Below are 144,179 nucleotides of genomic sequence, written 5' to 3'. Positions count from 1 at the left end.
GACGACACTAAGCTGGGGGGGAGTGTTGATCAACTAGAAGGCAGGAGGGCTCTGCAGAGGGACCTGGACAGACTGGAGAGTTGGGCTGATTCCAACGGGATGAGGTTTAACACGGCCAAGTGCCGGGTCCTGCACTTTGGCCACAACAACCCCATGCAGCGCTACAGGCTGGGGACAGAGTGGCTGGAGAGCAGCCAGGCAGAAAAGGACCTGGGAGTCTGGATCGACAAGAAGCTGAACATGAGCCAGCAGTGTGCCCAGGTGGCTAAGAAAGCCAATGGCATCCTGGCCTGTATCCGGAACAGCATTGCCAGCAGGTCCAAGGAAGTGATTCTGCCCCTGTACTCAGCCCTCGTGAGGCCACACCTTGAGTACTGTGTCCAGTTCTGGGCCCCCCAGTTCAGGAAGGATATCGAGGTTCTGGAGCAGGTCCAAAGAAGGGCAACCAGGCTGGTGAAGGGACTCGAGCATAGACCCTACGAGGAGAGGCTGAGAGAACTGGGGTTGTTCAGCCTAAAGAAGAGGCGGCTCAGGGGAGACCTTATCGCTCTCTACAACTACCTGAAAGGAGGGTGTAGCCAGGTGGGGGTTGGGCTCTTTTACCAAACAACTTTCAACAAGACAAGAGGGCATGGACTTAAGTTGTGCCAGGGGAAGTTTAGGTTAGATATTAGAAAGAATTTCTTTACGGAAAGAGTGATCCGTCATTGGAATGGGCTGCCCAGGGAAGTGGTGGATTCTCCGTCCCTGGAGATATTTAAAAAAAGACTGGATGTGGTACTCAGTGCCATGGTCTAGCAACCGCAACGGTGGTTCAAGGGTTGGACTCGATGATCTCTGAGGTCCCTTCCAACCCAGCCAATTCTATGATTCTATGATTCTATGATTCTATGAATACCAAACTTGTTTTACAATTGCTGTTTCTACTGAACAACACACATGACATCTTATTTATATGCATACAACAAACCCATTTGTGTTAGTTGGGCTTCTACCTTCTCAGAAGAGCAGCATTGTGTGGGACACTGCTGTACCCAATATCAGAAGAGTTTCTCATTAGGTAAGGGCTGGAGTACCATAGGAATTTCTCCCACTATGACACCCCCACCTATGCCCCCATCTTTCTTCTGTCAAAACTTGTGTAGCAGAAGTTAAATGCTAAACTCAAAGGCTACAGCATATGGTAGGATTCAGCTCCTTTCTTTGAATTCTTTATTATGATAGAGGTATTAAAATGTTTGTTTCTCATCTGAGTTTCAGAAGTGGTTCAGTCATCTTGCTTAAGCATCTCAGAACCTCAGATGTAAGTTATATAGCTTAGGCTACAAAAATCATCAATTTTTTTTTGTTTTTTAAGTAAAAAATGTGGAAAAATACAATGAAGCATTCTTTTAACACCTTTTCCTAATCAGTATTCTGATCTAGTTTAATCAGTCAGTTTTAAGGAATCCTTTACCTTGAATAAGGTACCAGCTTTAGTTTAAAATACAGGCACAGGTTCCTGTTCAAGGAATTGCTTATTTGCCCCATCTTAAAAGCAAAATCAATCCATGTTAGGAAATAAATTATTTCAAATAAGTACCTGACAATAATAATATTTAATTATTATTAATATAATATTTAATAATAATATTTACTTGAGGGAAGAGTCTGTCGGCTGGAGAGTTTTGGCTGAACACAAAATGAAAACTCTAAGATGGATACTGAATCAAGAGGATTTTATTAAAAAGTTGACTAGGAGAGTCAGTATTTCCATATTTGACTGTTTTAGAACTTGTGTTTCCAAATATTTTGAAGGAATGGTAGTACAAGCCTTAATTCATGGGTTCAGACTGCTAAGCTAATCAAAACCACTGTTTGCAGTAGCACTGTTGCAGTAGCCAAACCAGTAGTCTTCCAAAATGGGCCAATAGTCTCAAAGTGAGAAACTATATTGCCACAAAATGGGGCATCTGGGGCTCAAGTCCCAAACATATGACAGCTTATGGCAAGACTAAAGGAGAGGAACAAGCTAGGTAGCTGAAGTAAATCCTTCTGCCCTAAAACTGTGGTTCTGGAATCAACAATGGAAATGGAAAAAAATCTTTGTGTGATTAAAGTATATTTTTAGTGTTCTCTATAAAGATGTATACTAGTGGAGTGGCATCTGTGCAGCAGGAAAAGATGGATGGCTCCTGCAAAAAGGAAACTATGTGCTCCCAAACTGTCATTCTGCTTTGATTGCCTTAGAACTTCCTGTACCTTTGAGCTTGAGGTGCCTTCTAAAAATGGGGTGCAAGGTTAACAGTAAGATACTCTAGGATAGAGATTCCATAGATAAAGAACCTAAAAATAATGCTCTTAGCAATTTGTTTATTTTTTAAAAAAAAAACTGTGCATGTATTACATCCAGTCTGTGGCTGTTTTTTCTCAAGTTGTTCTTAGGTACTTGGGAAGGATCTCTTTGGGAAGCAGCCTCAAAGAATTTGGTACAAATGCACTGAGAAACTATTATGTCCCAAAAAGAGGAGCTCTGATTTAAGAATGCTATTTGAAAGTTCTTGTAAAGCTTAGTAAACTTTATATTTGTACAGCAGAAAGCAAAGACTAGGGTGAGCTGATAAAGGAGAACAGTTCTCAAAATAAGATTGTCTAAATAAATCTAGTGAGTTTTTGGAAACAGGGTTGGCCACACTGCCCATGTGATATGTTTCCATCTAGGCTATCTTCGCAGGTGAAGATGGAGGACTAACAGAGCTGTGATGCTGCTGTTTCCACCACCACGGTACAGGAATGGAAAGCAGTTGTTTATTGTGTGTTTGGTGAGGTGGAAGTAGCCCATCCATCTGTTTGCAGAAAAACAAAGAGTAAAAAGAATTACAAAAAAAATAAGGATGGCCACAAAGCAAAAAGGGCCTCTCTTAGTGAAAAATATTACATTAAATGCACACCATCAAGTTATCGGCATACACACGAATGTTGGGGAAGTGTTGTAAGAGGCTGTTATATCTATATTTGTTGCTTTATAAAGAATGCTGTCAAATTGTATCAGAAGTGGAGACAGTTTCAAAGGATGACCATGAAGTAGTAGTACAAGCCTATAAGCAAAGTGTCAGAAAGTCAAAAAGCAAGTTAGTTCCAACCAGCAAGGAACAGTGGGAGACAACAGGACAGGTTCTGCTAGAGGTCAGAGGAAGAAGGAGAAGCTGAAGGCATGGCGTGTAATTGGAAAATAACAAAGGGCAATCTGAAGGATTCAACACTAATCTCATCAGAGGACTCGGACACTTGTTGCTTGCTAACAGAAGGGCAAGTCAGAAGAGGGAAAGCAGTTGTTAAAAAAACCCACAAACCTATCAGTATACTACACTGTATCTGTCTATCTCGTACTCTAATAGAAATCTGTCTATTCTATCACTAGAAAGCATCTTCTCTTTGAAAGGACATGGAGAGAACTTCTAAATTATGAAATTATAATAGTTGGGGCTACTAGGGTGTGGGGTTTATGCACATTTAAGACTCAAAACAAACAACAAAGTATTTCAAGAGGACCACCTGCACACCATCTCTGGAAGTTGTGTTTGTCTTGGATCTTTAATTTTATTCATGCTCAATGTTACATTTGAGACTTCTCCACAGTTCCACACCTGTCTTTCATTTGTTTGGAAATGCACTATTTGATTTTCTTAGAGCCTCATAAAATCACGTGTGTACCACAGCATAAGCAGTTCATAGAACTGACAATGGCCCAAGCAGATGCCACTTGTGGGTATAGCATGAGTATGTTTTGCTTTCTCTTGAGAGGTGGGATACCAGCTACATAGGCTCATAGTCAGACCTGTTGTTGCATACTTCAAACAGCATTCATAAAACAAATTTAGTGAAATTACTTTGTGTATCAGTAATGACTGTCAGAAAGCTCTTACTGTCTATGCTTCTTTCCTTCAGCAAAACACTGAAGATTTTACTTTCTTTCTGAAGGAAAGAATACCCTTTGCATAAAGTTTTAGACTCCAAGAAGATGGCGCAATTCTACTCTTAAAATATTTTCTTTTCTGAAGTTGAAGTAGTAATTCTTCTATCTAAAGTCATAAGCAATCTTGGGTCTGTATGTTGCTGCCTATCAGATGAAGAATTATGTGAAGAATGCAGTTAGCAGCTGCTGGTCTCTGCAGTTTGCAGTCTAAGCCAGGTTCCCAGTATTGTTGGTCCCTGAGATTACTCTCTGTAAACAAGAAAATGCCATTTGACCAAGTTCTTTTCTCTAAAAACATAAATTACTCTTCCTGTAGCCCACTGCTGTTAATCATATAAATTAGATTTAAGTGGTTAAACACAGAGGAAGACTGTGTCTTGGAGGTTGGCATTTTTGCAGGGTTTGTCTTGTTTTGGTTTTTTCCTTCAGATGACATAGGTCAAACAGATTTTTTTTTTCATTACTATCTGTTTTTCTTAGGAGGAAACATTACAACTGTTTCAAGTTACTCACTTGTCTGATGTTGTTTGAAGATGGAAAATGTGTCCCTGTTCAAGTTGGTAGCACACCTTGCATGATATGGTTATGTTTGTATAGAGACAACATGGAGAGACCTTCTAAAGACTATTTGTCCTAGGATCTTAGAGAAATTGGCCAAAAAACCACAAATGCTTGATTGAGCAGGAGAATTCTGGTGATATGTGTACAAAATTCCAACTTCTGTCACATCTAAACAGCACCTTCCATCTGTTTTCAGCATATTAATTTGAGATATCTAAGCAGAGTTTGTTGTCACATTAGAAGGTCAGCGGATACTCTGCTTTATCTCAGTTAAATACTAGGAGTGACTTTTTTGCAGCAGTTCGTGTACCTTGGTCCTGCAAGGATATGGATTTTACTGGAGGCTTTGTAATAGGGTAATAAAAATGCTGGAACCCCATCTAATGCATGAACATTCAACACTACCAGAGCAGAGAGGATGGAAGGCAGTCCCATTAGTGGGAAAATTTTACCCTTTTTGAAAAATAAGTTGCATTACTACACAAATAACAGAAGAGAAAAATACAAAAATTAGTGGTTAAATGAAGGTTTATTTGGGGAAGGTGATTCTGTAAAGTTTAATGAAATCATGCTGTAACATAATACATATTACAATATTTAGTTGTGTTAGAAACCAAGTTATTGAGCAGTTGACATTTGAAAAAATCCCAGTGGGACCAGGACACACTTTAGATTAGATAAATCTGATTAAATTCAAACACATTTGACCTTGTCCTGTTACTTGTTTCCAGAAAAAAAAAAAGTGCTGAACAGACTGGGGCTGTTGAGTTTGATTAGTCAGTTTGGGATTGTGGATAAAAACCTGACTCCATGGAAAGCTGGGAAGACTGATTTCATTAATTTAATTTTCATCAGTTTCTACCTTTGGACTTAGAGATTAATTTTGCTTGGAGAGCTGGGATTTGCTTTCCCTGTGAACTTGAACTTCCCTGCAAAAGTTTGGAAGGAAATCCTCTTAGAAAGCCAACTCTATTAAGTATGATGGGCTCACCAGTAGTCTCCCTTCTCCACGAAGGAAGAGGAAAGCTGCTCTTAAGGGCCCAATTTAAAATAAAATAGATACCATGGACTTTTTAACCTTGTTGAGAGGTGTGAAAATACTGATTTTAGTCAGTGTGCATTTTAAATGCATAAATATTTCATTAGAAAAAAAGAGTGGTTTTTTGTAAACAATTCACTCTGACTGGTAGAAATATTTTTCTTTCAATGATTATGTACATATTCAGGAATTAAAGGACTTTGTAAAAGAAGAAAATCTAAAATCTTAGTGTTATTTTTAGAAAGCTTAATGCATCAGAATTTCTAGCATTATAAAAAGCTACTCCTATATAAAATTCAGGCTTCATTAGTATTTTTTACAATTATGCTTCTTTATTTGAGTATGACCATCAAATGGTTTATTAATGAACATGCTATACTTTATTGAATAAAATATTTATTGAACATGAAATACTTGATTGAATAAAAAGTGAAGCAGGGTTAAAGAGCTGTGGTTTTGTTCACAGTTAGATCTATCTTGGCCTTACTATGGTCAGAAATGAGCATACTGCTGTGTTTTGTTAGCCCCATGGCTTTATAGCAGGACTGAGAGTATTTACAAGGTTGCTAGTGATGATGCCACCAAAAGTACAGTGTATTAAAGTATATTTATCTTTTTCAGTGGTAGTAACTGAAATCAGTTTTAGGTGATTTTTGACCACAGAAGCTTACTATATTTTTTTGCCCCTAGCAAGTACTGTCTTATGTAGATCTATGCTAGTACTGTAAGTTACTTATTTCAGTGTTTCATGCTGCCTGTTATTAATTGTTCTACAGAACGAGTTTGAATGTAATATTTGATTTTTAAGAAATTCTTCCCTGTTTTGTGGATTTAGGAATCACCTGTATCTCTAAGTAGCATAAACACAGAACAACTATTGGCTTAATTCTGAATTAGAATGCAAAAATCAAAAATTACTTAAACTGATTTGTCATGAGGACAAATAAACCATTATACAGGAAAATAAAAACAAACAAACAAAAAAACAACCCCAAGGCCCATGAAATATTTGTCTGGGGGGTGAGGAGCGGGTTGTGCCAAGTAAGGTAGTTGGAAACTGTGTTTGTGCAGCAAACTTCAGGATAAGTAAAAATAGCCCTGGGAGTTAGGTTTTCGAATTTTGAAACTGCAAGAGCTCAGAAATACCATTCTGAATGTGCTCCATTGTATCACAGCATTTGAGAGGTCTCAAAGTGATGGCTGATCTTATTTCTACTGTGTGCCAAGCTCTGATGGCAGAGCTGCTGTTGCTTAAGTAAATGTGCAGATTCTGTATTAGATTGTAGAATTTCTGCAACACTTGCAGAGAGACTGTTATTAAAGGAATTCCAAAAAAAAAAAAAACAGGAAAATCCTAAAGATAAATTGTCCAGGTTCTACTTAGTGACTCAGGGTTGTCATTAATGTATTGCCTATGAACTATTAGGGATGAAGAGGGTCTAAGAGCTGGAATCAAGATAGCTGTCAGCATTTGTGAACTGGATTTGAGTGTGGTTTGTTGGTTTTTTTAAGTTGATTAGCTATGAATGCTGCTTGTAATTATCTTTTTGTTACGTGTAGGTATTTTAGGGTAATAAGAAGGGAAAGCAGTTGACTTTAAGTGTGTTAATATAAATTTGAATCTTGATATGGATTTCCATCAAGGACAGTTCTGTCCATACACCATAGCTCATGTGAAAAATTCAATGCATTCTATTTTTGTGTTTAGACATTGCAAATGGCTCCAGTTCAGGAGGATACCGCCCTCCTCCCAGAACAAAAGAAGTGATCATCAATGGACAGACAGTGAAACTGAAATACTGTTTTACTTGCAAGATTTTCCGCCCACCTCGTGCCTCACATTGCAGCCTTTGTGATAACTGCGTAGGTGAGTAAAAAAAGACAAGGCATATGTTCAGTTTAGTACTTTATATATTGCTATGAATACTTTTGGTATGAGAGAGAAAAGGATCAGCTAGTGACAAGATTACTCATGAGGTCACATAGTGTGTTCATGCTTTTTTCCTGCAAGCTGTCAAATGTTAAGAATTTTAGAGGAGGCAGAAGATTTGGACTAATGGGCAATTGTTGCTGATCTTGGAAGGAAAAATATGTTCTGGTGTGTACATCTTTCCTAACCTGTTCTGCAAGACAAAGAGCACACCCAGTTTGAGTAGTGCTGCATATGATGTGTGATGAACTTTCTGGGGTAGAGAACCAATCTTTATGGGAGTCTCAGAACTGTTTCCTTCACCAAACTAAATTGAGGGCAAGGAGCTGCTTCTCCAGTTGATTACAGATTAATTGTACGGCACTGTTCAAATGGTTAAGGCTTGCACTGTGACCAGAATATACATTGTAGTTGATTCTTACCTTTGAGCAGTTTTACCACTAGAACTTCTAAAATCAGAATCCCTAGGAAATTACTGGGCAAAGCATGCTCTTTTGAAAGTAAGTAGATGTTGTGAAGACCTAAGAATATTCTGTAATGATAGGGGTTTTTTCAATCTTAACATCTTGGGTTTTTTCATTATTGTTTTCTTTGGAGGGCAGACAAGGTGATTAAGATACTCTTGGATTTAAAAGCAAACCAAAAAACCCACCGATCAAATCTGAGTGGTTTTCTAGTTCAGTAGATGACATTTAGAGCCTAGTATAGTTGATTAGCATACTGCTAAGCCTGCATCATATGCATTCAAGAAAATAATGTAGAAAGATGTCTCCAGCTGAGAATTGTAATTACAGCATTCAGCAGTAGTATTTTTAGATACAAAGCAGTCATTGGAAGAATTAGACTTCCATGTTTAGATGATACTCGTTCAGGAATTACACTTACCATTACAGTGAAAATTTTTGCCTTTTGGTCCTATTCAATTGTTTAGTATCTGTAGAAGGTTCCTTCAGTTAGTTTTTCTGATGTGTTAGAATTTTGTAAGCATTATAAAAGTTATTGAACTTGACAAGTAGGAATGATTGTGAATTGCAGATGACACATTTTCAGAAAAATATTGCATCAAAATGTAACCTGGACATTGTGGTATTGTTCTGCAAACCCTATACTGTGAAAACGTAAGTGGTGACCAGTGCAGTAAATAAAAGTTTAAAGCTGTTATCTTTACTGAGAATGCATAAATAATGGCAACTCCTCACACACATCCTGCATCTTAATTTAAAATAATGTTTTGTTCTTTTTAATAAAGTGAGACGAAGGATTTGTCTACAGGTTATTCTATAATCATGTCCATTTCATACTATGTTTGGAAAACCTACTCTGTGAAACAAAATTAGTTATGGTGGAGAAAAAACTTAATATTTGTCTTCCAATTATGTCTGTGATGAAGGAAGCAACAGATGTAAATTATGCTGAATGTGTATCAGAAAAGACTGAGCAAATGACTCATAATTGTACCCAAGATTAGTCCTTTCTGCTCATTCTACTCATATAGGTATGATCATTGTAATGTCCCCTTACACATTTTTTTCAACTTGAAGCTATTTGTCTTAAAAATAATCCCATCCTTTTATTGAAATGAATTTGCTGTGATTTTTCTCCTCAGCATTTATAATGGAAGTTACGTTGAACTATGGCTTTTTCAGGGTATGGGGTGTAGTACTTTTGTTTCCTGATTTACTAGAGGTATCTACTAGAGGTATATTGAATGCAAAAAGTGAAATCTACAAGTACCTGCAACTAATTTTCTGTGAAAAATAGGGGTCAGGAAAATAAGATTGCTTATTTACTTGTGAAAAATGGACAGTCTGAGAGCGTACACTAAATCAGAATGTATTCACAATTCACCACCACTCTCAAGCTAGTATTGACACTTTTATTTAATTCCAGTTAGTGAATTAATCTTATAATAGCAATGGAGAATTCTTATGCCACTATCATTTGGTAGCTCCTTATTGATGTAACTACACCAGTGCAAAAATACTCCTACTTCCCACCTGTACAGATATTTAAACTTACGATTGCAACTCACTATCAATATGGTGGTGTGTTTCTTTTAACCACATAGTTACTGAAGATTTTGCTTCATATTATAAACTAACTACAGAGACAAATTCCTGTGTGGTACAGGAACTGAGTTTTTCTTCAAACCAGCACACGCTGCTCAGACAGAACAGCATGCTGCTTTTACCTGAAGGGATTTTTTGGTATTGGGTAAATGAATTCAGCATGAAGGAGGTTCTTTCACTCTGCTTTTTATTAATGCTTTTCATTTTGTAAGGAATGCTTAGCAGGATAGTAAGTATATAAGTACATACAAAGTACATTCAATGTTGTTTTTTCCCCCTTTTGAATTAATCCTAACTTTCTAGGTGCCTAGAAAGGAAATCTGTTGCCTTGTTTCTGATTTTCATTTCATCACTGATGCTTTGAAATGGCTATGTAGTATATGTAGACAAAAATATGAAGAAATAGCTTAAACAAAAAACCAGAAAAAACCTAATTCGAGTTCTGCCCACAGTAACACTTCAAACTCCTTTAGCTTTCAAATATTTTCATAGCAATATCCAGAAAAATCTGGATTTTCAGGCAGTTTTTTTGTTGCTGTTGCACTTATGTAATACCTTCAAAAACTGTTGAGTAAGTGTTCCCTGAGGCAAATATCTGGGATGTATTTCTAACTTTAACTGTCTTTGTGAATGGCAGATGGAAGTTAGCACCTCAAGGGTTTTCTGTGTATCATTGTGTTGCTTAAAAATTATAAATTAATTTAAAATAATATGCATATAGACCCAAGAGGTAAAAGACTTCAAAAACAGAATAGCCACAGCTGACAAACTCTGAGCTCAAGCTAGCTATTGCTGGATTTTGACAAGAGGTTATGATTGAACTGTGTGATGCTCATAAGAAGCCAATTATTTGGTTTCATTCTGAAACGAGCAAATGACTTTTTAATTTTTTTTTTTGTCAACTGTGTTATTTTCTTTTTTCTTTTTTAATAACTTTTTTTTCTTCTTTAATTTGATTAATAAAAGCTGGACAGGAAGCAGCTGTTTCTAAACATTTAAATTATAGTACTGAATGACTAACAAGAAAGAGTGAATAATGATTAGCAAGCTGGAAATCAACTTAGTCCAGTGATCTTAGTGTCAAAAGACTTCCTTGCATTCATATGCCACAATCTTCCTTGTTAGAAAAAGTAACTAATGTAGACTAAGGCAAATATACAGTATGGTGGAAGGAAGAGATCCACCATTTATATTACTTTAGGAGAATATGGTCTTTGTTTCAGAATCTGTATATCATAAATTTGTGTGTGACTCATGGCTCAAGGTAGCTTCTCTTCTCTGGTTTCACTGTGTTTCTTTCAACACATGGGTTTTTTTCTACAGAGGTTTCAAAGCTTAATTTCTTGAAGTTGGGTGGCCCAACTTAACTTTGAAATGTTTGGTTTGATTTTTTTTGGAGATTGGTGGTGACCATGAGAATGCTATACTCAAGACCAAGGTTTGGGTTTGTGCAGTAGCCCTGCCATGGCCAGAGCACATCCCTGGGGTACAACAGAAGAGTGTGAGCATGTGGGAATGCTTCCTCCTCAATATTCTTATGCTCTTAGAAATTTCTTGACATTCTTGAATCTGGGGACGGGGAGGAGTATTCCTTTCCTTTCAACAGTTTTTGGCCTTTTTAGTACCTAATATAAAATCTTTGAAATGGGGAAACAAGATGCCAGTAGTGCAGTGTCTGAGAATAATTTTCCCAGGAGTTTGTGTTCCTTTATTACCAGTATTTACTTGATGTCAGGACTTTGTTTTGATTGGTTTTAATTCCAATACATAGCACTCTTCCTTCAGTACTTTATTAATATCCCTTCTTGATTTCACTTCCATTTCATTACCTTTGTCAACTTCTTTCCTGACATTCCTGTGGTGAGGGAGTACAGTTTTCACTTCATTTTGGGTCCTGATTTTTGAACTTAATAAACCTTAGCTCCAGGACTCTTGAAGTGACTTTTCAGCTGAACAGTTAAAGCAAAAACGTTGGCTGCTATGTCCTTATTTTCTTTACTTGTGTATTTTTTCCCAGTTTTTACATGTGAGAAATGGCTTTGGCTCTTTTTGTTTTATGTGCCCTTTTTGGAGTACTTAAGAAGCTGCCAAACAGAGTACATACCAGCATTAACTAAAGTGCTTTGTTTAGGATTGTGCCATCTATACAATGATGATAGGCTTTAGAAATTCAGGGAGCATGGATGTGAGTCAAAGAGTTTTAGGTCTAAACCAAAGCAGAAGTATGGGAAATATGGCAGAAAGTCTCTTTTAAAAATGTAATAGTATTATAGGTTACTTCAGAGTAAGCTGCAGCTTATGTATTGGTCTGCATATTAAAGAAAAAAAACAAAACCAGATAAGATTATAATAACCAACTCTGTAAATTATCTTGTAAACCTCAGATGGCAGAGCAAAAATTAGAGATAAGTTACAAGGAAAAAAAACAAGAAGAAAGGAACCTATGAAAATAACTAAACATTTATATTTGGTGCGATAAGTTTTAAAGATGGTTAAAGATTTCAAAGGCTGATACAAGGCAACAAGATATGTTCTTCCATGTAGTCAAGAGAGGGACAAATCAATTAACATGGTGGATGCTAATGGCTGGTAAGGATACTATGCTTCCCCTATAGCATGTGAGGAGTTACAACTCCCTTACTCCTTGCTTGGGTGTGTATCTGGCATTTGTTAGGTTGCCAGTTTTTGAAGGCATTGTATTGATAATGAGAGGTACATAAGGAGAGACTGTTAAGCAGTGAGGTCCTTTGCTATGTACTCCTTGTACCTATCAAAGAGCAGCCATTCTAAACTGTGGCTGTTGCCTTTGAAAATGTCACCATTAATGTGCCAAGGGGGGTTGTTGCCAATTTTTTTGGTCAATGTTTATTAATATATTAATTATTAACTGTTTAACATTTTTGTCAGATACATGGACAGTAAAATTAAGTGCACCTTCCCCAAGCTGGGTGGTGTGGTTGACAAACTGGAGGGAAGGGAGGCCTTCTAGAGGGATCTTGGCAGGCTTGAGAGGGGGACCCATGCCAATTTCATGACATTCAATAAGGCCAGGTGCATGGCCCAGCACCTGTACCAGGGCAAGCCCAAGCACAAATACAGGTTGGGCTGAGAATGGATTAAGAACATTCCTGAGGAGAAGGACTTGAGGGTGTTGGTTGGTGAGAAGCTCAACATGAGCTGGTAATGTGTGCTTGCAGCCCAGAAATTCACCCATACCCTGGCCCACATCAAAGGAGCGTGGTCAGCAGGTCAAGGGAGGTGATTCTCCCCCTCTGCTCTGGTCCTGTGAGACCCCACCTGCAGCACTGTGCCCAGTTCTGGAGCTTCCAACACAGGAAGGACATGGAGCTGTTGGAGTGAATCCAGAGGAGGGCCACACAGATGATCAAAGTGTTGCAGCACCTCTCCTATGAAGACAGGCTGAGAGAGTTGGGGTTGTTCAGCCTGGAGAAGAGAAAGCTCCAGGGAGACCTTGTAGCAGCCTTCCAGTGGCTACAGGGGCCTACAGGAAAGCTGGGGAGGGACTTCTTACAAGGGGCTGTAGTGATAGGACAAGGGGTAATGGCTTTAAACTGGAAGAGGGGAGATTTAGGTTAAACATTATGAAGAAATTCTTTAGTGTAAGGGTGGTGAGATGCTGGAACATGTTGTCATGGATGCCTCGTCTCTGGAAGCGTTCAAGGCCAGGTTGGATGGGGCTTTGAGCAACGTGGTGTAGTGGGAGGTGTCCCTGCCCATGCAGGGGGGTTGGAAATAGGTGATCTTTTAAGGTCCCTTCCAACCCTAGCTGTTCTATGATTCTATAAATTACAATGCATATCAAGAGAAGAAAAATTATTTCTTATGATTCGCTTACCATCAGAGCCTTTGGATCTGATCTTTAAGGTTCCTTCCAATCTAAGCCATTCTGTGACTGTAAGAGGAAGAAATGAAGTGAGCTATTTGACAATATAGTCTAATTACTGAGCTATTCTATAGAAATGGCTGGACACTTTCCTAATAAGTCAATTGATATTTTCATTTAAAAGTCAGGGACATTTATTTTCCTTCTAATATTGTTTTCCTTTTATGCTACTTGTAAAGTTGATTAGCATGGAAAAAGTTGACATTGCAACCAATTTTCCTTTAAAAACAAAAAGCAATCAAAAACTAACCCAGCCAAATAGCTTAGTTGGGACAGTATTTAAACACTCTTGAGAGTGAAATATTTGTTGAATAGTCCCTGTATTTGTGGTTTTGATTGACTTTTGTTGTAGATATCCATGCACATCATTAATGTATTTAATTAACTGAGGCCCATCTTTTCTAATGTTACATTGCTGCTTCAGTGTAACATCACTGATCTCTCACCTTTTAGAGGTCAGTGTAGTCTACAGAATGTAAGCAGGACTACATGTTTGGTGAGTATTTCCCAAATATGAACTTGAGGCTTGAAGGCACTTTCTGTTCTCTTTGGTTTTCTTGGGTTGTTTGGATTTGGGATCAGAGTACAAAAGTACTGAAGGTTGATGATTTAAAGGATCCATTGTGCTTTGTCCCTAACAGATGTTCTAAAATAACATCAACACACATATAAATGGAACTTGTGATAGGGCTTTTGTTATTTGCCATTTCTTGATATACATCTGTACTCTTGATTTCACTCCACTTGAGTAACAGCAAAGGAATGTCTGAGGAATGTCTGTAACACAGGTGAATATTGTATGAATTAAACTGATCCATAAATGTGATTGATATTGTCAATAGATGGTAAGTGCAATCACTGTTTTTTTAAAAATATGATTAAATAAACAATTTTCTTAGGTGTGATGGCTTCAGTCAATGGAATATCTGAACTAATGATAGTTTTTATCAGCATGCTATGAATATTGGATACAAGATTTTTTATTAATTGTATTAAATTATTAGACATTCTGAACTGACTGTAAAGGATTTAATGCCACGGTTACATTTGCTTTTCTCCGTGCACACATTGTTCTCAGCAAGCTTTCACTATTGAACTGCAGTATCTTAGAAAAAAATGCCACATTTAAAGTAGAAAGTATTTCTTTTATGGACTTGTGAAAACCTCATTTGTTTTCCTAAACATTTCAAGAGCAGCCAAATTCTGAAAGTACCATTTGTCATACAAAATGTCAAGTCAAGAAGACTGAATAGATGTGGTCAAATCATGACATCATAGACTAACAAAAAGCTGCAATTGTCATCGTTATAAAAACGTGCAGATGTTGTGGTACCTCTACATAGTTGCTCAGTGTGTATGCATGACAATGGACTTTGTAGTCCTGTGTTGAACTGGTGCCATCAAAAGTAATTTTGAGTAATGCTGGCTTAGTTGGTTGAATTGTTATGTGATATTTTTTTTTTTTTTTTTTTTGACTGATGCAAGACGTGAGTAGCAGGGTGTTGACTCTTACTAGTCCTGGGATGCATGTTTGCATGTGTTAAATAAAAATGGTAACATTTAGTGAATGGTGTAGTTTTGTGTCTTTGCCCTCTTAACACTTCACTTGAATGGGATGAAATAATGAGCAAGTGAATTCTAACTTGTTCTCATTGGAATGTCCTAGTAATGTGACCTAGATATTTTTGCACCTGTAGACTCTGTGTCTTTGAGAGCTGCCTTTGCATGAAGCTTTAGAAAATGTATGTTGGTGTGCAGTGATCCAGTCAAGCAGAGGAAAAAGGAAGCAGTTCATAAATAATAAAAAATGTTTCTGAGATCACAGTGCAGATGAGAAAAGTTGCAAATTGAAGGGCCAAGCTGACCTACAAATGTAACATGTAAAAATGCCTTTTTGTCCCTTGTAAGTTAAAAACCTTTTATTAAAAGTTTTGAAAGAGGAAGCAGAGCACTGAGGTCATTTTGTATGTGGTTTCCTGGAGTGTAGTAATTGAAAAATGGAAGCTGAACATTTAAGGCTATAAAGAGTCTATATGTGGTGCTGTGGAAAAGTAGAATTTTACTCTTTAATTCTGAGCAGCAAGGAACATGCTTCTGTCTTGTTTCTGAGTGAAACACTATCCAGAAGGCCATTGCTTATTAAAGTAGGAAATGTTCTCAGTTTTGCTTTTATCTGAGATGTCCAGCAGTTAATGCTTCATAAGCAAGTTTTCAAATGTAAAAGCAAGTTTTCAAATGTAAATGCTTCAGGGAAGGTAGAAAACAAAATGAATGTCTATAGTGTGATGTACTTTGTGTGTTCTTCTGTAATCCAATTAGCATATATAATTAGGTGAGTGTTAATGAGACCACTGAGTCGTGCTTACTGCTTGCTCCTTCCAAAAGAGCAGTGTCTGAACTTCATTCTCTTTTTTTCTCCATTTGTGTGTATCTTTCCTTTGTGCCTGTTCACACAACTCTTACTAACACACAGCCATTGGTAAGTCAGTTTTTCTCACTAAGTAATGAACAAAATATTTCCATTTTTTCCTTCCCTCCAGTTCAGGGAAGTGACCTGGCTCATTAACAGCTTAGACAATGAAAGAAGGAAGCAGGATGAAGTGGCAGGAAAGGGAGCACTGGGCCATCTCTTCCACTAAGGTTTTAGATAGACTATGATTTGGTTATGGGGGTGCTGTCTGTCTGTTTAAGTTATTATCCAAATTTGAAGTTGCTGATCATTTGGGAAGGACTAGTAAAAGAAAGTCACCATTGCAGGTCTACAGGCAATTCTTGAGGTTTCTTATGTGTTTGGCCGTCTGTGGTCTTTACAGCAGCTTTTTTAGTATCCATTTACTTTTATTTGCTACATCAGGTTGTAAACTGTTCACTCATTTTTCCCATCTTTGTTTGCTTCACCTTTTGTTCTCAGATACTGAAAAATTAGTCAAATTTGGATTTTTCTGGCAGTCCTGATAAGTGTTAAACTGTAGTAACATTGGTGTTACAGCTAAGCTGTAATAACACTTGGCTGGTTTTGAAATGTCATTTCATCCCTTCTCTGGCACTGTGTTCTCACTGCTTCACTTGGGCCAGCTTTGGTGTTTGTCTGATCCTGTGGCAAGCTGGTCTGGGGAGTTAGGCAACAGATAATTAACCATAGTTTTAACCTTACCTCGGTCTGTAAACTACCTCCCCAGAAGGTAAAATGACCACCAAGCTTGGCCTGAGGGTGGAGAGGCATAAACACACAGGCAAGAGGTTGTTTACAGGGCTGCTAGAAGGGCAGAAGCTATGCCATCTGTTTTAGCAGTACTTCTCAATTAGGTGACAGTAAGGTCACACCTCATTCTGAAGGCAAATACTTTGCTTCTTTTCCATAAAGGTGAGTGCAGGAGTGCTTTACATCTTTTTTTACTTCTATAGACAAACTTCTAAGCCCTTGCAGCTTTCTTCTTCCCTCATTAAGTGTTCTAATGCAGTTTTTATTGATGAGAGTTTGTATTATCAATGTTTTGTTTCTCTTGAATGTATTTACATTAGCCTTGTCACAAATGTATTACTGAATACTCCATGTGCTAGCTCTGCCCTATAAATTTAAACCAGAGCTTCAGTCATCACCTCTGAAGTCTGTTGTTCTTCATACCAATCAGTTGCACTTACGTTTTCCCTGCATTTTAAATTTACAAGAGCCCAATTTTCCTCAGCATCAGTAGTTTTTAATTTCTCGGTGAAGCTAAAATCTTTATTTTTCTTCCAACATTTCCCAAACCAAGTTAGTCAGAGCTTCCTTTTCCAAATCATTGGTTGTTCAGTTTGCAAGCATCTGGAGTGCCGGAGGTGAGCCTTAAAATGTTTTTTCTTCATTAATACTTATTAAGCTATGTCCTGTTGTAAGGAAGAAGAAACAGCTCTATATTTAAGACAATTTATATTTCTTAACAATATTAGAAGTTTCTTAGTACATATCTGTTTTGCCAGGGTTGGCTGTTTTCTCTTGCATTAGCAACTAAGCAGTGCACCTTATAAGCTCTAAGGCTATTATCTTTAACTTGGATTTATGTATTTGTGTTCTGCTGACTAGAATAATCCCTATTTTTTTAATAGACTGTTTTGTGGCGTATAGCATAAATGTCACCTCCCTTTAAAAATTATGTCCAGTTTATTTGTTCGTAACACTCATCAATACCATTTAATACTTATTGTTTTTCATTAGAGTTAATTCAGAATTCAGTGTGTTTCATATCCAGCTAGCCTTTTCTGTCTATTTCTGCTTTACAGACATCTTGGTTGCTTAGTTTTTCAATGATTGTTAAGGAATGTAGTGAGAGGGGAGCCTTTCAGGTTACCAAGAAAGTTTTAAGACAGAAATTGGAGAGACGTGACAAGTAGGTTAAAATATCAGTTCAATTTTTAGTAAGGAATATATTTGTGTGTGTGTATATATGCAAGTGTGTTTATAGATGAGAGGGGTGTGTATGTGTATGTGTACATGTTCATGCTTGTGTGCATTGAGCTGAATCTGTTGAATAGATGTCTGCATAAATGTTGATACTGTTTCATGTCTAGCAACTGAGCTCTAAGTCAAGATAATTTGGTGATTCCTACTGTGTCAGCATAGAAGTGAATTCACTTAGGCATAGAATTGAATGAGTCTATATACAGAGTTCATCTTCCAAAGACTATATGACTTTTTTTTTTCCTGAACCAATAGGGTACAAAAGTATCCTAGATTTATGTTCTTCAAAGAGCTCAGTAACTCAGTTTTTGCTTGTGTTATTTTTTATTCATGTGTTATATTAGGTACCCAGTAAATGAAGTAAAGTGTTTATCAGAACATCAGGACTCATTCAGAAGCACAAATATAAAAATAAGCACTGTTAAAATACAATGTCAGCTCATTTTGGGAAATCAGTTGGTTTGCACTGAATAAAGTTAGTATCACCCATTTAAATACCAGAAGGTTTAGTTTTTGGTATTCTTAGCAATACTCATTAAGTCAACATATTTCTGAAGCCTTATTCTAAGAAAGTTCAGTAACTTCACCTTGAATAGCCCCATAGGAATTTGAAACAGATTTATGTCAGAAACATGTGGTCCAAACAGCTGTCACACAAAACCATTTAAAAAACCCCAGAAAGTCTGGTGAGCTCAGAAATCTGTCGTGCATGTGGTTCTGAGATATTTTTTCTTTCTTTTTTTAAGTGAAGATAACACTAAATACACCACTCAACGAAAATCTGCAGTGTAGGTCTTCAGCATACAGCCATAGCTACAATGAACTGATTGGTGTGCTTGGCCAAATATGCCTCTTTAACTTAGGGCTTTGTGACTTGAAATTTCTAGCTCATCTTTCCTGTGGAAGTACAAATAGTTTGACATTGTATGTCAGTGGAGGCATAAAAGTCATAGAAAACAAAACAGGATTTGGACAAAGATCAGAGAACGAGAGAGAGCCAGCATGAGAGCATCTGTCTTATGACCTTGGATTTGATTACAAAAAAATTACAATTCTGTCAGTGTAAGCTCTCCAAAACAAAATAATGAAATGCTGGTTTGTTTCCTGACAATTGCTCTGTTTCCATTACCTGGTGTTCTGGGATGGGAAGGGGGAGGGTCCAGGAGGAATAGGGTGAACTGTTCCCTCTGCTGTGTTGCAGTGCTGGGGCAGTTCCCCCATGCTGGGGGGACACGTTTGTAGCCCCGTGGCCTTTTCCTATCTCATGAATGAGTTCATCTTTCAGGGAAATAAAGAGAAAGGGGTTGGTTTAGCAAAAAGAAGAGATAACCCAAAGTGCAAAGGGTAACAGAGCATTTAGACAACATCTACCTAGTTTTATACTAAGTGGTTAACAGAAAATTCCTGCGTGATTGAATAGATTTTTAAAGATAAAGTAAAACCAAGGGGGGTATAAGCAAATTTTAAAAGACTGTATTTTAACATTTGAAAAGCTGTTTATGTGATTGACTTTGCTGGTTTTAGTGGGTTATATGACAGTATCAAGTCTTAAGTCAAAAAATAAGTTGTCTGGAAGGGAGAATACTTTAAGTGAAGCAATAAAAGGAAGTGGGAGGGTGTAAATATTTTAAAAATAATAATGGATGGATAAAATTATAGTGGATATGTTAGAAGTGTAATCATGACAGATAGAAATAAGATGAGATGATAAACTCCAGTTTTGAGTAGAATAGCCACTGGAAGAAAAAAAAGCCCTATTTTGAATACTTTGAAAGAATTAAATACAATTAAGTTGGTACCACTCCAGTGAGACAGTGGATAAATAGATGCTTATTGGTCTGACTGCAAAATTGGTCACAGTAATGCTATTAGTTTAACAGGAGCTCACCATAGCCATGCTTTGGTTTCCTTAAAAACTGCAAGGTTTAATTAAAATACTCATTTTTTTTTTTTTTCCTTCCTAAGTAAAGTTTTCTCTGTGGCTTACTTGGAAATGCCAGTTTTAATATAGTATTCAGAGAGCTCTTCAAATAACCAGCATTTTATTAATTGTTTTCCATTTTTTTTTCTTCTGCCTCTCATTTCAGAACGGTTTGATCACCACTGTCCCTGGGTAGGCAACTGTGTGGGGAAAAGAAACTACAGATTTTTTTATATGTTTATTTTATCTCTGTCCTTTCTGACAGTCTTTATATTTGCATTCGTTATCACCCACGTCATCCTTCGTAAGTATGCTGATGAAATCAGATTACGTATGTAGCCATTTGCTTGAGTTTTTTATTTTTAAGTTAATCTTTTGATCATTCAGGGTTTATTTATTTATTTATTTATTTGCCTTTTCTCTGAAGCTTCACAATCCCCAGCAAGTTCCATTCTGGTCTGTAGCAGACCTGACCATAGCAGTCATTGATCTAGTGTTGGCTTTATCATACTATAGTGTTAATTCGCATTTTTGTCCTCTTATGGACAACTTACTGGAAAAGCAGCATACAGGCTTATGTCTAAGCATAGAGACAGTATTTCCTAAAGAACATTTCTGTGCTTTTTGAACTGTAAGCATGTGTCATAAATTTCTAGGAAATGGGTCAGAGCTATTTTAGGCTTCTTGTTGTTTGCTGTTTAGTTTTACATCTTTCTCTACTCAGTTTATAACACGTTACCTTGATTTGCATAGACGTTCTGAGAGTAACCAATTTATAATGGAGTGAATCAGATAAACTATAGGAAGTTCATAAGAGATTGAATTGTATTTGTATTGGGTTTGAGGAGTGTATTTTCAAGACTCTTCTGGGTAGTCTTTGTTTTGCCACACATGTAACAAGTTTTAGTAACTCCTATATGATGATAATTTCTCATTTATGGTGATGTTTCTAGGATGATTTGTCTTTAAAATCCTTTCATATGTTGTGAGGGGGTTTTAACCCACTGTCACTGGGAAGCTTAAGACTGTTCTGTTTTTAAATATGTAGGATATTGCCTTGGACACTATTTCTTCTATAATTTTAGAAAAGTCATCTTTTTATTTCTTTGTATTCTGTATTGCAATGAAAACCTGATAGAAGTAGTAATTTTAGTTTTTAACACTTTTATAAAGCTAACTTGGTAAAAGCAATATTTAGAGAATGTTTTATTGAAGAAAATGCCAGATGGTGCTCCATTTCTTGGATTGTTTACACTGCGCAGGGAAAATCTGTATTTAAAAAGCAACTTTTCTTATTTGTACTTCACAAAAGAAGGATAAGAGCACCAGTAGCTCTGCTATAGCTCAGAAATTTAGCACATGGACTAGAGCTAGGGGCACTTCTAATCTGGGGGGAGTCTGGATCAAGAAGTTGTTCTCACTGCCAGGTACAGCATTTCTAATATGAGTTGAAAGAGCAGAGAAAAGATGTACATATTATTTAAAAAGGTAAAAGTAATTACTGGAGAGATAACACATTCCATTAATGCTCAAATCTTTGAAATGTGTTTGGTCACACATGAGGATATTCATGCAGAGGTTTTACATTTAAGAAGGAAGCTTTTTTTAATCATCTTGCTCTTCAGGAATTGAAGTATTTGAAAACATCAGTCTGCCAATATGAAGCTACTTTCATAGCTAGACTACCTGTATTTCACAAGCAGTTCTGTGCTTTTTTGCAGTTTTTAGCATATGAATCCCTGATTATTATGCCAGTATTTCATGTTTTGTATGTCAAGTGAATTTATCTGGTGGATTTTAGCTTTACAGTGTCAATACCTGATTCTAAGTGTGGATTAGACAAAGACCAGAGAAACAAATCATGCCTCTGTGTGGCTGAGTGGCACTTGAGTACTGTTGAAAATAATGTGTAGTAAACATTAAATGCTGACTTAAGTATATCAGCTGTAAAACCACAATCCCTGTGGAGATTTATCTACCTTGGATAAGAGAAGAAAAACCTCCCTAGTTTTAAGAGTGATCCTCAAAGGCAATGGGAGCAGATATGAAATGAACTGTGATTAAGTTTCTTTATGTTTGTTTGCTACATTTGAGCTTTAAGGCCAGCTTTCAAATTTATCTACTATAAGAGACAAATGAGCTTTCTATATCATATTGATTACAGCACTCTCTCTCTGTGCCTACAGTGCTTCTAGAATTTTCCATATCTATCTTTCTAGTTGTTACCACTCAGTCATTTCTGGGTTTTGTAGCCTTGCAGTTCTCCAGCTGCTGCTAACCATTAAGCAGGATTCTCAGTAACTTAATCTGAACATTTGCAGTGGGCATAGAGTGCTTTGTGTAACCGTGTCTGACTAAAGTCTGAGGTTTTAGACTTGGAATTATATTCCTCTTGCAGTGTTTCAAAGTCATCCGCGTGTATTTCCACAAGTTCTGGCAGAATTCTTGATTCTAGGGGAAGTCCTGCTGTCTTTAATCAAATCCTGTTCATAGCTCTTCTAAAAATTATCCTAGCAGAATTACCTTCCCATCAACAACACTTTATTCCAGATATCCTGTGTTAGATGAAAAGCCTTCTGACGATATTCTTTTAGGAAGGGACTGAGGGGTATTTATAGCAACTTTTTATGAAAAAAAAAATTAAAATCCTGTATGTTTCATATTAATAGGAGAGTTACTTCTCTGTCCTTGTTGATTGCAAAGTAAATCAGTATTTGTTTTTTAAAAAATGTATCTTGATTTAGACAAATTGTTTACATTTGTTTAATTTTTAAGAAATCTTATATGCTGGCATTTTTGTAATTGTTGGTGTGCCTAGGTGTTGTCAGGATATGAAATATATCTTAACGTTTTATTTTCTGTGACACTACTTTTGAAGCGTTCCTTGGAAATTTGCCCTTTCCAGGATTACGAATCTCTGCACAAAGTATTATCAAAGATAAATCAGATCCCTTAAAGGTGTTGTCTCACAAGATTTTCTTCCATCTCTCCAAGTTTAGCACATTTTCAGTAGTAGTGCCTGTATTCACAGTTACCCAGTTCTGTTTAAGGCATCAATGTTTCTACTGGATGTTGCAGTGAGAAACTTTCCCCTGGTGATAGACTGGCAACTGCTAGTAAGAGCATGGCCAGCAGTAGGGCATAGAGATCATACCTACCTGCTTCCATTGCCATTAAGGATCCTAAAAAAAAATAAGAAGGTAGGGGAAGTTTCACTGGTCTCGCACCCTGGGGGTAAGAACCAGTTATAAGAGTCTGAAAAGACTCAAAAATACAAGGTAAGTAACCTTTGCTTTTGAATGGCAAACAGTAAAATTGACCAGGCAGGTCTAGAAAATGTATGTGTATATACAAACATAATTTTATTTCTTTTTTTTTTTTGCTTTGATTTAAAGACAAGGTTCTTCTCCCTTCATACAAGTCTTCAGATCAATTTGGCTAAGGGATTTTTTTGCTGTGGGAAAAACTTTGAACCTGATGCATTTAAATGATTTATATTATGAAGTGAAATGCAATGTAGTGCCTTATGTGCCACTGAATCATTGAGATTCTACAGAATAATTAAGTTGCACGTTTATCAGAAAATTTTCAAATTGACTTTTTTGGTTAATATCTCATAGTTGTTGAATACATGTGGATGCTCCTGTATCTTTGCTTCATTTAGTTCTTTTCACATAGTAAATATTCTCCTGTTTGCCCAGAGACAACAAGCACCTATTAGAACAACATTCAGGAGCAGGATTATAATTTAGAGAATTTTGGCTTCTTCCAGAACAAAGGAGGGCAATTTGATAATCTGAGTTTATGGAATAAATTTTCCAAGCAAAAAAATAACTTTGAAAAATAGTATTTCAAATTTAAAAAGGACTTTTTTTTTTTTTCCTCTGAAAGGAACACGAATAATTATAAATCATTCATGGGAAAGTATGCATGTGTCTATTTATGATGACTGAGAAAATATCCTGCAGATGCTAGACCTGATAGCTGACTCAAAGTTTGGTGGTTTCTGGGCTGGTTTTTTTTTAATATTGTTACTGCTGAGCAACAAAATCTCAGATTTATGTATTAGAAAATCTATTATGTGATTTTTCAATGTGATTTTAAAATATTAATTGTGTTAACTATGCTGAAAATAGCCTATAGTCCAGTTTCTTACTTACCTGGTAATTTTGGGTTTTATTTCTACAGGCTCTCAACAAACAGGGTTTCTCAATGCCCTGAAGGACAGTCCTGCAAGATATCCTTTAACTGAATGAAATTGTAGATTTTGTTGCAAAATAACAATGTTTGGTTTCTTGCTATTGTTGAATATGTGCATTTGGGACTTTTATCAGCTAAGGATTTCATCACTTCCTGCACAACAGGATTTCTCACCATATGTTGGAGGTAGGAAGGAGACTATGGCCTGGCGGGGGGTTTGTTCTTCCTCTTTAGCAGAACATCACTCTTGAAAAAGGTCACTAGTTTCCACGTGTGATGGAGGATCTGCAACCTGGTGGAGTTAATGATGTCCCTGCCCGCAGTGGAGTGGTTGGACTAAACTGTCTTTAAAGATCCCTTCCAACCCAAAGCATTCTCTGATTTTGTTCTGTGGATACTTGTAGGACAAGAGGAAATGGCCTCAAGTTCCCCTGGGAGAGGTTTAGATTGGATATTAATTAGAAGAAACTTATTCAGTGAAAGGTTTATCAAACACTGGAACGTGCAGCCCAAGGTAGTTGAATCACCATCCTTGGAGATGTTTAAAAGATGTATATCTGGCATTTAAGGATATGGTGTAGCATTGGGCTTGGTAGAGTTAGGTAAATTGTTGGACTGAATGATCTTAAAGGTCTTTTCCAACCAGAATTATTCTGTGATTCTGTATTCTTTTTCTCACCTCATGGTAGCTTTTTGTGTATTTTCTTCTCAGTGAGAATGGAAGTGGCTCCTCCTGTCTGAAAGCAGCCAACATAGTGGAAAAATGGGAAACTGACATGCCTTCTGTTTAGTTTCTTCCTTAAATTTCTGTACAGACTGTAAGCTTCCCACTCCTTATGTATATGTTTTGAAAGGTTTGTGTCTGAAAAAGCACTTGGCACCTCTCATAAATATCCTGTAAGAAATATTTTTTCATGTACTTTTGCTGAGGAAAAGTCTTCTGTCCAATGTGCCTCACACAGTTTGCTCTTTTTCACAGAAGGGTAGGAAGAAAATCTCTTTACTCTGTCATTCATAGTTGTGCATAAAGAAGAGCTTTCTTTCCAGGTAGTTTTTCCAATTGTCAAATTCTCCGTATTCTGAAGATATGATTTTTGTGTGTGTTTGTGTTCATCAGGTAGAGTCATTGAGCCTTAAACTCCCTTTTTAAGCAAGGCTGCTGTTCAGATACATTTTTTTTTACAAATGATTTTACAAAGCACAGACAGACTTCTAAATAACACAGTAGAATCCAATTAAAACAGTTACAATCACTTCTTACAAAAGACAGTTCCTTAAAACTATTTTCAAACCAATAGCTTTTGGTTGTCCTTAAATCAAAAGGGGTGAGATACCAAGGGAGTTTTGTACTATATTGTGCTAGTTAAGTTATACTTTATATTGAGAATGTGTTGCTTCTTTGTGTTTGATTTTTCATTAATGGGCTCATGTTTAATGGAATCATGTTAATTTAACATGAACCACCCCTGCTCTTCTAGAGACCTTTAGATCTTGGTATGGGAACAGAAAGAAGTCCATTTCTTTGGGAAAGAAGTCCCTTTCGTTGGGGAACTGAAAACTGTCTTGAACTGAAAGCAATTCATGTTTATTTTTTTCTCAGTAGGAATTACTGTTAGGAGGGAGAAACTCCATTTTGAGGACCTTCCTGATAGTAATCATGGCAAGGAGCATCCTGTTAGGTGTGCTCGGTGATCTGCTGAGGTTGCAGGAAGACCTTCTTCCTCTCAGGTTCCTCTTTTTCTGACTTGGTGATTCTTTCTCTTGGTCTTGGTGTGTAGATTCCACCTGACAGTTCTGATCTGCAGTCTTCCTGGCAATTTCTCTCCTCTCAGAGCATGGTTAGGTGGATTTGCATTGTGTGTAATGCTTTAGGGCTATAGAAATAAGAAACTATGGCAGGAAGCATTCTATAGAAAGTTTCTCTTTATGCTTGATTCTGTAGAGTTTGTAAGTGAACATTATTAGAATCATAGATTGGTTTGAGTTGGAATGGGCCTTTAAAGGTCCTCTAATCCAATCCCCCTGCTACAGGCAAAGATACCTTCCACTAGATGAGGTTGTTCAGAGCTCCATCAAACCTGACTCTGAATGTTTCCAGGGATGGGTCTGTTACCACATCTCTGGATAACCTGTTTTCCAGTGTTTCATCACCGTCATTGTAAAAAATTTCTTTAACTTCTCTAGAGTTAAAGGAGTGATATAAACTGCACTACACATGCAACACTGAGTGCTGACTGACTTCCCCTGTATACCACTCTAGCTTTTAAAGTGTGGTTACTTCTTTACAGCATTTGGATTATGGAGTTTATAGGAGGTGTAAACACGGGTAATTTGACACTGAAAAAAAGAAAATGAGTGAAAGATGCAAGCTTAAAAGAAAGACAACCTAATAGTGCAGTCTATTTTTTAAAGTTTTTGCTATGCTGAGGGATGTAATTCTGTGCTTGCCATCTACATTGTTGCACTTGGGGGAATGAGAAAAGATTAAGGTTGGTCTTGCTTTGTGTCCTGGTTTGGGCCAGGATAAAGGTGATTTTCTGTCTTGTACTTTTGCTTTTAGCTAAGTCTCTTGTAAGGAGCTGCACTTGCTGAAATTAAATCTGTCACGGTTTAACACTGGCCCGGCAATTAAACCCAGTAACACTTTGTAAAATCACTCAGTTCTTGTAGCTTAAATCAGTGTTAAAGCTGTTGATTGATTAATGATATCTAGATCACTGATGACTGGATAATTACATTTCCTAGGTAAATATCAGTGACAAAAAAAGATAGATGGCTGTGTTAGATACTATTAATAAACACCTACAAATGTCTAAATACCATTCTCTAACTAAACCCTGAAATATAGTGCCCATGCACACCTTTGCTACCCTCTCAGAGGTGTGGCTGCTCCTATGTGCATGTACCTGTGCTGTTCCCTACAGCACAGATGAAAAAGCACTCCATGAGCTCACATATCTGTACCTCAGGTGGAAGTCCCTACATGTTGCTCCATGTACTGACAGCCTGCTGTCTGGATGCAGACTACTAACAGCATTTGACAGGGAGGGTGCTCTGTCTGGGCTAAGTAGATGCCAGCAGAGTCACCTGTGGCTGTACCAAAGCAAGTTTTGATTGCTGCTGTTCCCACTTCAAGTTCTCTTCTGACATTTTTTTTTGTGTTTTTTTTTTTTTTTTTTTTATACTTTGTGCAGATGCCTCCTTTGAAAAGTCATCTTGTAATTCTGCAGCTGCTGTTTAATAGCAGCACAGTGACTTGGGAGTTGACAGTTTTCTTCACCAATTTTGAATATTCAACCCCACCTCAAATATTTACATTCTGTCTTGTACTGAGGTTCTGATCCAAGCTGTTTGCCAAGTTTGGGCCACAGTTGTAATACAGAATATATCCAGTTATTTAAGGTAATTGAGAGAACAAGTGGACTTTGAGATTTACTTGGACTGGTGCACTTTGATGCTAGTGTTAAGATCCCTATCAGTGTCTTAACCTCAGTAATAGAAAGAAGACAGAAGAGTTTTAACAGTCAGCACACATGACTGAGGTGCTGTTTACTCAATTGTTATAAATGTGAGCACAGATCAAGAACCCTCAGTCCTGACTCAACACTCCCATTGTACACTAAATATTTGAACAAAAAGATCTGTTCAGTGTTTGCTCTTCAGCCTTGGGTTTCCTCTCTTGGATTTGATCTTCCCCTCACCACATCAGAAGTGTTATTTCCTGTTACTTATCAATTTACCTGTCTTAATACAAGTGTAATGACTTTTACAGGGTGAATGTGAAAATTTTGATTTTGATCAATTAAGATCACAACCACTCATCATAGTTACTGACCTTTCTTAATCTGCAGAGCCTTAAGTATTAGCTGCTGTTTGCTATTCAGTGACCTGTACCCTGTGCCTGCTCACCATAGGCTCGCTTTCCTGAGTTTGCTTTCTGTTGATGCATTTGAATTGCTCTAAAGAACTCAAGAAATTTGTGGACTAGAAGTTTGATTACCCTGATTTTTGTGAGTGTAACTACTTGCTATTGGATTTTTTTTTCATTCGCATATATTTCCTTGACTTTCAATCACTGTGCTGGAAGCTGTGGTGTGTTTTTTCTCAGTATGGTCCATTGTTGGACTCTCAGGTTTTCACACGTATCTGATCAGCTCCAATCAAACAACAAATGAAGATGTAAGTTTGTAGTATATTTCTACATGGATGTTTCTGTATGTTTTCTCTATGTTATTTATATTATTTCAGGGCGATGTTGATAGTTGGACGTGGTGCTCTTAGGGGTCTTCTCCAACTGTGACAATTCTGGGGTTCCAAATAATCAGAAGGAGGAGATTGTTAATTCTAATTTTACACAGTTTTTCTTTGTAAATCTTAGAGAAATTCTACCTGTCTGCTTGTCTCAATGAGAAAGAAGGAGATAACCTGATCATGCTTGATTCAAAACATCAGGGAGCTCTTTTGGGCTATATTTTTTTGTGATTTGATGACGTTCTGGTCACACAGTGATTCACATGCACAGGACCTATATCTTGAAGTGGGAAAACAGATCAGAGGAGATAAAATGCCAAGTATATTTTATATATTTCAGGTCAGTCGAGTATTACTAAATAATTTGAAGTATCTCTCTTTCACTGGGATCCTTAGATATTCTTTGACTCAAATTTTGCTTGCTGTAAAAATTTCAGTGTGCGTTGAACTCTCAAAACAAAAATGTCTTTATTTTATTTTTCCATGGAAATGTCTTCTGTCTGAGTTCTAAAACCTCTGGCAAGCAGTTTGTCATTAATTGAAATGTTGAATTTCTCATTTTTACAGTTGTCCTATGTGGCACATAGGTTTCCATTGTTTTGGTGTAAAATTATGTTTAAAAGGTATGTGGATGTTTCATGTGCCCTCCCCTAAATAAAAGGAGAAATACAAAACGAATGCAAGGAGAAAATAAAAATAGCTACATAGCTAATGGCACGGAAAGCTTGTTGGAATTTATTAGCAAGTAATCTAAGAAATTACTAAAGGTTTAAAGTTATTTTATTGTCAGTTTCTGCTGTATGTTTTTCATAAGTATCTGGCAAATGTAAAAATAACATCTTGGAGATGGGCAAACAGGTTTTCTTATTTTTTTTTAAGGTCACAGTTAAAATTACAAATTTTACAATAAATACCAATCAACCAGAAAAAACTTATCAAGTAGGTGCAGAATGATTTATGCCTCAACATCAAGTATATGACCGAGTAGCCTGACTTGAAAAAAATCTATCTGATTATTAAAATGACAGATGAGATACTCTGCTGTTAGGTTTAGGCCAGCACTGTCTCTCTAGATCAACCCAGCATGTTTCCACTATTCCCCCTTCACTCAAATAAATGTCTCTTCTAGATTTTTAGAAGTCAGATAGTGAGTAACAGCAGCAGTATAACATGTCTGAATTTCAAGCAGACTATTCAGTAATTTCATTTAAAGCATGCATATGCATTTTAACACAGTAAGACAATTTACTCAGGCTCTCAAGTATCTCACAAGCAGGCAAGCAAGACTGGCTAAAAGAAAGCATAATATAGACCAGCAAGTATTAATGCCCGCAGTTTTTTCTTAATATTTTAGGGTTATTTGTGGGCTTTAGGGAAAATAGTGTTGTGCAGTATTGCACAGCTGGAGGATTTACAAAGAATATGGAAAACCAAGTGGTCTATTGCTGGCTTTAATGGCACATTGCAATTGAACCTGTTCTGTGGAGCATAGCATAAAATTAAGCTTAGACCATTAGATGCTGAAATTCATACAGTGAGTGTATTGATACTTTAAGATCTTGTATTATCTGGATCTATGGAGATAAAGTATGTGCTGCTTGTAAGATTTTGAAGTCCAGCCTTTCATAGCAGCCAAATGCTCCAAGGTGTTTGCAAAGTGTAATTGTGTTCTCTCTGGTCTGCTGCTGACATAAGTAAGTAGCATGTTACTGCTTTGGTAGCACTGAATTTTTCTTAGCTATTTTCTCTATTGCATTATATGTGATGCATCTTGTTTATATCTCTTCAGATTAAAGGATCATGGTCAAATAAAAGAGGTAAAGAAAACTATAATCCATACAGTTATGGCAACATCTTTACTAATTGCTGTGCTGCACTCTGTGGGCCCCTCTCTCCAAGGTAAGAGTATCAAAAGTATTGTTAAATAATCTATGTAATGGTGAAAACAATATTCTTTCTGAAAAATATTCTTTTGAGTTTAACTAAGTTAGTGATCAGATCCTGTAAAATACATTCAAGGTTGACATCTGAAATGAAAATAAACTGTATGTTTGTTGTATGTTGTTTGAACCTTTGCCACTGCAAAATAGTTGAAATCTAAAATATTTGTATATTCAAGGTTACAGATAGCTTTTCAGTTTGAACAGAATATAAGACAGAGCTGAGACTCTCCTATAAAAAAAAAAAATAAAGCTGGCAGCAGGAAAGACATAATTCTCATTCCAGTGCTTAGTGGTTAGATAGTTCATGCACTGCATGTATGACAGAGGACTAGTTCCACTGTAGAGAGTGACTGGCATCCTGTAGATTATTTTTGTGGCATACTCATCAGTGGAAGCTAATTTGTTGTGTCTGGAATTATGTAGTTAATCTGAGCTATCGAGAAGAAAGAAAGTGAATCACTGTATAGTCCAGTGGCTAAGGTGTTTCCTACTGGAAGTGGGATTTCTGTTTTTATTGTTATAAGTATCAGAGGTGGTTCTTCTATGAGAGTTGAAGGTCAGCAGGAGAGACTGATGTCTTTTCCTAAGGAGGAGACAACTGAGTTAAGATTTACAGGTACTGGTTTAACACTAATCCCTGGCGTGAGAAAGAGTAATCCTGTCTCAGCTTCCTGCCTGAAGCTTTTCATAAACATATTTAACATTAAAACTCAATTCCATGGTTCAAATTCTTTTGCTTGACTCCAAATGGAAATATTCATTGAAACTCCATAATGCTTTTCAGTGCCTGAAATAGCAGCTTAGCTTGATACAAGTAGCAGCACAAAATAGACCAGATTAAAGTTGGGTCTTGTGTTTTAACAGTTTGTACACTTTTTCCTAAATTCCATATAGCAACATAACTTACTTATATGCCACAGGGATATATTTTGTGACCAATGGTAAAAATCTGTTGACTGTGAATTATAACCTTGCTTTTTTTGAATTTTTAATCTCAGTTGTATCCTAAGTCACTCTATTTTGATTTTTTTCCTTAATTCTGGTAAAGTGGTTTAGAAGCAATTACAGCTTAAAATTCATAATGTTCAAATGTCTCTGAGAATGGAATGCAGATTAAGAGAGGATCTGTCAGCAATCCATACTTTTATCACTTCTGTTTAAGATCATGTTGCTCGTTTTAAGCCTATGCTGGCAAATTCAGAATGCATTTTGTGTATTCTAACATTTATATTCAGATCTTAAATTCATCCATTGCTATCAGCATAGGTCTAACTACTCTTCTAATAAATTATATACCTGTTTTAAAGTATCTGATTTTTGAAGGAGTGCTTTCAATATGGCAGACTGTAATCTCACATGGATTCCTAAGTGTTTTGAATGTACATAAAAACTTCATGAAGAGAACTTAAAATGTTCTCAGTGGTAGAAACCTCACTGACATTTTAGAGGGGAAATGCCTTAGTTTTTTCAATGCATCCTGTTCTTATCTTTTAAAATTGAAATAGTTTTGACTCTAAGAAAATGTAGATGTCCCATGAATGAGCAAATAAGCCTAGTTCTTTGCTAACTTTAGATCTTGGTATTTTAAGGCATTCTTGGTTATTGTGTCTTAGCAACAGAACTGTAAAGCCTCCTCTTAAAATTTTATATCCTGTGGAAAAAATTCTAATTTTCCAGATAGGAAATAACATTGTTCCAGTCACAGGGGAAAGAAAAGGCCTATGATTAAAAATTTATGGAACTATAGTTGAAAACTACGTATCATTTGAATGAACTGAAGCATACACAGCTGAGACATTTTCTTCATATTTTCTATGGAAGTGATATGAGCTAATACACCTGTATAGTACCTTGTCTGTACATTCAGTTTTTTCTGAGTGTTGACTACCAGGCCTAAGTGCAGTTTATAGTACTCAAATTGAGAGTGGAATTGTATGTGTAGTTGTAAGAAAATCTTTAGCTAGGTCAGATTATTCCATTCTATTTTTTTAAATATAATTGAGATAGATTTTTAAATTTAATTTCTCCATGAAACATTTTCTTAAATTTTTCTATTTTCATCTATAAATGCATCCTTTTGGTGAGAGTAGAAGAGCACCATGAACAGTATTAGGTAGCTGTCATGAAACACCTGGCAAATAAATTGTCTAAGCAATCCTTCCTTCCTTCCTTCCTTCCTTCCTTCCTTCTTCCTTCCTTCCTTCCTTCCTCCTTCCTTCCTTCCTTCCTTCCTTCCTTCCTTCCTTCTTCCTTCCTTCCTTCCTTCCTTCCTTCCTTCCTTCCTTCCTTCCTTCCTTCCTTCCTTCCTTCCTTCCTTCCTTCCTTCCTTCCTTCCTCCTTCTCCTTCCTCCCTTCCTCCCTTCCTCCCTTCCTCCCTTCCTCCCTTCCTCCCTTCCTCCCTTCCCCCTTCCTCCCTTCCTCCCTTCCTCCCTTCCTCCCTTCCTCCCTTCCTCCCTTCCTCCCTTCCTCCCTTCCTCCCTTCCTCCCTTCCTCCCTCCCTCCATTCCTCCCTTCCTTCTTCCCTCCCTCCCTCCCTCCATTCCTCCCTTCCTTCTTCCCTCCCTCCCTCCCTCCCTCCCTCCCTCCCTCCCTCCCTCCCTCCCTCCCTCCCTCCCTTCAACAGATACTTATTCAGAGTGCACTGGTCTTTTTTGTAATGTATTTTCAGACCTGTACTTTTTTAATTATTATTTTTGTGATGCCTGCGGGTCAGCTTCAGAAATCTTTTGTCTATGATGAAAATTCAGAAAAGGAGCAGTAGCCCACATGCCAGGGAGTATTACAAGAAAACTGTGACCATTTTGATGAGTAGAAATGAAGTCTTGTCATAGAAGGGTACATTTGAAGGTACTGGTGAGATATTAAGGTGCTGTATGATAGAGATTTTTTCACTTTCTTTTTATTGAGAGGAGGTTGCTATTGCTCAGACTTATCTCTTACCCTTTTTCTTTATGTTGATTATCCCATAGCTTAATTGACAGAAGAGGATTTATACAACCTGATACACCGCAATTAGCAGGACCATCAAATGGCATTACTATGTATGGGGCCACACAATCTCAGAGCAACATGGTAGGAATCATCCCATAGTGTTGTTCATCAAGATTCCTGTGAATGTTTTCCTTCTCCACTTTCATGTGAACTAATCAAGTAATAACTAACTGGATACAGCTGACACTCTGGGTGGAATGACTTGTTTATTAAGAGTAAAGAAAAAAACAAAACAAAACAAGGCTCTTTTTAATGTATGTTTCACACAGTGTAATAGTTATTGTTCATGGATTCTAAAAAAAAGAGAGGCTTTTCTACACATCATTTGTTGAATATATTGACATTTTGACTTGTACTGTTGACACCTGCTGTGTTTTGAACTGGAATATTCAAGTATCATGGACTTGCTCTGGTTCATCATTTTTCAGCTAACATTTTATATGGCACTTTCTTCATACTCTTACTTCCTTCTTTGCTTGTACGCTACTGCTTCACATAGACTTAATGTGTTTTAAAAAGCAAAGATGAACAAAGAGGAGTTTTTAGGGGAGAAGTGTGTTGAAGAAAGAGCAGGAGGACACTGAACTTCCAATGAACAAAAAATGGCAACTGGATTGTTACAACAAAAGCTTTTTAAACATCTTTGAAACTGTGCCAATAGTTTTTACTTATTATTTTTGCTGGTAGCATTGGCTATCATAATGGAAGATACGATTTCCAGTGCCAAGAAGAAGAGAATAACTGGAAAGAAATCTTTTTCCAAAGGCAAGCATCTTACATATGTGCCTGTTTCTGAATTGTTAACCACATATCATAGAATCACAGAATGGTTTGGGTTGGAAGGGACCTTAAAGATCATCTAGTTCCAAGCCACCTGCATGGGCAGAGATACCTCTCACTAGACCAGGTTGATCAAAGCCCCATCCAACCTGGCCTTGAACAATTCAAGGGAGGGGGCAGCCACAACTTCCCTGGACAACCAGGTCCAGTGTTTCCCCACCCTAACACTAAAAAATTTCTTTCTAATGTCTAACCTAAATCTACCTTCTCCAGTTTGAAGCCATTACCCTTTGTCCTATTGCTACATGCCCTTATAAAATATCTTCATATTTCTTGGGTTCTAAGACTTCAGTCAAAGCCATGAGTTAATGACACCTTCCCTCTACTAAAAAAAGAGGAGGCCACAAGGCCTCTCACAGAATTCAGTCTTTCTTTTGAATGAAAAGAAAAGACTTATACTTCTCAGACAGATGAGTTTTAAACTGGTATAAAAATTTGCTGTAGTTCCTAATCTGTCTGTATTTATTACTTTCAGGATTAAATAGAAGATTTGTTATTCTCCTTAGTGAGAAAATATATTGGAGAAACAGCATTAACGCTGAATCTTCTGTGAGGTGTATTGTGCAGAACAATATAATGGTCTGTGCAAATTTATTCAAAAAATATTTAACTCTGAAAAGAGAAAAGAGTTTGAAAAAAAAGGAAAGAGAGATAACAGTCATTAGAAACAGCTTGAGTTCTTTCAAGCATTACCCAAACTTTCTGACCCTCTCAAGTTTTCTTATTCTTGAGGCTCATTGACCCACAATAAGATCCTTGGTATTAAATTATCCTAACATTATAAGAATTATACTTGCATTATAAGGACGTGCTAAAATTATTACTAGATACTAACGAGAAAATCTTGTGCCAGTTTGATACAAAATTTACTAAATTGGTCTCTGGAAATGATGAAATTTGTTATGGTATTACTTTCAGTCCAACAGGTAACTGTTATAATTTTAGAGTGTAATACCCTTAAATATGCACATTTTTCAATAATTTGAGCTTGCTTGAAAGTGAATGCTTGAAAAATGTAGTGGGTTGTGTTCAGTGTGGAGGACTATCTTGTTAAGACTTTGAGCCATTTTTAATCTTTTTTTCTCAGGGTATTGGGACCTTTATATCCAAGACCAATTGGCTTCTAGTGGCAGCTGGTTATCAGCATTAAAATTTCTCCCTTAAGTTTTATTGCAAACTGTTATAGACTTGCCTAGTTTTCCAGTTTCTCTAGCATTATTTTCTCTTCCCTGTTTAAAAATCTTGCATTCTTTCCTGAGTTGTTTGAAGCATAAGAAATCCATTTCCTGCTGGCAACAGTGCAGTGGGGCATAACTTGGCCTCTGATCTGCTCATGCTGCATGTTTCCCTTTTTCTGTTTTTGTGCTTCTGAGTAGAATCTCTATTTTCAGATTCCAGTCACTCTTATCTCATAAAAGAGCAAACAAAAAATAATTCCTTCATTACTCATTTAAGATCTCAAACTTTCTTCTTTTTCTACCCAGTTAATTCACCTTACTGCTAGCCTTGTTATTTTCAACCGTTCTGTTTAGTTACCAAATTTCCTGTTCTTATTGAAAATTAGACAGAAGTAATAAAGTAAAACTTCATGAGTCTACTTAAACCTTTGTCCTGTGAAGTGACCCTTAGTACTTTTCCAGGCTTTACAATAGCTCTTTCTGTCAGCTGTCGTCCTAGTATCCCATCTTAGATTCTCCTGAGGAAGTTTCTGAACAGGAGCACCTGTGGAAACACCAACCATGGACTTGTTCTCCCCTGAAAAAGACCACTGAAACTTCTTGAGTGAAAGGCAGCAGGGAACACTTTTATGACATATGACAGAGGTAGAACAAGGCATTTGGCTTTTGGGTTTTTTGGTTTTTGGGTTTTTTTTTGCGGTGGGGGTGTTTTTTTGCTTTTTTTTTTTTTTTTTTTGGTTGTTCTTAGAGGAGGAGGCTCTGCACAATTGTGTAGATTCCCTCTTGCTATAAGTTCAGATGCAAACATCAAAATACCCTTTGGTGATTGATGGTTTAAATAGTAAACTACCTCAAGCCCAGGACCCCAGTGGAAGCAAAACAGTAGAGGGAAGGTCTTTGGAAGGAAAAGTTTCCCTTTTACTTCATATTCTCATTGACAAAGGTTAAACAAAGGGTGGAATATGATTCAGTCCTCCCTTCTGGAAGGTTGCATATCTCTTTGGGGGGGGGAATAAATCAGGCATAAAATGAAAAACACTTTCTTGGAGCTGAGGCAAGTGGGCCACAAATACCTGGCGAATTTGAAGGTGATATCTGCAGCTTGTATTATTACGGTTTCAGAAAAGTACAGGAAAAGTTAAATTCCTTAACTTAAGGGTAGGTTTAGATACCAGTCCATACTTTTTAAATGGCAGTTTAGCCACTGATGCAGCATCAGAGAAAAATTCACTTTTTTAGCAAGCTTAACTCTTTTGAATACAGGAAATAATTTATTAGAAATCTGAAGTGTATGCTAATATAGTTTAATGGTGTGTCTCCCTGGATCTTATTCCAGACACACTTTATCTTCTTGTCTCTACATTGATTTGTCATGTCTGGATGTTATACTGCTTAATCCATGCAGTGTGCTGCAAAATCTCTCCTGTCCATTGATACTTAAGATTTTAATTAGCATCTTCTGTCATGCTTGTCTTCTCTTGTTCCTTCTCTCTTGCTTTTTCTTCTCTTCCTTCCCTTTCCTTCCCTCAGATCTTTCATTCAGTGACTTGTGTCTTTCTAAATAGAATTCTTGTACCTCACCCAACTAATCTCTGACTGTCCTTTAAATCTCTCTAGATTGCTTAATAATATATTTTACTTCAATTTATTTTAATGTCATTTAGCATAACATCACTTCTGCATTTAACCTCAAACCAAATATCAGGCTAAGTTTATATTTGCCAGTTGTTTTCTGTGCAATACATTGTCTTATTCAGGATATCCTTTCTGGGACTCTACCACAGCTTTTGTGGTTATCTTGCCTTTGAGACTTTAAATATTTCAGGTAGCAGATACTCTGCTCATGCTAGTGACTCAGTTTTTCACAATCTGAGAATCAGGGGTTTTGCTGTAGTCAGTGCTTCATAGGCTCATGATATGATTTTATTTCATTAAGATCTTTATAAAAGAGATTTTTCTCCTGTTCTCTTCTTATTACCTCATTTTTTTAATAGGAGCTGAAGTTTTGTTTACTTTTTTGAAGGCTGGAAGCAGAATAATTTTTCTTCTGGTCCGTTCCCAATGTTTTGAATCTCTTTTTCAATATAATTTAAAATTAATCTGGTAAATTAATTAGCTAGCTTCTTAGTGTCCTTATCCAAATGACAAGCAAGGTCACTTGGAGCTTAATGATCTGTAGATCTGAAATCTCTGAAGTATTTCCCTATTGCTGTTCATGGCTGATTATTTTTTACAAGCTGTTCAGTAGTTTGATTGTACCAACATCTCTCTTCTCATTGTTAAGAATTATTTCTTTTTCTCATGGAACACAACATCTTACCCAATTTTGTCTGCATCTTATTATTTCTTTCTCTTTCATTTATGGTTTATTTTCTTTGCATTATGGAAAATTATTTCACTATAATCCCATCAGCTACCATTACCAGCATCTGCATTTCTGTAGTACTTTGTTTTCTCTTAAAAACATGGACGGATTCTTGGGTTTTGTTACAGGATCTTTGTTATTTAATAATCTACTATGAAGAAACATCAAAAGTATTTCACTCCATGAGCTTGTTTTTTAGAGGAATTAGTTTGCTTTATTTTTCTAAGCTGTCTCTAGGAATTCTCTAATGCCTTATAAAGTGATAGGTTTTACTTCTGTCTGCCTCTGTGTCAGGACAAGTTTGTTTTTAAGAAATTTGGTTGGACTCGTGGATTTTGGGCCTTGCTTCCTCAGTCCTCAGATAGTTCCTCATGGGACAAATTCCCTTATCTTCAGCTCTTCCTTTCTCACACATGCCAATGAAAATTGTAAAACTGTAATTGTGCACATGCAGCTTTTGTTACCAGTGAGACATGCAGCAAAGTCCTCTTTCTGGTGTTCATATCAGTATTTCTAGCACTGATCTGGAAGCAGGAATACAGTTTATCCAGGGAACATTAATTCTGACCATCCCAGCATGGTTTCTCCTTTGCTTTTCATATTCTCATCATTAGGATTATCTATTTCTGCCATCACATTGAAAAAATCAGGAAGAATAGGAGCCTCACTTGGCTGGAAGACTTCTGAGTGCGTTTCCTTTTATATTTACTGTGATACTTCACAAATATAGTTTATCATTGCCCAAAATGGAACTTAGGACACTTATCAAGCCATCATTACTACAGTCAAGGTTGATAAAGAATTTTCATTAGGACACTCAGTGCCATAAGTCACATCTGAATTTTTGTTGTTAGTATTTTATTCTGAGATGCTGAGATAACTTAACCCAGCCTTCCTTTATCTGTCTTCTGAGAGCTGTAACAATTCTTTCATGTTACTAGTATTTAGAAAATTTTTAACAAAGTTAAATCAAATTATATAATCTCTAGCTTTGGCATTAGAAATGTGAAAAGTATATTGCCATGTACGACAACTATGTTAACATGTATGTTTTGTTTAGCTTAGAAAAGAACAGATTTTCTTCAGAAAAAAATTCAAAATATTGTTTCTTAGTTGTTTGTATTTATTATTTGTGAAATAAACACAACTTTAGGGTTTGCCTTACTTGCTTTAATTTGTGCCTTTTTATTGTGAAAATATTTATGGAGATGGCTAAAAATTTCTGTGCACATACACAGTTGTACTTCTGTATTTTTAGAAATTATTAAACTTGTCTTACCTTTAGAATCTGCTGTTCCTCTGTAACAGTGGAAATTCTAAGTGGAAAATAAAATTAGTAAATATAAGTAAGAAGGCCCTGGTTGAATAATATCTAGAGTAGCTTTTTAGCTTTGTAGATTTCAGTGCTGGTTTCCTTTTTGTCAGAATCGTAGGCTTTAAAAATTTCATTTGAAGTTCAGCTATTGAATAATTAATGTGATTAATAACTGTTAAGACTTCTGGCCTTAAATTTGATTTATTTAAGAGGGAACTACAGAATCAGGGAAAAACCACATGGCGACCCCATAAACAAATCTGATTTCCTTCTTTAGGTTTTTTTTGCTGTTTAGACTAAAGAATAGTCTAATTTAATTTTGAGAGCTTCACTACATTTTCTAGTATAAACACCACTCTAGTTCACTTTTGAAAGCTGTTTACAGTCTGTATCTTCCTAAGAAACTTCATATTGATCATTGTTAAACAGAACAAAAAAGAAAACCTGAAATGTATCTGAGTAAAAGGAGGGGCTTTAGGGAATGGCAAATGCATGGAAAATGAAGAGATATAGAGCACCTGGAGAAGTTTCATAACACTTTAATGGAGCTTTATGAGGCTACTTTTATCTTTTCAGTATTGATGCAGCTTAAATTCACTACAGTTCAGTAAGAAGAAAATAAATTCTAACTGTACAATGAGTTCAAGTAAATTACCTTCAGCTAATTTAAAACTGTGTACTTGTATTGCCTGGAACACATTAATGATTTCTTTTTGAAGAGCAGAGCTGAAGCTTCACAAAAGCAGTAAGTCAGCTGCTATAACATTATTTGTTTTCAAAGTACCCCAGTGGTTATAGGCATTTCTTTTATTATTTAACATACTCTTCTGCTACCTGCTTCTGGGAAAAGATGAATTTTGTTGGTCTTTTTGAAATGTGAGCATTCTGTTAACAGATTTTTAATGTCTGCATAGTAAGGTTGCTTGAAGGGTTATAGTTTAATAGAAACGAGCAGTTGTGAATATCAGTATATTAATTAAGAGTGAATTATTCACACTGAGTTATTAATTGAAACCTTGACTTTAAAAGATGCTGACAGTGTTCCTCTTAGTAAGGTACTTAGGCAAAGTTTTGGCTTTAAGCATGTGAGTAATCCCCCTGAAATGATACAGATACACTTCATGATTTGGCTGGGGCTGTTCATCATTTTGGAGGGAAAAAATGACTTGCAATGTAGATGAACTCAATTTATGTAACAGGAAGCCAGTGCATTTATCTTTCTGAAAGCCTAAGTGTTGGAAAATACATAACTGAGTAAGGATTAGACTTATGCCTTTAAAAAAGGAATGGTCTGACAGTCCTAAGCAGCTTAGATGTGGTCACAGTAGATAGGTAGCATTTTATAAAAGTAGTGTACTTGCACGGCTCCTGAACAGCACGTGTGTGTATCCATCATTAAGCTATTTGGTGGTGGAATTGGAGGACCTGAAAATATCAGATGAAGCATACAGTAAAAGAAACAAAAGACTTTTCCATGAGTTTGCATAGAGTATATAACAGTGGCTTATTCAACTCAAATGGGCATTTTAAGGAACTGCTGTTAGTAGCAATAGTTACGATTGGTGGTATCTTGAAGAGATGTTGATTTTGTAATATTTTTCAGTAATTTGATGTACATCGAAGAAGTCAGTCTTAAAACTGGAAATCTTGCTTCAGCAGAATCCTTGAAATATCAACAGTGAATAGGCATGCCTTCTCTCTTCTCTCTGGATATGTTTTTTTTATTCAGCTTGCTTGATTCCAGATTTTCTTTGCTGTATTGGATTTATAGTTGTATTCATTGACTGTAGTGTTTCTCTTGCACAGCAGATCAGCAGTATAGCAAATGAATCTAACAGGATTTTGAAAATCTGCAGACGCTGTAACTGATCTGGCTATGAATTAAATGCAGATTGTCCTTGGAAGCTCTCAGAAATCATGTCAGTTTGTGTTAAAGAAACTTAATTTGGCAGAAGATCCACTTCCCACTTAGCTAGCTGGACCTTATTGAAACTCCTACCTGTGTTGTCATCTCCAGGAATGAATGATAATTTTGCATATAAACAGTTCTTAGGAATGATGTAGAGCCAAGAGTGTTCCTGGAAATGCTTGCTGAGCTTAACTGGATTTATATAATGCTTAATTTGGCTTGTTATTGTGAAACTGCTTGCCAGAAACCTTGTTGGTTTGTACCTTGATTCTTCACATTGTGAAGATTCAATTAATGGAGAAACAGCATGAAAAGAATCAAGTTGATATCAGATGAATGCAATCAGTACTGCATAATTTCTACACATCCTCTGGAGTACTCAGTGTAGTATAATATATTCTAATATATTCTATAGAGTGCATCATTATGTATTAAACTGGGAGAGAAGGAAATTTCTGCTCATAGAGATTGCATTGCCAGCTATATCTTCATAAAACCAACTGCATCAAAGGAATTCTTGTTCTGGAAAACTACTGTAGCACCTTAATTTTCCTACATGTGAAAACCAACTAAAAAAAGATGTATGGTATTTTTGAACATGGAAACGTGCTTTGATTTTGCCTTCGGACATCTCTCTGGACTGCTAGCTCTTCTAGGCTAAAATGAGTACTGTGGAAGGGAATTCCACACTAAAATCTCCCTTGGAGGGAGGGAGGTTTTGAGGTGCCTGATGCAGTTCGTTACACATAGATTGTGCAGCTAGGCTTCAGATACAAAGAAGCCACATATTTTAATTACAGTATTCTCAAAATACCTTTTTTGGAGGCTACCCAAACCCTTAAGTGAAACTGTAAATGTTTATCAGAATTTACCTTAATAGTAAATCAAAGCACTGGATCAGTTATGCATGTTGGGTTTTTTTACCTCTGGGTAGCATGCAATGGGATTTTTGGGTGGCTAACCATGGAATGATACTAATGGCTTTCTTTTTTCTCTTCACATCCCATTCTTTTTCATACCTTTTTATCCATATCCTCCCTTTTTTTCTGTTTTGTTTGCCTTATATGATTTTGACACCCTTCCATTCTACAGTGTGACCAAGATCAGTGCATTCAGAGCACTAAATTCGTTTTGCAGGCTGCTGCCACCCCCCTACTACAGAGTGAGCCAAGCATAAATAGTGAAGAGCTACCTTTACCAGGAAAGACTACTATCAGTGGGCCTTGTGCATCTCTCACTCTAGGGCAACCAACACCACCATCTTCTATGCCAAATCTCACATCAGATACAGGTTTGACAGACATGATGCCATTAAAAGATGAACACGAAGGTCATCAGTTTCTCACTCCTGAAGAAGCTCCATCGCCCCCTGGGATGCTGCCAAGTGGGAGTCCTATTACACACAGCCATACAATGCACGTCCTGAGTCTAGCCAGCCAGGATTCATTGCATGAAGACTCAGTACGTGGTCTCGTGAAGCTTAGCTCAGTTTGAACAACTTTTTTCAACATTGCACTGTTTCTTGGTGTCTCTACAAATCTCTTCCTAACAGGAATGACACTGCAGTACCACTGTAAGACTCCTAAGATGCCTATAGTGGGAACTTTATCACGTAATGGAGTCTACTAAGACAAGTAATTTTTTCAATGGAGCCATGGCATTTTTTTGACCAGGTTATTAGTGCTCATGCTTTGATGGTGACTGCATTTTCTTTTTAAGCAAGACCAGAAACAGTCAAAAATCCCGTTTCCTGAAACTTGGGTACAACAAGTTGGAAGTCAGCCTGTGACAAACACCGTGTACAGTATAAAAGAAAGGTTCTTGGATGTAAGTGTCATGCTCTGTGTTCTATGCTCTTGTAATACACACTTGTTAAGGCTTACCACATTTGTGGCCAGAATGATTGCACTTACATGTTATGCTACTAATATTTGAGATAGAAAATTACCATTCCATTTGTTAATTCAAAAGAAAAAAGGTAAAAAAACACTGCAGATATGGATTTGCATGCCACGCTACAGTATGTGTTACAGTGGTGTTGGTATTAAGAGAAAGTGCTGCTTTTTTTATTTGTGACTTTCAAAGTGCTGTTTCATTTAAAGACAGTGCAACAAACAAGTTAACGGACTTATTATTTTTTCAATTTATTAAAGTTTATTTTAAATTAATCATTGGTGCCTAGAAGATGGAGAAATACTGGTTTGATCATGTTGCATATCATTTAATCTTCTGTTTAAGTGTTTAGATTGAGATATTGTGTTGTGCCATACCACAAGATTCTTCCACTCCCTAATGTGATACAATTACCTGTGGACCTCCAATAAAATGACATCCTCTATATTCTTGGGTATGTGTACAGTTATCCTTGCACAGCTTTCCTGGGGAAAGAGGGGGATATGATGATTTAATGACACAGCTTATAAAGACTCAACTGGAACATGTTTACATCATGAAGCCATGGAGGAAGAGCTGGTTACAATTTGGATTGCTTCAGCATCTTATGATTTTGTTTGAGATGTGTACTTGTTCCCATAGGAAATTTTTGTTTGGAAGCAGTCGAGTTAGCCTCTTCCTGGACTGTAATTCTCTGTTCCTTATCACATGGCTAAAGGATGAGGAGCTTAAGATTCAAGATTAAGACAACATAGTGAAGTAACTTCAAGTGGTTAACAATATACTGTAGCTGCCCTCAGCCATCATCCTTAATTTGTATTTGTCCTTGAATATTTTAAATGAAAATGTTCATTTCTTATAGTTATTCTGTGCTTTTTGTTTGTTAGTTTTGAAGTAAAGCACAACGAAAAGGTTAAGATTTTTGTAATTTTTTTTGTGATACCTGAAGAGAGCCTTAGTTCAGTTGAGAAAGTTTAATAGCTTTAATATTGTATTTACCATGCTTTTTAAGAACCTGGATCCTTCTTTTCTCAGGACAAACTAAGTGCATAATGTGCTTTATCTGGTATTTCTGCAGCATCAAAGTTTTCACTAGTTAAGAAATGTGGCAGTTCTGTATTGTTTACCATGGCCATTCACAGATACCAAGCTAGAAGCTGTTTGGTTTTACTTTTGGTTTTGAAATTGTGGACAATCATCCTGCAGAAAATCAGTCAACCATGCTATTAAAGCATCAGACAAGATACTGGCAACGTCCTTACTCCTCTTAAGATTTCATAAACAATCTGTTTCTATAACTGATGATGCTCGCTTTGACCTAATTCAGTGTGTAGACATAGCAACATTTTCTATCACTGCCATAACAGGTGCACCAAAGAGCCTCTGGCAGGCAAGTCTGCCCCAGCTACTGAAGCCGTTCTCCCAGTATTTTCCTGAAGCTGGGACAGTCTTGCCTTGTTTCCACCAGCCAAACTATAGTGACTGACATATCCCATTTGCCTGGTGTCCCAGTAAGCCCCACGTATTGGACTTTATGTCTGTGGCTGCTCTTGAAGAGGAAGTCAGTAATGCTCAGCATCCTGATTTCTTTTGTCTTTGCCTGATTTGGCTTCTCCTGTATTGAAGCCATGAACATCTGCATTAAAGCAGATAATGGTTTGAGACTCAGTGAAGAATCCCAGCTCTGAGTTTGTAAACCAAAACTTGACTGATCACTGTATCTTAGTGTCTGTGGGTAGCTAACTGTGGATGCATTACTCACTACATAGAAGGACAAGTCAAGTATTTTAAATATGATATCAAAACTTTCCACTTGAAGCAGTAATGATGAGGACCACTATTTTAAGGAATTTGTTCTTATATGCCCAAATATACCCAAGGCCTTTTATACTTCCAAGAACACCAACTTTGTGACAACATCTATATGTCATTTGTATGTCGTTACTCTAGGGAGTAGTGCAGAAAGCTTCACATCAGCTCTGTACACGATTAAATTAGTGTCAGTTATAACATGGAACAGAAGGAAGGACAGGATTCAAGTCTTGATGCTGTTTTCTTTGTGCTCATGCTTTTCATCATCATTTAAAAAAAATCTTCAGTTTTGTTTTTATTGAGCTGTAAGAATTCCCTAACAAATGGGAAAGAGATGTGCTGCTTCAAACAGATGTGATAGTTACATACTTGTTCAAGTGACATTTGTTTCTTTTTGTTTTGAGATGACAGCTTTTTTTTTTTTTTTTTTCAACATGCTCCTTATGTTTCTAAGTTTGGCATCTGAGAATAAATTGAATACTTTGCCTTTGTCTGTCTATATGTTTGTTTCACCCTTGTTTTACGTCTCCTTTCCTTCCCGTCTCAGTCTCTTTTAAATGGTGACTTCTCACACCTCCTGACACCGCTGCCTTGCGAGGACACCTGCTGGAAGATTGCGGTACTAAGTCTATTAACCACATGGTGTAATTGCACTTTGACAGCAGGCAGCAGGTTGATGGAAGAGGTGCTTCTGACAGGGTTTTTGGGCCATTCCCCTCACCTCCACCACAGCTGGCTTCAGTCATGGGCGCTCCCTTCGTTGGGACTTGCATCTACATCTGGGATGAATCTGCAAAGCAACTTCATCGCCTGCTCTACAGATTTGATATTTTATTTTTTTTCCCCTCATTTGAACTGTGATTACAGAGCATGAACACCAGGGATCCAAATTATGATCCTAGTGAATACTGCTCAGGGTTTTTTCTGTTTGTTTTGTTTTTTCCTTTGAATATTAATATACTAGTATTAAATAGTTCTTTCCATGTTCATCTAGTTTGTGATTGTTTGTAAGAATCAAAGTGAAAGTTGGTATTTTCAAAAAAGCAAATATTTTTCGTAAAAATCTAAAATCTTTGAGTGTGTGAAAAATGATTAATCTGATAAAAAATTATATACCTTTTTTTAATAACATTTTCACTTCTAGATGTTTATATAAGATTGGTTGTAGAATGAAATGCCATGTTTCATAATATGTTTTTAAAGGCTGTTTATTCTTCTGATTTCTCAAAGACTTTCTATTTTAAAAGGAAATTTTATTTTCATATTAGTTTAACAGTGATGTAATAAATGCCAAAATATTACTGTGGTTTTGTATTATGTTGGATCCACTATCAAATCTCATTTATGTTAACTGATGATACAGATAGATGCATTTCTGCCTAAAATGGCTAATTATTAATTAAAAAGTTGATGCTAAAGAGTGATCCTTGAAGAAGGAAACTGGTCTCTTAAACCCAAAGACCTGTGGGTCAGGGAGATGACCAACTTGTGATATTGTAGATTTTGTATTTGTTTATATAGCAAGTATAACAGTTCACTATAAGTAAATTATTGCTTAATGTTCAAAATACTGAATGAAGAAGCATCTCTGCAGAGCTAACAAAATTGAGCTTCTTTTTGTCTTTTAGTTCCCAAATTCAATATAGCTTGAAGAACAGCTTAGTAATGTCATAGAGGTATCCAATTGTTACTTGAGGTCTTTTCTGGTTTAATTTATGTGTAGGAACTGTCATCATGTATGTGTTCATTTTTCTCTTCCCTTCTTACCAGCCGTGGTACCCTGAAGACTGAAATGGTGTGTTTGGCCATGGGCCATCCTGACTGTGTTTTAAAAATCAGTTTCTGCCAGCATGATTTTGCTTTAAGGGCTGAAGTGAAATGAGGTACTGTACTTACACTGAAAATATTCTTAGGCCCAAAATATGAATGGAATGTGTTTTAGACAGCTGCATATAGATTTAGTTCATTTAAACCAGAACTGTCCTAGTTTTCAGGATCCATCTGGGTCAGGGCTTTCTGGTTTTGCTTGTCTGCCCGCAAAGGCATTGCTGTTGACATCTAGAGTGCACTGCCTAGACTGCCAAAAGGCTCCTGGGATTAAGGGAGGCATTTAAACCTGTGCAAATCTAGATTAGATCTGAGCTGATGCAGCAGTTCAGTTCCATCACAGAAGGCAACTCTCCATTAACATTTGGCTACAGAATTTGAAATTTCAATGCAAACCATGCAAGGTGGGGAGGAGAACAACTTTTGAATGTTATGAAGAGAGAAAATAGTTTTTCTAAGGCAGGTCAGAGAGGACAGGAATAAGAAGATAAAAGGGAGAAGGGTGAGTGAAAGCAAAACAGAAAAGATTAGCAGATGACCTGGATGAAAAGAGGAATTACCTGTAAGCTGTGGATGGAGAGGGAGGGTGTATAAACAAAAAAGCCCCATGGGAAGTGGGGTGGTGGTGGAAGAAAGGGGACAGCTGTCAGTATTTACTAAACAATTTTTTTTTAATAGTTTCTCACCAACATTTAAATCTTTTTTGTAAAAAAAATTCTTATAAATAATTCTGGAAAAATTTAAAAGGAATAGGGTCAAACTCTGAGAGGAAGCAAAAGCAACTGTAGGAAGATGGTGAGAAAAAGGTAAGGAGGTGATGTGCTCTCAAGCTCCTCTTCCCTAACATCTTTTCCTACTTCTGCTTTGAAAGTATATCTTTCAAATACAAAACCCAGGTGAAATCTTGGTCCCTTTGAAGTCAATGGGAAACTTCAGACACTGACAATACTAGAAGTGGTATTACTTTAACATTTTTACTTCCATACTGATAACTGTTTTAGCATTCTACATTTCCATGACAAAAGTGCCATTGTACTGGGAAAATGAGTGGTCTGTTTTCTTGGTGATGCCTTTGTAAAATTTACACACCTTTAAGTAAAAGTGTTTTTCCTAAGCAGCAGTCTTGCCAATAGGGCATGAAACCTGGAGTTCAGAGTTTCTGCAACTGGTGTGCATATGGGAATTAAGACTACAGGCTAGATAAACTTAGTGGTTTGCAAACCAAAAAGATCTGTTCCACAGAGATCTATTTACTTTGCAGTATATATACATAAGTCAGTTCCACTGCCAACAAAATGTTAATGCCAGTGTTACCCTGATACTTTTTATGCTCTCCACAACTTCAGTTATATTGTCTTTTCTGAAAACTAAAAAAAAAAAAAAAAGAAAAACCTAAGTTTAACTCCACTATAATTCAAGTCTTCGCAAATGTGAAGCTGGTGACAGCAGCTGGGAGTTATCTGTGTGCATTTATTTACAGAAAGGAGACGGAAGGACCAGGAACAACTTGGCCCAATGAACTGTGGTGTGAGGAGAAGCCATGGAGCCTTTGTTTGGCTCCTCTTGAAAGCACCACATATATTTGAGAAAAGGATGTGAATTTAGCAGGCTCAAGAGTGTCTGGCTTTGGTTTGTGCTCTATAATCTGTCCATGGCAATCTGCAGGGATCTGGCTGTGCCAGGGACTGCCAGTTCCGAGGGGGAAGATGAGGTGGACTGTTTGAGGTGTTGCACTTGCTAGGGAATAAACTTCAAAGAACTGTGGAAACTTCAGATAAGGTGGTAGCACTGTAGTTAAGACAGTGTTTGTGGGATGGGTGTGTGTAAATGATTCCTCTTGTGTGTGTGTTTGCCAAGCACGAGGTTTTTGCTGGCAAAGGTGTCAGAGCCTTCTGAGCTGCTTTCCTGAGTCTCCTATACTGCCAGGAGGGAGAGCACTACTGCACAGTGGGTTCACACAGTTTGTCACCAGGAAAGTTCGTTCCTCTGTTAAAAAAAATGTAGTTACTTTATGTTTTTGCAGATGAAGCAGAACTTTGTTGCAATAAACAATTGGTTATAGAACTTCTGATTTATCTGCCCTGCTACGTGCCTTGTCGTAGGGCAGCAGTTTGATTGTGGTTATTGGCAGGAATATGAAGAACAGAATCCCTGGCAGAAACCACAGCTAGACAAGCTTTCTTTTCTTTCATTTTTTTAGCAAAGTATTAAGTTTCCTTCTAGGTAGGTCACAGGAAATTAAAAGCATACTCAGTAGTGCTGACTAACCAGCTAAATTTCTAGCATGCTGAAAACACCAGGTATTTTTGTGTATTTGGTTTTTTTCCTAAATTGAAAGAAAAAACAAGGTTCTGAAAAGTTTTCACTGAACTGAAAACTTCTGGAATATGTATGGTGTTTAATCTTTGACTAAATAGTATGTTTATATATTTAGTATTTAATTTATTGCCTGCATGGCTTTTCCTCTCTATTGAAATATTAAAAGAATATCTGAGTCCTACTGTTGTTTTCATATGTGCAACATTTATCTTTTATTGTAGTTATGTTTGAAGAAGAAAATGTTAAATTCTTTATTCCATAATTACATGAATAATGTTTGTTTCTAATATTCTTGTCTTACTCTTATTTTTCCTCTCATATCAAAGATTAAGATCCTCTTCCATACCTAAACTGACATTCTGTAACACATCATACCTTGGGTTTTTTTAATTATTTAATAATCAGACTTCTTAGAGTGTAAGTAAGAAATATAAAAATGATTTACACAAGTCAGAAAAAAACAAAACAAAGCCACACAATTTTTTTAGTACTTGTGTCACAAGGCTTTCCTGCACAATAGTGACAGAATTAGCACAGTTGATATGAGATGACTTGCTCTAGATTCCAGATTCTGGTGTCAGAGGCAGAGGAAATTCAACATCCTCCATTTTAGGGAATCTTTCCCCTTCCATCCTTCTCTTTCCCTACCTTCTCAGAATATCCTGGAGCAAATGAGCTCAGGATCCTCCTGTCTGGCAGGCAGATGCAGCTGACTCAGTCTTTACCCGTTCAGTCACCTCACCCCTCTGTGAGCTCTCCCTGGCACTCTGCTTCCCTTCCCTGCTCCTGAGGAACCCTCAGTCTGCAGCAAAGCAATCCCAGCTTCCTACTGCTCCTTCCTGGGTTGTTTATATTTATATTTTATATTTCAAGACCCCTACTCTACTATGTATTTTGGTTGAAATACATTTTTATGTAGCGGCATTGGAGATAGAGACACATGTTGACGTTGAAAGAATTATTAAATGTTTGCATTAGAGGCTAAAATATGTTACAGGAAAGATATATGTGGGTTAGAAGATTTGTATCTTGAGCTTTTTGACTGAATGCCTGGGACTGAATTTCCTCTCTGGCTTTATAGGTATCCACATTAATATTTTAGTGCACTTTTGAAATTAATTTACTCATATTATGGAGCAGTGCTGTAATATGAACTAGATTTCTTTTAAATAAAAAATTAACCAGAAGATAGATTCTGGCAGCATACCTAATGCAATCCAAATGCTAACAGGACCGGACTGGAGCTAGTCCAGAGTTTTTGTCCTTAAAATACACTGAGTGTGAACATCAGGTCATCAGCACCAAATGTCTTGCTACAGAAATCTATGCATATTATGCTCACTTCTTGTGAAAGTAGATATAACCATAGACAGATTTCCAAACAAACTTGTATTGTTCTTCTGGTTCATAATGCTGAAGTTGTGTTCTTCCTTATTATATAAAAAAAGTAAAATAAAATAAAAATACCCACTAACCTGTCAAAATTAGCTTCTGTGAATGTATAGGATATGTTTCTTTAAAATACAAAAAAAAAATCATTCTTATGTGAGGAAGTCAATGTAGAAACAAAAATATAGACAATGTAGAAAACAGGAAATGCTCCTGGAATCTTTTCAAATGCAAGTGTGTATTAACACACTACTCAGGCAGGAGCTTTCAGTAGCATCACATACACTCCATAAGCTGCCCACTGCCCCTGGCAGCCTGTTGTCTAGACATCTTAAGGTCTGATTTCCTGAATGTATCAGCTGGGTTAGTCCATGAGCCTTAGGATGAATTATTATAAAGAAATGGTTTGTGCTGGTAAGGTTTTGTGTTACTTTATGCAAATTTATATGAAGATACAAAAGTATGTATTCTTTTAACTGTTTCTGTTGTTTCTGAGATACAGCAAACTTCGTTCCTCTCCTACCTACTCAAGTTAGTTTCTCTGATCTTATTGACATATATGTCTTGTATGACATAATAATTAGTGGTCCTGATGCCTGAGGAATGGAGTCATGTCTTGAGACTGATGGTTGCGTTTCTTCCTCCTACATGTTTCCACTGGCTGTAATGAATCCTCCACGATTCTGCTAACATATATTTCAAGGATAATTAAGGAGCACTCCACTGATTAGAATGCATAAGTAAAATGTAAAGATATGCATTTCTTTCACTAACTGTAAGGAAAGAACATCAGATTACAGTAGACAAAATGGAAATACAGCATTGTGTGTTGAATTTTATGTAGTCTTGTTTGAGCAGCATCACATTCATACCAACTGCTAATTGTCTGTGGTTACTGGTGTTAGGGGGAATGTGAAATAACATCAGTTTAAAGAGGAAACCTCCAACTCTTTAGTTTAGTGTCTTTCTAACAGGTTGCTGATAGCACCAGGGCAGTGACAGAGGAATTGCTTGTATGTTAGGAGGTCAATAAGAGTGGGGATACTGTGTAGATCCCGTTACAAGATTCACGATGGCTCTGTGCAAAGTAAGCGTGCATCCAAATCCTAAAAATTGCAACTTGTACTTCATCGTGACCCAGCATACTGTTCATATTATCAGTGCTAAAGCAACTGCATTATGAACATTTGTTCATACTGAGAATTCTGTACTAAAATGCACTGTAAGTCTGTAAGTGACCAGTCTCAAAACACCCAGCTGAAGCTCAGTTTTGCTGGTTGCTCATAGATAAGGAAAAAAAAAAAAAAAAAGGATGGTTTATCTTTGATACCAAAAGCAATTTTCTTTCTTTCCCCATCCAGGGACTCAACCATATCTGAGACTAATGACTCTTGTTTTCCTGCTCTGTGGTTTGGTAGCCTGCAGGACTCAGGAGCTCCCTGACCCAGTACCCAGCAGGTTATCCCTTCCCCCCAGAGCCTGGCCCGTGGCTCATCTGCACAGGTTGTGCTGGCTGGTAACAGGGGCTGCACATTGCCCTGGAGTGGACTGGTAAGTATGAGCCAGGTACTGGTTTTCACTTGCTGGTCTGCTTCCTTCTACAGAATCCCTATGGCTTGGTAACTATTTTCTCAAAAAAAAAAAAAAAAGCTTTTTGCTTTTCAGATAAATTTCCAGGCTTATGATTAAGCATTTTTATATAACTAAAATGTTTGAGTACTAACATGCAGTAAAAACATTGAGTGTAAAATTCTTCTCTATTAAGATTAATGGATTAATGTTAAAATTTGCAAGTAATTGAGTAATATACCCATCTGTGTGTCTCTGTGTGAAATCAGAATTTTGGATACTTGTGTTTAGACTGCTGGTAATCTGAGATATGACATGGAATTTCCTACAGAAAAATACAGCTCAGAGGACAAAATCTCTGTCCCAGTGCCGGCAGCTCTTAAAGGATTTGTATTTATTTTGCTTTTACCTTTTTAGGACTACATAACTGGCAAATACCATGTTGGTGTAATATTTTTCTTGACACATGTAGACTTTTGTAATTAGAAAAGCTGTATTTTGTAAACAAGGTAAGAAATTAAAAGAACAGGGTACTATTCTTGAATATAGAAACTCAGATTTTTTTTCTTTTTAAACATATCTTGACACTCTGTAGCTATTAAATCGGATGTAGTATAACCCAAATCAACAATAAAACTAATATCCAGGTTTCATGTCTTGCCAAGGTGCTTTATTGACTTCACAGAGCCAAGTGCTGTCCCAAGACAGTATCCCAGGGTATATCTGAGGTGGTTTTTGTCTGTGTTTTCACAGACTCAGGCAGTGTTTTTCTTCATTGTGTTCAATGGTATATCTCTTTTTAATGGAGAATGAAATCTGTTGCAGTTCTGCCCCTAACAAGGAGCAGGGGATGTTAGATGTTTCTTTTCTGTCACTTGTGTGGCATAAATACTTAACCTCTACAATTTCTTCTGCATTTTTTTCTTCTAGGTGGCAATGACTGATTTGGGATGTTTCTCTGTCCTGCTTTGTTTTTCTGGTTTTGTTGTGAGGAGCATGTTCTACTAAGAAGTTCCTTCTAAAGGACCATTTAGCAGTGTTGGTTTTGATTTCTTCTAGAGAGTGAAACAACTGTAAACACAGTTTCAGTATAAACAGTTTCAGACCTTCTGTTCTTAAGTCAGAAGATGAGAAGGTCTGTGGACTTTGTGCCTCAAATACCATGTCTTCTTTTTGAGACAGAACTTTACATGCTTTTATTTTCCATGCTCGTGTAGGTCTTTATTAGTTTCCTTGGGAAACATAGGAATTTACAGATACAACAAAGATGCACTTACATTTTTTTTATTAAGTGAGCAGATAAATCTTAATTTTATCTGGTAATGCAGGCACTGATAAAAGTTTTCCCCACAGCTGAATAGGTTTCAAAGAACAGGGGAAGTGCAAGATTATGCTGCTTTTTTTCAATGAACTGTTTCAAAAACAAACAAAAACCTGCTATTGGTTCCCATGGGAAAAGGGCACGTCTACATTTTTAGGCTTTTTAAGCAGTTCTTTTTTCTGACCACACTGACCTTGCTTACTTGCATTTAAATATCACTTGTCAACACTACTCTGATCAGTGCTTTTAATTGTTTCCTAATTGAGTCTGAGAAGGTCCTGGAAGAATATATTGCCTCCTGCACTTCAGTTGAAGGCCTCGGGCTATCAGTTTCATGTCCAAGACATATTTTCTGTAATTCTCTTGCCACAGCAGCGTGTGCCCATCTCCTGCAGCCTTGCAGTGCTGCCCCCCTGCTGCCGGGGTTGTTGTGGTCTGGCTCTCAGGGTCGGGTTTGGTCCTTGCTGAACATCACAGAGATTTTAGTTTGGATATTAGAAAGAATTTCTTTACGGAGAGGGTGATCAAGCATTGGAATGGGCTGCCCAGGGAAGTAGTGGATTCTCCGTCCCTGGAGATATTTAAAAAGAGACTGGATGTGGCACTCAGTGCCATGGTCTAGCAACCACAATGGTGGTTCAAGGGTTGGACTCGATGATCTCTGAGGTCCCTTCCAACCCAGCCAATTCTATGATTCTATGATTCTATCCCTTCATTCCTCCAGCTTGCTCTGGGGGCTATGAATGTCAGCCTTGCCCTCACCACACTGATCAAACCCCCAACTCCACCCCACCATACAACAGTTTATAGTCAGCTTTCTCTGACTTCAAGGTCATTAGGAGGAATCACACCCACAAGCTTTGGATGGTTACCTGTAGAAAACGCTTCCAAACAAGCCATAAAATTTTGCTTTCTGCTTTGATTTTCTTTACATGCAAAGTCCACAACAGCGTGGGCTTTCAGCCACTTATATCTAATGCTGATTAATATCTGACTTGGTTTTCTTGTTCAAAGGAAATATGCCTTAGAATAGAGCTGCTTTCAAAGTACTTCTGCAGCTCCCAAGTGATTCCGAGTTTTAAATAAAGTAATTCTTTGAGATCGTTTGAAAGTCTCCTGAAAGCTTGAAGATAGCATATTACTTTGTCTAAGTGGGTTGGTGGACAGCACAACCTATAAATGATTCAGTACCTGTCTTTCCAGAAAGGATAAAGCTAGGTTACGTGTTCTATAATTCAGAAAACACTTAACACTTGAGTGAACAGGCATATACAAAAGGAAATGCAATTCACACGCTATTAGAGCAAATCTGTTGCTTGTAAAGTATCTTTTTTCTTTCATCATTGTCTAGTTGTCATCATTCTAAGTTCAGTAGTGTCAGGGATATCAGATTATGCACTCAGGCCTAGAAGACAATGGGAACAGTAACAACACTAAATGTACTGTTACATTGAAGCATATAAAAATCTGCTGGATTACAAATACAAATGTTCTTATTTGTTGTTTTTATAAATTTTATTTCAGAATGACTACTTATTTTAGTGCAGTTGGGTTCAGTGCTGTGCTAGATCATTGAAGAGAATGTTCATTACAGAACCATTATGGGGAATGTAATGGTTCTTTTCCAGTGAAAATACAGATCTGCAGCAAATATCCACTGTAAACAAATGTACTGTTTATCAGAGCATCTTAAGATGCATGCTCTTCCATTTGTTCAAGTAAATGTTTATTTACTGAAGTATAATTCAAAGCAACTGTCTTAAAAAGGAAAGTTTCCAGGCAATTGTGTCTACTTGCAACAATATAGGAAGCTTCTATTGCAGTTTTTAGTTAAACTGATGACACTTGACACATGACACTTGTGCATAACTGTAGTCTCTCCATCTTTATGTTGTGAAGCCCTTATTTTTGAAATGGGAGTTTCACTGGGAATGAATATATTTACCAAGCAAAGAAAAAGAATTGCTTTTTTCCAGTTCTGATGTAGACAGTTATGTAGAAGACAATTCTACATAATGAAGAAATTTTACAGCAGGAGGACATTGCAAAAGGACTGTATTTCTTCCCAGAGCAGCACTCTCTTCTTTTGGAAAATACTGTCCTGTATGACATGTCCAAGCATGACATCTATAAAAACATGTATTGACTAAACTGGGATAATAAGAGAATTCATGTTCCGGAGGGGGGAAATATCCACTGTGGAAAGACCACAGAGTTAGCAAAGTGGTTGTGGGGTTGCTAAGCTATGGCTCCTATTTAATGAATAGGAAATAGTTTTATAATCTTTCCTATAAGGGGGAAAAAAAAAAAAGGACCCCACTTCCAAGACATAAACTTTAGTCTGCAAAGTCTTTTGAAAATCCTTTCCTGGTCACCTGTAATGCTGCAAAAGTGGGTAAGCAACTGATAGTTTTACCCGTCGTATGTAACAGGTATTGGAGGCTGGCACATAGAGTGTTATACAAACCCTTATCATCCAGGTGATCTTTCAGCTGAGATTTAGATAAGAGTAACAATTAGAAAAAAAAAATCCCTTTTCATATCACCTCTCCATTGCTGCATCTGCCAGGCTTTGAATCAGTGTTGCCTCAGGTTCATGTTTTACAAGAACCATTGGTTTATATTGATGCCAACTTCAATTTTTAAAATGCAGAATCTGTTCTCTGTGGGGATAATAGTTAGATGCATGAGTGAGCTAGTAAACAGATTACATTTTGCTGTCCTCTCTTGTTTATTGTTTTAAAGTTGCCCTCAGTAAATTCTGGGATTTGAAAGTTTTATTTGTCTTTTATAATTTCCAAGAAAGTGAGAAGCTTTTGTGTCTTTCAGGAAATTAGCTGAGGGTTTTCTGCTTGAAGCCTCTCAAGTCTCAAATTGGGGTCATTTGTTCCAATTGAACCCTGGGTTTTCACTGTGAGGAAACTAAATTAAAGTTGTGTGGCCCCATAAAGTCTTTAAACTGGTATTAGTACTGCAGTAGATTATATTTCACAGAAATCAAAAGATATGGATTGGAAGTGTTAAACCTCATGAAATTAATGTTAAATACGAAAATTCAGGGGATAGTTACTAAGAAGTATTGCTGGAAGGGGCCCCAAAAGTGTCTAATGCAACTTGTGCCCTGATACGTAGGAATTCCTGTCTTTTTAACACCTCAACATTTTTTGCTAATACTACACGTAATGAAAGAGAGACTTCAGAACTTCTCCAGGTTCACACCTTCTCTTGCTTCAGTAGCTTCACCATTAGAGACATTTTCTTGGTGATTAAATTAAATCTCCCACAAGGGCATCCTCTCCCATTACTCCACGCCAGGCTGTTTGGGACACTGTGGGCAGACAGTGATTTTCTCAGCACTGACAGCTGCGATCTCTTGCTCAGTCTAATACTCTGCTGGCTTGCTCTGGTGGGACTCCAGCTCCCTGGCTCTGCTCTTCTCCCTTCTCCCAGCTCTCACTGGGCCAGCAGCACCCTGTAATGTACAATGCCAGTAGAAAGCCAGATCTGAGACTTTAACTGAGCCTTGAATGCTTTACTGAAAAACTGTGAACCCAGACAACTCTACTTGCTTGAGCTATGTTCTTTGCTGTTTTTATGGTGCACTTGGGGCTGTTTGGTAAAAAAAGAAAATGGTTGTTTAGGGAGGTTCGTGAGGCTTGGCTTATTCTGTTTGAGATACTTCTATGAGGTATTTATGTGATGGTGTGACCAGCCACTGAGTATCTCACTCTGTGTGTACCATGAATGTCACATCTTCATCTCAATCAGCAGTGGAGCTCTGTTGAGAGAACGATGAGGGAGAAGGGGAGAAACAAGGAAAGGGAAAAAAAAGGAACATGTCTTTTATTTTTACAAGTATTAACTAATATCTGATTTAAGTTTAGGTAAGGAGGTTACTTGTACACGGTTCTGTGCTTCAGGATGTGTTGTTCTTGTTTAGGATGAGAGTTATGCTTGCTCAACACACAGAGTAAACAGTTTGCCTTCCAGCAGCTGCCTCCTGATAGGTCTGGGGAAGGGGCTTTAAAAGCAGCATTTCCCATGCTCTCACCCTAGATAAAGCCACAACAACAGCAAATACCCAGCCAAATCCAACACAATATGGAGTTCCAAGCTACCTACCAGCTATAAAGCATTTGTGGATTTACAGTGTTCAGTTATTCCCTCAGGCTTCCTTCTCAGTCGTAGGGAACACCTTTCCTCCCCAGGAATGCTCCAGTAAGTGCTGACTGAGTCTACTTGATCTGCTGTGCAATATCCTGGGGCTCAGCTGGCCCAGCAGCAGGAAGTCTTCCTCTCAGCTTCCTCTTAGTTCCCTCCCCTCCTATACTGGCAATGCAGCCAATTTTCTATATGAGTGATTCATTGTTGTTTGATTTATTTATGTCTCAGAGAACTTGAATTAAGCAGTGTTACTCATATTCTCTGATGAGAGGCTGTATAGAGCCAAAAGGATGCTACCAATCCCTGGCATGTCCCTTACACTGTGGTTCATACAGTGCTATATGAGCATTTAAAGGATCTGAAAGGCTTGAAGGAGTGGGTGAAAGGAATGTAGGTGGGGAACTTTGGGTACATGTATGTCCTCTTGCATTTCCAGCAGTTCATTCTTTTCCCAAGTAATTTTAATTATTATATACAAAGGCTTGGTGGGAATGAAAATAGATAGCTGCAAAGGAAGAGAGAAGTAGAGCCTAGAGTGCAAGTCAGGCCCTAATTCAGCTCAGGTTTCCACATAAAGGTGCTTCTGAAAAGGTTGGTGTCTCAGCAAACAGAGGTGAAAGTAGAAGCCCACAGAAATCCTGGGAAAGAACAAAGGTCTGAACCAGCCACTCAGTTGAAGCTATGGATTACACAAGGAATTAATAAATAAATAAATAAATAATAGAGTAGGATACACAAAACAAAATTTATGAGAGTCATTGCAGAGGAAATTTAATGCTTCACAAGCTCCAAAACCTCATGATGTCTCAGGCTGTGTTTCTTGTTGTAATTGAAAAGAGGTGAAAGCCCTGTTCCGAATACAGAGCAACAGTCCTAAGGGTTTTTTTGTAAAACTGGGAACACTTTAAGGCACATCTACACAGTCATTATAAGCTAATTAACCTTGGTGTTCAGCCAGCAGAGCCAGTCATTGGGAGTAAGCGTGCCATGCAGACCTACCCTTAGCGGTGGAGTCCTAGGAAGCTGGATCACTGGCATGCTGTGTGAGCTCAAGCAAGTTGTTTATTGACATGATGCTTACTGGACCAAATGTTCTGCAGACTGGTTAGGTTCATTTGGGGAACTAATGTTGTGTTAGAATACAGAGATACAGTTCCCAGGCAGAAAAGCAATTTTGCTTAATCTTCCGTTTCCTCATACTTAAAATGATTTGACTTCTTGCTCCTTCCCTTCCCCTCCCCCCACTGAGGAAAAGCTGTGTTTAGTTAAATTGACTTACTATAATGAAAACCCATACTAATGATTTCTAATTTGAGGAGTAATTTTATGCAATGCTCAGGTGCTCCAGGTTGATGGAGTAATACATGTTGTACTGTGGGGTGGTTCATCACGAATTTGCCATAGTTCAAGTGCTTTTCACACAGGCATTTACCTTATATATTTATTTTATCCATATGTATATAAATACCTGCAGATTTTGTAATTGTATTTGTGTGTAGATAAGTGTGTTCTGACATTAACAGTCATGGCAGGTTGCAAGTAAGAAACAGAGGAAAACTGCGGCCCTGACTATCTACAGGTTCAGGGGAGCTTTATTTTTGTGCCATCCCATAAGGAGGGAAAATGTGATAATGTTGCACTTAAACTGATGTGGCATTTTATTTCTTAAGTGGAAAGCATTTCCTGTGGTTTGCTGCTGAAAGAAAGGTTGTGGTAACTTTGGGCTGTAGTATGTTAGTGCTATAAGGAGATATTTAAATAAGAAGATATTTAAAACATCAAAAGAATAAGGTCTAGTGGTTTTGAAATCCTATTTCTCAGAATTCTCTCAGACTACTTGCCATTTTTTAACTTTGTGTTAGTAGTCCATAAAAAAACCCAAAATGATGTGTTCTTGGTTGTCACTGTTGCTGCTGCGCTAGACTTAAAAGAAGCCCAAATTTTAACTTTTTTAATGCTTTTATTACCTTGGTGGGAAACAAATGGCTCTCGTTCTCTCAAAGAGCGTATCAGTTGACAGCAAAAAAGGACAGCAGTCATTTTTCATCATCTAGGAACAGAGCTGAGAACCTCTGCCTCTGCCAGACTTTTCCAGACACAGGAGAATGTTCTTGGTGCAGGCAGCTGCCAGGACACATGACTTTATGCTGAACTGAAACCTATTCCTGCTCTTCCAGAGTCTGTGGGGACAGATTGCAGCCCAAGTCCAGAAGATCTCAGCACAGCCCTGTCAGCTTCATTATAAATCTCTGTCTTTCAGATCCCTGAGGATTACACAGTAGTGGAAACATGCCAAGACGCTGAAATGCTAAATCGTGTCTCTTCTCCTTCAGCTGCGTCCCCAAAGCATCAGGGAAGTATTTTTTCTGAACTGTATTGCTGCCACCTTCCAGATTCTGAAATATGTTTTATGTGGTCCTTATCGCTTCTACCAGAGAGCAAAAGAGATGGATCCTACGTGATGAACACGGGTTAGATGGTACAACTCTGGGGGTGATCATACAAAAGTGAGTTTGCTGCCCCAGACAGTGCTAGCTGCATGCTCTGCTGCTCTGTGGGTAGCAGGCTGATGCCCTAAAAATTACCCCAGGCCAGGCTTAGCTGATAATACCTTCAGGAATCAAGTGCAGATGAGGAGAGCTGGTAGAGTGCTCATCCAAGAGGAATGCTGTGCAGGTGCTATGGTCTTGGTGCCACTGGAGAATTATTCTCCAATTTGGAGACCTTGCAGTGACATTAGCCTCAGAGCCTTTTAGTGCTGCCAGTAGTTCAAAGCACTGACTGTGGAAGCCAGATTCCTGACCAGTCCCTTTCTAAACACAGTGTTGGAAGGGAAGAGGAAATATTCTGACTTCTCATATTTGGACTGTGGCCTGACTGAGCACAGCTCATTGTTGGCGCAGATCAACTCTATTCACCAATGTCTGGCAAAGTTGTGTGCTGAGAGAGTTGAGAAGCAGTGATAAAATTGTTTTGTCTTAACACTAGGACTGTCCTTAGATGTGAAATAAGAAAGGGAAATGTCCTTTCAACTTCCTTCCTCCGCAGTCTAGATCTAACTGTACCCAACATGGAGAGCAAGTTTAAGTGCCAATAACTATGACTCCTCCCACAACTCTATAGTTATCCAGAGCTGAGCATGTGCCTGTGGTGTAGCCATCCTTGTTATTAGCCTTCTAGTTACTCACTATTGCATCCTAAAAGTGTGCAAACCAGTATTTTTGCCCAGAGTATGTGAACCAGAGAAGCTGTGGATGTCCCCTTCTCTGGAAGAGTTCAAGGCCAGGTTGGATGGACCTCTAAGCAACCTGGTCTGGTGGGAGGGGTCCCTGCCCATGGCAGGGGGTTGCAACTAGAAGATGGTTAAGATCCCTTTCAACCCAAACCATTCTGTGATTTTCTGTGATCTGTATTTCTGCATGGTACACAGATCTATATACTTAGCAAAATCTTATTTTTGCACATCATCTTTTGCCCTATCAACCCACATTTCAAGATGATTCCAGTATCTCCACATTGGCTAAAATTACTACAACTTTAAAGGGAAAAAATGTTATTTTTATTCCATCATTAAATTGCATTCAGAACCAAATTTCAATTTTCCATGGCTTAGCTTTTTTTTTCTTTTCTTTTTTTAATCAATTGAATTATTTTGGTAGGAAAATAGATTGCATATTGAGGCGGGATTATGGCAGTGATACATACCTACAGTAGGCACAGGGGAATGAGAACCATCCGTATCTGGTTGGCTTGCAACCGCCCTCCCAAGGCCCAAACAAATAAGAAAAGATACCAGCATCTCAGAGAACTTTTAATTCATTCTGAAGAATTTGGTCTATAAAAATTAGCTTACTGAAATAAATATTAATCCCTTCTTTCCTACTGAAAAAGTCAGAAAAGAGCAAAGAACTCTAATTTGAGTTCACCTTGGTAAAGGTTAGGAAAAAATAATTTTTATCTCTCTCTCTTTCAGTAGCACTAAAGTAAAAGTAAAAAGCCTGTAAGTAGAAAGGTTTTGATTAACAGCACAGTTTTCATCCCTAAAATCAATTAGGAGATCAAACCTGTTCAAAAGAAACTGAATTGAAATTAGCACTTATTTTTATTTGATTCCCTGAGAGAAGGAGTGTTGGTGGCTATAGTGTCCTAATAAATGATTTTGACTAAATCAGGCAGAGCTGTTTTCACCTGGGACTGGTTAATTTCTTTTTTTCCTTATTAGTCACGATACTTTTAATCAGTTTGAGATGTCTCTGTATAATTAATGTAATAGGAAGTCAGAGCAAGTTTCAGAAGTGGCTATGTGTTACTATAAGTTACATCTTTGAACTTTGCCTCTTTTTTAGGCTTAAGTACAAATACATTTAAAAAAACAAATACTAGAGCAGTTATCAGGTCATCTGCTCCCTCCAGTCACATTTGCTTGCAACAGTTAGAAAGAAAGTGCATGATATGCTGCATGAGCAGTGAGGAAGTAATCTTTCCCAGGTAGTACAGGCCTGGGATATGAAACCTGATAGTTTTTAGGCATTCCATAACACCCAGGATGATGGTGTTTAATTTTCATCTTAAAAAGGAAAAAAGCAGGTTGTTTTTTTCTAGAAATGTCCAATGCTTCCTATTCCTGCATAAATCTTCTCATCTGTGCCATGATACACATAGCAGAGGTTTTCCCTAATTATTCAATGTGCCTCCCAAAAAATATTTATTAATTTTTTTATTTCCTCACTTTTTATCTCCATATTGAATCCCCTTTTTTCTTCTTTTTAGTCATTGTCTTCCAAGGCAAAGCAACTAGGTATGTTACTTGTCTAAGTTTTGTTTATGGTACTAGTTAACCACTGAATTTAGGCTTACAGTAATTTGCTTTCTTGTAGAGACACATATGGGCCCAGTTTTTGCAAGCAGTAGTCCCTGCAGATCATATAAATGTTCGTTAGCTCTTCCCCTTGAGAAGCAAAGCTCAGGATCCCCGGGCTGTCTCCAGAAATAGCTTTTTCCAGAACTTGCATGCAGTTCAGTGACTTAGAAAAACAAGTTTCGGGCATCAAACTTTGTTCTTGAAGTTTGCCCCCAGGCAAACCCCATCAAAATTCCTTTTAGGCTCTCTGGGTTTCTGAGCTGAACTAGGGGTGGGAAACCTTTTATGCAGCTGCCTGGCAGTGCAACCATGAAGTTTCAGCCATCAAAGTGTGTTTTAAAACACACATAAGTTTCTTCAACAGAGGATGAAAGCAAATATATTAACCTCCCCACAGAGCACCTTTCACCACAAAGTGGACAGATGACTTCTTAGGTGATGCTTCCACAGTCCCAGCCAAGGAAGCCACAGTGGTAACTGGGACCTGCAAGTGCTGCCCATGTCGCTTTGACTTCTGTCCCTCTGATGTGTAGTGGTGGCAGAAGCCACTGTCTGTCCCCCAAGCCCTGTGCTCAGCCTCTCTGTTATTTGCACTGAGGGCACACATCTGTAAGCCCACAAGAGTTCCAGCTAATGCAGTTGTATTCCAGAGAACTTTAATTATGCCCATGCTTGTCCTTTCCTCTCACCTTGTCCTCTCTTTTAGTGAACTAAGGACCTTCTGATCAGGAGGGCAGGGAAGTTTGACCACTAAGACTGATGACAGCAGGCTCTGTGAGGAATGCTCTGACTTTCCTTCCAGAGCAGCAAGGGTTTGGGACAAGAAGGGTTTGGCTGCCTTGTGGTTGCTTGTGTTGATGATCTCTCAGAGCAGCTCTGAGAAGGCAAAGATGGATTGCCTGAATGTCAGCATTTCCATAGCTTTTGTGTATGACCTTTATCACCATTTTTAATGGAATTTTTAACAGCTGCCTGCTACACAGATATCCAGCTGGACTAACTCCACCACTAGTCCAGCACGCCAAGTAATTTTATTTGAACAAGTGATTTTCTTGGTGAATAAAAGCAGAAATGAGTGCTCCCAGTGTATTCCCAGCCGAGATCATTAGTTTAGATTGGGCACCACACTAATGATGCTGTGCAGCCATTTTTACCCAAGCCGGATAATTTGAGGCTCAGTCAAGTGTCCGTGCACAGGAAAGGTGTTCCTAAAGCACCCAAACACAAAACAGCTTTACCTTTTACCAAGACTGATCTGTGACCTTCTCCCTGCCATGCTCAGTAAGACGTGCCTGAAGTCAGTCGCCTTTTAGTAACTGTTCCAAACTCATTACAGGTTTTTATAAAAGGATGAAATGAAAGCCACAGTTTCTCATCTAGCGGTGAAGCTCTTTCGGATTTCATCTTATCTAGGTGACAAGGTACAGACCCTAACAGTTTGATCATGTTATCTATTCTTCCTTCTCAAGGTGCAGTTGGTGCATGTTTTCTCCTTTCTTCAGAGTGTATTTGCCACACAGAACTTCAGATGAACAAGGTAGGATCATTAGTATATCACATTTTTACTTTACTTTTTAGCCTGGAGTTTCAGTTTTCTTCCTGCCAAAATTTTTAATGTCCTCTCCTGTTTCAACCTGACCATTTCCAATTACTGCCTTCCCAAATGTTAAACTCTATTTAGTAGCTACTGCTTCAGAGCCAACCTGAGCCCTGACAGATTGCAAACCAACTGTGAAGCAGAATGTCCTTCCGCATGAGGCTGGAAGATATTCATATTCCAGATTGCAGGGTTTTTTTCACATAATTATCCATGTATATGATGCAAGTATATGAATTTATGGGGCAGTATATAGTGTGACTTGTCATATAAAATTAATTGAATTTAACACTCATAGCCCATTACTGGAGACACTGTATTAATTACAGCCCTTCAGTGCAGTACAGCCTCTGTGAAGAACATCTTGCCCAAACCCTACTTCTGAAACAGAGTGAATTATCTCTCCATGTGATGTATTAGTCACTGAAATATCTTTTAATCAGGCTTCTAATCAGCACGCTTTGGTTTTTCTTCTCTAAAATGCGAGATCTGAACTGTTACCTCACACCAGATCCCCACTAAGAAGAGGCCTGGGGAAGATGAAGGCCAAAGTTATCTGCCAGCAGTTTGCACCTCAGTTCCTCACTGGAGCAGGAACTGACAAGCTGGAGTGACCTCCATGTGGGGTGGCAAAACCTAGGACTTTACAGGACCCCATAGAGGAACTTTCTCCCATTGCACCTGCCTACAGATGGTGGGTGCCCTGTGAGGATGGGATGTGGTGGGGTGCATGCATGCCCAGCTTCCACCCTTGCTGGGGGCTTCATCACTGTGTCCTTGCAGGAGTGATCAGAGTTACAAAGCAGCTGGGCAGACACTAAAGCTCTGCTTAGGGTAGCTGTGTTGGCCAGAACTATATAGCACCCTCTTCCACCTTCATCCCAGCTGAACTGATGTAGAAAGACAACCCAAAGAGTATTTCAGCTTCTTCACTGATGTTTTGAAATATTTTTCCAGCTCTTTGATCTGTTAATATTGGTAAGTGCTGGTACTGGCACATTCTTGGGCTGCCAGCTTTTGTGATTTTGATAAAAGCCACTGGGTTGCTCTGCTAAGCTTCATCTCTTACAGCCTAACAATAAATGGAAACCTCTAGCCTTATTTTTTATGTCTGAGGAAGAAATGTCACCACATCAGAAAATCTATGTTAAAATCTAGATAATAGGAAAATAAACACTAAAACAAACAAGAAAAAAGCTTGAAACTCTTAGTAAAAATTGAAGTTATACTGCCAGCTATATTATGTGTGGGATACACGTGGCAGTGAAGAACCCTTAGAATGGTCACAAACTATAAATTTCACTGTGAAATTTTGCTAGGAGTAAATTCTTCAGGCCACAAAGCACTTGTCACAAAATTTTCATTCTGTGTTGGTTTGGCTGCTCAGGCAGCTCTTCTCTTCTCTCATGTGGTAGGTTTGTTGGTTTGATGGTGAGTACCTAGGAGGTTGCTGTTTAGCAAGGAGGATCAGCTGAGAAAGTTAGGGCTGTTCAGCCTGGAGAAGAGAAGGCTCCAAGGAGACCACAGAGCAGCCTTCCCAGCACCTGAAGGGGACCTACAGCAGAGCTGAGGAGGGACTTTTATAAGGGCATGTAGCAATAAGACAAAGGGAATGTCTTTGAACCTGAAGAAGGGAGATTTAGGTTATACATTAGGAAGAAATTCTTTAGTGTGAGGGTGGTGAGACACTGGCACATGTTGCCCAGAGATGTTCTGGCTGCCCTGTCCCCGGAAGTGTTCAAGGCCAGGTTGGATGGGGCCTTGAGCAACCTGGTCTGGTGGGAGGTGTCCCTGCCCATGCAGGGGGGTTGGAACTAGATGATCTTTAAGGTCCTTTCCAATTGGAACCATGCTCTGGTAGGATGTGACACTCGGGGGGCATTTCTGAAGCAGAGCAGTTTGCTTCTTTCAAATGCCCCTTGATATCCAAAGGTTGGCTTACTGGTCTCAGCTGCAGCCTTTTCTGTGACCTGCTCTTCCCAAGAGGAATGTGGCAACCAGCCACATCTCCAAATGGAAGGGATCACACCGTTGGAAGGCAGAGTTCAGCCATGATTTCCTTGAACAGGGAGAGAGAGAGCAGCTTGCTGCCTGCATTACCCCAGCTGCGGGGAGCTGCGTGGCTGGAACTCAGACAACAATTTTCAGAGGTTAAAGATTAGCAGTGCTATGCTACAGGACACAGTCTGACTCTGCCCCTTGCACTTTGCTCCCCCAGCCTGGAGGGCTGGTTGGCTGGCTGCCCTGGGGGGAGAGCTGCCCCTGCCCTCCCAAGCAGCCCCCCTGTTTGTTTCCCAGGGCAGAGCTGCCTTGCCCAGTCAGATCCCAGCTTCTCTGTCCTTTTCCCCCAGGGAACCAAAGGCAGAGAGGTTAAGCCACCAAGCGAGGCCTAACAATGGGTCAATAGCAGCAGTCAGGACGAAGCTCAGGAGTCCTTGGCTTCTGCTTCTGTTTTCTTTCCTACTGGAGGAGACTGGAAGCTGAGGCTGTGCCCATGAGAGAGACCGTCTGCAGAGAACAGAATAAATACTCTGCTTGTGTGCAAGTGAACACAACCTCATCTGTCTGTGCCTGCTGCTCTGAGGAGTTCACTGTGGGCCCCTGCCGTTAATTGCAGAGCCAGATCCTTTCCTGCACTGCAGCTGCCTCCTGCTCCAGGGAGGAAGGAGCGTGGCCCCGGGGCTGGAACGTGGCTGGGCAGGAGAAGACAACCTTGGGCTTATGGTGCTCTCCCTCTCCAGGGAGCAGAGGAGATGGGGTGTACCTGGGGAGAGAGAGGGTGGGAGGATTTGTGTGCAGCCACAGAAAGGAGGGAGCATGCTGGGGCACTCCGCCAGCCTCCCTCATTTGGAGAGGTCTGAGGACAGAGGAATTCATGAGACACTGAGGTCCAATTGGCTTCTGAGTTTTGATTACTGTTCCTGGCCAGTAATGACAAGGAGAGGAGAATGTGTTCACTCTGTAGGTGAAAATAGCTCTTCTGAAAGCATTGCATACTTCTTATTAGTATTATTACTGTTATGTGTCCAGATGGTTTTATTCCAGATTTCAGTCCAGACTGGGGCTTGTACAGCTGAAATCAATCCTCTCAGGGAGTTGCTCATGGAAAGAGCAATACACCTTAAAATGTGGCGAATGGCAATATTGGAAATAATTTTCTTACAGTGTCATTTGATGTGCAGATAAAATTTAAAAACTAAATTGGTTTATACTTTTAATTTATTTCTTCATTAAGCCTAGAGAACTTGTCAGATGCTTGAATTAAATAAGGATAGGTTTCTTGTATTCTTGTCCCTGACAAGATGAGGTCACTTCTTTGTCCCGCCTTTTTATTCCACAGTACTGTTGGCTGTTTCCTGGCTTCGTTTAGCTGAAGCATCCAGTTCTGTCACTGAGCTGACAGGCATGGAGGGTGTCGTGCTATGTGTACCTTTTATGCAATTTTTGTATCAAAAAGCCTCTGTCTAAACAGACCCAACATCAGTAAAAGATCACCCTGGAACAAATGGTCTGAAGTACCAGAAAGCTGATCTTTCCTAAAAGTGACTAATGTGAAGCAAATGGAAAATGTTGGTCTGAAGCAAGTCAGCTGTGTGCATCTGATTAAAAACATTGATTGCTGGAGATCTAAACCAAATAAAATAAGAAACACTTTGACTAAGCAAAACCAGGAAACTTACCATTTTTAGAATGTCTTTAAATGTGTTAATCTGTATCTGACATACTGATATTTTCAATATCTTTTTAAAGGGATTCCACTGTTCTAAATTCTATCCAAAATTACTTTTGTCTTCCTACATCTAAGTTGGAAATTCCTGTCCCCTTTGTCCATCCATCTCAAGACTTAAGTACAGCTGGTTTTCCCATAACTCAGCTTCTTTTTTCCAGCTGGCCATCTGCGTATCTGACTTTTTTCAAACCTTGTATAGGTCTATATGTAGTGTTTTCACTGTAGTCTGGACCCAATATAATCACAGGAACAGACTCTCCAAAACTTTTAAAGTGCAAAACAGAGTATAAAATCTGAGGAAGTCTAAGACTGCAGCTAGAAGAGAAAAAGTCAAGACAAGGAAAATATGTCATATTCAAACACAAAATTTGATCACCAGTATATCTTAATTCAGAAAAATTCATGTCAGCATCAGCATGGGCATACAATTTCAGAAAGAACTGAAAATGCTTCTTAGTATATGAAGATATTCTTTTCAGGATTTAGGATACCGTTGTTCTGGCATCTTAAGTATTTTTGTGCATTCTGTCAAGCAGAAAACATGGTCAGATCTTCAGCTGGAAAAGAAATCCAATACTTAACGTGTATGCATCAATTACTTAACATATCAATAGTTGTAATCATCTGCTTTTAAAAGTGGATCTAGTAATTACAGACAAACTAAAGAATATAGTGAGTGGTGAGTGTTGTGGCCAGAACTATTTCAGAAAAGATACTGTGCTTCTTCCACAAGTAAGTCAAATTTCAAACTTAATAGCACGTTTTCAGGGCACTGGGCTGCTTAAACTACTGTGATCTGCTGGGATTTGGGCAAGTGGTCTGTCAGGGAATTCTGTAAAGTGTGCAGGGAACTGATAACTCCTTCTGGTTATGGTGCATTGTGGGAAGATAAAAAAATAGATTTAGGAACCAGTTTTCAGGGGATTCAATCTCCAGTGGGCAGCTCAGGAGACTGAGCAGTAGAGTACAGCAAATCAAAGCTGTATGAAATGCTTTATGCTAATGCCCATGTGTGTTTTAATAATTCATGTTAGACAGAAGCAGTAAGAGGACAGCAGAGGATTTCTGTTGGATCCATCATGAAGTGGTTCCACGATTCTCCTGAAGAAATGAGCATACAGCAGCTCTCAATTCTGCCAGCATCATTTTGGGAAAAGGCTGAGCTGGTCCACTACACAGAGTACAAGGCAATGTCCTCAACTGTTCCAAAGGATGGCAAAAAAAAGGAGAGTTGCCTCAGAGTGAGTCCATCTGTCTCCACAGTATGTTTTGCCACCTTTGAAACAGTGTGGTGATAAGTAAACTCCTGATCCCTCTGGCATATTGCCCTAAGGCAGGCAAGGAGATTAACCTAAATTTAGCATGATATTGTTCAAAAAATAACCCCATTTCCAAATTCCTTTTCCCAAAGTAAGCAGGACTGTTCTGATGTGTGGAGAAGGTAGGAAAGGGAAATGTTTTTTGTAGAGCAGAGGCCTCTTAATTGCAGGATACCATCCATCTTCTCAGGATGTATCTGACACTGAATTTCCTTCACTGGCTTGTGAAAAAGAAATATTTTATCAATCACCCTGAATTTTCTCTTGTTTGGATCTAATTATGTTAATTTGCTAGTCAGGGTGGTTCCGAGATGCTTAAATATGCAATGGCAGTTGTGAAGCTCTTTGAAGGCCTTTCTGAAAACTGGTTTGTAATTATGCATAAAACCAACCTGAAACAGATGCATACAGACACAGTAGTGAAGGTAGATTAAAAGTATGTAGGTCATTAGGGTGAAATTAAAGATTCATTGGAAACTGTAGGGTTGTGTTGATTTGTATTCTCATTGCCCCTGCTGGTTGCAACTTTGTTGTATGATTTAGGGGAAAAAAGATACTGGCTCTTGCCCAAGAAGCTGTGTTAATCTATTCTTCATGATATAAATCTAATTATAATATAAATTATATAAATTCTTATTCTGTATAATAATTGCTGCTTCCTTCAAATTGTGACAGACATCACAGCTTCTATCAGGGGCTAGCTTTTCTAAGGTATCTATGCACTAAGTGAAAAATCCCTTAAAAAAGCCATTTTCATTTAATGTCTATGTATAAGCTGAGCTTATTTGAAAATGTAACCTTGGGTGTATTTGGAGAGTTTGTACTATGTTAGAAAAAGTAGTCAGATACTCCACATAGGTTATTTATATGGAGTCAGTTCTGATTTTATTCATGTTTAATGGGTTTTCTTCAGCAGGTCTCTCTGCAGGCATGAGAATAGAAGGATCTCAGAGGGAAAAAAATAGGGCACAACTGCCATTGTTTTGCAGGTGAAGATCAGCACTAGAAACTCTGGGGGACACCAGACTTGCACACATTTGCAAAGCTCCATCCCTGGAGGTGTTAAAAAAATGTTTGGATGTGGCACTTCAGGACATGGTTTAGTGGGCATGGTAAGTGTTTTGATGATCTTAGAAGTCTTTTCCAACCTTAATGATTCTGTGATTGCTTCTCAGAGACACAATCTTGTCACTATGCTTTTTGGACTCCTCCTGCCTTTATTATTTCACTGTTTTTATTTGTAGCAATCGCAGCTCAACAGTAGGAATAGGCTCTCTTGGCTGACAGTGCTGGAGGAATTATTTGGCAGAAGAGCTTGGTTCACATCATGAAGAAATTTGGCCAGCAAGTCAGCAAAACACACACACGTTGCACCCATATCTAGGGAGGGTATGTAAATAATGAGTACTAGAGGGTCACTTCAATGCCTGCTGGCTCATCAGAGTTAAAGAGATGAGAAAAGGAAGTTGCCTACAATCCAGAGCGAAGCATGTGATGAAATAGCAATAAACTCATGACTTAGGAATCCCTGAGTGGGTAATTGAACTTTTCCAGGCTGCAGTGATGAATCACTGAGTGCTTTTCTGGGTGTGAAGCTTCAGGTGGAGATGTCAACTGAGTTGGAAGGGACCAGGACAGCAAGCTCACTAGCACAGATCAGGGGCCTTTCTAAAGCAAAAAGCAACACTGAGCACACAGCTACAGTTTAATCATAAGGTTAGGATTAAATAAGAGTTTTTCAAGGCTTAGAAGGGTACCTCTATCACATGTCTGAGACCAGATAGGTGCTGATATCATCTAGCTCAACAAATTATAATTATATGTGCTATCTACAACAGAAAAGTAATTCAAACTCTAGTGAAACAAAGCTGTATAGGCAGCAGTGTCTGGACAAAAACCCTCAGGGGTTTTTCCTTTTTTTGCCATTTTGAAGCCCCGATGATGGTGAGAAGTCCAGTTTATAGTTTTGAAGACTTGTGATCAGATATAACTTTGTTCTAGCACCATCAAAATCAGTGCACTTACACTAAGGATACATTACATTCAGTCATCTTGGGGTGATTGTAGAATGGTCTATCCATCTTAAAAATGGGATTTGAGCAAAATGCCTGGAAACCTTAACATGTGCCAGAGTTTTTAAAGTGCATGGGAATTTTTATGAGAATAAGTATAGGTAGCTATGTGTACTTTTACAGTAGCTCTTTATGACATTCTCTAAAATAGATTATTTTGTAATATTTTAAGTGGCTGAAAAGGACCACATAATATCTAGTTTTAAGAATCAATATGAAGAACTTAGACTTGAACAGTGTGTGGTTTAAGAGTATTTTAGCAGTGTCAGTGGCTGTATACTGTTGTATGGGGTTAATTCAAGAAGTCATTTTCTCACCAAGCTCTAAAGTCTCCATTAAAAAAATATATTCATCTCTCTTTATGTTATTATGAAAAGCTGAACAATTAGACAAGGGGGAGAAAGCAGTTTACAATTCCTGAAGATTCCTGAAGAGAACATAAGAAGTTTTATTTTGTCTTGAACTTCTATTGAAGTGCAAAACCAAATTTCCTGTAGTCAAAATCTCTCTCTGCTTTTATAATGCACATGTTGCATCAGCTCAGGCAAAGCCAAGAAGCTGTGGAACTTGGCAGAAAGTTCTTCTAATGAAGAGTTAGCATTTTTCTCACAAATAATATTGCTTTCTTCCAGTGTCACACAGGACAAAAACACATTGGAGTTTTAACAGCCTCCTCAAGAAATCATTACCATAAACTTGAAAACACCCTTTGCACCTGAGAACAAATGAAATGGAAATAACTGTGCTGTCCTGACTGTGCCCTCCTGTGATTTCTGCTCTTGGAGGTGATTCTGGATAAAAAAGCTTCTGCCTCTCATGCTGACACCTGCCCTAGCATTTTCAATGGCAAGACAGGAGTGGATCCAGTCTGGCAGCATCATCTTTTTTGGGAACAAATTATCTGTCACAGGTCAAAAGAAGTGGCTGGAGGGGTGCAGCTGATATGGGCACTTTGTGAGGTAGCTATTACTCCTTGACTAAACCACTATCAGTGTCTTAGAACTTTAAATTTAAATATGGTCCCTTTTATAATATTTTTCTCCCACTTAAGAGTTCTGCAGTCCCTGGGAATATGAAGGCATATAGAAACTTTTTGTTTAGGAAATATATCAATCCAGTATTATCACAAAATATTACATGACTCAAACTATGCATTAGGCTATGTTTAGTTCATAGACCTGGTTATTGATCTGTCCTAGGTCAGAACAAAAAACTTTTATTTAGAGAGAGACTCCATCCACCTACATTTCAGTTCTTTAAATCCAGGCAGACATCTGTCTTTCCTCTACCAGTCCACTGGCATCTGCATGAAGAAGTCTTGCTCTGACTGTTGGATCACACAGAATGGTTTGTGGGACCAACTCTTCCACTCAGTAAAACCACTGATGTCACAGAAAGCCCTTTGCTGACTGAATTTTGATTCCCTACAGAAGGTCTAAAATTTTGCATGATGCTTGTCCACTGGGAACTTTTTCGTGCTCTTTTATTCATCTGTTACCTCTTGCAATTAGCTTTTACCACAGTGAATTACTTGGTGTTTTTATACTGTTGAACTTCTGCCTATCTGATCAGCAGAGGTGATGGAATCATGAGACTACTGTCAGCTTTTCCACATACTTCCCATATAACCTTGTGTATAAGGCACTCAAGCTGGGTAGTATCATCCTTACTCATATTAATGAACAATTAAAACACATGAGCAGTCCCACTGAATGCTATGGGTAAGACATGTGAGCGAGAGATCATCAGCCTGACCAAAGGTTACAAAATCCTGTGCATAACTTCCCTGCACCTGCACTAACTAGTAGGAAACAGTATTATTTAATTTACTTGCTGAATGGTGTAAGCGTGAGAATAGAAGTTCTGCAGAAGGGTAGTGAGCTGGAAAGATAAAGTTACTGGGTTCTCCATCTTGTGTTTGGTAGTCCTGAAGCTCTCTCCAAAGCCCCAGACAGTAGCCCCCCTCTCAGATGTGAGTATTCTGGGACAAGGCCCAATTGCTGTCTCTGAGCTGTGCTTCCTACCTGGTCTCCTGCAGAACTTCTTCCTCAGATCAAGCATTGTTACCTCGTTTTTGAAGATGTAATCTCTAGTTAAACTTCATTGAAATACGTTACTAAAAACCTTGATTAAAATCCATCCAGAATACATCTGTTGCCCAAGAAAAAAATCTGTTTCCCAGTTCACCTGATAGGGATTTTTTTGTTTGTTTGTTTGTTTCCCTCTGAAAGAAAAAAAATCCATGTTGTCTCTGCCCAGATGAGGAAAACAGGTCATGTTTTAAAAGATGTGGACTAACACACTCTTAACAACCCCCACTCCCAAAGAAACCAATAGTAAATGCTACTTAGAACAGGTTTATCATTTCTAAGAGATTAGGATCAGTCTTTGTATCTACCCTAGCTGGCTTGCTTTTAGATGTGACCTCCTTTCTGTGCCTAGACAGATGCTCTTTGTCTGCTGGGACCACTCGGCTGTAAAGCCATCCTGACAGCTACCTCACTTCCCAGGCTCTCCCAAAGGACAAAGACTCTTCCAAATGATTTCCTCCTACTGAAAAGGCTATAATTAGCTGCTTCCCCTTTTTTTCTCTGTTTAAAATTCACATTATATAGCTTTTTTTTTCTGCCTTCTGAAAACTCATCCCTCATCCTGTCCTGCTTTCAAGCATATGTAAAAGGAAATGCTATGCTATAGAAGTAGAAGCACATTGTTTAACAAAGACAAAATGAAAAGTTTTATAGCAAAGAAGCAACATTTTCTTCCTTTCTGAATAGACTTCAACTTATGTTTCCATTACCCAAAGTACCTATTACCTTACTGTTTCTGAACTATGACTTCCTCCCCATTTTACTAAACATTATTTTTACCCTGTTTATTTTGGTAGCCTGAATATTAAGCTTTCCTGTATTGCTCTAGTGTAATACTGTCCCCTATACATAAGTCATTGCATATTAAATTTTCCTGTGCATTTCCATCAGTGGATTTGCTTTCAAAAATGTAAATTCAGCAGCAATACTCGAATTTGAAGATATCAGCTTAGAATGTGTTTTGAAATAGTGTTACGGACAATTTCTTAGCTTATAAGGGATTTGAAGCTGAGAAGTCTCCAAATCTTTTAAGCAGAGACTGGAAAAATACCGTGTCAATGTCAGAGATATCATTGTTTGTTTAGAAGAATTTAGTCAGTATTTTTAAGTTTCTCAAAAAGGAAAAGGAAAAAAACAGCATCTTCTGAAAACTGGTTCTGCAAATTTATGAAACTCATCTTTGGCAGCTTTTCCCTACTCAATTATGCAAGTTTCAAAGCTCAGTTCACCAAGGAAGTGACTGAAAATCTAAGTTATTTCATGTTATCGTTAATGCAAATCAAGCTTTGTAATAAAAAGATGACAATTAGCATTCTTTTGTAATTTAATATAAATGTATTCCCTTGTGATTTGATACAAATTTATTCCTTTCTAATTTAATATGAATTTATTCCTTTGCAATTTATTACAAAGAATAACTCTAGAAAATAATTTTCTAGCTATTTGCATAGGCTTTGGCAAATACACTGTTGTCTACTGAAGTATATGCATTTGAAAATAAATGTACAGCAATTCTGAATTCTTATGGAATCATAGCTGCTAGTATGTATTTATTTTTAGTTTTCTAGCCTAAGTCATTTTGTAAGATGCATGTTCACTTTGCCAGTCTAAGTCCTCTGACAGTCTTCATCTTAAGAAACCCTAAATCATGTTGTTCATTTCCAAACTTTGTTCCTTTTGGTTCTATCCATCAGTTCATAAATATAAAGTCTTTCATTTGCTGAATCCTGCATCTCTACCCGGTCCAAAAGTATTCTGCATGTTTGTACACACTTATCTCCAACTTAATTACCCTATCAGACCCATAGCATTAGCAGCCATTTAAGTTTTGTCTTAATGGCTTGACAAATCTAATTTATTTCCTCTCTATGAGCCTACATGAAATCTGATTCCAGCTCTTCTACTGAAGTTTCTTTCCTGACATGGTCCTCAGTCAAGCAAGAACTCCCCCATATAGCTTGAGATATGGAAGCTGAATTTAAGGCACTTACAAGATACCAGGCTGCATAAGGAATAAGTGGTGAATAATCAGTGACTATTGTAGCCTCAGATAACTCAGTGTGTGTGGGGGTAACCTGTCTGTTGGCTGCATTCACAGTGTTCTAGGCAGCAGGATATAAAGCTGAGAGGAGTTCAGAGAGGATCAATGAAATAATTGAAGACTAGGGGAAAAAAATTCATAGGAAGAGAATTAAATGTCTAGGAATGCTTTCCTGATAAAAGTGTGGAGCAGGTAGCCATCAGAGAATGTAGGTGGCAAATATAAGCTTCCACTATCATAATACTGATATGTGGATATCTGATGAAATCCAGAGTCAGTAAATTAAAGATTATTAAGTAAAATATATTCTGATGTTCTGCTTTCAAAGGATGTGAAGACAGTTCACCTTTGAGAAGAGTTAGTTTTGGGCAGCAATAAAGAACAGCAACCTTTCTGGCTAAAGATATTGCAGAATAAGCAATAGGGTTTCCCAAAGAAAAATAGTCAAGGAGGAAGTAAGGGATAACTTTTTGGTAAATAGCACTACTTGGAGGAATTTCTAGTAGTCAAAATGTGTTGAACAGAAAAACGTCTCAGATGTGAGCAGTTTCACCTACACTCTTGCAGTACTCAAGAGCTGTTCAAGACCTTTATTCTATCCTTCATCTAAACCCAAGTTTATTGCTGGGTTTTCACAGTCAGGATCTTTGGTCTTATAGGTTGTGTACACTAGTACACACTACTAAACTATAAAATCAAGTGTGCATGGGAATGTTCCCAAATACAGAGGTGGTTTGCCATGGCACTGCTCATGGCTGTGCTGGTGACCTCTTTCCACAACAGTGTGGATGTCTTAACCTGTCTTCTGGCAAAAGTCCTTGTAACATAATTCTCAAACTACCCCATGAGTAGTTTAGGAGGGCAGCAGCTAGTGTGGGGCAAAATGGAGCCAGGGAACAATCTGGTGGTTTCTCTAAATGTATTCAACCAAGCAGTATAGACAGTCACAGAAGGCTGGAAAACCTCTGGGATCTCTGGTAACAGAAGAAGTAGAGACTTGGTTCTGCCTTTTTGGTATTAGCACAGGTATATTCCATATGGATTGACGTTCAAAGCAACAGCAGTGTGCCAGTTCCAGAGATTTTGTGACTTTATGGTGTCAGAATGGAGAATTAGTCACTGCTGCTGGAGCACTCATGCTGTAGTTACAGAGAGCCCCTTGAGCTATTCTGCCACAAGGACTGCACAGTAAAATAAAAGGGTCTCTTGTTTGACCAATAAGGCACCAACTGAATTAAACAGGAGTACTCTTCCACTGTGACATCCTTTATCAGTGGAGATCACTTTCTGTTGAAGAGAAAGCGTGGGCAAATAATGGTGCGAGAGTGCAAAGCTGACATTAACATACAGACAAGATATTACACTTTCAACTTTTATTTTAAAATGACCTTCAGTCCCTAATGCAGCCAGGTACTTCCCTGCATGCTCCTGCCCCTGGCAGTAGCAGAGAATAAGTGTTAGAGAGCGAAGTACAGCAGCAGCAGTGGCAGCATCTCTGCAAGGCCCCAGGTCTCTGCTGATTCAGGTTCTCATTGAGCCAACTGAGACTTCCACTGCATAGCAATTAATATACTGATGCTTTAAAACAAGATTGCACCCTCTTTCCTCACTTGGCTGGCTTACTGAAAATGTGCAGCAGGAATGAGCAGTTTAACTTTTCCACAGGATGGTTTCATTCGAATTATTTTGAAACTGTGAAACCTGGACTCTGCTAAGAAGGTAGGAAAAATAATAAATGCTATTAAGTTACTCTGAACTGTCTATAAGTATTCGTCTCCCAGAAGCCAACTGGTACAAGTAACAGCTATCAGGGTCAGTGATTTTGGAAAGACATTTGAAGCAAAAGCTGCTGGTTAATGGGGATACCTGAAGGAGGCATTTTTTCAGAAGAATGCCATTGAAAACAGCCTGAAGTGTCTTTTCTCACCTCCCCTATAATTAAACATAATAGAAGTAAAGATCTCTCTTCATACAAAACACCCGTAAGGGGGACTTTTTATCTAAAAAAAAAGAAAATTTCTCCAGAGTATAAAATCCAAGGCTGTAACGCAGCCAGAGGCATTTGGCTAAGGACAAGGAGTCAGCCTGCAGGGGAAATGGCTACAGATTTGGCTGCAGACATTTCCAGTCAGTCAGCTGGTGCAAAGGGAATAGGCATCTACACAGACTGGAGACATCCTGCTGGATCAGATCCGAGTATTCCAATGGCTCAGTTAATGGAGCAGTCCTCTTAGTTTAAAGGAAGCACATCTGTCTATCACATTGGGAATAGGCTACATGTCAATGGATTTGTCTGTGTCAGGGAACCACCCTTAGCTCCAGGTGAACAACATTTTTGTATAAGTTCCTCTCTGACTGTTACATCCTCTCCCAGATTAAGCAACTAAGATCCTCCTCCATTTGTTATCATAGCTTTAAAGGGGTACCCTTTCAAATTAACTCTTCCATGACATCACTATCTGTAGTATCAGTACTGTATTCTTGTAAAAACCTTGGACTGATGTTGCAATGACATGCAAACACCAGCAAGCTCCTGATAAAGAATACCTTTTGGGTAAACACATTGCCAGTGACAAACAGAATTAGTGATATGCTGAAAAAAAGCAGAGATGGGGGTCAACCAAATGAGAAAATGTTACACTATTTTACAGCAGGTCCTTTTTTTGTCCTCAGCATTTCTTAGGTAGCTCACTGCAATCGACTCTAAATATCACATTTTTGTTGAATAACATACTGCTTTTTTATTTATACACTGACTGGTTTTGATGTCAAGAGCAGCTGTGTTCAGACTTCTCCCTTAAGGAAAAAAAGAAAAAAAAGTAGAGCTTAGCATCTGAAAAAATTGGCTTCATGTGCCTAACCACAAGCAGGGCACATGACTGAGTACTGCATCTGCTGTGTCCTCCTTCAGTTCCAACTGTTTGGACAAGAATATTCTGTAAACTTAAAGAGGAACTCTCAATTTACAGAGCACATTTAGAGGTCTTTGTCAAAGTGAGTTTCAAATTTTAGTCCCTCTCAGAAAGTTAGAAAATCTGTACTCTTGAAAAGTGAACTGCAGAGTTTACTCCCCTCTGTTTCCTCTTTTTAACCTCAGTGTAAGGGTTGATTTCCAGGAAACAGTTGTTTATTTTTGGACATATGCCTTTCCAGGGTAACTAGACCTATCTCTAGGGATGTTTCTGGTAATTTGAAGAAAAGAAATGTCAGCTAATTTGAATATCTTAATACTCAGAAAGACACAAAGCACTTAAATCCCTAAGGTGTAATTTTTATTTTAGCACTGGTAATAAATTATATGCCTGAGTAGACTTATTTGGTTTGCTAGTAATAGTGGTTTTTTAAAAAATATTTGAATACTTACTCCTATAAGGCATCTTGGAACTGCCAGCTAGTTAATATTCCTACTAATAAATGGTCCTGTGCCCTGCAAACAAAGAATAATACTTTTTTTCAAAACCTAATCAGAGGCTGTGATTACAAATATTTTCATAGATACTTGGAATTTTCTGTCCTGCCCACAGTCACATAATTTCCACAGTAGCAATGCAAGGTATGCAGCCTACAAAGCCTCTTTTGTAGCTCATCAGCTAGTCACAGGCTTTGGTTTTTCTTCTGTTGTACATTATTACCTCTTTACTAGGACAGAATGGTCTTCATTTGCTACAATGTGCAAGAATGAATCACAAAAAATAGGGTAGAAAGGGATGTAAAGATTCCAAGCTCCTTCCTCAGAGCAAGAAAAATTTCATAATAGGAGTATACCTAGTAATAGTATAATGAATTTAATGAAAGATTTCACTTTCTCCCTTTTCTTTATTCCCTTTTAAATTTGTCTGGGCTAGAAGACAGTGTATGTACTGGAGATCTAACATGGGTTGACCTGAGAGATAAATATATGTGCACTGGCAGGAGGCTTTGTAACTCTTCCTCTAGCTGCAGGACTCCTTAACCCTACAAAGAAAAAATGCAGATGAATGATAGTTCCTGGAAATTAATATTGCTTGGTATTTGTTTGAAGCAGTGTTCTTCACCTTGACCAGAGTTCATTAAAGATGTGCTCATGAATGCTGAGAGGCAGCTTCTTTCTATGAAGTAATTTGTTAGTTTTTTATAAAGGAAATAGTAGCTCAAAAAAAGATTTAGGGCATAAAGGACACTAAGGTCTGGTTCAGTCTTTTGGTGATCTCATCATATAAATGCCATGGGACTGAATTCTTTGTGTATGGAAACAGTCAGCTAGAGACCCTGAAATCCCCAAGATATCCATGATTAAAACACAAAAAAAGTGTAATAAAGTAATAAATCTGTTGGGCTTGGAGAGACGCAGTCAGTTTGAAAATGCAGAATCATATTACTCCAAAACATCTTTTTGTGTCCTGGGGAAAAATGTGCAAGTGAATGGTCAGTGCTGGAATGCTGGAGAGCAAACATGCAACAAACAGCAATAAAATACACTCAAGATCCATGTTGGTCAGGTCAGTAAGATTACAATTATAATTTTTATAAAGGAGAGCAGTCTATTTGCAGTAAAAAGCATGCACTCATGACCAATAGCATATACCCATAGGGTATGCAGAGTTGCATAATCACTATTACAATACAGAGTGAAGCATGCCTTATGATGATTTGATACTGACCATGCTGTTAATTTGGATGTAAATGCAATATGCACCAAATACCATAAGCTTACAGTCAATGAGGTTTCTATTTTTATTATATTCTCTTGGAAAATGCAGCCTGGTGCTATGCTGGCACATTCATCGGGTGCCACCACTCCCCTCTTTTACTCTTCCAAGTAAAAGCTTGGAAACCATAGCAAAAGGGCACAAATCTCTCACGTTACTCCTGTAGCCTTCTATAGCTTTCTCCTCAAGTAGATACTCAGTGAAGATGAATAACTGGACCACCATGCCTACAAAATTAGTTACACCTTTAGTACACCCACCTTTAGTACACCTACCATTCTGTGTGTCAGAAGACAATTTGGGTGCAAACCTCAGCTCCTTAATGTTGACAGAACCTTGTAATAGATGTAAATTTAATCAAAGTTCATAGCAGATTACAATCCTCTTCTATTGCTTTGTTTGCTGAGACTGTAGTCCCCCAAGATGCCAGGGTGCATCATCTATCAGAGCTTTTCCACCATTACAAGATAAAATGGAAACAAGCCACAGGCAGTCAGCACTGCGGATGGAAAGGGTCAGTAGGTCTAAGAATCAATAGAGCTAATGGTATGTCACTTGCTAAAGCCAACAAACAGCAAACCAGGAACATTTTTACCTTTTAAAATAGTTTTTTTACTCAACTGTTCTCTATTTTTCAGGAAAGCTGAGTTAAAAACTTATGGACCTCAGCAGCTCTTGCACTGAAACCCAAGTAAGTGTAGGTATGAACAAAAAATCCAAGTGTAAACCAACTAAAGTGCATAGTAAATAGGCATGCACAAGCATCCTACCTCACATTGCAGCATATATATTACCCATCACTGTACAGATCAGAAGGGACTGCAAAAACCAAGACTAATATTAGCATTAGGTGTTTCAGGAAATACATTTATTCCTTTCACAAGAAAGTGTGATTTGTTGTATCAGTTCTTTCAAAGCTTATAGTTCTAAAAAGAAACATAAATCTATCACTGATTATTCTGCGGAAAAAGAATACTAGGATCAGTAAAAACATTTGTTACACTTAAAGGAGAAAAGAGAGAAAAATGCTGTTTCACACACTCTTATCTAAAGAACAGATCCCCATGACCAAGCAGCCTCCTAACTGCTGCAGCTGTAGCACTCATCCCTAAAGATCAGCAGTAGGTCCACACATCCCTCTCTCCCAAGTATGATCAAAAATGCACCAAAACATGGCTTTTGCAGTCAGCTTCAAAAAACAAGAAGAGAAAAAGTGTTCTTAAAAAGTTGAGTGTCCAAAAAGAGCGCAACAACAAGATAGGAGACAGCAGTATTTTATCTGAATCGCTCTGTGGCAAACATTTCAAACACACCAAAGAGATAGAGTTAACCCAACTCTGAAATCAAAATGCTGGTCAGCTGAGAGGAAGCACATTGGGACTGAAAGAACCTCCTGTGGTGGATGTGACTTCTGAAGAGGAATACACTACTACTGTTTTTGATTTGTGAATTGTCATTGCTCAAACAGTTCATTTTAAGGCTTTGGAAATGTGAAATACCTACTCCTTAAAATAAGAGATGCATCATGTGATTAAGATAACCATGATGATGAAAAGGATTAAGAAATTTTTTAAATGTTTTGAAAATTACTCCCTAGTCATTGTTAGGCTGTCCTGATTATTGTAGTTAGAAATCCTCTAAGCTAAAAGCACATAGTGTGGAACTGATGTAATTGTATCCACCATATTGATAGCCTCTCATCCAAGGAAAAAATAATCACTTCTTACTTAATAGAACATATTTGAAAACAAAGACTAAGGCAATGTATTCTCAGTACGCCTCCTGAAAACACCTTTGAAATACATGTATTTGACAGGCTGCTCCATTTGCGAAGTTGTTGCCATTTCAGATAATAATTAAAATAATAATTAAAATAATAATTGTTCCTCAAACCCCTCCACAGCTATGGTAAATGCCTCACGGCCACCTGTCCTTCTTGGAGTCAAGGTAATGCTACGGGCAGAGCCTGCTAGCAGGGAGAAATCCAAAGTGCACCACCCCAAAGAGCTCCTGAGAGCAGTAGCTTAGAAACACAAACCCTAGTTCTTTCTCTAGACAGTTTTCAGCTTGAAGGTTATCTGAATAACCTTATTTTTTTTTATCATTCCCCACCAAATTTGCGTAAGTCAGAACATGCAAGGTCACTGACTTTCCATGATCTTGAAGCCACAGGCAGGGCCTGCCCACCAGACAACAGTAGTCAGCAAATGTTCTCCATGTCCTTTCTCAGAGCCTGTCTTTAATTTAAAAATCTGCATATCACTGTTGGCAGGAGCTTTTCATTTGATGAGGCTCTGCCATGGATCACTTCTCACTGAACTCTGCTGCAGATATTGTTCCTGGGAACTGCTTTAGACAAGTTAACTGCAAAAATACATACTTAGTTGAATTCTGTAGAGAGAACATACAGGAGAAAAAAAAAAAAAAAGAAGTCTCTTCCATGATGGGTAAGGGATTTTCTTCTGTTACTGTCTTTTTCTGCAGGGGAGATTTTTGAGATATCTCCCCACTGGGGCTTTAGTACAAAGTAAATAATGAGTCAACTGTGTTTGAAAGCTGATAAGCTCTATGCAGAGTACTCTACTTCCAACCCACCAAATGCTTATGTATGTAAACAACCCTCCAAAAGCCACAGAGATTTCTTGAATGTCTACTGCTAAGCAAACATCTAGTTTTAATTAATTAAGACTTATCTTGGTAGTATAAAAATAAGTAATTTAGCAAGTTTTGGAAGTTTTAGATTGTTTCATTAGCAATTGGTTGGTCTTTTGTATTAAGCAAGAGTAAAGCTTGTAGCTAAGAAGAGATGTTTATTTGCAGTCAGAAGTGATTCCTAAGAATGCCTTTAATAATCCAAGAATTATGGCAATTAATTGCAAAACCTACTGGAAAATTCCCATCAAAAATAATTTTCCTAGAACATTCTCTCACACTGAAAGAAATGTTAATGTTTCCCTCATCCCTCAATCTTGTTAAGCAAGACTTATTTTTAGGAGTACCTAACAGTGGAAAACTGTGAACTGGAGATTTCAAGCATTTAGAGGGGCTGAATAAATCATGACTTTGTACTTCATTCCCCAGATGGCAAGCAGTACTCTGTTAAAGCATACTGGTTAGCAGCTGTAGACCAAGACTTTCTGGCAGTTGTTCTGACCACAAGTAAAAAATGACACAAACTCGAGCAAATGCAAAAGCCACAACTTTAGTGTAAATCACATAGTGAAATACAGCATCTGGTGAAGGGACAGAGGACCCATAAACAAGATGTTGCCGAGACTCTTGGTTTCACATGACTTGAGGACCAGATCAAAATGTACAATGTTACAAAGATGGAATGTTGCAAAAAGGTGGAAGAACAGAGTCCCTTAGGACAGTGACAAAGGTGGCTTCAGAGAGTTTTGGTAGCTCAGAGAATGAAATACCAGTCTGGGAGGGACCACATGGCAAAATTGACCCTTAATACAATACCTCAGCTTAAAGGTTGTATCATAAAGCGTAATTTGTTGGCCAGACACCGTTTTCACTTTAGATATTGCTGTTTTAAAGAATAAAACGTTGAAATAGTTGTATTTAATTGGATTCTGTAAAAGTTAAAACCTGCAGTAATGGAGTTTGAGAACCTCATGTTTATCGTATCAGCCATTTGAAAAGTCGTGGTGATTGTAAAGCCAGTTTCATTTTCATTCCTCATCCTCACTCTCAATAGAAACTTTCACTTGTCCTACCAAAAAGGATTTTTTTTTCTCGAACTTACCAAAACCTTTGGACTCTTTTAAAATTTATTCTAATAAAGCTATGTCATTGAGAAACTATACCAATAGCAGAAGCAAGGATTGTAATTTCTATGGAGAAGGAAAGCCAGAAGTAAACACTTATGGAGCTTCCCAACAGCATACCTGCATCTTAGACCTCTCCTTTTACCTAAAGGGAGTATCTCTGGGCTCTAGGCCAACCACTTTGCATGCACAGGTGAAAAGTCGCACTTTTGGGAGGGTGCAGTGCCTCGCATGATCACTGCCACTGGATTTTCCCATCGCTACCCATCACGTCTCTCCTGCAGGCTGGAAGTCAAGTCGACACAGAGTTAGTTTTTTTTATGAGACGGTCGTAGAGCACCAGACGAGAACGCTACCCACCCCGATCACCTCCTTTGCTGTGACTTTCTGCTGTTAAGAACTGCCGTACCCCAAGATCCGACTGACACAGGAGGTCAGGGACGACGCACACCTCGGGAGCCTGGCCGAGGGAAAATTGCTTTCCTCGCTATGCATTTCCCTCGAAATTTCTGTTCAAAGCAGTCAAGGGCCAGACAGTATCTTCCTGCGGGCCCTCTCCCCTTGGCGGGCAGGGGGACAGGCACTCCGCCGTGCCGTATGCGGCTCCGCTCCGCACCTGGGAACTGCAGGGCAAGTCCCCGTGAAGGGGGGGCCCGGTCACCCCAACCCGGCGGCCGCAGGGGCGCGTCTGACCCCGCCCGCCCTCCGTGAACCGACCGGGGCGGCTCTCCCGGGGCTTCCTGCCGTGCTGCGGGGTCCCTCCCTCCGGGCCTGACGGGGACAAACAGCCCCGCCACCCCCTACTCCCCCCGAGCGTATCGCGGTGCCGCGCCGTGCCGTGCCGAGTCGTAGTAAGGGAAGCGGCGGCCGGGGTGGGGGCGTGCAGGGGGTGTGGGCAGGGGGGCAGCGCCGTGGGGCTACATCAGTCCCTGCCTGCCCAGCGCCGGGGTTTGCTGCTGAGCCGCACAACGGCCCCCAGGCGGCGGCGGGGGCAGCGGCAGCGACTGGCGGAGGCTGAGGAGGAGCCGCCTGCGCGGCCCAGCGGCGGCGGCGGGCGGGCCGGACACACCGACCGAGCAGCCGCGGCGGAGAGGGGAGAACGGCGGCCCAGCCCGCACCGGCAGCGCTATGGCCACCAAGGTGAGCAGCCCCCGGTGCTCACCCCCTGGGGGGGGTCGTGAGGCGGCTCCGGGGCGCCCCCTGCGCCGAAGCCCCGGCCACCGAGCAGGCCCTGCGGAGGAGCTCGGCGGGCACCAACTACTCTCGGCGGCGGGCGGGCGGGAGGAAGGCCCAGCGGAGGCCGGGCTGCCTTTCGGGGGTCGGGGTAGCGAATCCCCTCCCCAGGGCCTGCCCCTCGCCGTCGGTTGCGAGAGGGAGGGAAGGAGAGAGCCGCTCGCTCCCGCCGTGCCGCGGTCGGGCCTCCCCGGCGCCCGGCCCCTCAGCTGGGCAGCGCCGGCTCCGGGGGATAAAGTTGTTATCTGCTTTATTTCCCCTCCTCTCCGTCTCCTCTCCTGACCCAGCCCGGCGCCTGGCATGACTGCAGGGCCGAAAGGCCGCCGGAGACCGAGGGCTGCTGCTCCTGCAGCCCGGGCGCCCCTGTCCCGCCGTTCCCCGTGTCCGGCTCTGTACGGCGGTGGTGGGGAAAGGCCTTGGCCGCCGGCGGGCCCTGCCGCCCCGCTCCGGGACGGGGTGTCCGGGCTGCCCAGTGGAGTTGGGGACGGTGAGTCCCGGCTCCCTGCCCCCGCCACGCTCCTCCTGGCCGAACTGTCCCCCAAAGGCAGCTGATGCGAGCCCCCCCGGAGTAGCATCCAGGGGATAGGTGTGCGGTGTTTCTGGGGGGAGCCCAGAACCTCTGGTGTGTGGCTTGTTAATGGTCTGATCTTACAGAAAAAGAAAAAAGCGGGAAGTGAAATTATTTTGTTCAGTTCTTCAACAATATCTGCTATTAATGCAACAGTCAAAATTAGTCTATCCCATCTGAAACTGGTCTCTTTCTAAATTAACTATTTTTTTACTATTCTGGTTGATGGAAAATTCTCTGCCTCTGTAGGCATGAATTATCGTCCACCAGTAAATGTCATCTGTAAGTTGTCTAAGTATTGCAGAATTTGTTTTTGGTATTTGAAGTAGTGCTTTGAGTCACTTGATTCCATAAACCTTGTCAGCAGTTAAAAAACTTCCTTTAACAGAAGCAGTTCTCATACAGCACACTATTTCTGTGATGCTGCTTAGCACTGGATAAATTCTGCCCCTTGAATGTGTCTCACTTGATACATAAGGAGATGTCTCTCTAACTACATAAGTTGATTGTTGCTCGCATTTTAATAGTTTTTTTCAGAAGCATGAGAAGTTTGTTTTAGGCTTCAAAAGTTACTTAGTTTAAAAAGTATAGTGAAATTCATGTTCTGCTGAGGCTTTGGAATATTGTTGATGGACTCAGTTTTAATATTGGCAATTTCCACTAATATGTGGGATGTGTGTTTGAGTAACATTTAATCAACCTAATTATTTTAAGTAGCAAGACAAAACTACTGCATACATGTATATTAGCTTAGAAATACACAGTATGCTATGCATCTACTGTACTGAAAGAGCTCACTGTTTCTCTCCTCACTTTGAGGTGCTGTATCCTCATGGGATCGATTCCATGTTCTGTGCCAAACACAAGGCCATTTCATTCATACATCTGGAACTTTCACTTTACTTTTTTGGAAATAATTTTTTGAGTCATTATGGCCTCAGACTGAAGGGTGTATAGTTTCTATCTTCGTAACAAGGACTGGCTTGATATGGGGTGGTGCAAGTTTTTTTGTTCTACACATGGCAAGTAATGATAATTTATTTTAACTTGGATGTTCAAATTCAGTCAAAATTTAAGAAATTATCACCAGTATTGTAACCAGTAAAGATTTCATATTTTATTGGTAGTATTTTGATACGCTGGCAACTGAGAGGAGTATTGAAGAGAATCTTGCTTTATTTTTTTCTGTGAGCTTCACCTAGGAGACAGATCCTTCCCTATGAATTGCCCTCTTTCGGATTTTAATTTGTTAAACTTGTGTAAATGTCACATTTTTTTTAACACTGTAAGGAATCAACTGGCTCAAGAAACAGTTTTTAGGAGCTTGGCCAAGTAACCAGTCACCATTTCACTTGGAAAGTAAATTTTGTTTTTTAAATCATAAACAAACCTCTTGCCTTCTGCTCGTGCTTCTTCCAGAATAGTCTATTTCAAAAAGCAAGGCATGAAGTGTATTTGTATTGTATGTGAAAACATTAAAAAAAACAAAACTACGTTGATACTTGGGAGTGTGAATTTCTCAAACTTGAATGGTGTGAAGTCCTATCTAGCTGATACAGGCAACTGACAGTCAGGCTTGGCCTGGCCTGGCCTGCACAGGCTGTTAGTGCTTCCTGCATTAATTCCTGTTTTAAACTGGAATACACTTTCCAAGGGGGGCTTGGGGAAAAAATTGATTTTTATTTTAATGCTTTCAGTTAAATATTCAATTTTTTTTGGTTTTTTTTTTTTTAATGTAAACCATTAACTATCTTGCTGATGATACTTCTTTATTTTGACTATTAATTTACCCAGTTTCTGTTTCTGGTTTTATCCTTTTGTCTACAAGATTTACAAATACCTGTATCAAAATGTTAGGTTTCCTAAAGGGTGGGAGAGAAATAGGAAATTACTTCCACAGCTAGCTTGTAAACCAAGGCCAGTTCTCTTGCCTCCTACTTTTTTTTTTTTTCTTCTGACTTTTTTTTTTTTTTTAATATATATATATTTATAAAAGAGGCATTTAAGTTCCTAGAATTTTCTACAAAACCACAGATTTCTTACCGAAGCTGTAAAAGTTTTAGGGGAAAGGGCTACTGTTTTAATGGAAAAATCCCTTCAGAGATGCTTTCCTTGGTAAGGGAGTCTGGCAGCCTTTTGTTGAAATAAGTCAGGGGTTGTAGGTCCTTATTACTCTGAAGTCTGTGAAAGGCTCTGCCTGATGCTGTAAGCTGAGCTCTGTCACCATTGCCCCTTCTCCTTCCTTCCTTTCTCTTTATCCTCTGCAGCCTGTATGTCCCAGGAGTTGACCACAACACTTGTCAGGCCTGTCTTTGAGATACTGTCAGTTGCTGAAATAGCAAAAGATTAACTGACTGGAAACAGTGGGGTCATTTTTTCCAGTTCTAGGGAGGTACAGCAGCTTGAAGTTTGCTCAGAGTTGATGCGAGGTTGAGTGGCACAGTGAGGAGAAGGGGAGACTTTCGTGACAAAGGTGGAAGCATAAATGGGAAATGGAGGATTTGAGGTATGTGGTGGCAGTTCTTTGGTTGGCTAGATCCTTCCTGTAACTTGGCAGTGGATTTTCTGATTCCCTAAAAGCTTGCTCAAGGTCACATGCTCTAAAAACTGAAGCAAGTGAAAAAAAGCCTGACTTCAGAGGTAGGCAATTTCACATTCACATTTAAGAACTAATTCCTTATTTTTAACCGTGGATTATAAAAGAAGGCAGTAAGTCCCTAACTCTAACAAAATAAAACTTTAAAAAATTTCAAAACTCAGCCAGTATTGTAAGTAGGTTTCTGTGATAGTTGCTTGCAGAAGTTACAGATGAGATTCTTATTCCTCTGTTTGCTCCTTTGCCCTTTTCTCTACTTCCCCTACTAGTTTGCCAGGTCCCAGCTTTACTCATGTCCTTTCTTTTGTTTTTGAGTTTCATTGAATAGGGAGAGCTAGAGATGTCAGGAAGTGATATGCTGGCTGTTAATAATGTGTTCCTTACCAGTCTACTTTTAGAGTTATTTATTACTTTTAAATGTAGGCAAGTCCTTTTCTTGAAAAGGTTTATATTTTGCCATTTGTGAAATCCTAATTTCAGAAGGAGCTGAGAGGTTGGTAAGTCAGGTGCATCCTGATAATAAAGACAGTTCTGGAACCTGTGCCTCTAAAATGCAGTGAGGGTTTTAATTTGTAAGTTGGAACTAGGAGTCAATAAACTCTGACATATACGAGTAACACTGTTGGTGATGTTACTTTCACAAGCTAGGTATTTCAAAAGTATTGCTAAATTCATGGGTTTAGGCCCCTCTTAGTCTGAATACCAACAGGTTTTTTTGTTATAACTTTGGGGGCATTTCTGTTCTAGCCTTATGTTCTTGATTTTTCTGTGGTTCGTCTACTTTAAGAAATCATTTATCTTGTTTTTAGGACTGTATCCTTCTTTTCTGGAAGGAGTCCATTGAGATGAAAGCTTAGACTGAATAACATCCTCTTGAAAAAGAGCAATACTTCTGAAACATGAAAATGTTCAAGGCTTTTTTATCTATCTAATCATGTTGGATTATCTCGTGTGAATGTCACTAGCCAGGTATAGTTGTTCTTGGAAATGTGTTGAGGGAAAATCATTATATATGAAAATTTCAGGTAGGAAAAAGCAACATATTAGACTTCAAACAAAGGTTATTTTTCTTAAGTGTGTATCCTTCCTTTTATCTTTCCTTTTGATTCTATATTGCTTTTACTACAGTAAAGTTTCCCCAAAGGAGTCTATCAATATCATTTGTACCATCACGAAGCTGTTTGCGTTATGCATCAGGCAGAAGCAATTCTTTGTTCTGATTTGCAGCTGGGAAGTGAAGCATCCCTCCGTGTTAAGCTCTCCAAAATACTGAAACTGTATTATGCAAGTCTGCTCTATTGTCATAACTAAAGTAGACATTCCTAGGAAATCGCATCTTAAGGGAACATGGTTAATAGATCTGTGAACTGGGATGAACTTTTACTATGCAGAGAACATAATAATCCATTAGTAGTTCCACTACTTAAAATCAGCAAAGCAAGATGTATTACAGTGGATGAGATCTATATGTAGGATATGATGTAATGCAACTAACTAGGTGCTGTAATAACTTTGATTTTATGGTCAGAATCATATGAGAAGTTGTTTAAGTTTTTTTTAACTATAATTAAGTAGATGTGAAATTTTATTTTTTTTTGCTATTTTGGATTATTTTTGTTTGTTTTTAATAAGCAACAAGAGTATTAGAGAATATTTGATAATGCAGATTTACCATGGATACCTGGCCTGTTGATGGAGTGAGATGTTGGGATGAGTATGAGAAGTGAATCAGCCTTATTTTATTTATTAAGATACAGGTTTTCTGTTCTTTTGTCTTTCTGTCTGATCTCATGATGTTTCAAAACTTCAGTGATAGGTGGGTTGTGTTATGCTGCAGCAATTAGTGCAAGGCTACTTGTTTGGCAGCCTATTTCTGCGGTGGGAAGCTGGAGAGCTGGTGAGATTCTATATGATGCTATGCTTGGGTAATGATTCCTCTGACTCAGTCTTACAAAGTTATTTTAAGCACCTGAGTATTGAATCATCAGTGACTCATTACCAGAGTTCATCATTTAAAAACATGATTACAGTAGCTATAGAGAAGGAAGTCTGGTATCAGATGTCATGAGCTTCATCTGGTTTATAGGCTCAGTGATTCAGATTTTCACTCTGGTAGAATTTCTCCATATATTGCTGTTATAGTTTGTGGCTTTGTAAAAAAGTTCATTCTATGCCATTCTTTCAAGGTTTTTCTCTGCAAGTTGTCTTACTTTTCTAGAACCTGTGATTCTGAGGGCTTGAAAAAGCTCCTGAAATACCGAATATCCACACATTCTTCTGTTTATAAAAATCTCAGTATTTGGTTAGGACATCTGCTGAATTTTGGAGTTTACAGAGATTACAAAGGGAAAATGATATGAGAACTTAAATTTTTAAATACATAGGTTCCCTCCTGTACTAATTTTAGAAGGAATTGCAACATTGATGTTGGAAGCAGTATTGCAAAACATGACAAAAGCAGGTAATAGACTGCATTATAGTGGGAGTAATTGTTTCAACCAGCACTGGAGTAGGACAGATCAGCATTTAGATATCTGGAATTATTTAAAATAAATAACTATTGCAGTGTTGAGCATTTAAAGCTAAACCTCTTCTATTTCAAAGCATGTTTCACAATTATATAATTTCACAATTATAAATTCACTTATTTAAAGTGTATTCAAATTCACTTTAAACTTCTCTGAGGAAGCAAAAATCAGAGTTGGTGTTTTGACTTCCTTCAGTTTTGTTCCTGCTTTCTCAGCAGTTTATGGTTGGAGAGGAGCTTCCCAAGTAACACAAAGTTCAAAAAACAAATCGGTCTTGTAGTTGTCCAATAAGCAAAATAAAATGCAACTGAAAAGAAAGAATATATGCCTATTGCTTACAGAAAAATTTAGTTTAAGACCTAAGCCTTACTGGTTTTGTGGTGTCTTCTTTTCTTTTTTTCTTTTTCTTCTTTTTTTTTTTTTTTTTTTTCCCAAAGCAGTCTTTGAGCCTTGTATAGGTGAGAAACCTCTGTTAAAAATAAAATTGAAAAAATCCCCGAACAATTAAGGGCAGAATCATTTAACTTTGACAGATAGTCCCGGGAGAGACCCCGCAGTAAGAGGAGAAAGGTAAAAGGCACAGTTCTTCTCATAGAGAGTACCTTTAATTCAGCCTGATAAAGCTGCTCTGTAGTTCCAAGGGGACACTGAGGACATGGCCTGCTATGAAGGGCATGTGAGCGGTCCTGGGCACTGCCAAGAAGAGTGTCTGCTCATAGTAAGTGTGCTGGTTAGAGTCAAACCAGCGACTCTGTGCATGTGAACAAGATTTTTTGTTGGTTAAAGCTCTTAATTTCTTCATAGAATTGGCTGGGTTGGAAGGGACCTCATAGATCAAGTCCAGCCCTTGAACCACTTCCCCCGGGGTCCTGCTCCGTAAAGGAAACCACTGTACTTGGGTTGGGGGGGTTTCCAATGTGCAAAATAGGTGGCTGGAAGGAGGAGGGGGTGGTAGGAAGGTAGGTAGGTGTAACTAGAAGGAGCTCCCTTGGGAGCTTGAGCAAAGCAGCTGCTTCTGGGGATGGGCAACCATGCCTGGCCTGGAGCTTCTGCAAGTGGGACTTGCCCAGGTGAAATCATTCAGTCCCCCAGCTCTTGTAAAAAAGTGGGACTGGGTTACAATGGTTGATGAGCATTTTCTTGTGAGTCATCACTGTGCTACTGACTTCTGCTCTGAGTTGCCATCTGCTCCTCCTTGGCAAGAGAACTGTTGTGGGTTTTTGTGTATTCATATGGTATCTCTGTTTACACACAGTAGGTTTTGGACTTGCTTTGCTTTTCCCAGCCTTCTGAAACTGCAGTTCTCAATGTTCAGAGCAAAAATTATTCGTCCTCTGGATTCTAGTTGAGTGTTTATTTTCCTGGCTGATACAACAAAATGGCTAATTTTCAAGAACAGCTATAAAAATTCTCAGTATAGCTGTAAACTGTTTTTCTCTTCTGTACGGGTTTTTTTTTTGTTCATGATGGTGTGAGTAGTTTCAAAAAGACAGATGGTTGATTTAAGGCTTTTACATTTATTGTTCCTGCTAGTTCTGATCCAGGGACTCCCTGGAGAGCCTATACAATTCATATTTTTGTAGTAGCAAGACTAATACCGATGAGTATCATTTTGCCCCCCAGCATCATCAGATTTGAAAACTAAGCTAAATATTTTATTTCCTTCTCTTCATTAACTATATTTTTGGGGGGTTAGATTTAATTCACTAATTGAATATTGCAGTAATGTGATTATATAATGTAATTAGTGATTACCTAGTTACAGCACAGTTCTTCCAGCAGCACTGTAATTTTCTCCTTTAGTAGCCCTGTATTTGTCTTCTGAAAGTGGTTGCTTATGAAATGTATAATTAAGCATATTTCTTGCTGCAAATAACTAGACAATATTCTTGGAAGTTTGTATGTTTGTTGAATTGTAATTTTCGTATCAACAGCTCCGTTGCATTCTGTCAAACTGCCAGATTTTCTAGGGATTTGTAAAAAAGCAGCAGTTCAGATGTTTTTCTGACTTTTCTTTTACCAGCAACCTTTATAGTGACAGAAAGCAAAGTTTGTGTGGTGTCCAGTTAAATGAATTCTTAGGTAGTGGAAGATGGAGATGTGTAAAGGAGAAACTTTAAATACTGTTTTACTTAATCCGGTTCCGTTATTCATTATGTTTCCATTCTTTTCAGTTTTTGTTTGGGTTTTGTTTTTTAATTTGTGTTTTTTTGTTTGTTTGGGGGTTTTGTTTGGTGTTTGTGGTTTTGTGTTGTTTTTTCTTTTTTTTTTTTTTTACTTTAAATGGGATAGGGCAATGCTGCTAATGTGCACGATGCATTAAATTGCATTAAATATCCAGTTCAAGTGATGGGTGTTCTCTGTCCAGGTCTAAAGACTGAGGTGTGCTTATTTGAACTGCCATTTAATATGCCCAGTTGGTAATGGTACAGGATATTGTACTTCTCTACACTGTCAACAGTAAAGCCTAAAATAGCTGTGGGCTTGGGTACATTAGAATCTGTAAGATCTGAACTTTGGCAATTTCTAGACTGAAGAGGCTTCATCTGATAAAATGGTAATATGTTTATGTTGGTTCTTTTGATTACTTCTCATCATCAATTAAATGTATACATAGAAATAGTTCAATTATTGGGCTTTCATAAGGTTTTTTAAAAGCGCTAAGAAATTAGTGTATTGATTTAAGTTGGTTACTCAAGTAGCAGGCAATTTAGCAGAATTCCATGTTGAAAGATCTGTTTTGCTGTATTTTAGATTCCAGCTGTTTTCAGTTAGAATGCTCATAAGCACTACCTTTTGCATTTATAATATGAGTGTTTGGGCCTTCAATGTGGTACAGCTATTCCATTCTCTATTTTACAGATTAAATTTTGTTTGAAGTAGCATGCAAGTAACATGCAAGTAGTTTGCTTTGCTAGTTCTTGATTTACTTCTAGACCAGGCTGTAGAGCTGATGCATTGAAATGCACAATTTATAATAGTCTGGTGAATCTGAAAAGGCTTGAAGTTCATTAGTTATCCTTATTGAAACTTTGTGTCTCTCCAGTTTTGGAATAATTACTGTTTTTTCTAATCTCAGCTCTCATAGAGGCAACACTATTGTGTGACTACAAGCTGTCTTAATGAGTGGGTCACAGTGTGGCAAATTTTCTGGTGAATGCTGCAGTTTGTTTTTTTTTTTTCAAACCTTCACCTCTTCCCTGCTTTGCTCTTAGGGACTGTGAGGGTACAGTACTGATTGCCCTGAAGTCTCAGTGTAACATCAGGCGACTCCTCATGGAAAACTTCTGAAATACAGAGTTAAATATTTGTTCATCAAACAGCTGCAAATGTTGCAGTTTGATTACAGAGACACAGTAATGCATAATCTCGGCACAGCTTTTAATCACGCTTGAAATAAATGCATCCTGTCTAGCATCCATAAATACAAAGCCATTCTGTACTTGCTCTAGTTGCATGTCCTGGTATAACTGGAGTTAATCTTCCCAGATTTTAAATTGTTCAGTCCCCTGTCTGTTGGTAACCTGGAATAGGTTGGTATCGAGAAAGAAAATGAGGGGAAATCTGAGCACTTTGGGCAGTGCAGTAAATTGCTTCTGAAAAGGGTCTTCTGATATGATTGGATCTCCTCACTCACAGTTTTAAGTTGTGCAGTGCATTGTTGATAACTGATAACTGGTTTATAAATAATGTTTTAAACAAGGAAAAAACCTCGGGTACTTAACCCAACTGAAAGTTCAGATCTGATTCATAGGACTATCTGAGTCAGTAGTTGGAAATCTCTAAATCACATTGAGTGTCTTGTGTGTATTTCTGCAACTGAACTCCTCTTGCTGCAGTACTGCTTGGGTGCATAGGGGCTCTACTTTGTTCGACAGTGCCCCATAAATAAGTCTGTATGCATACCTCAAAAGGTAACCAAGCATCTCTTTCAGTACTGTGCGCTGGCTCTTCTTGTGAAAGCATCATAGTTTAAATGCTGTTTTTAAAATTACTGAGCTGCTTGTAGATAATCCACAGACTTTAAAATTCTGAAGTAGTATTGTAAACCTGGAAAATATTGCAGTTTCTCTTTTTTGATGCTCCATGGAAGTGGTCATCTATCCACCTGACTTGTAACTGTGTGGAAAGCAGCTATAATTTGTTTTAATACCTTAAGTTTTTAAGATGTCTTACATTCTAATACTTTTAAGAGATCTTCATGTTATAATCATTATAGTTCTCATACTCCGGTAACTTTTAGTCCTAGAGCTGATCAGGGACCCTTCAGATCTGTAGGAATTTGCTCAAATGCAAGTTCATAATGTGCTTGCTGCCTGTAATGCTGGCAGGGAGTGCATTTCAGTTGCCTTTGGGGTGAGCTGATGTTTGCTTACAGGTAGACAGCTATAAAGAAGCTCATATTATATAGATCAAAAATAAGACATGCAACACAAATTAACTGAACTAGACTGAACAGAGTTCAGCAATTCTTTCCTGACTGAAAAATATTTTCATCAGGATAGTAAAGTCCTGTGTGGTAGATCTGAACAGCTGAAATGATCTTTCTAAGATATGAAGAACTCATCTGTCATCACTGAGGAAAGCCTGAGTTGCTGCAGAGTCCTTGTCTTTATTAATAAAGAAAATATTCCCAAGTGTCTTTAATAGCTGAAAGCTTGCCTAGCCTGTTCTTTCTTGCACAAAATCATACAGAAATGGTTTCAAGGTAAGCTTATTACACCTTTATTCTAAATGTAGAAGTGGCAGTGTTTTAAGCCTACATGTATGTTCATGGGGAATCAAGTACCATCCCCTTACTCTTTAAATGCTTCAAACTTTGTGTTTCGTACTTTTTTGAAAGCCTTCGTGCTTTAACCAGTGTGTTGCCTTATGAGTTAGGCCTTTTGAATTCAACGTGAATACTTTAATTAAATACCTGCCTGGAGTATTTTAGGCACATGCAGCTTCTGTGACTGAAAAAGAGCTCCCTGTTCTGCTTCTCTGTCTGCAAGCATGTTTTATGAGCAGGAAGATATGATGCAAGTCCGTATTTATTTTTTCTAATCTTTATTTAATTTGCTTCTAATGTACTTCTAGTCAGTGGTGTTCACTTCAAATTACTAGCTGCAGGCTATTGAATTTACTTTTTCCTGAACAATTTTTCAACTCTAAAACACACCAGCCTGTCAAGAGAAATGTTTGTAATGTGAATTTGTAGAACAACGTAAGCAGTTACAGCAGGGAAGGGAACTCAGAATAACAATACCTCAACTTTAGTCCAGAAATAGATTTCTTAACTGAACTTGGTTTTACTTTTTGGATGGGCATTTGTTTTAATTCTGATGTTGCTTGAAGTGAAAAAAACAATTGTATTAGAAAAGAAATGTAATAGTAAAGACAGGGTTTTATTAAAAAAGTTAAAATTAACTTGTTTACTAGAATCATAGAATGATTAGGTTTGGAAGAGACCTTAAAGATCTTCTAGTTCCAACTCCCCTGCATAGGCCCCATCCAACCTGGCCTTGAACACTTCCAGGGAGGGGCAGCCACAACTTTCCTGGGCAACCTGTGCCAGTGGCTTACCATAGAATCACAGTATCAAACTAATTTGAAGGGCTGATTTAGTTTCTTCAGGCTAGTAGGTTGATGTTGAGCACATACATAAAAGTGATACTTAGCACTATACGTAGCACCTAACACTATATACATTTTCTCCATTTACCCTGTGTTAATTGAAAAGGTAAGAGCTGGCATCTTTTCTCCTTTGTAGTATATCTTTAACTGTAGTTTCTAGAATAGTGTGCAAGTTCTTGAATTGCTGAAGTAAGGATTCTGTAGAAGTCTGTCTGAGAAGACAGTGTCCCTAGTGTTCTCTTGCCCTTTTGTCTTCAGTTCTTTGCTTCTTGTCTCTTAAGAATGCCTGTGAGTGGAAGGTGTAGAGATTTCTTTACTGAGGACAGGACAGAAGGTAAGTTGGCTGCCTTTCCAGGCTGAGGCATAGCACTTGAAGAGCTGCTTTATATTTCTGCATAGACTATCCAAATGTGATCCAAGTCTGATACGGTGTGATAGATTAAAATGAAGGGATTTACTTTGTCAGACCACAGTCCCAGATGTTGCAGCTGCTGAAGTAAAAATTTTTTCAGTCTTGGAGTATTTACTGGCTTTTGGATGAGCTTGGATTTCAGGATAAAAGGTGGGGAAAAGGTTACATAGCCATTGTTGGAAGAAAGTGTCCTCTGCTCTTTGAGTTGGGGGTTGCTGCCTATGTTTCTGCAGCACTTTTCTCAATGTTTTTCTGGGCTCTTTGGACATCAGTTGCGTCAAACTCACGGTACCTTTAGTCTTATCCACTGTAGGACCTCGTGTGTGTGTTGACTTGCTTAGAGTTTTTTCAAAAATGGATTTATTAAAACGTGGTGACTTATGTAGCCAGTTTGTGACTGGACAAATGAAAGAATGGTTTGTGTCATTTAGAGCCTTGTCTACTTTTACTAATCCATGTAGTTTACTAATCTGTGATGCTATTAAGACGCTACAGGTTTAATACAATGAAAACAGCTGACACTTCAGTTGTTACTAAATCAGATGTCTTAATCAGTAAATTACCTCAAACCCAATATTAGTACGTAATTGTATGGCAAATAGCTGTGAAAGATCAAACAGTATGGAACAGTAAATGCAAAAAAATTATCTCAAGTTCATTGCCCTTTGTTTGCAGGGTATTGCCACTTTTAAATTTAAATCCTTCATTTTGAACTATTCTTTCAGATGTTATCAGAAGAGTGCCAATTTCTGAACTGATTTATTTGCAGCTAGGTTCTTGTCTTCATTCTTTCTGCTTCAATTTCTCTAATCCTGGGATCATCCCAACCTCTATCCCAAGTATGCTATTTCTATTTTGTTCTCTAACAACTGCCCTTTAGAAAAAATGCTTTCTTTCTAAGAACAATATTGGTGGGAAAAGCAATTCTGAAAAAAACCCAAAGAAAACAACACAAACCAACCAAAAAACTTATCCTCAAAATATAACAAAACTCCAAAACAAACCCTCATCCAAAAAATGGTAGAGAATTAATAAAAGAAAGTCTTGGAAGACAAATGCATTTTACTGATCTGTGCTTCCAGATGTGATCAGCATCTTGTTTTCAGTGTTTCACAAATAAATGGTTACAAAGGCTTATGCTTATTAGATCTGCAGAATATTTGTACTAACTGATGCAGTTCTTGTAGGAAACCTTTCCAAAGTTTACTTAGAACAGAAATCTTACTGGAGTTATTTGAGGTGACTAAAAGCCCTTTGCTGTTTCATTCTAGCTAAAAGCTTAAGCTGCTGTCCTAGAAGAAAAGTTCAAGTTTGCTTGCTCTCAGGCTTATTAAAATTTAAGGACTTGACTTGTGAATAAGAGTCCTAGCTCCAAAGAAAACAACCAAATAATAATAAAAAAGCTGATGTTAACAAATAAATTTCTTTAAAAAGACGTTTTGCCAACCTTTCCAAATTACGGTTTCTACTTCTCTAGTGTGATGCAGGTTTCTTTGAAAAAATCTTATCTGCCCCATTTATTTTTCAAAACAGAAATATGGAATTTGATCCTTGTTTTGTGAATCCAGGAACTGCTGCCACCAACAGGGCAGAAAACTGGAACGCAAAACATGAACCTGGAAGTTCTAAGACCGTGGCACTGAGCCAAGTAAACAAGTTGGATTCCTGTCCTTTAAAGAGCACTACTGAATGGCTGAAGCACTGAACTGCTGAAGTGCTAACTACTAAAACAGAAGGCACGCCTCTATCATAGGAATTTCATGCAATGAACCTTTTGTGGATACTTCCTTTGCTATCTGCTTCTGTCAGCTGTCTGAGAAGCTGTGGTGGTACCAGTTCTGGAAACTTTAACATATGGCTGAAACAGATGAATTTGTGGCATAACACAGGCACTCTTTCTAATACAATTTAAGTCCTGTCTGTAGGGAAAGGTATTTCAGAGATGTGTCCAATTTTTGAGTGTTTTTTCTATTTTTAGTGCTGCAAAGCATGCTTTCAGTGTAACACAGCAGTTTTGCATCAGGAAGTCTACCACTATAGTAACATTTTGCTGCAGAAGAGTGAACAAAGAACAGTAATCACTTTGTGAGGGTCATTAATCATTCTTATCAGCAGAGGTTTAGACAGGGAAGCTAATGTAAAAGCTGCTGTGAAACACAACTGATGTGCACCTGTGTGTGCTCATGAAGCATGCAGTGTTTTTTACCTCCATGAAGGAGGTAGCCAGCTCCTGGTAAACTGTAATGCTGTGCCTGTACACATGAGGATTGTCTGACCTGGAAGTAAGTTGCTCTTCCATCTGAGCCTGGCATCTCCTGAATGGAATGTTTTAGAAAAGGCAGAAAGATTCATCTGATGAGAAATAGATGCTTCTGTTGCTCTGTTGCCTCTTCTAGGAGTCTGGGGAAAATACTGAAGAGCTAGTATATCAGGATGCCTTGGATACTTTTCTAGTAATTTAGTGTAGTAATAATATTATCCTTTATTGGAATTTTAATGACTTTTGATAGCCAACTTCATTCTAGCTTAATTTATGCTAAGAGTCTCAAGATGCTGACAGTTATTAGTTGCATAGTCACATGTCTGCTTGTAGAAATAAGTTGGCAAATGCTCTTCGTTTTTTTTTCTTCATTTTTAATACTGTGGTAAGAGGGGTAGGTACTCAGAAGTAAGTAATAGGGAAAAGCTAAGTCTCATCCAGGTCTGCATAGGATTAACACATTGCTTTTCAATGTGAAGAATCTTACTTGTTTTAATATGCTTAGGCAGATTACTATTATAATTCTAAAAAGATGGTAGCAGTGACTGATTGCAATACTTAGACTTTCTAGAAGCTGGGAGGCTTTTCACTGAGTCAGTAAATCTCTAAATTGTGGAACTGCAGTCCAGGTGTCTAACTAGAGTAGGTAGAAACAGCTGTAAATAACAGTGATATAACACTGAGAATTACTGATTTCCTTTCAATTTTTTTCTCCTTAATACAATCTAAATGTTATACCCATTCTGCTGAAAAGCTAATTTTTCTTTAGTAAGGAGGAATTCTTACTGGTTTCCCCCTGGCCTCAACTTGTAGAGAGAGCTGCCAGCTTCCTCTCATTCCAGAGAAACTGTAATACACGCCAGAGATGCTGTGGATCAGAGAGCTGTTTCCTCCTTGGCATACTTTGTGCCAGAGTTCTGCTTAATCCAGGCTGGCCTTTTCTCACAGGAGGGAGCATGAGATGAATTTCAGGATGTGCTACCAACTCCCAGCACAGGTGTGAGAAGCTCTGCTGCTACCTGAGCGAAAGGAGACAATAGGTGTACAGTAAAGTGGCCAGGTCTGCTTTCTGGTCATTGAAATATGTCCAGATTTTTTTGGTTAGTAGTCCTTTCTCTCAAAGGATCTGCCAAAACGACTTCAGAATCCAGAACCAGTTGTATTCTGGGTGTGTGTGTGTATGTACATGGTAGATGGAGAAGAAGTAAGTAGCAAGTGCAACCAGGAAAAGAAATTAATTTTCTTACACCTAATAAATTGTCTAGCAATTGTTGCCTTATTTTCAGTATTCTGTGAGTGAAGCAATGGCCTTTATTCCACTAGTGAAACGTTTGAATCTCTGAAGTTCCTCTAGTTCTTGAATCATTTGATCGTTTTTACATGTGGTCAGTGAAAATAAAGCACAACAGTTACTGTAACAAATCTTGTTTTTTTTAAACCTGTGTTTTGAAGAAGTTGCCTTTGTGGCCTTCATTCTGTGATCCTCGGAATTTGTCAGAGATTCCTGGTTTGGAAATACTCAATTTTTTCCATAAGCTTAGACCTAATATTTGATGCATGTGTCATAGTGCCCAGGAGCTAAAATCCTTTTTTTGATAAATGCTTTCTACTTTCTGTCCCCCTGTGCTAATTTGCATCATTGGCAAAGATCTGTATCTAAGCTGTAACTGGTACGTGGATATTATATTCATGGCTAGTAAGTGGGGAAAAAGTTTATTGCAAAACTATACCATTTTAAAGTGTTTTGGAACTAATTGTCAAAAATGTGAATAGAGTTGATACCTCTGCTTAGGGAAAGACTAGAAGGTTTTCCATTGTTAACAATATACTTACTAAATTTGGGGAAAACATCTAGTGACTTAATTTCACTTAATTTGCAATTTAAGTTGATACTATTTTTACCATTAAATCTCAACAGCAGGAAGGTAGTGTTAAAGCTTACTTGATAGAGGTTCTCAGACTTAATTCTCAAACTAGACAAATGAGCCCAGAAATAGAAGTGAAAAGGAGAGTACCAGCAAAAAAATAATAATAAAAAAAATCAGAGGAAGGTATTGAGACATCAACATATGGATCAGCTCACAGATGTAATGCTCTATAATACTGAAGATTTAAAAATTGTTTTCCATTTCTGAAACTGCAGAAAGGCAAAAAAATTATTTGGTTTGTTTCCAATTTTTTTTGCCTCTTGTATTTTGGAAATGAGCATCTGGAGCAGGTGAATAGACTGACAAAATGATTTATTAAAATCTATGTATTTCTCTTGATCTTTCCTTCCTTCCAGGCTGAATACTTGGAGATTTTTCGGAGTAACTTTTATTTCTCTGCTACCTTTGGAGAACCTAGTATTTGTATCTGTTCTTTTATTAGACACAAATATATTTTACCTTCTAGTCTAGTCATTACTGAGGCATGTTTTGCCAGTTTTCCTGAAGGCTAGTAAAATCTGCCCTTGTCCTGGTGAATTCTCATCATTCCTGTAAGTAAAAGCAAGAACTCCATACTGTGGTATACTACATGAACCAGGCTCTCTGGTTAAGAAAGCTGCTTTCCCTATCATTCAAATACCTGATATATGAGCATTTTTAAGCTCACTTGCAGGAACTGGATAAGCACTGGTAACCCATTGCAAAAGGTCACATTCAACACCTTCATCTACTGCTGCTGGAGGCAGAGGTACTTTTTACACCCCTTCTTTAAATGTCTTGTGTTTCAAAAGGTTTGCTGCATCTCTTCAGTTTACTTTTTAAGTGGAGTAAGGCATTTTTTTCTTATGTTTGCTTGAAGGCCTAATTTTTCTGCTGTAAGGAAAGCAGACAGTGTTACTACGGAGAACAGTTTCCTGTTCTTCATCATGGTTTTGCATGGCATAATCTAAAAGTTTGGGAAGCCTCAGTTGTAAGGGAAAAGCTTTCATGCTGAGGAAGCACTTGAGGTGCTTGGTATTGTTCCTCCATGTTTTGCTTCTCTAGTGGAGAAGACCAAGTTTTTTATCTGTTGTGCACATGGTTCAGGATTAGTTTTGTCAGCTGAACTACAACATACACATTTTTTCTCTGTTCTGTTTACACTGCAGTTAAGTATCTTTTGACCAGCCCAGAAGTATTTCCACATGAAACTTATTAAAATGTGGGGAGGGAAGTTCTGGAGTTCTTTTCCTGATTTTATGTCTGAAGAAGGGGTTATTATAACCTGCAGTTTTGAGATGGACAAGGCTGGATGATGAAAGTTCTCTTGTATCTTTTTCCTATCACATAACTTGCTTTCAGCAGAAATTGATTTTAATGTCATTTTTATGGAAGAAACAATTAATCATGGGGTTTGTTTTTCTCACCCTGACCTACAAGAAGGATCTCATTGCAGTACATGGTGTCTGGTGTTATTAGTAAACACCATTATAAAATTGTTCTTCTTGGGTTTGGGGTTTTAATCTGCAGGAACAAAGCCTACTTCTGTATGAGCTGGTGTAACTAAAGCATTTATCTGACTCGTAAAGAGGAGACCATACTCTTGCCTCTTTCAAGTTGCAATAGAAAAATTGTTATGTTTCCTAAAACTTTCTGCTTCTCTTATCCCTTTGTGAGCTGGCGATATAAGGGCTATGGCATAATCTATCTTGAGTATTGATGTTTTATATTAACTAGCAGTACTGTCTGTAAAAATATCTACTTTTTCTGCTTACTTTTCCTGATCTGTAGTCTATCTTTTCCTTTTGCTACTCTTTGATACTTAAGTATTAGCATAAATCAGATAAAATAATGTTACTTATGAGCCACCTGGCTCATAAAGCCATAAGGCTTTTATCTTTTTTAAGTTCTACTACCAGGATGACTTTTCTTTCAGGGGAAGAGAAGCTTGGATAAATCATTTATTTATTATCAGATTTAAAGTTTATCTAATATGCCACTTTAAATCAAAAGCTAAAACTTCTATTCTAGGTCTTCCTTGTGAGAGTCAAGGCGAAAATATATGTGTTTCTTCTCTACATCCTTTTCAATAGTCTGTGAGAAAATGGAGTCCCTTTGTAATTCCTAAGAGCTTTCTCTACTTTTATACCTGAGAAAAAATTAATAGATGGGAATGAAAAGATGTTTGGGAACACAATTTTAGGCTGTGTCACAGTTCTTTGTATTAAAAAAGCAGAAGTATTCTTTAAATGTTCTACAACTTTGTCAGTGTTTCAAACATAACATTTTTTTATGTAGTGTAGTAGCAGAGTCAGAACACAGCAAAGCTTTCATGTGTCTATAAACACTTAAAAATTAGGTTGGTTTTGGTTTTTTCCCCTGCTTATGCCAATATGTAACAGGCTTACCCTTACTGTGTGTTTGCATAGTTCCTCCTGGATACAAAGTATTAAAGCATAATTTTACATATTATAACAGTAATTACTTATATCTGCAATTATTTTTCTTTTTCTGAATTACTTGGTCTATGAAACAGTTCCTTTTATCTGAATTGGAGTAGGAATCTTTTTCTTCTTCCCCTGGAAGAAATAGTACAGGTAGTTCCGGACATGGCAGAGAATGGCCAGTCTTTTAACTATGAAGCCTTCTGGAAAATAATGATAATCTCTACCAAACTCTGCAGGAGATCATCATCCTTTAATGTTTGTGTTACATTCAGTTTGGTGTTCACATTTAGGAAGTGCTGGCTTCCTACATGCTGAGTTGCTCTTTGTACCTTCAGCTTTACCCCACTTACTATTTCTGCTATTTAAGTTGTGCTGATACTTTACATGAAAAGTTCTAAAGAAGCTGAAAAGCTCACTGCTGTTTTCTTTTTCACATACAGGCCCGTGTTATGTATGATTTTGCTGCTGAGCCTGGAAACAATGAGCTGACAGTCAGTGAAGGAGAGATCATCATAATTACAAATCCGGTAAGAAAACGGAGGGAAAAAGGGCTTGTGTGCACTTGCCAGACCTACATCTGGCAAATGGAAGAAAAAAGGTACTAGGTGACACTGAAAGCTGGCTACTTTCCCCTGAAGAAGTGAATAAACTAAATACAAAGAATTTTTATTAGTTTTGTAGAAACAAATGCAATGAGTGGTTTTGTGGGACAGAGGCCCTCTCAGTTTGTGCCTACACATGTAGGAATTTTCTCAGCTTTGTTCCCCTCTAAACAGATCTGAGTGCAATGAAAGAAGCTAGAATTATGGTGATACCTTCTACATCTGACTATGTTCCTTTTTTGTGTCTGTCCCTAATGTTCCACATTTTCTTTAAGTTGAGTTTCTTAATGACTTAGGAATTTCAAGTTTCACTGTGATAAACTTTTGTTAATGTACTTGTGTGTCCCTTCACAAGTAAAGCAATATGGACAAGGTACAAGGAAGGAGTGGTGAAAATTCAATGGCACTAGTGTCAGGGAGTTTTTAAATTGATAGTATTTTTGAGACTAGCACTTGATTTGTGTGTACAATTTGTATTTGAGTGTGCTTTTATTGTCCTGCATAATTCTTACCTTTGCCTAGTATAGGAACTATTAGCTGATTCTGCTCTTATTTTTGTGTAGTGATATGGCTTAGTGAACAGACTTTTCTTTTAAAAATGCATATAAGCAAAAAATACCCCATCTTGACACCAGGTCTTATTTATCTAGTTGTGTAGGAAACATGTGCAGAATGAACTAATTCTTTTAAGATCCTTGTCATGTATAAGCAAGATAATTTTTATTGCTATTGATCTTAAATATTTGAAGCAGGTATTTGATAGAACTAGCACCCTGTTGTGTGCTCTGCTGTGGCAGAGGTAACATTTTAAATAAGTTCAGGAGTTTGATGTTGTTTCACAAAAGTAAGATTAAATAAGTAGCGCATCACTTCCAGGCTGGTTCTTGCTGAACAAGACATTTGTGTGTTACAGCAATGTACCTAGAACTAAGGAAAACTTTATTTTATTATCCATAATTAAGCTTATGAGATAGATTGCCACAAGGGCTTTTGAACTTTTGTGGTATGATAAGTTTAGACAGCTCTAGCATGAGTCATGCTAGATGCATTGGTGCACCACTGCTCTTAAGTGCAGGGGTGCAATTGTGACTTCTAGCTCAAGATGTCATTGCTCTTGCAGAGTAACCAAGATATTTGAATTTTTAATCCAGGGTGTCTAATTATTTGTGTGTTCTTGAGTGTAAACTTTTAGGTACAGAAGAAAAAGCAAATTAGTTTTTTATTTCAATAACTGATTGATCTTTATTATGTAAAATCTTGAATATGTGAGCAGACTTCTAACTATGTGCAGGATTAAGTAAAATTTCCAAGTGAAAGAACAAAATTGTGACTAAACAAACAAACCCTATTAAAAAGCAAATTAAGGAAATGTGGAATTCAGTAATTGCTGTCTAGCATGTGTAGGTTCAATTTTCAGCTGTGAGTTAGCTTGACATGTAAATATGTGTTCATGGAACAACTTGATTTAAAACAGGACTGGCTTATTTCAGATAATGCTGTCCTGGAATTTACTTTGCTTAACTGCAGAGGTCTGCAAAGCTTTGTTAGTATACTTAGGTTACTTAGGTTATGTAGGTTTTTTAATAACAGGATGCCCCACTGAGTTCAAAGCTGAACATGTTAGTTCTTTCCAAATTAGTAGCATGAGACCTGCCTCTGAAAATATATTTGAAATAGAAACAGTGTCTCCACATTTTGTGTGGCATGTCTTGAGATTATCCCCAATCAATGTTCTTGAGTTAGAGCTCCCACTCATCACATGCCTCTGCACCTTCAATAAATGAAGCAGAGATTTTACAGATTTTTACTACAAATAGCTTAATTTCTTGTTTCTTTATAATCTCTTGATTAAAATTAGTGGTTTGGAATTCGCATACTAATAGCTGTGTTTTGATACAGTCTGTGTCCATACATTTGACTGTGATTTCATAAATGATCAAAAGTGCTAAAAATCCATGTTTCCTCCCCTCTAATGCTTGTTAAATCTGAAAAATGAAATAGCTATGTGAAACAGCAGCATGGTTTCTGTTCTGTTTAAATGGGTATCTGGTGCTTCAGCATATTTAAGCAAGTTTCTTCATGGTAATACAATCATAACTGTATTTTTAACAAAGCATTTGACAGCAAGGCAGTGCTTCCTTCTGAGCTGTTTAAGGAATGCTGTGGGCTCCATCAAGCAAAACTATTTTTACACTCTTCTTTTAGGATGTTGGTGGAGGCTGGCTAGAAGGCAAAAACAGCCAAGGTGAGAGAGGACTTGTTCCAACAGATTATGTTGAGGTAAGTGACCCCAGTGTTCTGCACTTAAAAACCAAAACTACTGACAAGGTGCTTCAATGGTCAGACTGTAATGCTCAAACATAAAACTTTCAGTGTTAACACTTGGAATATATCATCTTATTGTACCAACTGTACAATGGTGCTTTGGGCACCATTACAAACATGCCATCCAAAGTTACTCTGCTTCTTAATGGTTTCCCAGAAAAATGCATCAGAAGGTTATCCATAGTAAATACTGGTGATCTGCAGAACATGAGCTGTTGTGAGTCTGCTTCTGGTTTTGGGGGGTCTCGTGATCCAATAATTGTTTTCCTGTCTGAAGATACAGATACAGAAGTGAAATAAGCAACACAAGTTCACAGTGGTGTTGCTGTGGCTGATATGCCACATGCTGATACATCTCTGAAGTGGAGCTCTAGTTTTGGGGATCATGGTATAAGATTGAAAATCCAGGGACTACTCAGTACATCCTCCTGAGGGCCTTTGCTATCTCTTCAGGGTGTGTTGATCTGGTCTTCGTTTAAGGACTGGTGAGGTTGGGGGTTGGGATGGGCATCTCAGTGCAAAGACTGACATACCCAGCTCATAGCTGGGAGGGCCCAGTGTCTGTGTGGCTACAGGTTGCCAGCTGGGTGTAAGACTGGCTGTAATTCCTGCAGCCTCCTCTTAAGGCATGTGACTCCCTTCCTTCACCAATGCTGATTTTATTTAAGAAACCCCAACAAGCCAAACAACAAAAACCTGTGTGGGTGTTGGGGCCACATGGCTGTGCAAATAGCCTTTTTTTTGTGTCTTCAGTTGGCTATCTTAGGATCTAGTAGATTTTGGCTCTACAAAATTGCCACCCAGACTGATTCTGTGGGTATTGAGTTCCCAGTCCTCAAGCAGTGATGTTAACAACCTTGTTAATCCCCAGTGAATTCATAGTTTGGTGTCCACTGCCACATCAATCTTATGTGTTACACTGTGATACCAGTTCCATCTGTTGTGAAAGTAAACCCTCTGCATTTTCACATCAGCTTTTTGTAAAAGGTACTATTCCATTTGAATTTAAAAAAAAAAGGTATATGCAACTGTCTTAACATCTAATGACGTAAGTGTTAGGATGATTATATATGACAAACAGCATAATTTGATAATGGAAGAATGAAACTTGTGCAATTTTTTCCATTTTAGATTATAACTGAAGATGGAATTAGCTGCGGTAACTCATTAGCTGACCAAGCCTTCTTTGATTCCCTTTCTTCAAACACAGCTCAGACCAACATTGCTGCAAAAAGCAGTGATCAGGTATGTCTCCAGGTTATTCAGGCTCACTGGGGGCATGGCAGGTTCTGTTTACATAACTCCTTGCACTCTTCAAGTACAGTCTTCAAGTGCAACTACTTGTGATGTACTGTATTTGTGAGCCCTCCTAAAAATACTGATTAGTCATTGTGTTTTCACTTGGGAACACTGTTGAATATCAGTGATATGAGTGCCTGTTCAGCTACTATCCCTCCTGGAAGAAATAGTAATCTAACACTTTCAAAACCAGTGTTTTTTCAGTATAAATCTGTGACTACCTCAATCTCTGTTTGTACCTCAGTTTTGTAGAAATGCACTTCTAGCAAATTTACTTATTTTCAAGTTTCTTGTGTTAGTATGCTAACCTTTCTAGGAACTATAACTTTTTTGTCTCAAATGTCTGCTAGAATTGTTTGGTCCATGCATCATTAGCAGAGTAGGTGGATATAGATGGAATTGTATCTTTTTTCAGAATTTGAGTAAGAGTTGTTTCTTTGATTAAAAAAGATGAAGCAAGTTCATGCATTGTCCTGGTCAGTTGGAGAAGAGGCTTACTTTGTTTTTCTGAAGGAAGTGAAACGTACCACTTAATATGACCTAGGAAGAATTGCTTACTTACCAAATGAATCTACATTATCTTAAATAGTAGAAGATGCAGCTGTCAGACGTTGTTTTCATACTTAGCACAAAGTACTTGTGCCCTGATAAGAAAAAAATTCCCTGCCTATATAGAAGAAGTTGAAATAAAGGTATCTGTTATATTCTAGATAATACAGAATTAGTATGGCAATCTAGCTTTGGAGATTGTATTTCTAAGCTTGAAAATACTGTCACTTTGCAATACAGTTTACACAGGAGGAGGAGTATATTGGTCTTGTAGCACATCTCCTTGTCTGGAGATCCAATGCTGTCTGCATTGCTCATACCTGCATGCTGCCTTCTTTGTTAGAGCCACTGCTGCTAAGAATATGATAATCTGTTTTGTGTGTATGATGCTTCTTTCTAGATGTATTACTTTGCATTTAGTAATGGTAACATCTACATCATTTAACATTGTCCATTCAGCCTCTTTGGGTTGATCTGTGTTCAGATGCACAGCTGCAAGCAATTGACTTACTGTTTTCAAGTGCCTTAAATGAGTGACTAGGTCAGTATACAAAGCACTTAATCTTAAATGTAACTTGTGTGTTGGGGCTCTGGGGAACAAAATAAAATGACCAGTAAGATGTCAATGTAAAGGCAATCGATGCTTGAACTGGCACAGTAGTGGGAACTAAAATGGTCATAGGTATAATCTGGTGGGCTGAAGAAGAGATAGAAAAAAAAAATCAACATTTAGGAATGCTTCAATCATATTTTACACTAATGTGAGGGTACATGTTTATTAGAAGACTTTTTATAAAAGCATTTCTAAATAAAGAGGATATTCTGAGACTTTTCTTACTACTACTGTGTTGAAGAAATTACTTTCTGTAAATATTAAGTTATTTTAACAAAGTAATCACACAACATCTCTGGCACGTGATTTCAATAAGTTAGAAGCTGTTTTAAGTCTTAGAATTCCTTCTATTCTTCTAGAAGTAAGTAAAAAAACAGTTTGTTACATAGTGTTTCAGCTCTAAACCTTATAGATCTGGCCAAGTTGAAATGTTCAAGTGTGGGGTTTTCTTGGGTTTTTCTTTTTTGAAGAGACCTGTTAAACCACAGGGTTGTGGTTTGACCCTGGCAGGCTGTTCAACCCCACCCAGGCACTTGCTTACTCTCCCCTGCTGGGATGGTGAAGACAATCAGGAGGGTAAATGTGTGGGAACTAGGTTGGGATACATGCAGTTTAATAGTTAATGCAGAAGTTGTGCATGCAAGTAATGCAAAGTAAGGAATTAATTAACTGCTTCCCATCAGCAGGATGGTGTTTAAGCTGTCCCCAGGAGAGAGAGCCTCCATCATGCTTAACAGTTACTTGGAAAGACAAATGCCATAACTAGGAACATCTCCCCTGCCTCCTCCTTCCCCATGATGTTTGTTGCTGAGCACAATGTCATATTGTAGGGAATATTCCTTTGGTCATTTGGGTCAGCTGTTTAATGAAATTAAAGTGGAGTACTGCCCATCTGTTTGAAAGTGGAAATGGAAAGTGGAAATTGACGTAAGACTGTAGGTTTGGCTTGTCAGTATTTAAGGTTTAAAAATAGTTCTTGTAGCTAACCATAAGTTGCATTTCTAGAGGAGTTTGTTCCCTTTTCTTAACAGTGATCCTCTTAAGCACTGCCAAGTCAAGTTCTGCATGAAGATGATTGTACAACTCTTCTTAGTTCTGGATAAAATAAGTATCCTGAGAGTTCACATTTCTATGAATGGCAGATTGTCAGTTAATTTCAGTGTTAACCTTAGTAAATCAAAGTGTTTTTCATCTTCAGTTACATTGTGGGCAGAGCAACAAGGCTCCATGAGTAGGTACAGAAAGCAACTAACAAAAACCTCTCATGAAAATAAATGGATTGGGTTACGTGTAGATAGCAGTTTTCAGAAAACTGGACATCTACTGTATAGACAGGGTGATTAGTAGTGAAAACTCCTAGTTTGGTGTGCAGGAGATTAGGCATATCTAAAGTTGCATAGACATGAGTTGTTGAACATGAATAAGGAGAACCCTAAAGAAGCTATTCCTAGAGCTGTAGTTCCTATCTCTCCAATTTAGTTCTGGAAAGGCAAGTTGTGTACATTTGCATTGTATAACTTCCCCCACCCTGAACTTCCATGATCAGCAATAAATACTAAGACTGAAAAAAATGCAGCCCTTTTAATAATGCTGCACTCTTCTACTCTGTGGAAATTTTTATGTACATGCTGTTGCATTTCTTTAACAGTATTTTCATTCTCTGCCATTTCTCTGTATGCAGTAAAGTAGAAGTATTGTTGTGTGAAATGTGACTCACTCGTGTTTGGTTGGGTCTGGTTTGTCTTGCTAAGCCAGTATGCTAAATTGCCTTTAAAAATATGCAGTGAGTTCACCATGGAAGTTAAAATTGCAGTTGTTATGGATTTTGTAAATTATTGCTTCCTTGACTAATAAACCCTAAGTCTGCATAAATGCATGTTTGTAACTTTGAGCGTAAAGTTACCTCTGTGTGTGCATAAGTCACCTCTAGAATGGTGTAGTGCAAAAGATATCTAAAAAGAAGTATAAACAAAGTGGTTGGTTAGAACTGGTCAGAAGGCAAAAAACCCAGTGCAAACCATACCATACCCAGAGTGTTTTTAAGCTAGTTTGGCTTTCATGATTAGTACTGTCTAGTTCCTGTTGCTGATAATGAGAGTAGCACATCCCCCATTGCTATGTGTAATTTGAAAACAACTCTGTTCTGCATTCAGACTAGTGACAAAAATTTGTGACCAACTCTTGTTTAACCCAAGTACCAGCCCATGACTTCCATACAGTACTGGACAGAGTGGCTTGCTTGCTTGCTTTGAAATGAATTGCATTAACATATTGAAAATATTGCCCAACATGTGACAGTGGTTGTACAAATTCCAATTATGGAGTTGTCTTGGTGAGGTTTTTTTGTGAGTGTCCAAGTGTAATGTAAAGGCTTGGGTAGCATGTTGTTAAGATGATCATCTGCACCCATAACCTTAAGGAAAATCTGACTATTGAAATAGTTTTCCACAAGTTACAGTATTTGCGTGTTCTTTTGCTTGTAGCTTTGTTTTCATTTGACTTTTTATAAAATAAGGTAGCCTTGTATTCTAGTAGTTTGGCATTGACTATATAAAGGATTTTTATTTTAATAATGGTGACAATCTTGTAAGCCTTTCTATGAATGTTTCTACTTGCCTGCACACTTGCAGTGACGTGTGGCACGCATGTATTGTATGGTCCCCTTCACTACAGCAGGGGGCTTGCTGCAGTATATAGTTTTCTTCTTGGTTTTAATTTTTTTCTTTGTTGTTCACTGTACACTTACTTGAAGATAGAATCATGAGCATTTGTAATTCAAAGTGGTAAGATGAAAAATCTTAGCCAGACACGCTTTTCAACTTCTCTGAAGAAAAGACAACAAGGGAAGCATCTATCCTCTGTTCCCAAACAAATATACAAAGTGCCTTTCCAAAAAAGGAGAGCTAGAGCCCTGTTTAATCTTTTTTAGCCTGTTCCTGGGATATCTAGAAAACATCAGAGAGGAACAGGGAGTCTTTCTTCTGTTTCTGGCATTGCTGTGACTGCTACTTGGAAAACTGTCTGAAATTTCTCTTCTGTTTTTTCAAGAAGAAACCATTAGGGATTGAAGTTGGCTCAAGAGAAGAGAAGGATATAGAGGTGACTTTTTTGCCATTTACATTTACATGTGTGGGTAACAAAAACAGAAGCCTGAGAGAGCTACATTGAATAAATGTATCCAGGATTTTTAGTGGCTGAAAGTTGAAACTAAGGAAATTCTAAAAATAAAATAATTTCCTTTAAGCAGTGAGGGTGACAACACCTGTTTTTCGTGCCCTTGTCCCATCACTGAGTATTCTTTTGAGTTTTAAATCATGTATCTTTCTAAAAGACCATTCTGTACTTCAGACGTGGCTTTTTGTGAGCTGAATCAAGAGTTTAATAGATGGAAATCCTGTGCCTGCACTGTGCAGAAGCAGCACACTGGTAGTCCACTTTGGCTGTGAATAAACTCACAGGTAAGGAAATAGGGTTGGAAATGGAAGAACAAAAGACTAACTTCACTGCTCTCCATGGCAGTAATTAATTTTTTTCACTGGGTTTTTTTTTCTTGCTGAAAGTAAGGAGCATCCAGTGGGTATGCCCTACTTACATGTGGTTTGTGAGCAGGCAAAGCCCAGCAGCTCCTTTGCAGGGACTACTTTATGAAAGGGGATAGTGAGACTGGAAGTGGAGGTGCTTGAATGATGATTCCTTCTGGAAGGCAGCAACATGATAAGAGCAGCTGAGGAACAAATGGATTCCTTGTACAGAATTGTTACTGCCTCCTCATCAGCTGTTTCTGGAGATCCTCTCCAGTTGGTTTCATGAGTTTATTCGTAGGAACATTTTAGGATGCAACTCGGTAAGTCTGGTTATCCCTTAAAGTCTAGCCCATTCAACTCCTGCTTTTCCTAGGGGAGTTTTTCAAGGAGAAAATTTAAATTGCACAGTAGGAAAGAAGGCCTTTCCTATGGACCTGCCCTAGGTCCCTTCCCTAAGTACCCAGGACCACAATGCTAAGGTAATAATTTACCAAGACGAAAATCTGTGCATGAAATATTGTGGTCATGGCAGTTATTTCAGTATCTGCTATATTCAGTGCATGCTTGCCCTATGGTAAATACAGCACAGTGATTGCTGTTTTGTGATTGCTGCAGAATAGAGGTAGTCCTTCACATTTCTTCCAAGAGGAAAAAAGCTTAATTTTTAGGTTGACTGTCTATATTCACTTACTATAGTGTATGTGTTAGGAGGCTGCTCTCCAAAGAGCTTGAGTTTGTTGTAAATGCAGGTGATTAAGACAGCTATAAAACTGGAGAGGTATGGTAATTCCTCTAAACTAGTCAACTGAGTCACCATGACTTGTGTATATTGCCATTCCTCTGTGCTGTCTGTCTCTTGCCAGTCCCTCTTCTATACTTCTCTGTACAGCTTTGGCTGTTCTGGACTTTTCTTTATCTGGTCGGGTTTACTTTCTCTATTCACTGCTTCAGCATGGCTTCTGTTTCTTAGTAGTTTTGTAGATGTATTTTTTAGAGTTGGAGGTCCTAATTTTTGGCATAGTTACCTAGATCTTTTTAGGTACTCAGCTTAGTTTCATCTTCTGAACATGATAGGTTTCTTAGATTTTGTCCCTCAGGATTAGTATGAATCTGTTATGCATCAGGAATACTCATTAATATAAAGGAGTCTGCAAAGGAACAACTTCATTTGGCCAAGAAGTCAAAAAAAGATTTTTAGCCAGGACAGAGATGACTTGCTGACTTATCATAGGTGTGCTGTCTATAACTTTGGATTCTCTGGAAAATAGCAATTTGATTTATATTTTTTCCGATTTGATTCATTATTTATTTGGTAAAGGGGTGTACTTGTTCATTGTTACCTGAGGAGCAAGCAAATGCAATATTTCTTTTGAAGATGGTTTAGTTTTAGTTACGCATGGTGTGGTGTTTCTTATTTTGTGTTGGTATTTGAGATTGCTTACATACTTGGATGTTAGATATGCTCAGTCAAGTTATTATCCTTCTTGCTGACTAAAAGAGAGGTCAGAGAATTATGAGTCTCAGTTATGGAAAACTAAAGGTGTGAGAACATGTAATTTAATCACTTAGAAAAGACTTGCTGTCTTAATTAGGGTTTATTCAACCGGAGATAAGCCACATAAGTGGCTTCTCATTCGTATCGAATTTGTCAACTGCTGAGGTGCACAGAACTTCTGACTGGAGCCAAGATTGCACTTTTAGTAAATGTTGTGTCTTTACTTGGTCCTCTGTGGTGCTATTGGACCTTGAAGATGGCAGACCTGATTCCTGAACCCTTCTCCATGTTTGCTGATTTTTACATACAGACAATGTGTGAGTATGTAGACAAACAATTGAATAAAGTCAAAAGGAGAACAGGAAATGGTTTTTGAGGTGCTGTCTATATTTCCATTCCTAACACATCTCTTATCTTTTCTCCAGTCCCATGGAAAAAAATATGGACCCTTTGGCTGAAAAGATCTGAATGGGAGTATCATATTCCACCCCTTTTATTCCCTGTGGGTGATACACCTGAGGGCAGGAGCTAACCCCAAAATTTTCTTGGATATCTTGGAAGGAAAATTTCCTGATTTCAATAATGCTTTCATTTAGTTACAGGAAAATAAGATATCTGAGAGGGCAGTTTAAGTAATCCATTTCCCCAGCTGTACAGCATTTAGTGTGTATCTGCAGCTGTCTGCATGTTTGGTGATAATTGCTCTTGGCAGCTGTTATTTAGTTGAACCCAGTGTTATGATTGGCCTCACCTTGTTTTACAGCAGATTCTAGGTTTTCTTTGCCATTCAGTCACATGAACTACAGAGAAGAGGAAAAATTTATTCAGCTTTTTGGCAAGCATCCAGCTTCTGAACTTTCATTTGCAAGTAATCAGAACAACATATATTGTAGAAATATATTCAAATCAATATCATGCAAACTGTTTGCAGGTGCTCCAAGTTATGTTGGGAGCAGGTATGCTTTCCCATGTGGTCAGGCCCCAGCATATGAGTTTTCCTTGAGCAAAGGTAGTGAACACTGGTGGCATGTGTGGATTGTTTAACTCTTTCCATATACTTACATCAGGTGAATGTCATAGGAAGAGCAGGCTGGTATAAGCTAACAGTAACTTTGTAATTGCTGAGAGTAGCATTGTGTATCAGCTATTGGAGAATTAAGTTTACTTTAACAATATTGCTCTCTTAGAGACTAGTGTTCATGCAATCCTTAAATAAAAAATTCCCTCAAACTAAAATAAACTATAGAAACTGTCCACATAAACTCTTCCATGCCATCACTTCCTAGAGATGCCCTGAATCTTGTGAGTCTTCTGATTCTGGTGATTCCCCACAGGCTTGGAGGTTTGGTCTTAATTTCCAGATCCTGTAGATTCTGTACCTAAAGAGTGGGTGTTGTATGGTATCAACTGCATTTCCAAGTCTTAAAGTTTTATAGTATCTGTGAAACATGACTGTCAGATGACTGTATTTTAACAAAAAATAGTGAGAGCTCTTATTCCTAAGTAGTATGGCAAATCTGAAATGAGAATTTCTAGTGAAGAAAAATGGAGTGTGGAGGGGCTGTACCTTTTTTGTGTTTTATGTAAAAAACAAATGGATTCAATATTTTTACATAGAAAAAATTGGCTTTTAGAGGGAGTTTTATTAAATTTTCTGTACTGGCAAATGTTCTAAGATTCATATAAATATTATTGTCTAATAGTAATTAATTTATATTAGGCATCCCTTCTTTGATAAGCTTCTTTGTGACAAAAATAATGTACTTCCCTCTCTGTGTTTTGAGACTTCCTTTTACAAAACAGTTTTTTCTCTCTGCTGAACAAGACAATCTTTGTAGGCTTTGTTTTCTTTCCTTCCCCTTCTTTGTCCTACACTTTGAGCATGTGGGTTTTGATTTGTAGGGTTTTTTTCTGTTCTGCCAGTTAGTCTTTGCACTATGTGTGTCTAGAGTAGACTGCACTTGCCTAGTGAATGCTTTTTTGAACTGTTATGTTAAAATCAAGGAGCTGAGCAGGTTGCTAAGTTATTAATCAACTTTACTGTCAGATGAGCTTGACAAATTGATGCATTAGTTAGATGTGGCCTCTCTACCCTCTCACTGAGGTTTCCATCTCTGCATCAGCAGAAGGGAATGTGTGGTTACCTTCACACAGCTTATTCTGACAGAGCAGGGCTGTAAGGAAATGCTGGATTTCTCCCTGGCAGCTGTTTGTTTCCTTCCCTTGTCTTTGCTCTGGGTTAAGCTCTGACAGGGAAGCTAAGAGGTTGTTTGCCCTGACTCTCTGTCACACCAATAGTGATGGTGTGAGTGAGCAATTTAGAATTTGCTTTTAGTAATGCCAATTAGTTTAAAGTAAGCACTTGAAAAAAACTAATCCTTGACTTCTGAGCTCCTGTTCAAAATATGCTAATTAGTTCATGGCTTTATGTAATTAATAGTGCACACGCACCATACTTACCATGTTGGTGTAAAATGGGTGGGTAAGAGTGCTTCCAAACACTGGAACAAATAGCTTAATTTCCTGAGGAGACATAACACTCTTACTAGTATGCATTGGTGTCACATTGCTGGAAAGCTGGCAGATTCTTCCAGGTACTTCCTGCATTTAGGAGCTGTGTAGCTGGGAATGTAGGATTTGGCAGCTTCTAAATCAAACAAGTGCTGAATGCAAACTCGTAGCCTACCAGCAGATCAAACACTTCAAGAAGTCAGTATGTGGTCATTGCTCATTGATTCAGCAATTTTTTCTTTACTTTTGTCTTCATATAATGTAGGCAAACAGTGCCAGTGATCCTTGGTCCAGCTGGAATGTTGGGAAGTCTGGGAACTGGGATAATGGAAATGCTGTTGACAGCTGGGCAACAAAACATGAAAGTGCAGCTGGCCAGAGAAACAGTGCTTCAAATAACTGGGAAACAGGAGCAGCATTTGGTCATCCACAGGCCTATCAAGGACCAGGTGTGCTAATAATGCTCTTATTTTTCTAGTACATTAGAATAGGTAGATGGTAGAGGTAAGAATTGCTTAATCTTTCATAAATATAGGATATGGCTTATTTAAACAAAACCAAACCAGCTTCCTAGTAGCACATTGCCATGTGGGTAAACTGTTAAATAAAATAATGAGGGTTTTAAAATAAAATAAATAAAAAAAAGATATACAGTAAGAGACACCCCAAACTTGTACTGAAATCTGAAAAAAATCTTGTGCATACATGATCTACTCTCAGGCATGGGCATGTTGTTCAGCTTGCATAATTGGAACTTAAACACCCTTGAATTTGTGTCCTCAGGCCTGTCAAGAAGTAGTCTCTTAAATCCTTAATTTTAGGAAGCCTTCTCACCTGAAGGCTTCTGTCTTTTTGTAGTAAAGGCCTGTATTATGGAGAGAACTCCTAACTGCAGAATGCTAACATGGAATCTATGAGAGTGGAATGCTATTGAATTAATCTTGACACACTACCATATATTTTCTTTTTTCCCCACTCTCCTTCAATGGATTTCTAATGTAGTGTTTTGGAGTTTGTATTTGGTGGGAATGGTGGTAACTGAGGAGGAGTCCTAAAATAGACAACTGAACCTAGCTCCTATGTATTTACCTTGTTGATTATTTGTGTATGAATGCTGAGGTACCTGCTTCTGCTTTTAAAGAGAAAATTTTTAACATTCTCATTTCCCTACCCCTCTGCCCCTCCCTGTACTTCAGCAGCTGCTGATGACGATGATTGGGATGATGACTGGGATGACCCAAAATCAGCATCACCATCTTATCTTGGTTACAAGGAGACTGAGCCATCAGAGGCTGGGGGGGTCCAGCGTGGAAATTCTCGTGCAGCTGCTATGAAGTTACCACTTAACAAGTAATGGAAAAATGTGGGGCAAATATGTATATATTGAAGAGAAGTGGAATTTGTCAAGATGTATAAATGTGTGACCATTCAACCTTCTTGAAAAATGCAATGTAAATATTACAGTTTTGGGGTAAAAGTGGAGATAGATTTGTAGCTCAGCATTCTTCCTGTGTGATTGGAGAATACAGATCCATGAAACCCCGAAAGTACATGACAAAGCTGTGTAATTTTTGCAGGTGTTAAACAGACAAATGACACTTTTGCAAGGTCTGAACTTCTGGACCTACGGGTACTTAAAATACATGTATTTATTGCTGTGCGTGCTTAGTGAAAATGAAAAATGATGACTGGCTTGCCCATGCAGTGAGACTGATCAGACATGCTGCCCCAGAGTTCATGAGCTGGTTTGAGCTGCTGGGAGTGGGAAAAAATTCTGCTCTTCTATGTCTGTGCATCACCCAGGTTGATTCTCAAGCAGTGAAAAGCTTGAATTTTATCTAAAAGTCTTACAAGAGCATCAAGGTGTGTCAGGGTTAGAGTTAGAGATACCTTAATGCTTATTTATTCTAAAACTACTGTTATTCTGACAAGCTACTTGATAGAGGTCCCTTCCAACCCCTAACGTTCTCTGGTACTATGTGCCAATCTTTAGGTGAATATAAGCAGAATGGAAAAGGACTGTAGCATAATCATGTCCTCAGGAAGGTAACTAAAACTAAAAAGTTGTGCAGAGACAGTTAATTTCATTCATCAGTGGAGGTTTTGTCCAGTTTTGCAACAGTACCTTTGCATCACTGTGACTCCTGCTTGTTGCAAACTCATTTAGTAATGTATGTTTATGGTGGTTATTTATGAGTGTTATTTATCTGTGCAGTCAGTCCTACTTCATTCCTTCTATTTCTGCAAGCAGGCAGTAGGTAGTAAGGGTTTTTTTATGGTGACTGGTAATTCTGCACATCAGAAGAAGGAAAATACAGAATAAACTGATCCCTTTATTTTACTGCTAGATTTCCTGGATTTGCAAAACCTGGGATGGAACAGTATCTGTTGGCAAAGCAGCTAGCAAAACCCAAAGAGAAAATACCCATAATTGTAAGTTGAGGATGTGTGTGGCATTTGTGGGGAGGGCGGGTGGTGTGGTTTGTTTTGGGGTTGGGGTTTTTGGGTGTGGGGATTTTGTTTGGGGTTTTTTTTTTTTGTGATCTGTTTTTTTTGTTGTTCTTTTTTTAAATCCTCCACACCCTTCTTTTTTTCCCAACTTAAATTCTAGCCTCGGGGCTACTCTATGTATTTGGATCAGAAGAAACTGATACCAAAATTGAACATTTCATTAGAAATAGAACTGTCATAATAATATTGTGCACTATTTAAGTACTTTAATGTTGTACTAGACTACATTTCAGAGTCATATATGATTGAGGAATTTTTCAGGGTTATGTTTTAACTCCTTCTTTCTTTTAAGTGTGCTGATTTTATTATTATTCTTTTATTTCAGTATTTTTTTCTCATCCTGGATCTTAATTACTTGTGATCATGGAAATAAGCCCCGTGGGGATTGACAGGCAGATCAAATGCATTACATTGTCTTTTAGTTATCTAGGTAGTTATCTAACACATAGAAACACACAAAGGTTTGTAATATCCAGTCATGATGGCCAGGTTATCTTCTGATTTAAAGCCTTCTCAATGTGTGCTTTTTTAATGAAATGTGGTTGAAATAGCAGTCCCTAGAATTCACCATTCCCTTGCTATTTAGGAAAAATTATAAAAAACAGAGTAAGATACCTGTAACTGTGGTGAATCGTATCTGGTTGTAAGAAACCCCTCTATTTCCTTACTTTCCAGCTGTCATTGAAATGAATGGAAAGTTGCAAGTGAAGAGAGAAATTATTTGTCATCTTGTTTGCAGCTGATATGGCATGATGTATTTAAAGATAATATTTGTAATTTCTTATAGATTGGTGATTATGGCCCAATGTGGGTTTATCCTACCTCTACATTTGACTGTGTGGTGGCAGATCCCAAAAAAGGTTCTAAAATGTATGGTCTCAAGAGCTACATTGAATATCAGCTTACCTGCAATGTAAGTGTGTTTGAAACAGTATCTTCTCTGCAAATATGGGTCATTTGTACGTACAATATGGTTTTGGTGACAAGGTTGTAAGATTGAGTATTGTTTGTCACACTTTTTTCCCCTAAGACATACTTCGTTCTCTCAAGTTCTTCCATAATTACAGATTCAAGACTAAATTGTAAATTTTATTTACAAGACATGTATTTACTATTCTGGTCACACTTGTTTAATGTCACAATCTGTAGTTGGCTGTCAAAATTCAGAGTTGTATTTCTCTTGCAGAACACTAATCGGTCTGTCAACCACAGATATAAGCACTTTGACTGGTTGTATGAGCGCCTCCTGGTTAAATTTGGATTAGCCATTCCCATCCCATCTCTTCCAGACAAGCAAGTAACAGGTAATTATTCCCAGTTGTGAATGCATGGGATGTGAAATAAGGTTATCACCTTTTTACAAAGGGCAGTTTTCTCTTACTGCATATTTTTCCCATTATTTTCAAATCTTTTCCTATGCAAACTTGTGAAGATTTGCAATGGTCTATTGATAATACAGTAACAGTACTAAAATCATAATTTTAGAACTCAGGTGTACTTACCTAGTCCAGTGATTTATAAAAAACAAAACAACAATAAACAAACAAACAAAAACAAACTACCTCTAGTTACTACAGAAGAGAATATTTTATTATTGGAGAGAAGAGATAAGTAGTTATGTTCGCTATGTGATTGTCTGGAGAGATGTTTTTTGAGGAGTTGTGTGTGGTGGTTGTTCTTTTGTATTTTATTGTAAATGAATTATGTTTTAGGAGCTTCTTTTCTTCAGAAGAAAATGAGCATCCCTTTCTTCAGTCTGAATTTTCGTTGGTGCTTATTTTTCATTGTGTTTAGGAGGCATTTTTCTGAAGACTGTCTAGAAAAGTATTTTTGTCCTTGAGTCTTGGTGAAGCAAGACTCTTGAAAATACACTGACTTTACTCAGGATCACGGTTTTGATGATGATGATGGCTTAATGACCAGAACATAAATTCCATATGTCTCTGATCTTGTTGCCTTGCATTCCTTATGCTGACAGAAATGCTCTGGAGATTTTGGTACAGATTAAAGGTGGAACAAAGGTGTTAACTGCAGCTTATATAATGTGTCTTCCATAGTAGTTGCTATTTTTCTTTTCCACCCCTATCCTCAGAGCTAATTTACAAGAAATGTAGGTACATTTGAAACCCAAATTTCATGTTTCACTAGCTGTGTTCTTTCTCTGCTAGTCTCCATATTTGCAACTTTAAAAACCAACAAACAAATAAAACAACAAAAAAACTCAGTCTAGTGAAGTTGCTGCCATAGTAACTACACAGTAGAATTATACTGAAAGGATGTGTGTTCAGGGTTTGTCATCTGCGCTGCTATGGAAATTAGAAGAGTTGGCTGCTAGAGGAATCTCATTCCTTACAAATATATCTTATTCACTGTATGCTTTAGAAGTCTGGTGTTTGGGATTTTTTTTTAATTGGATAAAATTTTCCCAAGAAGACAGTTTGTGATATAACATAAAAGGTTCTTATATGTAGTGATGATGCTCAGATAAAAAAATAAATTGGTCCTGTTATTTAAATAGTTTATTAATCTTAGTTACGAAAAATCAGTCTTGCATGTATGAATTCTGATTTATACATATGATTTATTGAGATTTTTCTGAGCTTTTTTTTTTTCCCAGCACATTCTTCTACCTATTTAAAAATATGTTTATGGGAGGTACTTCTTTGTTTAGTCTGCTATTTGTAATGGAGCAGTTCAGTTTCAAATGCTTTTAGAAAGGTACAATATGAGAGCTTGGAAAGTAAGTAGTTCTTTTTCTTCTGTGTTTTTGAGCCTTACATTGACTGAGCATTTATTAGCCAGTGCTAATAATTTACCCGGTGAATTACCAATTCTAGTTTTGGTTTGGGGTTTTGTTTAATTTTTTTTTTTTTAATAAAACTGCTGGGAGTAGTAGAGTAGAAATGTAAGAATTCTTTTTCAATTTGTAACAGGGCGCTTTGAAGAAGAATTTATCAAAATGCGTATGGAGAGACTGCAAGCTTGGATGACAAGAATGTGTCGCCATCCTGTTGTGTCAGAAAGTGAAGTTTTCCAGCAATTTCTCAATTTCCGAGATGAGAAGGTAGGAAATATAAAAATTCATACACACAAACTGAGATTGAGGAATTCCTCACCCCTTAGTAGTTCAAACGAAGTTTGGCTTTGTAGCCTTCGCATTTGTCTGCCCCCTTGTGGGCAGTAAGTGATGAACTGAAAACTGCTGGGTTTACCAACTAATTTAGCTGATTGATCAAAATGAGGCATTAAGTTGCTTGTGTGAAATGTTGTTCCAACAGGTGTGCTCTTAAAAGATTGGCAACAAAGCTACTGTAAGGATAATTTGTGTCCTCTAGCAGAGTAGGACACATAGAACAAATATTATGGTAGTTGCTCTGCTCCATCTCTGTTGGACTTATTAATTACTGTGGTCTTCTGATTGGTACTGCTCTCTCTGGTAACAAGCTAATTCACAGCAGATTTTGAACGTGTCTGGTCGTGTATTGTATTTAAAAATACCCACCCTCCCAGCAGGGAGTATTATGCTCTTTTGTAATAGCAGTATGCTGCAGTCTTACATACTAAAAGCCCTTTTTTTATTCTGTGTTGCCCTACCTCAGGATTTTGATATGTGGTGTTTGTGGGTTTTTTGCTTTTTTTGTTTTGGTTTTGGTTTGGTTTGTTTTTTAAGGCTTTAATATCTACTTTCAGTAAATAATGTTCTCTTCATGACTAAGCTCCAGCTCTGTTACTAATTTGAGTACCTACTGATGAGGAAGTAAACAGGAAAACTCTGCTTCTTTCTTCTCAAAATACTCTTATTTCTAAATATGCAGACTTTGATTAAAAAAAAAAAAAATCAACATTGAGGTTTTTATGACTAGACTGGACCAGCTGACACTTTTTGGGTAGAAGGCTGGACTACAAACCTCCTGAGGTCACTTTGAACCAGAATTATTCTGTGATCCCATATGTAAAGGTTTTATATTAGTAGTAAGTAGCAGTCCAAGTGAGGTGCTCTTTGGATGTCCAATGGAGAGTACAATAATTATGCTAGCTAATTAGCAGTCATTATTATGTAACAGGCAAACAGAACAATACATGTGGAATTTTTAACCTCTTTATCTGTTTCCACTAAGAATGTAGTATGGCAATTCCATAATAGTCTTATGATCATCTCGACTGTTTTCTGATATCAGTACCACCACATGTGCAGATGCAACTGAATACATTTGCTCTTATGCTGCATTTTGGTAACATACAGGAAGGGTCTGGTTATCCCAGAATCTAGAAAGCAAAGTGGACAAGGAGAAGGGAGGGAAAGCCTAAGAAATGTTTGCCTCACTGAAACTTTTATTTTAAAAGCTTTAATGTATAAGTGACCTGGTGGTTAACTGTTCTAGATGCTTCATTCACTTCTTAAATATATGCCCTTAAAGTTGGAGGAACAGTGGTGGTGAAATTTTGTCTCTTTGAAAATTTCCTTAAGGAGTGGAAAACAGGAAAGCGGAAGGCAGAAAAAGATGAAACTGTAGGAGTCCTGATCTTTTCTACAATGGAACCAGAAGCTCCAGACTTGGACATGGTAGAAATGTAAGGTGGTTTATTTTTGCATGAATACATTAAGTGTGTGAATATATAACAGATACTGAGCTAATCTAAAACTGAAATAGTGTGTACATGTGCTAATGGATTCAAAGAGGTACTCAAGGTAAAGCTGACATTCTTTGATTATGAGATCTTCATATCAAGCCCTGTAAAATGTGATGGAACTCCATGTGCCATCTTTTAACCTCAGTGGGTTATATCTATCTGTCTATCTGTCTATCCACAAAAAGGATATATGCAAAACTAGCTGATAGAGCACTAGCAGATCTAGTGGAGTTTTGTTATGTATTGCTGTGGAAGTATATTTTGATCTTCAATTGTGAACAGCTCCAAAGTGTGCTGGGCTTGCCAAGTAGCTTAGGATAACTATAGGTAGATCATCAAAGAAAACAATGTTTCTGTAAAGTACTTTTTTATAATGCACACAGAATATCATTCTAATATTTGAAATTCATGAAAAGCTATTAAAAATTAAAAGCTACTTAAATTATCAAATTCCATTTTAAATGGGTTAGTATATTTTCTTGGGTTATTCTTCTAGAAGTCCAAATGGAAATATTTGAATATGTATATGTTATATATGTACACTTATGTCTAGATGTCTTTTGATGGTAGACCTTTCGGTTTTCATAGAACGAAAGACTGGGTTTACTCTGCAGCCTTTGTTTCACTCCTTTAGGCTTAATCATTTTTTTCTTAGAAGACAGGTATTGTGCATGACATACTTTGCTTGCTGTTGTAGAACATAGAAACCTGGATGATGTTTTGTGTCTGAAACTGTGGATAAACTAGACAGAAGTATTTATAGTAGGAATGCTTGGAAATATCCCAGCATAGGTTTTACCCAAGTGATACAGTACATACCAGGATGTATGTTACAGATGTGTGGTAACAGTTCTGCATTAGTAAAATGATGGACTTTTTTAGGTCACTTCCACTTCAACGTGAGCATTTCAAACTTGACCCCTTAAGTGATGTGTGTTATGTATATTCCAGTGGTATAAAAGCTGAAGGTGTGAACCTACATGGGGTGCAGGAGAGAGGGAGTTTGTATTCTATATACCCAGGCAGTTAACAACTGGCATATGGGTTGCTAAACAGTTTATCCACAGACAGGATGAGGGCAGGGAAACAGCCTGCAGGGAACTCCTTAGAGGGTGTTGGCTCTTGAGCTGGGGTTCATTGCCTGGTACAGTTCTGGGGACCTATCTTCAAGCATTGTAGGGGTGGCTGTAACACCTCGGACATGCGTTGCAGTGCATGGGAACCTCTCAGGGTGCTGTTAAAAGTTTGTAAGAACAGTCTTGAAAGCCAGCACTGCTAAAAGTGGATAAACCAGCTTGTTCAATAGATCCTAGTTTCTTCAGTGGAAAAAAAAAACAAACAACAAACCACCACTCTTTACTGGAATGGTTTTGCTAGTCCTTTGTCAGTCAACATCCTGGTTTTGATGAAAGGGTGATAACCCTGTGCTGGTTCATGAACTTTTTCTGTGATTGTGATACTGTAAAGTATGAAGTACAAAAAATTAAAAGAACTGTTTGCTACAGGAAAAACTGTGGTAAAACAAGGGCCTCTTGGAAAGCCCAGGTTCTGTTGCTGTGCAAATAACTCAGTAGGGTTTCCAACTGAGGAAGGAGGTACTGGTGGGGAGATTGGAGCCTCTAGGTGCTTGGGCCACAGCTGGAGCTGCCTCCCTGGCTTTGAAGAATCTCTTAGGGAATCTCTGGGGAACTGCCTTGCTGTGAGGGCTGTCTCATAAAGGTTTTGGCAGAAAGCAGTTGAAAGATGTGATGCAGTTCGAATAATTCTTATTGAAAATTAGAAAATAATATGTCTAGGGGTTTTTTGTGGAGTTCACAGAGCATTGCTGTTCATGTAGTGCTATATTAATGGAAAGCTTTGATAGCTGCATGAAAACATGCTTGATAAGGGATGACATATACTAATTCTGATTTCTCTTTTGAGCACCATTGATTTTTTTTCCCCCTCTCTAACACAAGTGATCACATCAGTATTGTCAGTATAATAGTTATGTATATATATTTCCCTAAAACAACTGCTATATTATTTACCTATTTGAGACTTTAAAGAAAATAATTTGTCCAGATATTTTTTTAATTTGTTGTTAATGAATTTTGATACTTCTGTTATTCTAACACCTAATTTCCTGTCAATATGGGGTCTTTCTGTTTTGTTTTGTTTTTTTCTTTAAGGTAACTAACTATAGTAAAAATGATAGTCCAGTACCTCATATTTTATGGGAGGCAGGGGATCTGGAATATAATGTAAAATGCTGGTATCTAAAGAGCAAAATTCTGACTTGAGTGAAATGGAAGGTATTTTCAAGGAATTTATTTATTAGATTATTTATTTATTTATTAGATTTCTTTTTAAGATGTAGTTGGCAATACAAAACATTGCATTTAAAGTTAGCCTAATGCATCTATTAATCTGCTTTTTGTTTTTGCTTTTTCCAAACACCACAGAGAACAGAAATGTGATGCTGTGGGTAGGTTCACCAAAGCAATGGATGATGGAGTTAGAGAGCTGCTGACAGTGGGACAAGAGCACTGGAAGAGGTGTACAGGGCGTAAGTGTCATTTCTGAACTCAGCTGTCATTTCTGTCTTGCTTTTCTCTGCGGGTTTTTTTGTTGCTAATTTTGTTGTTTATAATTCAATGCATCCCTTAAAACTAAAGGAAATCCTAAATTATCACAAGAATTGTGTGGCATTCTATCTGCTTTCAGTGTCTGACAGCATAAATTGTGCAAGTCTTTTTGTTTGCGGTTTTGGGGTTTTTTTCTTTTTCTCATAACAGAAATATCTGGTCCCTGCCCATAGGTTTAAAAATGTTAAAAGTTCTCATGTATTTGTCATTTCTCTACATTTTAGTGACATGGGCGAAGTAGACCTGTTTATTTGATGAAATCATACACCATTGCATTTTATTAACCCCTTATTTAGGATTCTTGCATGCCAGGAGGAGTGATTTAAAGATGAAATAAGTTTAAAAAAAAAAAAAAAAAAAAAAAAGAAAAAGAAAAACCAACTTGATTTTAACTTAATCTTTAGCCCAATTCTTTTTCTCCTATCTTGTCTCTTCCTTCCCACAGATATTTAGGGTTGCAGAACTTCACACCAAGTCCCTATGACTCTGCCTGGGCTCTAATTTCCTAGTCCACAGCAGTGTTCAGTGTTTGTGGCCACCACAAGGCAGCTATTGAAAGGAAGCAGGTACTACAGTTGAGGATCATAATCAGAGGCACTTCAGGGCAGGCTGTAGTGTCCAGCAACCAAAGACCTATCACATAAATCTCCTCAAACCTCCTCCATTTTTATTTATTTTTTTTAATCCCACAAAAACAAAAGCCCAGAGTTGGGAGTAAGTACATCTCCTTGAGTTACCTCAAAGTTACCTTAAGTAACCTGAAGTTACCTTTGCTGCTTTCTAATCTAACATTGTATTTGAGTATCTGGAGCTGACCAGAGGGAATGGGAAATACGTAACCCCACTCTTTTCTGGTAGTGATTACATTAGACCTTGTATCTGTAGGATATGAGCTTTAAATTAGTTACTCCACTTGGAATAAAAGGGTTTCCTTCTACACATTACTGATCTTCCTGCGTTCAAAAGTAGTCTAACACAGAAGAGAGCTCTGGCGTTGTTCAGATCCCATTTCTATATGTTACCAAAGGGTAAGCAAAGTACAGAGAAAGGAATAAGTTCCCTCAGATGAGACTGGTAAAGCAGCATTGCTTTACAGTTACAGAACCACTGATCAGAACCCACCATAGTTAAGGGCTGGCTGTGACTTTTTCTTAGCCATTCAGTATTTCGTTCACTGCTAAAGTCTCTCAACTTACCACACTGGTGCTTTAGGTATGACTCTTCTAATAGTTACAGCTATAAGCCAGCATAAATGCAATAGATCAGATGTGACTGCATTGAAAATTTCAACTTTTCACACATTCATACTGAATAGTAAAGGGAAATTGGTAAATATAGGGACATGCAAAACTGAAGAATGTCAGTAATCTCTCTTAGGTTTTAAGTTCCCTGTCAGCTCTAGTCCCAGCTGCTAGTCAGAAGTATTTTTTACCCTTTCTGAACAATAATTATGTGCATTCCATTATTTAAAATGATTGAGAGTGAAAATTTGCTAAATGCAAATGAAAAGAAACCAAACATTTTTCACTGAAGTTTCCACTGGGGATTCAGTAACAAGTTAATGGCTGATAACAGAACTCTAGTAATCTGAAAGGTACCTGTTGTATAAGAAATAACACTTGTTATAAATAATCCAACTTTTGGGCAAGAACTAGGTCAAAGATAATCAGTAAAATTGTGAAGTTTAGGAGGGGTGTTTTTGGGTTGTTTTTGTTGTTGTTGTTTTGGTTTTGTGGTTTTCCTTTTAATGCCACAAAGGAGTTTCTTGGCAAAAGCAGATTGTATGGGAGGCTAGAGCAACTGAAAAACTGGTTATTTACCAGGACAGTGTACCTTCTGAATACAAATGTTTGAAAACAAAAAGCACATCTGTGTGACCTATACTAGGTGATCCTACTCTGGCAGGGGAGTTGGACTCTGATTCTTTGAGGTACCTCCCAACCCCTAACATTCTGTGATCTAGTTAGTTTTTTTCTGCTAGCATAGGTAGCTTATAAAAAAAATCACTTTAATTTTTCAGATTGCTTTTTAGGCCCTGTGGCAGTTGTACTCAAAGTGCTAATCATCTATGCATTCATAAGTCACAGCTTATTGACTTCATTATGAGGAAGCAATTTATGCACATTTTCAAAAATATATTGTAAAAATGAATTCTATTATTCAGATACGTAAATTTTTGTCCCTAGATAATCTTGGCTTCCAGTGCTTTTCAATATAAAATTAATTATTTCAATATAAAATTCATTATTTGGGGAGAGTTTAGGTATTATAGGTCTGTGGTAATCCCACCTCTTAAAATATTTATGAGATCTGTTTTCTATATCACTGCAGCACTTCTCCCACCTCACCTGAACCCCTGGGAAGGTAAAGCCTGTTTATGAGGGGAAGAAAAAAAATCTCACTGTATGCACAGGAAGACTGAGCTAGGAGTGCAGAAAGATTTTTTTTTTTTCCTTTTATAGCAGTCAGACAGTTTACCCAACTGTTTGTGGCTTTTAAGAATCCAAATTGTGATTGTTTTATTGAATTTTGGAACATCTTTAGCAGGGGAGGGAATAAGAAAGTGATTGTAAATGCTTTACTAGTGGAAATATAAAACTTAGTTGTTTTTGACATCTGCTTCTATCAAGCTTTGGAAATGCTTCTGATTTAGTCTCACTTACCCTTGTGGGTTTTTTCTTCTGTTTCCCTGTTTTCCCCATCTTTCTGCCCCATCCAGCATTACCAAAGGAATACCAGAAGATAGGAAAAGCATTGCAGAGCCTGGCACTGGTCTTTAGCACGAGTGGATACCAAGGTAATTCTGTAGCTTCATTTGTACTTAACAAAATATATTTTAATTACATCATGGTACATTTTTTTGCTAAAAATCTTAATACTTTACTCTTAACTTTAGATGTCAAATATGTTACTAAGAATTGGTTTTCCTGTGTGTATTTAAGGGTTTTTTTATGTTCCAGTCTACAATCTTACTTTCTCTCACTGTACAATCATGGGATGGTGGTGGAGATTAGCTTAATTAGCTAGATAGATTAGATTAGATTAATCTGGTCACTGACCTGACTAACAGAACATGCTGTAGCATTTTTTTGTAATATCAAAGGAAAGGGATATATTCAGGAAGGATATTGAGGTCCTGGAGCAGGTCCAAAGGAGGGCAACCAGGCTGGTGAAGGGACTCCAGCACAAGTCCTGTGAGGTGAGGCTGAGGGAGCTGGGGGTGTTCAGCCTGGAGAAGAAGAGGCTCAGGGGAGACCTCATCACTCTCTACAACTCCCTGAAAGGAGGGTGTAGCCAGGTGGGGGTTGGTCTCTTCCCAGGCAACTCTCAGCAAGACAAGAGGGCACGGTCTTAAGTTGTGCCAGGGGAGGTTTAGGTTGGAGATTAGAAAGAATTTCTTTACCGAGAGGGTGATCAGGCATTGGAATGGGCTGCCCAGGGAAGTAGTGGATTCTCCGTCCCTGGAGATATTTAAAAAGAGACTGGATGTGGCACTCAGTGCCATGGTCTGGTAACTGCGGCGGTAGTGGATCAAGGGTTGGACTTGATGATCTCTGAGGTCCCTTCCAACCCAGCCAATTCTATGATTCTATGATAATGTGGCCTTAAAAATAACTCACAGTAGTCACAGGGCTATTGTGTGACTTCATGAAAAGATGACTCCTCAGGAGGATGGAATTACAAGATTTTGGGGAACAATTATGTGGGCTGGAAGGTTAGCCACGGAAGCCTTTTCTTGTCCTCGCCTTTCCTTCTTCAAGAGCCCCAAAAATAGAGCCTGTCTTGTTAAGTATGAAAGTTGTGGGAAGAAAAAGGAGTTGCTCAAAGTTCTCCTAAAATATACTCAGTCTTTAGCCCAAACTTAAAATCCTGTTTTGGTGTGTTAACTTCTGCTGAGGTTTTCCAGATAACTGGAAAATATTTCTTCATATCCCAGTCTATTTTCTAATTGAACCCATTTTCTCTGGAATGCTCTTGTGAACTATTGGGTTTTTTCGTAGCCTTAATGGCAAAATTGCTCTGTTCTAAAACCTTATAATGTTACAGCATAGAGGCTTCCTGAAATCTTTCCATCTGAGGACTTCTACTTGACCAGTACCCACTCTGATTACTCATCTATTCCTTGCTTTGTATTCTTAAAGCTTTTTTTTTGTCCTATAAACTGTGTATTAAAATACAGCCACTTATGAAACTCAGGGTCTCTGCTGCTGGAAACATTGAAAATGGGCATAGTCCCTGTTGTTTATTCTTATCTTTGTCCTGTACTTAACAGCGTGGCTGCTTACTTAGAATCATAACATAGCATATTGCCTTAAAGGTTACTTCTGGATATGAGAACAAAGTTTGCTTAGATATGTACTCTTACCATGGTTCAGAAAACTAAATCCTAGCCAGGTATGAAGAATTCTTTCGAAAGAATTGAAAATTGTTTGGACTATAACACAAATTCTTTTGCCAGGGGTAAGGCATGGACATAAACCTATTCCTTCAAATGAAGAAATACTAGCCAGGCTGAGAATGGGTTGTTTTTTCTGGGCTGTTGGTAAAGAGGAATGGCTTCTTCAGCCACACTTGAAGGCTTTCAGTTCAGTTTCTGTTGAGAGTTGCATCTCTTCATACCTTTTTTTTTTTTCCCCCCAATATTTGAGTTCTGAGAGTTTACACATACAATCCACTGACAATTGCAATGACTGATTGGATGGCATTAGCATTTCCAGCTAATGATAGCTAACTTCTGATTTACTGAAACACCATTGGTTGGTTGCATAGCTGGGATGGGGTTTATCTATTGTCCTTACCCTTCATAAATGCTGCCTGTTGGCTCTACAAACCTTTATTATGTGTTGTGAATGTCTGCTACCTTCTCTTCTCTTTTCTAGCATAAGATGTTTAAGGCTGTACCAGGCAAGATGCACCTGTTAGTCTGACTCACTCAAGCCCCTTTTCTTATGCTTCAGAATGAGCCTCTTGAATTAACTGGCAGCAGATTAGGAATCTGTCCCCAGTTTTTGCAGAGGCAAGGGTACCTTTGAAACTATAAAGACTACATTGAGAGGTTCACACTTCACGTGGCCATGGGCCTATGTACTGTCCAGTCATTTTAAAGAATACATGCTTTTGATCCTAGTCCAAAAAGGCATTTTGGACAGTTCTGGAATATGCCCAGAAGTGTCTTGCAGGCTGTCACTACGTTGCCTGTCCTCTTGCATCACACAGTGCTCATAAGTTAATACAGCCTTAAAGAGCATGGTTTCTCTTGTGGCACCAAATCTGGGTGAGTCCTTCTCCTAAATTAAGAAAATGTGAATGGCTGTGGTATGCCATTCAACCATAGTAAGATATCCTAATCCTACATCACCCCTCAAGAATTTTGTTAGGCAGTTGCATGTAAGCTTAATTATTCTGCCAGCTAGCAATAGGCACATTTTGCTTGCCAAGCTGCTTGTGTGCACTGAATGTTATCAGTATAAGTATGCTGCTCAAGAAAATTCTTGCTACAAGTAGCTCGTGAATACAGTAAGCTTGATCTGTTTCCTACTCCTAGATTCTGTTTAAACATACTTTGAAAGAAAGCAAACCAAAACCACTTCTTGACAAAAAATAAAAAAATCTGTTGCCCTAATAAAGCCATACAGAATATTAGTTCTCTCAGTATGCCTTGGTGAAAGGCATATACCTGCAGAGGTGAAAATCATGCATTTGCTGGCAATTGAGCTGCTAGGAGAAACTCTGCTAAATTTCTCTGGAAGACTTCTCATAGTTTTACATCAGCCTTCATCTCCCTATCACAGCATGCAGGCCTGTAGATGAATGAAAATATCATTTTTTTCCCATGGATGAGTCAAAATATATGTAGAATATTACCATTTTAACTGTTCTTTTTACAGCTGCCTTTAGTCAAAGCTTTTAAGCTCCCTGTTTCTTGTGAGGAAGTATGTAATGCTCTCCCCCCCATTATTTTTGGTAAATGTCAACAGCATATGAGGCTTTCTGCTTTTCCACTGATTAAAGAACCTCTGACATCCTGGGACCCATCTCAGCTTTCACAGCTTAAGAAGCCCATTCCCACTATTGCATCTGCTCAGAAACTCAGAATGCAAGAAACTTGGCTCTGTCCGAGAAAGTGCTGCCAGTAGTGACTGGGATGAATCTGCTGCTGGAATTCAAGTTACCCCAATGAGGGAGCATGAGGGTTGCATGCAGTATATCTGACAAGGTGGCCCAGTCTGGGGAAGGAGTGGCTGAGCATGGTGTTACAGTGATGATAATGTGTTAGAACTTGGTGCAGCAGGTTAGAGATCTGACTCTTTAAACTACTCTGCCACTGTCTGAAAACAGATGTAGAAGAAAAGGATAGAGTGTTGAGGAGCTGCAGATACTCTTCTGCCACGTGTGTGCCTGGTTATTGTTGGGATCCACTGTCTGAAACAACTTCTATATATACTGTTTCCTACCCTTACTTCTGGAGGAGTGTGAATGATAGTAGTAGAAACTCTTAATGCCTGTGCCTTCCAGAAGCTGGCTTTGTGCTCTGATGTCCTCAAATGAAATAGGATTGGTGTTTTAAGGGCTTGTCTAGATTCTTGGAAGCTCCAATGTATGAAGGTCATTTAAATGCATTCTGCAAAGACAGGGCAAATTTTTCTCTCTCAAATAAACACAGTCTTCCTCTTTTTGCTTAGATAGGACAAGTCATCATCTTCTATGGTATTACAAAATTAACATCTACATCAGGCTAACTTGACATCTGACTAATTAAAGTCGCACCATGTTTTAGATTTAACTTAGCTGTTAGGAAGTTCTTCACCATGAGGGTGGTGAGACACTGGAACAGGTTGCCCAGAGAGGTGCTGGAAACCCCCCATCCCTGGAATGTCTTAAGGCCAGGCTGGATGAGGCTCTGAGCAATGTGATCTAGTGGGAGGTGTCCCTGCCCACGACAGGGGGGTTGGAACTACATGATCCAAAGGTCCCTTTCAACGCAGAAAATTCTATGATTCTGTGTTTTATCACAGAATGTTTGAGTCGGTTGCCTAAGCAGCATTTACTTAAAGGTTGTTTCTGGGCAGACATAAGGAATTCTGAAATAATAAAATTAATTTTAACTGACTTAATGAAATTGACCTCCCAGAAATTCTTCTACTGTTTTACAGCAATGTGAAGCTATCTTCTGCATTATGTACCTCTTAGGTCTCAATATTGGATTTTGTGTTGGTTTTATTGTTTGGTTTTTTTTAATCCCTAGAGACCCAAATAGGGCACAAATAAATTTGTTTGGCATTTGTGTTGCTAGACTTAGTAGTTTTTAGGATCAATATCTTTCCCTCAGACTTTATGAAACCATGTCTAATGTAAAGTAAGAATTGATTGATAGTACTGGAGCAACATTTAGTCAATACCTTATTTCCTTTAGGACATGCTAAAATGAAGGAAGGCTATCTAATAAATCTCTGACATATGTTCAAACTAATCACTAATTGAAAATTACCAATCATCTATTTTATTAAGTCTCTGATTAATGTTTATAGAATAAAACCAAAATGTTTGTAAAAGACTAACTGCTGCTTGATATCAAGACATGCCTGAAAGGATGAGAAAAATATTTTTTTTTCTTTAAATAGCATTAAGTATCTGCAAATTATACCTTCCCCTTTCTCTACCTCAATTTGCTTTCCCTACTGTTGACTACATGCTTTGGACACGCTAACAAGGAGAGGAAAAACCTGTGTTGTTTTGGAATGGTGAAGTGGCATGAAAAAGCCAAGAATGTAAGGCTTGTTTCCATCTTTGTCCCACATAGCCATGTCCTGCTAGTAGTACAGTGTTTTGAGCACTTGTGGTATTGTCTAGCTTAGTATTTGTGGTGATGTCTGTATTTTTAAGTGTAGTTTGCGGGGCCCTTTCATTTTCATCATCATATGAAATAGATCAGAAACTCTCTCAAAAGCAGTGACTTACACAGCTTGAAAATGTTATCCAAGAGTTCCCTGGAGAGAAAGAAATCTTGTTGGCAAGGGAAAAGCTGTCTCCTGCTTCTCTTGCAACAATTATGGTCTAGGACTGCTGGAGAGCTTAGGGCAGGCATCACTGCCCCATGGAGGCATTGAGGAGGATTTACTACTTATCAGGTATGAAAATCCTTTATTAAAAATCAGAACAGTAGGAGTCATTTCAGCTTTGTTAGTTTATCTACTAGTGTCCTCATTCTCCATTCCCTCCCTTTATGGTAAGTTTACTGTTGCCCCGTGTGGATGAATATCTGTGTATTTAAGCTATACATAATTATAAAAGGTGGAAATGAACAGTGTTAGTGCTATGGTGGAAGAATGTTTACACAGTGCCTTTAGCACTCATTTCTACAAGATCTTCAATGTTTTCCTTCCTTAATGGTATAAAAACTATCAATATTTTTCTAACCTCTTTATAACTACTGGTTATAATACAATGAGTTGTCATTTATTACTGTAAAATAAGCTATTTTAGAAATTTGCCTTGAGTCAAGATAAATTTCTTGCTATATTTGATTTAGTGTAATTTGAACACTGATGCTTACTTTTAGGAGAATCTGATCTCAATGGAGCAATAACAGAAGCAGGAAAAACCTATGAAGAAATTGCCAGTCTTGTAGCAGATCAGGTAGGAATATTATGAATGCATTGGTGTAGTGAGAAGAAACATATCATCTATTTGGATCACTTCTGACTTCTTTTTTCTTTTCTATTAAAACGTACCTGCTAGTGCTGCAGACCAGTTAAATGAAATTACTATTGATACTTTTAAATGCACTTTGATCTTCTTTTCTACTATGTATCAGTTTTGGGGGAATGTGATGGAATGATACTCCTCTTGGATCAGAAAGATCACTTTCTGTTTTCAGAAAATACTACTGATAAAAATGATAATTTTTTCCTTAAAATATTTGTTTTGCAAGTTGTCTCCAGAATAATAAAAGAATGAGATTTAATCAAGAATAGGGTTTCTACTTTCCCCCTTCAGATATTGCTGCATTTCATTGTCTTGGTTTTAATTGTCATCTTTGTTTTAGTTAAAATATAGTTTAAGTAAATCCTTACTGGTGTCAGCATTCAAGTAATAAATTGATATCCAGTGTATTAAGACTTATTATGTCTTCAAAATGCAGATCCTCTTAATCTCAAAGTTAAGTCTGGAAATCCTTAAAACAGCTTCGCAAGTCAGTAGCTAGGGAGATGCACCTGTGCAAGTAGATATCTGTATGCAATGAGACTGTGGCTTAATAGTATTGTTACTAGGACTGGTAACTCCTCTGCAGTGAAGATTTGAGGCAAACCCTCTTGCTTTGTAAGTTAGTGTTGAGTAAAATAAAGAACAGAAGCATCTCCTCGCTGGTGCTCAGCACCTTCCTCCAAAGAGCTTGCATTTTAATAGGAACCCTTTAAAATATTAAAACCTTGCAACAAACAATTAAGAATTATCCTTTCCTTCCCTTTTTTCTTTCATCCTTTTTTTGGTATTGTATTTTTTTTCTGTGATGATACTATGCCACTGATACTTTTACTAATGTTTATACTTTATTTACTAGCCCAAGAAAGATCTTCACTTTTTGATGGAAACAAATCATGAATATAAAGGATTTCTTGGTTGCTTCCCTGATATCATTGGAGCTCATAAGGTATGTGAGGGGCCTTTCCTCTTAAGGTTTGGGCATTAGGAGGATCTAAAGCAAGTGGTGGTATAGTACATGGCATTTACATGGCCTCTGCTTCCAGAAACACAAAGTTGCAGTGACTCTGGCATGTTGATCTCTAAAATAAAAAAAACTCTGAGAGTAGGGAAGTCAGAACTTGTCTTGACATTTGAGAATATTATGACTTTTTGCTACAGTAGAACACTAGAAACTTCATAACTTTAAGGTTAACTTCACAGTCCTGTGTGGTGAATAGCAGTAGTGTAAATTTGTAGTATTTGAGTCTTGTATTGTAGCTGATAATAAGCCATTTTTCAGTATTGCAGTAAAACCTGTGCACTCTAACATGGATAGCTTACTGTATGATAGATAATCATGCACTGTCTAGAAGTTTCTTTAATATTAAAAAAAAAAGATAATAGGGCTAAGTATTGGGACAAAAAACCCACAAGCAACAAAAAACAACCACTTTTCTCTCTGCAACATGAAAGGCATCAAATAATAAAACAACAAATTTGGCCATTGTTTCTAGTTTTGGATATTCTAGGTTTTTTTGGTCCTAGAGCTTTCCTTATGTTTATGTGCCTGCAGTAACATATCTGAGGAAACTAAAAATATAAATGATATTTTTATATTTATATTATAAAAGTACTAACCAAGTACTTGAGTATTTTACCACTTAGAGTGTTAAATGTATGAAACAAGAACATCCTACTGAGAGTAACAACTACAAAAAAAAAGTATCAGATTTGTGTATTCTTTCTTCAGGACATTTATGGCTCCTCATCCCACAGAATCCTTGGGGAAATATACCATAAAAGGAGAAGTGTTTTTAAAATTTGAAATGTAAGCCTACTGCCAACAGATGTGTAAATAGATTCTTTTGAATGTAGTTTGGCACAAATGCATTGAGAAGGGGGAAGCATTTCTTTTTATGCTTGTTGTTTTTGTGACACAAGGATTTTCCTGAATTGAAAAGTCTTGAGTTGTAGTCACTTGGAGAGTAGTTTATGTTGTCTTTTGTTGCATAATGTGTACAAAAGGTTTCACAGGTATTTGGTAGTTTGAGGCTTTTGGGTGTCTGTTGTGTTGGTCATCTCTATTTTGAGTCTTGGTTCTTTTGTCCTTTCTCTATATCTCCTTGTGCATTACTGCCTTTACCAAACCCAGTTTCCTAGTGACTGTGCCCATGCCTGTGTTCAAAGTCACTTTTTTCAAGCTGTTAGGACTCTTGCAAGCAGTGGAGGGAAATAACCAACTGATGTGGGAAGGCAGAATCAGTCATGGGGTGTATTTTTGTGTTGTTCAAGCTCAGAATATCACCAGTGATGTTTAAATTACTATGAAGACATTTACGTTGACTACTTTTTAAATCTACCCTTTTAATCCTTCTCCATTTGGTTTCTACAGGGAGCAATAGAAAGAGTGAAGGAAAGTGATAAATTAGTTGCAACCAGTAAAATAACACCACAAGACAAACAAAATATGGTGAAACGTGTGAGCACCATGGCTTATGCACTACAAGGTAAACCAAATCTTGGGCTGGATGGCAATGTTGTAGACCACTGAAGGATGCCTTTTAAGTAACAAACTTTGAAAGAGAATCTTTGTCCTACCAGGAATGAAAATAAGAGCTAGGTGTGCGTTTGGGTTTTTTGGTGTTTTTGTGTGTGTGACTTGCTTAGATTTTCCTAAAATTGTGGTTATTTTGTCCATTGCTTTATTTCAACTCATATCCTCTGCAATACCAGTATAAATGTTTTGGAAATCGAGATATTAAGCAGTTAAGGACCAAACAAACAAAGCAACCAACCGAGACCAATTCTTTAATTTTTAAGCAATAGTGTCTCAAACAAAAAAGCATGGGCCTTGTTGCAGGGGGCATTTCATCACATGCAGTTGTGTTTTTCTGACTCATGGTTTAGTCAGATGTGACCCGTTGAGAGTCATGTTCTTGTGAATAAGACTTTATTTCCTGGATTTTGTTTAAATGAACTTTTCCTTCGTTAGATGAGAGAAGTTGCAAATATAAGGTGTAGCACACTGCACTTGAAAAAAATGGGAAAGTAAGAAGTCAAGGCTCAGTCCTGCAGGATTTCAAGCCCTTAAGTGCATCCTGCTACTAACTTCAAGAGTACTTGTTGCTGAGGGAGCTGCATCCATTTTTAGCTGACTTAAGGCCAAGAGTGCTCAGCATTTTACAGGAAAAATCAGTGGCAAACAAAAAATTTACTTTAAAAATGAAGACTGAAAGACCCTACATCCTTTGCTTGCATCCACAATGATGCAAGAGGGCTGTGCTGTATAAGTGGTAATCATGGAAGAAGCATCTAGAATGACTTTCTGATCTAGAATATTTCTTCTTTCCCTGTTGGTATCTCAGAATATATTTAACTCTTTATTTCAGCCAAAAGCTATGGTCTAACACAGAAAGTGGTGAAAGGTGTTAATGGATTCAATAATGCTGTTTCTTGGTTTTCTACTAAAATAGTCTCAGTTAATAATGGGTTAGAGACTACTGGTCTCTTTTTTTTTTTTTTTCCCCCCAAAATATGTGCCTTGCGAATTGGTATGTATACCCTTGGAAATCTGAATATCCTAGCCAAATTCTGTTGAGAACACTTCAGGGAAGAGCAGTTACATCAGTAGGAGAAAATCCTGATTGTATTCTTCATCAAATCTTTGTACACTTGAGTATGTAACAAGGGCCTGGCTTTATCCAGGAAGTATCTGTATTTTAGCAATGAGTAATTGACACCCTACTAATTTTATGAACAATTCCATCATAGCTTGAGTGCTGCAGGCAAAACAGGTTGTGGAAGCATGAGAACAGTAACTCTGCTGACAGGGATGAACACAAGTTTTTACCCAGTAACTGATCTGAAATGAGTGAAGCTGTTGGTAGTTACAAATGCTTCTCTTAAATAATCTGCCTCCTGGGTCTAATTGCAGCTGAGATGAATCACTTTCACAGTAACCGGATTTATGACTACAACAGCGTCATTCGTCTGTATTTGGAGCAGCAGGCACAGTTCTATGAAACGGTAAGGTGTAGTATTCCAGTGCCATTTTCCTGACACATGCTATGCCACTACTTTTACAAGAAGTACTTGCAATTCTTAATCATTGTTTTATATGAGCCTCTTCCAGAGAGCAGATATTTGAAGGATTGTACACATAAAAAACCCATTAGTTAATACTTTCCAATAGATACTATCCTGTGTACATAGTTACACCATATCATACCTGTTGGACCTAAAAAACATTGTTGTGAAACTTTGTTGTTGATAGCTTGATTATTTTTTTCAATGACAATGCTAAATTTACAATGAAATTTAGTTCTGTGATATGCATTAACATCTGCTGCATGGAATACAACAATAAACAGTTGTAACAAAACTTCCCTCCCATAGGATGGGAGGATGCAAGGAAGCTTTTGTGGAGTGGTTGAGGTGACTTACTAATTATGTTAATTCTGAGCACTTGACCTACAGCCTTAGTTCTCATTAAACATTGTTCTTATGCATGCAGTCCTTGTGGGTTTTTTTTCCTTTAAATGAAACCAGAGAACAAATTTTCTATTGGGATATGCTGGTAAAATATGTAAATTTGTGATGGAACCTGACTTCTATCACTTAAAGGAGTAATGCAAGCAAGTGGTTGCCCTTTAGAGCAGTAAAATTTGATAGCAAGGCTTCAGAGGATCTTTAGTGTATGAGAACTTTGGGTCCTCCATCAGGCCACATTGCTCAGTTTCTTTGACACATCTGATGGGGTTAGATGTAGGTTTCTCCTTACATTCTTAAAGTCACTTGTCCAGTCTATCCCAGTTCTTCTGATTTCAGCCTTGTGAGTCTCCCTATACCAGTCCTCTGTCCCCCAGTACCGGGACCAGATCCATGTTCACATGTGGGGTGCTGGATACCACCAAAGGTGTGGGGAGAGCACAGGAGCTTTGTTCCAAAGTGTCTTGTTTAAGCAGGGAGATGGAGTTTATGAAAAATCTGGCTTTGTTCTTGTAGCCCTCCTGCATAATGCAGGGATAGATAACCTAGCAGGCAGGATGAATACATCCTCCTGCCTACAATACTTTCTCCCAACACAACCGCGAGCAGTGAAAGCACAAAATGAACAAGGCAGAAAGTGTATGTATGAGAAGAAAAGCCTATATAATGGAACACTTTTGAGTCTTTCATACAAAAATTCTGCAGTAGAAACTTCAGTTTTTCAAAAGTGAGGGAACAATTAGTTTAATTGCCTAGCCTGCACAGTGACTATTTAATACGTTCTGTTTCTTTCTTTCAGATTGCACAGAAGCTGAGGCAGGCACTCAGCCGCTTTCCTGTGATGTGAAGAATAAGAAGTAGTCAGCAACAAAGAACAACTCCGAAGTGCTTTTTTTAATTTGAGGGCAATGCCAGTGAAAACTTGTTAGCCTTTGTCAGCCAAAAAGCAAAACAAAACAACAAAAAAACCAAATCAAATCCAAGCCACCAAAAAAGAAGCCCCAACAACAAAAATCAGTTGTAGAAAAAAAAATTATTTAAAATGCTACTTTATCAGCCTAAATCATATGGTAGGGTTCTCTTATCTTGAATGCTCTCCCATTTGTATCATTTAAATAAAAACAGGTAGGTAATCCCGTGAGTTTAGAGATCTAAATTATCAAACTAATATGTTGCCGCGGACTTTATACAGACTTGTGCCTATCACATGGTCTTCCAAAAAATCTTAACATCAGAGCTACAAATGTGTATCTTTTCTTAAGTGGGAAAGCAGGTAAGCTTGAAAAAATTAATATATAATTATATTGAATTAAGGTCTAGTGATTCAGTAGCCGGGAGGAATTATATTTGTGTATGTTTCTCATACATATTCATGATAATTTCCTGAATGAACACTTTGTTCTAAGTTTTGCTTCCCATATGAAGCCATGGCATACTGCTCACGTTATGACTTTTGGTAAGGATCATTCACTCTTCCCTTTCTATTTTTCCTTCTGACTAAATATTGTACTTGTGGCACACCACCTCAGAGCTTATGTCAGGCTCATTCTTTCTTGCTATGCACTGTGTATAGAGACAAAGTTCAAAGAAGGAAAAAGCCATTCAGAAAGGTGTGAGAAAGTTTTTCGTATCAGCACTTTGACACCACCCCAATGTTATGGCATAAGGTTCCTCAGTGCTGTACAAGGACAACTTCTTTTACCTCCCTGACCCTTCTAGGTGTTTCAGCAGAGGGGACACTGCAACATCTAACCCAAACTAGTAGACATCCCCAAATTCCAACTAAGCTCAGGTCTCCGTGTGGTAGTACAGTTGTGCTGTTGGCTTGGCTTTACTATTTTGTTTCCTTCTAATGCAAAAAGGTGACAAAAGTACTGAATAACATCATTAGAGATCACATAAACTTTATGCTTTGATCATTATCTCTTACCAGGTGGCCCAGTGTCCTTTTTCATACTACTGAAATATCATCTGTGGGCTGGGCTGTTCAAAACAAAAAGCCAGAAACGATCCTGTTCATAAGCGACACCAACTACAGTAATTCATTTAATGTCATAAGCAGGAAAGCAGAAATGCAGTTTTTGCTAAAATATGCCTAACCTCCAAACATTTTAGCAAAAAAATCAGATTTTTTTTGAAGGCAGACATTCTTAGTGACAGATACAGTCTGCTGGTTGAATAGTTGCCTTACTCTGTTTTGCATTGATGTTATCTTTGTGTGCAAGAAGGAAAATCTGGGTCTGCCTAAATAACCTGAAACCAAACAAGAATAAGCCTAAGCCTAGATGCTTTTCAGTCTCATGGGTTTTGTTCGTTTTATAAACCTGGTCTTTCTCTTTTCCCAGTTTTAGTAGTTCGCTTCCAAAATTCCATAGCATTGTGTTGTTTGATACAGCCATTTAAATATGTACAAATTGTAAAGAATGTGTATAAATGTTTTACACCAAATGTAAGATCTGCTTGCATGTAGAAGCAGCTTATATAATAAATTGTTACAATATGTACAGTAAATCCTGAAATCACTTTTTCAAGCCAGCATTTTTTTAGCATTTGTATATTCACTTTTTTGGTAATGAAATTTCTTTGTAACAGACTCTTAAATTGGAAGGGGAGGTGGGGGTCTTTTTACCAGTCTTTAAATAGCTCCGTATGCACTAAAGCTGAAGGTTCTTTATCTTTAATAAATTGTTTTGGAATCTAAGTGTAAGTTCTGCATTCCCAGTGCAGGGAAGCTATGACAGTAGCAACTGTATCAGAGATGCAATATTTTGGCAAACAAGAAAAAGCTGTTTAAAGACTTCTAGTAAAATGAAGTTAAACTGATAATAAATATTTATGTATATCCACAAGACTGTTTTTTTTTCTTTGGAATCATCTTGTTGCTTTTTAACAGGCTGATGGAGTATGAGGCAAATCCTTGGTATAGCTTTTCATCATCCTAGGCACTGGCCAGCTGAGGACTGAGAAAGCATCCATGTGTTTTCCATAAAGCAGGCACCACAACTCAATGGTATAATAGTGCTAGTGACTGCAAACCGGCAAAGGCTACGCATAGATTGTAAGCTTTCATTATTCAAGTCAGTCCAGCTCCTGGTTGATGGAATCCTCCTGACTGCAAATAAGTAGTAGAGCACAGTGCTACTGTGTATTCCTGGCTGTGTTGGCATGGTGTTGACCCAGAACAGAAATTAAATTGTCTTTGGTATTTGTTTTTTCAGTTAGACATGAATAGTGGTATAGTTAGGTTGGGTGAGTTTGGAACATCAAAAAATCTTCACACTGAAGATGCAGTCATAAAGCAAGAATAACAAGTTAGAGTAAGACCTGGGCAGTGCCCTCCTGAATTTTGTTTATGGCAGCTGAATAATTAAATTCTGGAGTATCAAAAGGCCCTAACTTTTCTTGGAGGGTAAGGTATAGCCAAACACTGGCATTATCCCAGTGACATTGTAAAAGATATCAAATGCCCTAGTTGTTTGGTTTAACTTTAAATTTTAATTGCTTATTCCATTACTGCTAACATACTAAATTCATTTTTTAACAGTAAAAATGTAGCTGTAGGAAGAGGAATGCTACCTGTATTTGTTCTCTGCAGCAGACTTTGTTCATAGAATCATTTAATGGTTTGGGTTGGAAAGGACCTTAAATATGATCTAGCTCCAACTTCCTGCATGGGTAGGGACCCCTCCCACCAGACCAGGTTGCTCAAGGCCTCATCCAGCCTGGCCTTGGACACTTCAAGAGAGGGAGCATCCACAACTTCCCTGGGCTACCTGTGCCAGTGTGTCTCAACCCTCACAGTGGAGAAGTTCTTCCTAATCTAAATCTACCCTCTTCAAGTTTAGAGCTGTTAACCCTGGTCCTATCACTACATGTCTCAGAGACCCCCTTCAGGTACTGGAAGGATGTTAGAAGGTCTCCCCAGAGCCTTTTCTTTAGACTGAACAACCCCAGCTCTCTCAGCCTGTCCTTTATAGAAGAGGAGCTCCAGCCCTCTGATCATTTTCTTCACCTTGTTGCAACGTATCGTATGTTTTTGAAAGAGTACTGTCTGCTGCAATTAGAGTATTCTTTAATGTTCTAATTAAGCATAACTTTGAGTACTGAAATTTTTACATCACTGAGCAATTTCTGTTTTCTATGACAGAGTACTTGAGAAAGTATTGCCATAACACACACTTTGTTCTGTAAATTCTGAATTCGGAAGGTACATCAATTTTACTGCCAGCGAAATTAGTCTTGTTTGGTGCAGCAGAATAACTCAGATTAACAGCCTTGTGAATAAAGAGATGCATCTCATGCTGTAGGTTTGTTTGGTATACACCATGCTGACTCTTCCAAATTGACCAACAGTACTCCCCAGCCCTGTGTTGTGTGGCTGTTGGCTGGAGGAACAGCCCCTGTTAGGCAGCTATGCTGCTACTACTGCTGCTGGTTTTCTTGGTGTGCTTCAAACTGAAATGTGTGAGCATGCACCAGGGGAAGGTGAGTCAGGTATGGGTCTTCAGTCAGTTGTTTTTTCTACTGTATGTACTTCTCATATTTTTCTCTATTTCTTCTGATAGGTATCTCTGATAACTGATGTAATAACGAGTATGCAACAGGAAAGGTAAACACTTGGTGTTTTGTTATAGGACACAGTTATCAGTTCAAGGTCACTTTTAATTCACATTGCCTTCTGTTGTAATTAAATCTCAGTAGATCCAAGTCTAAAAGTATTACTTGTCACTGGTATCTCCTATCTTCTTGGGGCATGTCTTTCCCCAACAAACAATTAAATTGATGAACTGTTATTCCAAGGGACAATTTTCCTACAAATATATAATAAAGTAGAATTTTTAATATGCAGTTAAATTGCTAATTCCAAGAGCTTTGTAAGGGAAATCCCAGCAGAACAGTGACAAACGAAAGGAGTATAAAAATAACAAAATGTAGAAAAACTGTGAAGAAGAAAGAGTATTAAGATGTCTGGTCTCTATTGAACTGTTAGTTTTCTGACCTTAGGTATTAGCCTGTCCCCAGAGACACTTGCCAAGAGGAACAGGGAATAAGTGATACATGTGTATGCACGTATATGGGAATGTGCAGCAATTGTGCTAGTTCAGATTGCTGAGACAGTCCTAGTGGATTGACAAGTCTGCAAAGAAAAGTGTTTAATTGAGAAAACTAGTCTGCCAAGTGGGTTAGTAACCAGGATGCTTTGACAATCTTACAGACCTGATAAAGGGGTGATAGCGTTTGTCATTGGCCAGCTCAGAGGAGGCTTTGCTGGGGCAGTGGCACAGCATTTTCTGAAGAGTTTGGAAAGGCACAGTCTGAGTTTGGAAGGAAAAGGAAAAAAAAATTAAAAAATTAATAGAGGTGTCCTTAAAGTTTTCCAATTCCTTTTCAGGGCTTCTGGAGAAAAGATTTGCCCTAAGGTCAGAAGCAATGAGAGAAGGGGCAATGGTTAATTTTGTTAGCTGTTGGGTCCC

General features: G+C 38.1%; 2 protein-coding genes across 4 annotated transcripts in view; both read left to right on the top strand.

Annotated features, from left to right (window-relative positions):
• The window catches only part of ZDHHC14 (zinc finger DHHC-type containing 14), a 103,789-nt gene extending 60,618 nt beyond the window's left edge, over positions 1-43,171 (top strand). The window contains exons 3-9 of one of the 2 annotated variants that reach the window (XM_008496892.2): positions 7,264-7,422; positions 19,984-20,121; positions 24,006-24,054; positions 28,094-28,196; positions 30,058-30,167; positions 33,181-33,283; positions 41,902-43,171. In XM_008496892.2, coding sequence (XP_008495114.1) covers positions 7,264-7,422; positions 19,984-20,121; positions 24,006-24,054; positions 28,094-28,196; positions 30,058-30,167; positions 33,181-33,283; positions 41,902-42,303 — 1,064 coding nt within the window. In that variant the 3' untranslated portion in view covers positions 42,304-43,171. The remainder of the gene's footprint in view (positions 1-7,263; positions 7,423-19,983; positions 20,122-24,005; positions 24,055-28,093; positions 28,197-30,057; positions 30,168-33,180; positions 33,284-41,901) is intronic. The other variant, XM_030447128.1, reaches the window with a different exon arrangement.
• Positions 43,172-84,289: 41,118 nt separating this feature from the next.
• SNX9 (sorting nexin 9) lies at positions 84,290-141,224 on the top strand. Of its 2 annotated transcripts, none has more exons than XM_030448090.1 (18): positions 84,290-84,417; positions 103,285-103,371; positions 105,652-105,726; positions 106,903-107,016; positions 116,028-116,211; positions 116,962-117,112; positions 118,111-118,195; positions 119,061-119,186; positions 119,460-119,577; positions 121,207-121,337; positions 122,742-122,845; positions 125,350-125,453; positions 128,252-128,329; positions 134,093-134,169; positions 135,095-135,184; positions 136,610-136,724; positions 138,152-138,243; positions 139,505-141,224. In XM_030448090.1, exons 1-18 carry the CDS (start codon positions 84,406-84,408, stop codon positions 139,550-139,552), a joined length of 1,791 nt encoding a protein of 596 aa, XP_030303950.1. In that variant the 5' UTR covers positions 84,290-84,405; the 3' UTR covers positions 139,553-141,224. The 2 variants fall into 2 exon arrangements, with proteins under 2 accessions (XP_030303950.1, XP_030303949.1); XM_030448089.1 differs by having other exon boundaries at positions 84,319-84,417; positions 116,959-117,112.
• Positions 141,225-144,179: the final 2,955 nt, after the last annotated feature.

This window comes from Calypte anna, chromosome 3 (genome assembly GCF_003957555.1).
Source record: "Calypte anna isolate BGI_N300 chromosome 3, bCalAnn1_v1.p, whole genome shotgun sequence".
NCBI lineage: Eukaryota > Metazoa > Chordata > Aves > Apodiformes > Trochilidae > Calypte > Calypte anna.
The sequence above is the reverse complement of the archived record's forward strand: the minus strand, read 5'-3'. Positions and strand labels throughout refer to the sequence as shown.

Coding starts and splice junctions, on each gene's coding strand:
- SNX9 (XM_030448089.1), top strand. Junction 122,846..125,349: donor GACTTGGACATGGTAGAAAT/GTAAGGTGGTTT, acceptor CAAACACCACAG/AGAACAGAAATGTGATGCTG. Junction 134,170..135,094: donor CCAGTCTTGTAGCAGATCAG/GTAGGAATATTA, acceptor TTTATTTACTAG/CCCAAGAAAGATCTTCACTT.